Source organism: Capra hircus, chromosome 2 (genome assembly GCF_001704415.2).
Source record: "Capra hircus breed San Clemente chromosome 2, ASM170441v1, whole genome shotgun sequence".
Taxonomy (NCBI): Eukaryota; Metazoa; Chordata; class Mammalia; order Artiodactyla; family Bovidae; genus Capra; species Capra hircus.
The window spans coordinates 13,570,573-13,690,019 of record NC_030809.1 but is presented as its reverse complement, the minus strand read 5'-3'; the positions used below and the strand labels follow the sequence as shown (position 1 = coordinate 13,690,019).

General features: G+C 43.2%; 4 protein-coding genes across 6 annotated transcripts; 2 read left to right on the top strand and 2 right to left on the bottom strand.

The window, feature by feature from the left end:
- Positions 14,279–17,736, bottom strand: LOC108637396. Its single transcript, XM_018057384.1, has 2 exons — positions 17,194–17,736; positions 14,279–15,026 (listed from the first exon to the last, which is right to left on the bottom strand). The coding sequence occupies exons 1-2, from the start codon at positions 17,533–17,535 to the stop codon at positions 14,985–14,987; spliced, it is 384 nt and encodes a 127-aa protein (XP_017912873.1). The 5' UTR covers positions 17,536–17,736; the 3' UTR covers positions 14,279–14,984.
- Positions 16,688–25,260, top strand: FABP3 (fatty acid binding protein 3). 2 transcript variants are annotated; one of them, XM_013971605.2, is made up of 5 exons: positions 16,688–16,869; positions 17,721–17,805; positions 21,302–21,474; positions 23,352–23,453; positions 24,943–25,260. In XM_013971605.2, exons 2-5 carry the CDS (start codon positions 17,733–17,735, stop codon positions 24,994–24,996), a joined length of 402 nt encoding a protein of 133 aa, XP_013827059.1. In that variant the 5' UTR covers positions 16,688–16,869; positions 17,721–17,732; the 3' UTR covers positions 24,997–25,260. The 2 variants fall into 2 exon arrangements, with proteins under 2 accessions (XP_013827059.1, NP_001272630.1); NM_001285701.1 differs by lacking the exon at positions 16,688–16,869 and having other exon boundaries at positions 17,732–17,805; positions 24,943–25,227.
- On the bottom strand, positions 25,939–77,445 carry ZCCHC17 (zinc finger CCHC-type containing 17). Of its 2 annotated transcripts, none has more exons than XM_013973678.2 (8): positions 77,348–77,445; positions 68,409–68,529; positions 59,375–59,432; positions 50,458–50,558; positions 48,941–49,032; positions 41,190–41,290; positions 39,103–39,248; positions 25,939–26,845 (listed from the first exon to the last, which is right to left on the bottom strand). In XM_013973678.2, the coding sequence occupies exons 2-8, from the start codon at positions 68,472–68,474 to the stop codon at positions 26,684–26,686; spliced, it is 726 nt and encodes a 241-aa protein (XP_013829132.2). In that variant the 5' UTR covers positions 68,475–68,529; positions 77,348–77,445; the 3' UTR covers positions 25,939–26,683. The 2 variants fall into 2 exon arrangements, with proteins under 2 accessions (XP_013829132.2, XP_013829135.2); XM_013973681.2 differs by having other exon boundaries at positions 77,342–77,439.
- On the top strand, positions 77,575–102,304 carry SNRNP40 (small nuclear ribonucleoprotein U5 subunit 40). Its single transcript, XM_005676735.3, has 10 exons — positions 77,575–77,812; positions 80,691–80,820; positions 82,406–82,499; positions 84,023–84,188; positions 85,231–85,353; positions 93,642–93,762; positions 95,980–96,062; positions 97,140–97,201; positions 101,158–101,261; positions 101,793–102,304. The coding sequence occupies exons 1-10, from the start codon at positions 77,669–77,671 to the stop codon at positions 101,840–101,842; spliced, it is 1,077 nt and encodes a 358-aa protein (XP_005676792.2). The 5' UTR covers positions 77,575–77,668; the 3' UTR covers positions 101,843–102,304.

Here is a 119,447-nt window from a genome sequence, read left to right as displayed (position 1 = left end):
TCCTATTGTATAGCAAAGGGAGCTATATTCAATATCCTGGGATAAACCAGAATGAAAAAGAATATATATAATTGAACCACTTTGCAGCATGGAAGAAATTAACACATGGTAAATAAACAACAATTCAGTTAAAAAGAAGAAATGTTAAAATAAAGATAATACTCAACACTCATGACTTCCTAATGATTTTACTACACTTTACTATTCTTTTACGGTTATCTGCATCCACTGTAGCTGAATAGCGGAACTCTGGCATAAAGATGTACATCCGCACGCCTCTTTGCAAGTCGGCTTGGTTTTTCATTACATTGGTAACTTGAAGTTGGCCACATGGGAATTGGCAAATGTTATAAATTGGGACTTGATTTGCTGTTCTGTTGACTTTCTGGATTAAAGAAAGTGATGGAAAAAATATTAACAAAAGTGCTGAAGCTGAAAGAGGTCTCAGTTTAATGAATGTAGATGACACCACCCTTATGACAGAAAGTGAAGAGGAACTCAAAAGCCTCTTGATGAAAGTGAAAGAGGAGAGTGAAAAAGTTGGCTTAAAGCTCAACATTCAGAAAACGAAAATCATGGCATCCGGTCCCATCACTTCATGGGAAATAGATGGGGAAACAGTCGAAACAGTGCCAGACTTTATTTTTGGGGCTCCAAAATCACTGCAGATGGTGATTGCAGCCATGAAATTAAAAGACACTTACTCCTTGGAAGAAAAGTTATGATCAACCTAGATAGCATATTGAAAAGCAGAGACATTACTTTGCTGACTAAGGTCTGTCTAGTCAAGGCTATGGTTTTTCCAGGGGTCACGTATGGATGTGAGAGTTGGACTGTGAAGAAGGCTGAGCGCCGAAGAATTGATGCTTTTGAACTGTGGTGTTAGAGAAGACTTTTGAGAGTCCCTTGGACTGCAAGGAGATCCAACCAGTCCATTCTGAAGGAGATCAGCCCTGGGATTTCTTTGGAAGGAATGATGCTAAAGCTGAAACTCTAGTACTTTGGCCACCTCATGTGAAGAGTTAACTCATTGGAAAAGATTCTGATGCTGGGAGGGATTGAGGGCAGGAGGAGAAGGGGACGACAGAGAATGAGATGGCTGGATGGCATCACTGGCTCGATGGAAGTGAGTCTTAGTGAACTCCGGGAGTTGGTGATACAAAGGGAGGCCTGGCGTGCTGCGATTCATGGGGTCGCAAAGAGTCAGACACAACTGAGCAACTGAACTGAACTGAACTGAGAGAGAGTAGTGTAACAGTAGATCACATATCAGATTTAATGACAATAAATTTATTGGGAGGAGAGTTAGCCCAGCAGACTAAAAAACAACACCATTTCAAACGGCGGTTGAATTACAACCACAGATTAACTAGACATACAGGAGTTCAGCAAAAATGAAAACCTAGAGAATCCATTGACTACATGGAATTTACAATCAAGAGTTCCTCCATTGCGTGATTTGCACATTGTGTTCTGCACATCCATTTCATCAGTAAAATTTATAACAAACATGAACATGTGTATATGTATATAATGTATACATTTGGATTTCTGAAGAACCAGTTGTCAAATATTTGCTGGCACACCCTTGGACAGCCCAAGTTTAATAAAGTCCTTTGCAAAGCACATTTCTGAAACTGAGCAAAGGGCTTGTGTGTCAGCAATGCAGAAAGACAAACTCTGACAGAGAAGTTTGCAGCAAAGTAAGGGTTTATTTCAGGGCATCAAGAAGGAGGGAGAGACAAGACTCAAATCCACCCCAACATGGTCTTTGAGTTAGGGATTCTTTTTAAAGCAGAAGAACAAAGAGGCTGGGATTAATCATTGCCTAGTGAAGGTTCTTTGTGGTTCAGCTGGTAAAGAATCCACCTCCAATGTGGGAGATCTGGGTTGGATTTCTGGGTTGGGACGATCCTCTGTAGAAGGGAAAGGCTACCCACTCCACTATTCTAGCCTGGAGAATTCCATAGACTGTATAGTCCATGAGATAGCAAAGAGCCGGACATGACTGAGCGACTTTCACTTTCAGTGATGGTTCTGTAGCATTTCTTAATTAATTGTAGTTTCAGAAGTCAAGATGTCTGTAGTTTATGATTATTTGACCAGGTGGTCCACAGCTGGGGTGGAGGTAGCGGTCAGTTGAGTCATCCTACCCTGGAAAAACAACCTACATTTGTACATTAATGAGCATATCTTGTAATGGCAACTGTAGTACATTAACAAAATGTTATTGACAACAGCAATTTTAGTCATCTGACTCTGGTTGATGAGTGTTCAATTAGCACAGGATTGAGGTCAAAGGGAACAAGAAAGGGAATAAAGTTTTGGATAGAGAGATTAATCATAAACTTGGTAAGGGAACTCAGCTTCATTTCCACTTGGGGAAGCCCTCTCAACAGTGGGAAGCATTTTCAAGACAAAAGACAGATGACTTCATGCTTCCATTGGGGACACTCCCAGGACATAGGGTAGCTCTGTGGCTTTGGGATGTCTCCTCTTCAACAACGGCTATAAGACCAACACGTTCTGGGGCTTTGTGGTACTTTTCCGTTTTCCAGTTTAAACTTAAATAAGGCTATTTGGCTGCACGTAACAGCCATTTCTCAAGCTAACAGACACGACAGCAAGAGTTATCCTAAGGATGAAGGTAGGGGAGGAAGAGAAATTATGGCCATTAGCGGAAGGGGCAGCTCCCCTTTCCCTCCACTCATCCCTTGGAGGCTACCTCATCCTTTTCTGCCCCTGTACACAGTTTCCTGCATCTTTCCTTTTGTGCAAACAACAGTGAAGGTGAAGGCAGCTGGTTTAGTCTACAAGTTTACCTGTTCTTAGGTCAGAGATCATCCTGAGTGGGTTGACAGGCAGGTCCACAATTCTCAAAGGATCTGATTGGGTGGCTTGGAGCATGCAGGCATTCCTGGACCAATCAGTCAAGGCCAGGGGTATGGATGGGCAGGGCCAAGGATTCAGACCAGGCCTCAAGGGCCACACTGAGTGGGGAGCGTGAGCAGGGGCTGTGAAGACTCTTAAGTGATATTTAAGGCGGCCAGTTGGGTGCCCAGGACTCACTGGCAGGGCGGGTTTCCCTTCATTCCAGTTCATGAGAAAGTCTTCTAGATCAATTGGCCACCACGTGGGGTCTACGATCCAAGCATGTAACTGACACCATTGTCGGTGAAAATGCCCTCATTACATATATGATGTTTTTCTTTGCAACAAGATTTTGAAAAGGAGTAAGTCTCTAGCTCAGACATCTTCTATATAGTGAGCTTGGAATAAAGACAGTCAACTCTATGTGTCTGCAATCTGGTGACCATCACGGGGCTTCCGGGGTTGCCCATGGATCCCAGTCAAGGTGATGCTCCATCATAATCATCTTTTTTCATCATTTCACAAGAGGCCACAAGAGTCCTGGGTACACAGTGCCTGGTACATTCCTGGTCCAGCACCATGGCAACCACTGACAGAGAAGGCTCTCTGGAGCAAACAGCCTGGCTTCAAATCTCAGCACCCTTACTAAGCTGAGTGATCTCAGACAGGTGACTCAACTTTTCTGTGCCTGAATTGCCTTATATGTAAAATGGTGATACATGACCATACCTCTGGTCAAATTGTGAGGACTAAATGAGTGAATATAAAGCGTCACAAATGCCTAGCACATGGTAAATGTTTAACAAGTGTTAGGTATTATTGTTACTGGCATTTCAACATCAGCTGTGCCCTTGCAGGCCGGCACACAGCATGGGTAGAGGAGCTGGCTTTGCCCTCCTGTCTATCATTCACCCCCAAGCCCGCAGGCAGAGTGGTATGTGCAGGGGTGAGTTGTGTGGAGTAGGAAGGGTAGGAGAGATTATGCAGCCCAGATGAAGGGCGGCTGGACCTACCCAGCTGTGAAGCTCAACAACCCAGGGGCCGGTGCTCTTGTGTGTTTCTGGAGGGAGAGGTGTGTGTGCCTCAGCGGTGGTGGGTCGAGGCATGCAGCCAGCTTCCCGGGTATGAGACCTATGCAGCCCAACAGGGCCCCACACTCGAAGGGCCTTCCTTGTGGTTTAATGCTTGGAATTCTTACTAATTTTTATTTTTCTTTTTAAATTTTCTTAGTAACTTTTTAAACAAGGGGCCCACTTTGCATTGGGCCCCACCAATTATGTCACCAGTCAAGGGTTGGGGCTATGTGAGCAGGCGTCTGGGTATGTATGTGAGGTCACATGCAGCTGAGTTACTGACAGGTTCCTGGACTGGGTAATCTATAGCAACAGATAAAGAGGCCAGATGAGAAATTCAGGCAAAGTTTTACTGGGACTTGTGCTGCAACAGGAGGGAGCCCTCCCTGAAGGAAGGCAAGCCGGTCCCTTAAATGGGGTGAGGGTAGGGGTGGGTTCATGGGTCGGGTCAGAGGGGTGGCTTGGGTGGTCTGCTCACCCCCCTTGGTGGTGCTGTGTGCAGGGACCATGCACAACACCCTAATTTTTGCTCTTGACACCTCAGATGTAGCAGCTGGGTTTCTGGCCTTTTTGTATCTGTTTTCATAATTTGCCCCAACTGTGCATGTACACAGTTATTTTTAGTCTCTTATAGTTTGTATTTTGTCGCTTGAGGAGACATTTGTCCAGGTATAAGCACTGCAACAAAGGGTCTCAGGTCCCTGGTCCCAGCAGTGTGTGTCTGAGGTGTCTCTTCCTCTGGACTTGGGACTAGAATGGTGGTCTTTGTGAGAATTTCAGAAATACACAGAAGAATACAAAGAAGATCTTCATGACCCAGATAATCACGATGGTGTGATCACTCACCTTGAGCCAGGCATCCTGAAATGTGAAGTCAAGTGGGCCTTAGGAAGAATCACTACAAACAAAGCTAGTGTAGGTGATGGAATTCCAGTTGAGCTATTTCAAATCCTGAAAGATGATGCTGTGAAAGTGCTGCACTCAATATGCCAGCAAGTTTGGAAAACTCAGCAGTGGCTACAGGACTGGAAAAGGTCAGTTTTCATTCCAGTCCCAAAGAAAGGCAATGCCAAAGTTGCCCTAACTACCACACAATTGCACTCATCTCACACGCTAGTAAAGTAATGCTCAAAATTCTCCAAGCCAGGCTTCAGCAATACGTGAACCGTGAACTTCCTGATGTTCAAGCTGGTTTTAGAAAAGGCAGAGGAACCAAAGGTCAAATTGCCAACATCAGCTGGATCATCGAAAAAGCAAGAGAGTTCCAGAAAAACATCTGCTTTGTTGACTATGCCAAAGCCTTTGACTGTGTGGATCACAATAAACTGGAAAATTCTGAAAGAGATGGGAATACCAGACCCCCTGACCTGCCTCTTGAGAAATCTGTATGCAGGTCAGGAAGCAACAGTTAGAACTGGACATGGAACAATGGACGGGTTCCAAATAGGAAAAGGAGTACGTCAAGGCTGTATATTGTCACCCTGCTTATTTAACTTATATGCAGAGTACATCATGAGAAACGCTGGACTGGAGGAAGCACAAGCTGGAATCAAGATTGCCAGGAGAAATATCAATAACCTCAGATATGCAGATGACATCACCCTTATGGCAGAAAGTGAAGAGGAACTAAAAAAGCCTCTTGATGAAAGCGAAAGAGGAGAGTGAAAAAGTTGACTTAAAGCTCAACATTCAGAAAATGATCATGGCATTTGGTCCCATCACTTCATGGGAAATAGATGGGGAAACAGTGGAAACAGTGTCAGACTTTATTTTTTGGGCTCCAAAATCACTGCAGATGGTGACTGCAGCCATGAAATTAAAAGACACTTGCTCCTTGGAAGAAAAGTTATGACCAACCTAGACAGCTATTAAAAAACAGAGACATTACTTTGCCAACAAGGGTCCTTCTAGTAAAAGCTATGGTTCTTCCAGTAGTCATGTATGGATGTGAGAGTTGGACTATAAAGAAAGCTGAGAGCTGAAGAATTGATGCTTTTGAACTGTGGTGTTGGAGAAGACTCTTGAGAGTCCCTTGGACTGCAAGGAGATCCAACCAGTCCATCCTAAAGGAAATCGGTCCTGAATAATCATTGGAAGGACTGATGCTGAAGCTGAAACTCCAATACTTTGGCCACTTGATGGGAAGAACTGATGCACTGGAAAAGACCCTGATGCTGGGAAAGATTGAAGGAGGGAGGAGAAAGGGATACAGAGGATGAGATGGTCGGATGGCATCACCGACTCAATGGACATGAGTTTGAGTAAACTCCAGGAGTAAACTCCATGGACTGCATGTTGCAGTCCATGGGGTCGCAAAAAGTCATACACAACTGAGCAACTAAACTGAACTGAACAAGGAGGTAACCACCCCACCCCAGACACAATGAATAGCCTGTCTTCAGTTCCTCCCTACACCCCCTAGCCCAGACTCACCCCTCCACCTCTGTCTCTGCAAAACTCATGTCCCACATCACCCCTCCTCCCGCCCCTGCGGGAAGATAGGAAGGGCAGTGGACCTTCCAGATCACCAGTCCCAGGGAGAGAGAAGCAGAAGCCATGCTGCCTGGGCTAACATTATGCACCATCATCTCCAGATGGGTCACCGCTGTCCTCCCCACCTCCCCAGCCCCAGAGATCAGGGAAGAGCCAGTTTCCCCACTTCCCAGGTTGCTCTGTACCTCTTGATCAGGGCTTCTTATGGAGAGAAGCTGAAACAGGTGATCAGGAGTCCCTGGCTTTGTCCCCAACTCATTCTGGGACCCTGGTTGCCCTTCTGGAAACCCCAAAAAGTTGCTGTTATAACCCCTAAATTCTCTTCAGCATTTGCATCTTACCTGACTCTTGGGTTCCCATGGCCTCTGATGGCCACTCTCGGCTCTGCACAGTGGGACCCTGACCTCGGGCCAGCTCCAAATCCCTGCCCAGTCTGACCTAGATAGTCACTGACTCCTGGATCTGACAGCACCCGGTCCCCTTAGACAGATGGGAAAGTGTGGCCCTGAGAGGGAATGTGGTGGCGGTGGCTTAGTTGCTAACTTGCGTCAGACTCTTGCGACCCTGTGGACTGTAGCCCATTAGGCTTCTCTGTCCATGGGATTTCCCAGGCAAGAATACTGGAGTGGGCTACCATTTCCTTCTCCAGGGCATCTTCCTGACCCAGGGATCGAACCCACGTCTCTTGCATGGCAGGTAGATTCTTTACCACTGGGCCATGAGGGAAGCCCCTGAGAAGAAATAAAACACACCAGTTTAGTTGCAGAGCCCAGGCTCAGAGTAAATCTTCCTGCCAGACCGCCTCACCCCACCCCACCCTCTCCAAGCCTCTGATGCCACACCTGCCATCCCTGCCTCTGAATTCCAAGTAGGAGCCCATCTCTCTTGGGAAGCCCAGTGCCAACAGCACCAGCTCCAGCTCCACCCCCACCTTTCCTCCAGTCACAGAGGCTTTAAGGACATCACTGCATTCATCCATTGTACAGATGGGAAAAATGAGACCCAGAGAGGGGCAATGGCTGCTCCAGATCACCACTGGGGTCACCAGGAGCCTCCTGATACCAAACCTTGTGGCTCCCCTTCATTTTTCCTCTCATCCTCTTACATGGGACTCTAAACCCAGGTAAGCATCCAGAGACCCTGGAATCCAAATCCCTCCCTCCAGCACAGGGACCCCAGGGGGTGGCAGGGAACATTCTATCTTTGGGAGTGGGGCTGGGACAGAAAGGTAACCCGGGATGGGCTCTGCCTCTTCTTTGCCAAAACTCCTTTAGACACCCATCTCCCCACCACCATCCCCACCCCCACCTCCAGGCTGCAGGAAGAACAGGCAGGGGGTAGGGCAGCCAGCCCTGCCAGGCCCAGAGATCCAAGTGTCCACCCTGGCACTCTTTACATCAGCCTCGCCAGCCCCCTGGAAAACACAAGTACATTCCAGGACCCTTCCTGGCTTCCACCAGTTCAGCTCCCTTTTATTTGTTTCATCTCCTGGACGTCTACCTAAAAATTTGTTTGTGGAGTTCTGTTGTAAAATGGCTCTCAAACCACATTGCCCCCTCATGCTATTCAGATGGGGAGACCACTCCAGAAGGCAAGTGGTTTGTCCCAGGTCACAGAGCAGAGGGTGCCTTGTCTGGACCCCATCTCCTGCCTTCCAGGGCATTCTTTCCTCCCAGATTTTCCCCTAAGCACAGTCTGGAAGCGTGTGTGTGTTTCAGGCAGCAGGGGGCAGGGGGCGCATAGGAGCTTCATAATGGCCAAGGGTGGGTGCTGAGTCAACCAACGAACTCTGACAGCAGACCTGTTTTCTGTGGGGGACCATCGGTGCCCTGGAAGGGGACAGGGGGATCTGGGAGGCACAGCGCCTGCCCTCAGCAAGCTCTGCATCTGGGCCTGAATATGGGGAACAGGAGTCTCTCCAAAGCTAACTCTAGACACCTCGACACTCACACTAAGCTTCTCATCCCTGCCCAGGAGCCCTCAATCTTGCCACTCTGCCTTTTTCCTGAAATTACTGTATCTTCTCCCCACTCCTCCCTCCCACTCCAATCCTTCTAGGCTCTTCTCCTCTCCCTCCCACATCAGCGTTTATCCCACCCTGTTTCACAGCCAGTAGCCTGGGAAAAGAAGCACAGGCCAAACAAGGGAAGAGGTAGGACAGGCAGGTGGCCCAGCAGGACCGGACTGCAATGCCCCAAGCTCCCAGGAGGGGGCGCATTGTCATCCACAGCCACCCATCCCTCCAGGAGCTCAGCCCTGCAGGTGCAACCCAGATTCCAGAGCCAGGACCGACATCTCTTCACAGTCACAATGCAGGAAGGCAGGGATAAGTGATTTGGCAGCTGCCAAATGGAAGGACCCAGGTCCAGAGAAGGGTAAAGGTGGCTGGAAACCTGGCGTGACAGAGCAGGTATGAGGCAGAGTCCGTGAGCCCTGCTTTACGTGCCCTGGGCTCAAAACTACCTACCTCCTCCCGGTCCTGGCAGATCTACTCTTGCGAGTGGGACTCCACGCTGGGCTGCCTCTGGAGCTCCTAGGTCCCAGGGGTACTTTTTCTTGGCCCACGTATTCTTGAATTCCTTCCAAGACTGACCTTTCTTTTCCCATGACCCCCCTGTCCTGCTCCCAGCATCCTCTGCCTCAGCTAAACCATGGAGTTTAAAGAGGCTAAATAGTCCTGGGTGCCCCAGCTATACATTAGCCCCCAGAGGGATCTCAGCTCTGCCAGGGGACTCAGGCAGCACCTGTTCCCCAAACACTCGCTTCTCTCAGAAGCCAAAGACAGCCCTGGGCCTCACTATGTACCAGGCTCTGCTCCAAGACATGGTGTGTTAGCTCACTGAACCCTCAAGTGAGGCACAGAGAAGGGAAGTGACCTGCTCACATGGCCAGTGAGTGGCAAAGCAGGACTGAAAAGTCAGGAAGTCTGATTTCAGAGAAAGACTGTTAACCACTGTGTCAGAGACCTCTAGTCCCCCGATACCCATTCTCTCCTGTTTCTAGACTAACAGGCAGTCCAGAATAACAACCACGTTTCTCAGTCTCGCTTGCATGTGGATGCGTGGCTATCATCTAACCCAGAGAGAGGAGGCATGTGTAGCCGTCAGGTCGCGCCGTTAATTAGGAAAGGCGTGTCCACTCTGCTTCGCCCCTTCTGGCTGTCTGCTGGCGTGGGTGAGCAGACTGACAGCTGCCACAGCCTCACACGAGTGCCAGAAAACTCCTCCCTTAATATGAGTCAGATCGTGGTGCTGTCCTGCCCCCAAACCTTCAATGGCTTCCCATTCCTTCAGAAGAAAAGCCACTTCCTCCATGATGGGCAAGGCCTTCTCCTGCCTAGCCCTAAGCTATCCTCCCTTCCCAGATCAATCAGCAGGAAAACCTCACCCTTGTTTAACTCTCCCCACTTCCCCTGCTTTCCCAATTCCTCTCCCCACACCCGGAAGACTCTGATGTATTTATCAAGACCCAGCCCAAAGGGTATCATGGGGTATTAGCTATGGGAGGCCTTCCCTGGCCCTACTGGCAGAATGAGCGGCTCCCTCCTGTGGTCTCTCATGGTCTGAGTACAGCCCACAGGAATAGTGACAGTCTTTCTGTATTGTCATAATCTGTAGATGCATCTACTTCTCCCATCTCTCAAGAATGAGAGTTAAGTCTGGGATATCTGTTGGTTGTCAGTGACCTGCACAGGCCCAGGCAACATGCCAGTGGCAGTCAAGTTCAATGAGTGAGAGAGAGAAGGATACAGGGTGTGAGTGTGTGTGTGTGGTGTATGTGGGTGCCCTGAGTTGGCTGAAGGCCCAGGCCAAGGAGACAAAGAGGACGCCTAGAAATAGCCCTATCCCAAACCCCAGGCCAGGCCTGGTGCCCAGATAGACTGACCCTGAGTAAGGAGGTGGGGGCCCAGGATGGGTGGGTGGAGAGGTGTGGCTCTAGCGGGCTGTGGCCCTGCTGTCCTCTAGGGTCTGTAAGCCAAGGCAGATGGGCCCTGCCTGCCTGTTGTCAGGCGTCCTGGCACTCGGATTTCAGTGACCGCCCCTTCAGCAACCAGCAAGTATTTCAGGCTGGGGCTAAACATCACCTGCTCTCTTGGCCCCACAACTTGTAGGGCAAAGGGGAAACAACCAGTCCATCCATTAAGGAGGGGCAGGGTTGGGGCAGAGATGCTGGAAAAGTTTGTCCCTCATCCCTCTTGCCCCACCTCACCCTCTTCCCCACTTGGAAGTTCCCTCCCTGAACTACAGACTGCCAAAGGTTGAAGGATTAAAGAGATCACCTGGCCCAACTCCTGCCATGGAGTTGGGGACACTGAAGGGAAAAGCCTGGCCCAAGGCTGCAGAGCGAGACAGGGAAAAGATGGCTGCAGGGAAAGGCGACGTGGAATAGTAGTTAAGCCACACAATCTCTGATGCTGAAGCTCCAATACTTTGGCCACCTGATGTGAAGAGCTGATTCACTGGAAAAGACCCTGATGCTGAGAAAGACTGAAGGCAGGAGGAGAAGGGAGCAACAGAGGATGAGACAGTTGAGTTGAATGGCATCAGCAAATCAATGGACATGAGTTTGAGCACACTCCAAGAGATGGTGAAGGACAGGGAAGCCTGGTGTGCTGCAGTTGATGGGGTCGCAGAGTCAGACACTACTGAGCGACCGAACAGCAACATACAAACTCCAAAGAAAGTATGCCTGGGTCCAAATCCTCACTCTCATGTGCAAGCGGGTGATGGAGACAATGCACGCACATCCCTGAATCATCATTAGAGTTGTAAGAGCTGAAAGACAGAAAGTTGTTAAGTCCGGTGCTTGGCACTTAGTAAGGGCTGCACTGACTTTAGCGGATATCTTCTGCACCACAGTTTACAGCATACAAAGCTTCTCAACACCCACAGTCTTGTTTGCCCCTCCCAGCAACCCTGAAAGGTAGCTATTATGAGCCCCCTCACACAGAGAAGGAAACAGGCACCGACACTGATTGGCCAAGTTCACACAGCTGATATGTCTCAAGTGCCCACCAGCGGTCTTTCCATACCCAGCCCCCTGCCTCTGACAGTTCGTACACTGCTTCATCAAATAGAGAAGGTGACATGGAGAGCCGGCCCTTGGCTCCTGACACCTCCCTGGGCTCGTCTTACCCCTGCACTGGATGACGCCAGGGCAGGGAAGACTAACATGCTTATCTGACATCCCTCCTGCCTCTGATCCCAACCTTCTAATTCTTAGTCTTGCCACCACCTGCCCCAGAACGGGAAAACTCTCACTGTGGGCTCTGGTCCTCGTTGTCCCCCAGCCGACCCAGCCCTTCCGACATAAGGCTCTCTCCTTTTCCTGTCTAGTGTCTCTGTTCACTTCAGAGCCCAGGGGTGCTGCCCTTCACTGACCCCCAGCCAACCCCAGGATCCCAGGCCCCTAAAAAAAGGCCCAGCCAGGCTGACAGCCTTGGCTCTGTATCTGCTTCCTGGAACACGCCTGGACCCAGACTCCCGAGGCCAACGGCAACTCCCTGCCAGGCCCCCTGCCATGGCCTGCCAGCTCTCCTCACCTAAGGACGCAATACAGCGATCACATGTCTGCACCAACCAGGTTCCCTGGGCCTCCTGGAGCTGCTGAAACTTCCCAGAATCTTGGGCAAGCTACTCCTGAATGAAGTGCACTCGAGGGAGTGACCATTGAACCACCTGTTTGGCGCCAGGTCACATGGCACTCAGAGCTCAGGGTGGTCTGAGGTGCTGTTTTGTAAGCACTAGTTTCACCTTTCTAATTATACTTTACCTAATCCAATCTTAATCATCTGTAATTTTTCAGAGGCACATTTTTCATCTGATAGAGGAGTAATCTGGGGAAGAAGCCAGGAGCAGCCCCAAGTCCGGGATCTGGTTTATTTCCTGGGAGCCTCCCTGTCCCCAGAGAGACTCAGGCTACACCTGTGTGTCCAAAAGGGCCCTTCTCCCCTGAGAGGACTTGGGCCCTACTCTACACCGGAAATGGCCCTCAGGAATGGAATGAGAAAAGAAAGAGGCCAGGAGATGGGATACTCTGGCAGGAAGAGAGCCGAGGGCAGCAGGCGAGGTGGGGGTGGGAGGGGGCTCTTCAAACAGAGAGAGCACTGACGAGGACAAGTGGCTGTCTTTGCTGGAGAGGGATCATTTGTCTACTCTATAAAGCCTTGCCCATCCCTGCACCAGGCCCTGTGGGCACAGCGGGGAGCCTTCACAGGGTTTCTGGCTTAATAGGAAGACAGTGCCTGTGCGTGCTACGTCGCTTCAGTCCTGTCTGACTCTTTGTGACTGTATGAACTGTATCCCGCCAGACTTCTCTGTCCATGGGATTCTCTAGGCAAGAATACTGGAGTGGGTTGCCGTGCCCTCCTTCAGGGGATCTTCCTGACCCAGGGATCGAACCTGAGTCTCTTATATCTCTGGCATTGGCAGGTGGGTTCTTTACCACTAGCGCCACCTGGAAAGCCCCAATAGGAAGACAGGTTCTGAAGCAAAAGGATCCCATGAAAGTAGGGTAAGTGCTATGACAGGGAGGTTTAGGGCTTCCTAGAGGCAAAGAGAGTTAAGCATAAAAGCTGAAAAGTGAACAAGAATTAACTAAAAGAGTAGAGCCTGGGACTTCCTTGGTGGCCCAGTGGCTGAGACCCCACACTCCCAGAGCAGGGGCCTAGGTTCAATCCCTGGTCAGGGAACTAGATCCCTCATGCCACAACTGAAAAAAAAAAAAAAGATCCCATAGGCCACAATGAAGACTGAAGGTTTTGTATGCCGCAACTAAGACTGGGTGCAGCCAAATAAATAAAACTTGGGAAATAAAATAAAAAAGAGCAGGGCCTGGGATGGAAGAGTATTCTAGGCAGATAGCAAGCGAGAAACATGGCGCCCCTTCAAGGCACAAAAAGGGCAGAGTGGCTGCTGTGTAGGGGCCACAGCATGGGCACTGTGGGGCCTGCCTCTCCAAGCAGGCTGAGAAGAGAAATAATTAACCTTTGTAATTGCATTCCCAATCCTACCTTATCTTCCCAGAGTCCTTGGGAGGTCAGCTGGGTGGGGACTGCTTTTTGCAGATGGAGAAAGAGACCCAGCGAGATGGTGATCTGAGGCCACAGTGAGTAGATAAATAACAAGGGCAGGATAGGAATGCAAGCGAGTCTCACTCCTGAGACCCTAAAGCTGGGGAGGGAAACAGATTCAATCACTCACTCCCTCCCTCAGTATTCAGTAGTCATTCATTCATGCCTACTATCTGCCAGGCATTTCCCCTAGAGCAGCACTTAAGTAATAAATTAGACTCATGAAACAAATGAGATAAGGCTAAAAGAGTTGGGCTGATTACACCAGCAATAGGGAGGACGGCCAGTTTCTGAGAAGGAAGAGCGATTGCCCTCCACCAGGAGCTGCAGCCCATCCACCCCACCCCACCCAACCTTCCACAAGAAGAGCCATTGTTCTCCTTCCAGGGAGCACTCTGCCACAGGCAGCAGTTTCTCAAAAGCAAAGCAGTGTTGAGTAAACCTGTCATTTGCCATCATTTGTTCTCTCAGACTCACAGTATCTAGAACTCTAGGGGAACGAGGAAGCGATTTCCTAGTGACAGAAAGAACACTCCATTCCTCCCACCGTGGCAGCTGTCCCCCCACCACACTGTGAGTTCAGGGAATGCAGAGCTGTGGCTCTCCTGTTCCCCCTGGTCCCCACTGAGCCCAGCACAGTGCTGGGCACAGGCAGTGCTCAATTTATTAAGGGAGAGACAGCAAGGGAGAGATGAGGAAACTCCTCTGCAGCATCTGAAGGCACCCAGTGACATCAGAGGAGAGAAATAGATATATTTGGATCCTCTCCTATGGGTCTCAAAGAGCCTTGGTTTATTCTTGAGCACTGCTGGGTCAACTGCCCTGGGGAGGAGACCCAGAAAGGAGAAGGGGTGAGGGGTCACCATTCATTGTTAGTGTGTGTGAGGCTTACCATCTGTTATTTCTTTCCATCCTCATGACAATTCAGAAAAGTAGATGGCCTCCCTCCATTTGGGAGGAAAGGAGACTCAAAAGGGGGAAGGCACTAGTTCTGAGTCTCTAGCTAGTAAGTGGCAGGCTTGGGATTTAGAAGCCAGACCTCTTCCCAAAGATACTGCTTCTGAACAGACCCTGCACCAAGGCAGGGGTATGAGGGTGTGGAGGGAAAGGTTGTTCAAGACTTGATTTCATGGCAGGCAGAGGCAGAGAACCTCACCACCATAACTAGCCAAAGAGGAAAATTCCCAGTTATTGGGGGTGGGCTGAGGGTGGTCAGCATCCACAGACTTAGGCCCTGAAGGGGTAAAGGGAGGGTCTCCATATCCCTGGGTCACTGGAGCCTCCGAGCTCAGCTTCTTTGGCCTCTACCTCTCGCATCTCTCCTGTGCCAACAGCACATCCCCTAGCGGAGGCGTCCAGATGGCAGGGAGGGCCAGGGAACAGCTGAAGATGCTGAGTAGGCCTCCGCCGCCCGCCTTCCCATGGCCCCACGGATCATCCGGTGCTGCCGGCCCATCTCATTGGCTCTCTCCTGGTTACTCATCTCTCCTCTTCTCCATCTTTCCAGCCTGTGGTTGCTGTGGAAACACAGAACAGTGACATCACTATAGGGCGAGGGCTGGGGTGATGCTGCTCTTGGCAGGGACTGGTCTCTGCTGCCTGCTAGATGTTAAATCCACATCTGGATTTACCAAGGGCGACAAAACGAGGGGACAGGAAAAGGGACAGGGCTCACACATTCTCTCCCCTTGTCTTGCTTTCCCCCAGTGTAGTGAGCACAAGAGGGCGGGGAGGATGCAGGTAATCAGAGGGATGAGGACGAGGCTGCACATACCTAAAAGGGAAGATAAAAGTAAGGAGACAGGGTGTGGCTTGGGAGTCAATTCCAGTGAGCCAGGTCTGAGCAGGGCGGGTGAAGATGGGGGTAGAGCTGTGAGAATAACGGGTCTGGGGTTTGTCTAGTTTCTCAAAGCACCGTGCTGCTCAGCTTAGACAGGGCTCACGAGAGGACGCAAAAGACTTCTGAAGATCTCTAGAGCTGCCCCCTCCTCACAGCTATAGCAGTTTCTAATCCTGTCTCATAAATAAGAACACTGAGGATCAGAGAAGCAAAGCAATCTGCCTTGTGTGGTCAGGAGCAGAGCTGAGAGCAGGTCTCAGGAGTCCAGCACTAATCATGGAATAACAATAATTATCCTATAATGGTAATAACTGCAGCAGCATTGAACACTGATGCAGTCTATCCTGCTTAGCATTTAAGAGCCTCCAACACCTCTATGCAGTAAATACTGTCATTTCCCCCATTTTTGAGAGGAAGCTGAGATTCAGTGTGGCTTAAGTGAATTGCCCACATCCACACAGGCAGCACCCACTGGAATCAGAACTGGAACCCAGATCTATCTGCCAGGAGCTGCTCACCCATCCCAGCTCTCCAGCACTGCTTCATAAGGACCATGTAGGGAGAGCACTCTGGTCCCTGGCTCTCCAGCCACTCTGTGTCTGAGAGAGGAGGCGGCCCTGTGTCTAAAGGTTGTGACCTTGAGTTGGAAACCAGCTCAATCCCCTCCTCCTCCTGCACCTGCTCCGGCAGTGAGGTCACTGGGGCTCTGTGCCCAGCCCTGAGGCCTGTCCCTGCAGCTTTGGCAGAAATAGGCCCGCTCAGTTCTGGCAAGTGGACCTGTCCAACAGAACCAAGAACTTGGGGGAGAAAGGGCTCTTCCTCCCTGGCCTGCTTCCCAGAACGTTAGGGGAAGGGAGGCAGATGTTCTCCACTTCCACATAGAGAAACAGAGGTCCAGGGAGGTGGCCCGCCACACTGTACGTGTGTGGCAGAGCTGGAGGGATCCCAGGGCTCCTAGGCCCCACCCTGTGGATCTCCACTGGCTCAAGTGCAGTTGGGCACCATTCCCTTCCGTTTTGCGTTTTCCTTCATAAGTGTGTGTCATGTTCCCAGTTGTCTCTCCTGTGCCTAGCCCAGGGCCTGGCACAAAGTAAGTGCTTTAATAACTGTTAGATTAAAATAGGAAGGGTTCCTCTAAACCTCAAGTCTGCTCCTCTGTAAAAGGGATAATAATAACACCTACTTCAGGAACTTGGTTTTAAAAGTTCAATCAGACAATGCACTTAAAGCCCCCAGCATGCAAAAAAACAACACAAGGTGGATCTTATTATTAAAAGTGCTTTGGAAAGTGTAGTGTCAAACAAGGTAGATTAACGACAGTCTCTGAAAGTGCAGGCTGCCTGTGGAAGGCTGCCTGCCGGTGGAAGGTCAGAGAAAGGACGACAGCTGGGGGCCAGCGGCAGTCAGGCAGAACGGAGCTGTCCTTGAGCCTTGAAGAGCCGGCTGAAAGGACGGCATTTCGGAAGGAGAGTGAGGAGGCAACGGCCGACAGGAGCAAAGGCTCGGAGCTGTGCGCACAGGTCAGAAAAGCCTGGCGCACGGGCGGGGTGGAGGGGGAGCTGGACAGCTGGGCGGAAAGGCGCGCGGTAGACATTCCGCAGGGAGGGGAGAGCACGTGTGGGGCAGACGCGGGGCGACGGACAGGGTCACGCTTTTGCCGGGGGCGAGCAGAGGGCACACGCTGCCCCCGGTGCCTCTCCCCGCCATCGGGCAGAGTGGGGAGCGGTGGGAGAGCACGGGGTCTTGGACCAGCTAGACCAGGCTCGCCATCTGGACTCCCCATTCACCGTCTCTTTATTTCCTGCGAACTTGTCAGCCGCACGCTGAATCTTGGCTCCCCTCACCTGTAAAATGAAGATCGAGATGATGCCTGCGCCGCCAAGAGTCGGCCAGCGCTTTCCCGGCGTGGGCATCATGCCCAAGGGCGAGTTTCCTTTCTCCTCTGGTTTCTCATCTTTGTTCTGACCCCAAACTCGGAGAGGGACCAGGGGACGGATGTCGGTGGCCTGCGCCCCAGCTCGCGGGCACCGTGCCCCCAACTGCTTCCTTCTCAGATTCCGAAGAGCGCCTTGAGGCCAGGGAAGGGAGCAGGGCTTACCAGCCCGGGGCAGGGACTCGGAGCCCGGGACCCGCGCTGACGTAGGCAAACTGGGTGCCACCGGCTGCCACTTCACCCCTGGGAGCATTGGGGGATGGGCGACCAGCCCCCGGCGAGGGAGGGCCTGCTTGGGGCTTCCTATTTCGGGCCCGGGGGTGTGGGCCACGCCCCGTCACGTGTGACACTGGGGCCTTTTAAAGCGGCAGCGCGGGCTGGGAGCTGCTGGTCCCAGAGTCCTTGTACGCGTTCTCTGTCGTCTCTTTCCCAACCTAGCCCAGCTTCACCATGGTGGACGCCTTCGTGGGTACCTGGAAGTTAGTGGACAGCAAGAATTTCGATGACTACATGAAGTCACTCGGTGAGGACGGCTCGGGATGCTGTGCTGGGGATGGATGCTGTGCTGGGGAGGGGCTGGCCGCGTGCCCGATCGGAGCAGTTCTCTAGCCCTGGCTAGATCCTGTATGCCTGCTGCATCCCTCCTGGTCAAGGATGGGGAGCCAGGAGACTCGGAGAAGGTGGCAGCCTGGGCTAGGCATGCGAGGCCTGTTGGGAGGGGGCTTTTTTTTTTTTTTTTCCCTCCCCGCGACACATGTGGGATCTTAGTTCCCCAATCCAGGATGAACGGTTGCCCCGCTGCAGTGGAAGCGCGGAGCCCCAGCCACTGGACCGCCAGGGAATGCTGGGAGGGGACTTTAACGATCTGAACTTGGTCAGAGAAATTCGCAGGCAAGGAGGCACCAGGGGGCAGCTGTGTCGGTCGCTGTCAGGGGGCCAGGGAGGCACTTTCGAGGAAGTAGGGCTTATGATCTGGAGGTAGGGGTTTGGGTAAAAAGGAGCACTGATTGAAGGTGAGGAGGGAGGAAAAGAAAAGAAACATGGGCAGTTTAGGAACTGGAAACTGAACCATGAAAGGGAATAGAATGGATGGGAAGTGTCCTAAGGTATAAAGTAGGTATACCTACCTAAGATGGAAGGGGGAACAGCTGTGAACAGGCTTTGAGGAGGAGGTAAGATGAGCCTGCAGAGTTAGCAAGAACCTCTGTTCCTCTTTGTTGGGTTAGTTAGGGTAAAGGATTGTTGCTAGAGGTTGCCCTTTCTCACCAACCAGCCTAGTGGTAGGGTAGGGCAAGAGGCCCCATCATCAGCTGCAGCCCAAGGATAACTTGCTCATTGGGGAAGTATCTGGTTAGGGGGTAAAGCAAAGAGGCCTGAAGCAAAGCCAAGAGCTAGTAACAGCAGGGAGGGTCTTTGGCCTAGGAGGGTGTGGTGCCAGGATGGAGAATGAAGATTCAAAGAATCTTGCAGAGAAGGACTCCAGAGATCCCCATGCCTTGCTTCAACAGATGGAGAAGCCAAGATCCAGAAGAGTAGAAACTTGTCAAATCAATTCCACAGCAGAGCTGATGTGAATACCTAGATTTCTAAATCCCAACAACTCAGAGCAGTTCCCACGATAGGCCCTGGGGGTGGGAGTAATAAGAACTGCTTAATTCATCATTGACCTCAGCCCTTCCCCTTCTGATACGGGCTAGAGGGAGAAGGTCATATTCCTTCTCTGGAATCTCCAACTATGAGATTATCCCAGTTCCCCAAGCTGGGATGGGGAAAACTGGAATGTTCATGGTTGAGGTAGGTTCCATGCCTTCCTCCCAGGGGACAACTGGATTACAGCAGTTAACCAAGGAGGGAGGGGGTGGGGGCTCAACCCCAGGCACTTCCCAACTGTTCCTGACCCCCGAAATAAGCACAAGTGTTGACTTTTGAGGCCAAAGTGCTCAACTGCCCCTCTATGCTAAGCACTAGGCCCAATGACTCCAGGAAGGCAATAATTCTTAGAGAAGTAGGAGGCCCAGGGCAGTTGTTAGGGAAGATAGGATGCCCAGAGCTAGCTCCACACCCTCAATCCCGTCTCTCCTAGCAGACATTAGAACTGAAGACCTAGGTCCCTGAAGTGAGTTGCACCATCCTTACCACCTTGCTCCCTTATTTTGCCCCAACTTGGGTTAGGTCTAAGAATCCACCTAGCCTGTTTGTTGTACAGATGGAAAAAAATGAGAGGCCAAAGGGGAGAAAAGACCCTCCTCAGCTCTTAAGTAAATAGCTTCAGCTTCATTTCTAAGTGGAATCTGTCTCTTCCCAGGTCTCCTAATTCTGTAACTTGCTCTTAGCTCAGTCCCTGACTGATTCCACAGTGCCTTCCTTCCTCAAACACTCCACACCTCTGGGTAGGTCCTAAGTAAACAGAGCTCCTTGCACAGTGACAAGGTCCTGCTCTGTGCTGGGGAGTGGGATTAGCCTGACTCACTCTGATAACAGGTGCGTGATCAGTTGTGTCTGACTCTGCGGCCCCATGGACTGTAGCCCACCAGACTCCTCTGTCCTTGGGATTTTCCAGGCAAGAATACTGGAGTGGATTGCCATTTCCTTTTTCAGGGGATCTTCCTGACCTGGGGATTGAACCTGCATCTCTTGCATCTTCTTCATTAGTAGGCAAATTGTTTACCATGCGCCACCTGGGAAGCCCCTGATAACAGGGGGCAAGGCCAAATCCCTCAGTGGCCAGGCAGGGTGGGCCAGCAGCAGCACAGCTGCAAAGGGTGCCTGAGCCTCCCTCATGTTAAACGAAAAGTTCTCGGAGGACGAAGAGGCCCAGCCTAATTAGTGTCAGTGTGTTAGTGCCGCCAAGTGGCACACTTGGCAGGCTCAGGACCTCGATTAAGTGCATGCTGGGAGACAAGGTGGCCCAAGAGGAATAGTGCAGTTTTGGAGCCTAAATTCAAATTTAGATAACCACTCATCCTTTCACTTTGGACAAGTAACTTCACTCTCAAAGCCTCATTTGTAAATTGGGGATAGTAAAGCCAACTGTTCAGGGCTCTTATAAACATTAAGTAAAACCACCCGTGAAGCCAGGCATATCAGGGACTTTCCACCCACCACCTCACCAAAGCCTCTGCCCTTGGAGAATAGCTCAGCAGAGACTGTTGGAAGGGGAAGTTGGAGGCAAAAGGCCAGCTATGAGGGAAACCATGACCTGCAGGGCTCTTTGTTGCACGCTCTCTTGCAGCATTGGGGAAGCCTTGCTGAGGCCGAGGGGAGTCCCCACAGGAGACCTGGACTGGAGGTCTGACTGCCTACCACTTCAGGCCTCGCCTAAAACCGAACAGAGACCAACACTCCCTCCTGCCTACCTCCTAGATTATGGATAAGGTTTTGAAAGTGTCTTTATCACTTATGGGGGATGAGCACCAGTGCATCTCAGAGCAAAAACTTTCAGAAGTGCAAAATCCTTGTCCATAGGTTCCAGAAGGCAAAGTCCCCATTTCTTTTCTTTCTCCCTCAGCCTGTGCTTGGAAAGCTGCTCAGGTGGCCTGGACGAGAGCCTTGGGCTCCAGCCTTTTTAGCCGAGCAGTAAAGTGAGCTCTGCAGTCAAACATTCTGGATTTGAATTCCAGATTTGTGACCCTGGGCTTCAGCTCACTCTCAGTTTTTGCATCTGTAGAGATACTAGCATCAATCCTGCAGGGAGACTGGAAGAACTGAAAGACTTACATGTGTAGTTTTTACCACACAGGAGGCACTTAATAGTAGCTTATTCTACCCTCAGCTCTGCCACTAACTTGCTGTGAGGCATATTTGTCCATTAAGTTTCTCACATCTCATGGAATCAGTAATGTCTCTTTACTGCACAGAGCTAATGGGAAAAACTGAATTACAAAAAGCCACATAACATCTTTGAAAGTTCTCACCCGCCTCTTCTCCCTTCCCCACATTCTGGTCTGAGTTGGTCACTGAGCCCCTTGTACTTCGCCTCTCGCTCCAGCTCGTGCTCATACCCTTCCCTCTGCCCTCAGGTGTCGGTTTTGCTACCAGGCAGGTGGCCAATATGACCAAACCTACCACAATCATTGAAGTGAATGGGGACACAGTCATCATAAAAACACAAAGCACCTTCAAGAACACAGAGATCAGCTTCAAGCTGGGAGTCGAGTTCGATGAGACCACGGCAGATGACAGGAAGGTCAAGGTGAGTTGAGGAAGGGGCCGTGGGGGATGGAAGGCCCTGAAGGGGAATAGGGCAGCACCCTATTGTTGCACCTTGAGGGGTGGGCTGTTGTGGGGGATTGAAGCCTGCCTGTGGAGTGCTGGGATGTCCCAAGTGCTAAAGGCATGAGTCCTGTCCTCTTGTTCTCTTCCCTGTCTTCTTGGGAAGCATCTACCTGTTGCCTGTGGGATTGGACTGCACAGAGCCAGGATATTCTGACCTCAGCATCTACACCAGCTCCAGCTGGGTGACCTTGCACATGGCATGCAACTGATCTGGCATTACTTCCCCTTCCATAGATGGCGGGGAAGTTATGTGGACATGGCTGTGACCTCAAGTACTTTAGGAACAATGCCCAGAAGTCAGGGTCCTCAACTGAACAGGTGATCCTGGCCGCCAGGAGCCAAGGATACAGCTGAGGACAAGAGGTGGAGACCTACTCAGATACTTCTTCAGCCTCCACCTCCTGGGTTTGGTCAGTGACCCTGAGAAACCATTTCTAGTGCTGCCAGCCTACAGGGAAGAAAAGTTATCTTCTGGATGAAGCATTCTTTGGTGTGTTTGTAGTATCTTCTCGCCAAGCCTCTGCCCCTCTCCTTCCAGGGAGGAAGAGGACATCTACGTCCAGTCTCAGAACTTCTTGGCAGCTTGTCTGCAGGTGGCTGTCTTGGCCGCTTGCCTCAGGCCTCCCAGCCCCTGAGCCAGGCATAGGAGAGAGAACAAAGGGGTTTTGCCCTCAACAAGGTGTTTCTCTAGCAGCACTTTTCCACTAGACCCTATCTCTTCCTCACAGCTGCCCCCAAGGACAGGAGAGGGTCTAGTATCCTCCCTGTGGAGGAAGCTGGAGCCCAGCCCAGGATCACACAGGAAGCTGGCAGCATAGAGATGGTACCCCAAAATCACAGCCCACCTTGGAAAGAAGTGCTTACCCCACCATACACCTTCACCTCCTTGAGCTAGCCTATCTTCTTGAAGGGCAAGAACCCCAATTAAACACAGTAGTAGCTCTCTGGGATGCCTTGGCTAAAAATAACTTGCTCTGAATGGACCAAAAACTAGAGGAATGGGAATGAGGAGGAAGGGGGTGGTACCTACCACCCCTCTAGCCCCAAATACATACACATAGCCTCTTTAGATCTGCTGATCCATCAGGGTCCCCCAGCCTGGCCTTAAAGCCCCCAAATTTCTAGAGACCTGGGAGGAGTTGCCAGAGGAGAGCCAGCTGATGTAGGCTGGCAGCACCCAGAAGACGAAGTGGACATTTGACCAGGGCTGTGAAACACCTCAAGGGCACCCAGTCCCAGGACCTAGCAGTTGATGCTCACTTATCAGCTGGAGGGGAGAGGCCACATGATATGGACCAAGGGGCACAGGAATACAGACGGCACAGTCGAATTTTCCAATACCTTGCATCCCCAAGGTTCTTTTAGACACTGTGTGTGCTCACCACCAGGGAGTCTCAGGATTATTCCTCCTCACCGGTCTTTCCCAGGGATTAGGCTGGTACCCATCTCCTGTATCTTAGAGGGACTGGGGCTGTGGGCATCACCCAGGATATGGGATAAGTGCCCATCTTGAAGGCTGGTGGCACTTCTCAGAGCCAGGCTGTCTGACTTCACTGTACTGCCTGCTTCTCCGTTCTTGCCCAACAGTTGAAGGCCCCTCTTCCAGCCAAGCAGGAGTGGTGAACTAGACGTCTCATGGGACTAGGTTGGAGGTGGGCTGGCTGAGCTCTGGTTCTCACACCATCAACAGTTTGCATTAGAGGCTAAGTCCTTTGTGGCCCCAGTGACCAGACCTCTTCTTGCCCCTCAATCCTAGCTCAGATCTCAGCTCAGGCCTCTACCCTCTTTCCACAGTCCATCGTGACACTGGATGGCGGCAAACTTGTCCACGTGCAAAAGTGGAATGGACAAGAGACATCACTTGTGCGGGAAATAGTTGACGGGAAACTCATTCTGGTAAGATGGATTAACTTTGAAGCCTTACTCAATTGGTTTCTATTGTCCCTTCAACCAAGCCTATTGTGCAAAGCCAAGGTCATGCCCTGTGACCAACAGAGGGTGGAGGCAGGCCTGGGTGGTATTAGGACTCGTAATACTGTGGCTTTGGGCTTTGTACACGCCTCTGCATAAATCTCAGCTTATAGGGTGCATGATTTTGGACAAGTCACCTTCTCCAAGTCCAACTGTAAAGTGGGTACTAATGACAACCTTGTAGGACTGCTGGGAAGTCTGAAGGAGAGAGTGGTTGCAGAGCACAAAGCCTCGCTGGTGTGGGAGGACTACAGCAGGCACACTCTACAGCCTTCGTTTCATCCTCCGCATGGGCCCACTGCCTTGCCCAGGGAGAGGCAGAAAGCACAGCCAGATGGGATTCCAGCCCTGTAGGAAAGGCTCCCATCTCCTAACCCTTTGGGCAGGGACAGGCTGGTGATGGGTTGGGCCCTGACAGCACAGCCCTTTCTACTTCATTCCAGGCTCACTCACCTCCTCTGACTGCTTTCCATGCCTGGCCTATTGCAAGTACCTGACTAAGGCCTGGGTTGAAAGCAACAACCAGGCTGTCAGATCTGTCTGTTTAAGGACCTCACTCAAAGAATGTAGCCTTGACTGAACACCCCCCAGGGGTAGAGACAGCAGTCACTTGTGGTCTCTGCCTCCTTATTCTGTAGGGTCTCAGGTTTTCACCTCAGCATCTTCATTGCAGACCTTCTTGGGTCAGTGTAACCTGCTCACTGCATTCTTGCACTCCCACAGGGCAGGGGCCCTGCAGTTTATAATGAGGTACCTGGCTCTGGTGGGAATGTGATATACAGGACCAAATACTCGCTAAGCAGTCAGGCTGTGGTGAAACCATGGGCCTGGCTGTATGATGCCTGGAAGGATGATGGGGGCTTTGGCCTCTGGCCCTGGGTTAGGGAAAGAATGGAGAATTGGGTGGCCTAAGATAGTCCTTTCCCAAGAGTCTCTGGGCATTTTTATTCAGCTTTACATCTACTATGTGCCAGGTACCTTCTTAGGCACTAAGGATGGAAAGGAATGGTACAAGGGAAAGAGAAACACTCTGGGATCTTGACCAAGTTGCTTCCTCCCTGAAAGCTCATTTCCCCGAATCTCTGCAAGAGGAATTACAATACCTAACTTAAAGACTTGGGTGGATTCCCTGGCAGTCCAGTGCTTAGGACTCAGCACTTTCACTGCTGTGTTCCAGGTTCAATGCCTGGTATTGAACTAAGATCCTGCAAGCCATGTGGCACAGCCAAAAAAAAAAAAAACTTGGTATATGCATTAGGAAAAAAAAGTCTGTCAAGAACCTGGCACGTAGTAGGTAGGCAGTAAATGAAAATTATTATCATGAAGTAGTAGAGGGCTCTCCCCATCAGAATGGAGTGTTCCCAATACCTTCCATGCCCACGCCCTTGCCCTAATCTGACTGTCTTTTTTCCAGACACTCACCCATGGCAGTGCGGTCTGCACTCGTACTTACGAGAAAGAGGCATGACCTGCCCTCTCCTTCCACTGACTGCTCTTCTGCCAGTTGGCTACTCCTGGACTCGGCACCAGATTGCCTCATTTTTCTCCTCTGGCATTTTGTATAAATCTACCTTGACTGGGGAAATTCTCCTGGGGTCAGGTGGCACCAGCCTGGATCCAGTTCCGTTCTCATTGTGTCTGTTTGTTTTTTTAACTGCATCCAAAGGGTGCTCTGAGGTCAATAAAGCAAAGCCAAGGCCACCCAGTTGCCTTTCTGCCTTTGGTGACATGATTCTGGGATTCTCAGTTTCTGTGTGTGTCAGACAGTAGGCTGAAAAGACTGCTACTCAGGAAGCAGCACTGGATGAGAGACTGAAATGGACAGTCTCAGGGACAGTGACAACTGATCACCTTACACGTACAAAAAATAAAACAGCTGTACCTACACCCTGCCTTCACAGTGCCCCCTCCCTAAGTCCAAATGAGCTAGTCCAACCTGGAATAATCACTCAGTGACAGGACTTCTGAACCATCACCCCTGGCCCATCCTGCACTGAATGCCAGGAGGTCTGGACAGTTGCTCTTCTCTATGGAATGCTGTGGACTCTCTTCAGAACACAAGATCCAGGCTTGTGCCAGTGGTGGTGGGAGAAAATACCCACTGGCCAAGATGACTGTTGAGCTTCTGCACATGTGCCAGGCCATTACTCATGGTTACAAATTCTTACTGGTTCTCCAGTCAGCCCTAGGGGAGAGGTCATCTGATCATTACAGAAGTGAGGGCTTATAAGTGATCTCCTAAGAAGGCTGTGACCTGCTAGTGCCTCTGGCTCTGTACCTTAGCTGGGCCGCTCTTCAAGGTCTAAAGTGACATATTAAATGTTTTCCTGTCACCTAATGCAGCCTCAGTGACTTTTAAGTCTGTAAGTTTACAGGAAGAGGGATTATACTAATAAGGACTCTCAGTAAGTTTAAAACTAGACACACTTCCATTTGGTACCAGGATTTTAAGCAGAAACCTGAAATGGAACCAATTGACTCACACTGTAGTAAATACAAAGTAAAGCAATGATTTCGGCTTGAACTGTCTGGTTCAGTGGTCTGATGGAATGTCACAAACAAGCTAAGTCACTGCAAACAATGTTTTTCTGGCTGTGACCACTGGCTGTCACTTCTAACATAGCAGAATCATGTTGGGGGGATGGAAAAAGTGAGCACCACTCCTTACCGTGTTCTCTCTCATACTGCCAGTCTCCCTCTGCCCGTGTGCTGGATGTCACCGAGACCATCCACCAATCAGGCCGGGGTAGGTAGGCCAATAGGTAGGGGCCAATCCCTCCGTTCAACTATAGCCAGACTCACCCCCACAGCAGTTCCTGTGGCTCTAGCCTGGACTCCTGTACAGGAATCTGGCTCTGGCAGTGGCAGCTGGAGAGGGTAATACGACCTCCTGCTGAATGAAGCTGGGTGAATGAACTGGGTAGCTGCAGGGGTCACTTGCAAAGGGACCAACAGTGATAAGGGAACAACTCATTCAGGCAGCTGCTTTTGATACCTAACTCCCAGACTTGCCTGTGGCACAAGGGGATGCCATGTCCCGTGGGAGAGAAGAGGGTGGGAGGCCATATTCTTACTACTGAGTCTTTCTGAGAGCCAAGGCTTCAAAGCACAGGCTCCGGATTCCTTCTCTCAGCCACCCTCTCTACGCTCCATTCTCACTCCTTGTGCTTCTTCTTGTGCTTCTTCTTCTTTTTCTTCTTCTTTGCTGCCTTGCTGTCCTTTGATGTGTGCCTTGCCCTCTTGCCTGTATCGCTCTCAGAGTCTGAGCTGTCAGAGTCAGATGACTTCCTGTCTCTATGTTTCTTTTTCTTCTTTTCCTGAAAAAAAAAATTAAGAACTCAACATTATATATGTGTATTTGCTTTAAAAAAACATGGTATGTAATCATTAGGGGATAACAATAAATTAGAAAACATTCATAATAAAATAAACTGCATCTTTAAGTACTAACAAGAAAAAGTGCTCAAAACAAATGGAAAAGGATCAAGTCATAATGCAGCATGTACTCTAAGTTCCAAGGTATATAACATATATACATACCATATGTAATATACATTTACACATATAAACTATAATATTTTGCACAGTAAATTATAATACACATATTTAACATACCTGAATATACTTAAAATCACAGAAAACAGTGAAAAGGACACAAACAGGCAACAAGTGTTAGCTCGGGAATGAACTGAATACAGGGAAGCTGGGGCCCTTCACTGTCGTTTTTCATTTTTTTTAAAATAAGCATTTACTACTTTCATTTTTAAAAAGCACAAGATATTAATGCTGAAAGTCAGGTCCTTAGAGATCACCTGGTCTCTTAAGAGACAGTACCGCAAACGTCTGAGAATAAGAGAATAATAGATTGAGGACTCCTGACTCCCAGGCTGGTTTCTATCAGACCCAGCTGCCGGGGGAAATAACAGCCATCAATTAATAAGGCCCTACCTGCTGCCCTTGAATATTTATCATCTCTAACTTTCACAACCAACCTTACAAGAGTAAATTGATAAAGAACTTTCTCAACACTCCACCCACCCCACCGTGCTGCCAAATTAACAGCACAAATGCACACAAAGAATGAGATACAGACCCGCGGGCTTCGGTAGGGTACTCAGAGCAATTTTTAAGCATTGCATAAACCTTTTCCTTGGATTGCAAATGTTTATGTTGCCTTGGTAAGGTTTCTAAGAGATTATGGGAGGAAAAAAGAGAGTAGACGAGGACAAGGCTGCTGCCCCTCCCATAGGCTTCCAGTCAGCATTCTGAGAGCTGTTAAGTCTGCCTGATAGACCGGGTCTTGGGAGCTGGCTGTGAGAAAACAGTGGACCAAACACAGAACCAGGTGTTACACCCAGACTTGAATTCTGGCTTTAACACTTACACCACTCTCATGTGACTTTGGACAAGTCATTTTACCTCAGGGTGGCCTAGTCTCCTCAAATGTAAAACAGAGATAAGACCAGCACCTATGTCACATGGCCATGATGAAGATTTAAAGAGACGCATCTGTGGCTGGAAAAGCTGAAAACCACTTGCCCTTGATCACATAGGCAGGGTTGGGATCTGCACATAGATCATCTGTAGCACATGGCCCCTCTTCCTGTACAGTGATGGGAGGCCTCATGGTAAATGGTGGTCAGAACAACAATTTTGGAACAAGACGGAATTAGGCTCAGATTTCAACTCTGCCACTTACTATGTGACTTAGAACAGAAGACTTAACTTTTTTGAACTTTTCAGTAAACTACAAATAATAAAACCCACTTCAAAAGATGCTATGAGGATTAAACATGGTAAAAACTGTCATTAACTATAGCGCCTGATACACAGTAAGTACTCAGTGATAGCCAGAAGTATCATATTGTTAGAGAATTCCCAGGATGTTCTGACAGTCTGGCCAAGTATCTACAGCAGATAAGTCAAAGTTCTGAGAGAAAATTAAACCAAAATTCTTTCTTGGAGTCTCCAGTGGAGCAGAAAGAGGGGAAGCTTGCCAGACCCATGTTACCAAGCTGTAGGAACCATCACTGGGAGAAGCTGAGAGTTGGCAGATCCCTGATTTGGCTTATGGTGTTGCAATCTCCTGGATGGCAAGATCATGGATGCCAATCACAGGCTACATGGGCTTGGCAGCCTTGTCAGTTTTTGCCCCTCAGATAGGACAGAGTCCTGGAAAAGTAAATAAGCAAGTGCAGAGTCTGGCACCAATTCCCCCAAGCCTGGCCCACCCTGGATAAATAAATGAGAAAGGAGAGTAATACTACTACTTTACAACCAAACAGCACTTTAGTTTATCTAGCTTTCCACATCTCATATCTAGTAATATTAATCTGGTAAGGTCAAAATTCAGGAATTATTGCCATTTTACAGAGGTGAAAACAACTGAAAGAACTGAATTGAGCTACACCAAAGACAAGAACAGGGCTTCCTGGTAGCTCAGCTGGTAAAGAATCTGCCTGCAGTGCAGGAGACTCTGGTTCGATTCCTGGGTCAGGAAGATCCCCTAGAGAAGGGACAGGCTACTCACTCCAGTATTCTTGGGCTTCCCTGGTGGCTCAGACAGTAAAGAATCTGCCTGCAATGCTGCAGACCTGGGTTTGATCCCTGGGTTGGAAAGATCCCCTGGAGGAGGGCACTGCAACTCACTCCAATATTCTTGCCTGGAGAATCCCCACGGACAGAAGAGTCCAGCAAGCTGCAGTCCATGGGGTCACGAAGAGTCGGACATGACTGAGCGACTAAGCACAGCACACACAGGAAAGACAAGAACATTAAACTTTCTAATCCAGAGTTTGGCATTATTTGTACTTTGCTCTCTGTCAATGATGAATGCTCAAAAGGAGGAAAGAGAAGAACAAATCACTAGAGAACCCTGGCATAACAGAATGTGGCCTCTAGCTAGAAAGCAAGACTCAGGAAAATGGTCTTCTAGACCTCAGTCTTGACATAGAGGCTCTTTTGCACCCTGAACAAAGAAAATCTAGTCCTCCAGCAGGCTGGCACCATTTTCATTGTGTGTCTATAATCTTGAGCTGGAGAACAAAAATTACTTCGTATGTTGTAGTTCAAGAGGAAAGTTGGGCGTTGGGGTAGAGGCAAAGATGGAAAGTCAAAGGTAAAACTAGCTTCTGGTTCCTCAAATGCATCCAATGAGAAAGAGGAGCATAAGGTAAAGGGTAGTGAACGAGGGGTCTGAGCTCATGGCAGACAGGCCAGAAGGACAGGAGAAAGAAGCCACTCCTCAAAACCACTCTCTCGGAAAAGCACATATCCTGTGCTACAGCAGTTAGTCCATCCACATTCTCTATAGTTCTGAAAGAGGATAGCAGTATACTAGCGTGAGATAAAAACAAAAACTGCGAAAGGGAAAATAACAGCAGTTAACACTTACTGAGTACCTAGTTTTCTAGATACTGGGCTGGGCACTTAGTGTACATACCTCATGACCATCACAACAAACCTATTAAGTGGGTATAATCATCTCTATATGTTCAGGAAAGAAAATTATAACTTCAGAAGGGTTTATTGAGATACAGTGCCTTGCCCAAGTGCTAGAACCTGGATTCAACTCAGGCTGGGCCCCAAATCAGATGTTCTCACATGGGCTTCCCAGCTGACTCAGTGGTAAAGAATCTGCCTACCAACGCAGGAGATGTTGGACACGCGGGTTCGATCCCTGGATCAGGAGGATCCCCTGGAGGAGGAAATGGCAACCCACTCCAGTATTCTTACCTGGAGAATCCCGTGGACAGAGGAGCCTAGGATGCTACAGACCAGGGGGTTGCAAAGAGTCAGACACGACTGAGCAAATCAGATGTTCTTTATAGCTCTGTGTATATTAAAGGCGGCACCTAAATTAGCATTTTTTTAACCGAAAGGCACTGATTAGCCAGCAAACAAGCATACATTCTTTTTTATTCTTTTCTTTTTTTGGTTGCACTGGGTCTTTGTTTCTGCACACAGGCTTTCTTGAGTTGCAATGAACAGGATCTGCTCTTTGTTGCGGTGCGCAGGCTTCTCATTGTGGTGGCTTCTCCTGTTGCCAGGCACAGGCTGTAGGCGCACAGGCTCTATTAGTTGCAGCACAGAGCCTCACTGGTTGTGGTCTGTGGGCCCCAAGTGTGTGGGCTCCAGCAGTTGCAGCTTGCAGGCTCTAGAGCACAGGCTCGGTAGTTGTGGCACCCTTGGCTTAGTTGCCCACAGCGTGGAAACTTCTCGGACCAGGGATCAAACCCAGGTCCCCTGCACTGGCAGGCAGATTCCTATCCACTGCGCCACCAGGGAAGTCTTTTTCTATTTATTCTTAAGAACTACTCTTGAGAAAGCACTGGTTATTTATTCTCTTATTCTTGAGAAATGATTGATTCTCAAGAGAAAATTTGATTCTCAAACTGATTCTCCAGGGTGCATTTCTGTAAAGTAGGATGGAAGGTGAATCCTGGTTAGAATTTGCCTATGAGCCCCACTTTATCAAAGCTTGGAAAGGGTAAGACTGGAAGGAAAAGGTTTATTAATCAACTCACAAATATTTACTGAACTTTACTACCTACAAAGCATTCTAGAAAGCCATAGTTACATGTAATGTTGCTTAGGAGATAAGAAAACACAGATTTTTAATATAATTCAGACAAATAGAGTACCTACTAAAGCCTTAGTAGCAGATGCCAAGTAAACACATTTAGTAGCTCAGCAGTAGTGACTGGCACCATTCCTCCAAACCTGAGCTAACCTCGTCAAACAAGGGGAAGAATAACTCCCTATAACCATACAGTACACTCATTCAACAAATATTTGTTGAGTACCTTCTATAAGCCAGGAATATCTACTAATTTGTCTCTTGTAATACTTGAATGACGTTAGAAATCAGGGATCAGAAGCCTTCAAGGCACATACTAATCAAGAGAAACACTAATCAAGATACTAGGCAGCCCATGGAAGTGGTGTGAGAAAAGTACAAGCAACATACCACAGACACATCAGGGAAAGAAATCAATTATATCTGAGGAATTTGGAATGGTCTCATGAAGGATAGGTGATGCGCTGTACTTCTAAAGGATGAACATGGCTTTGGCAGGTGGAGTAGTGGTGGTAATGCTGATGGAAGAAGGGAAGTGAGGGTCTTCCAGAGGGAAGACAGATGAGGTAAATGCTTGAAAGATCCCGTGTGGCTTATTTACCATGTACTGGGTCCCATCACTTCTTTCTTACTCAAAGACATCAGTCCAAGAATTGTCCCTTTTCTGCATCAAATTTTCTTTCTTTAGTGGCTCATTCCCAGCAGTAAACAAATGTGCTCTTATAGTTCCCATTAAAGAAGAAAAACAAAACCCTCCTAAGCAATTTTAACCAGGTTAAAACTGTTAACCTGGTCAACACCACTCTACTGAAACAGGTTTTGTCAAAGTTACCAATGAGTTCCACTCCACACGGCCAAATTCATGGTGAATCCTTAGGCCTCATTTACTTGATCAATCAACTGCATTTGACACAGTCTATCTTCCATAAAACACACTCCTGACTTAACTTCCACCACATTCTCTCACTCTCCACCAACTTCCCTAGCTGTTCTTTTTCAGGCTCCCTTGCTCCATAACCTCTAAAAATTGAAACGCTCTGGGGCTCAAGTCCTCAAACCTGTTCTCTTCCCTGTATTTACTCTCCAGGCAATCTCATATATGAACTCAAATACCATCTATCTACAGATGGCTCCCAAATTTGTATCTCACCTGAGCCTTTCCTCTGAGCTCCAAAACTGCACATCTAACTGCTCTCTCTACACATCCATGTGTGTACCGGATAGGCTTCTATGCCTCACCCCCTCCAAACCTTCTCTCCCGCCCCTCCAGTTTTCTCTCCCATTTTCATTGATGACAACCCAAACTAAACCCGACTGCTCTCCATTCCCAAACTTACTTCTGCATTCCTTCTCTTAGCTCAGTTAACCCAAAACCTTGCTGCTGCTGCTACTGCTGCTAAATCACTTCAGTCGTGTCTGACTCTGTGCGACCCTGTAGACGGCAGCCCACCAGGCTCCCCCGTCCCTGGGATTCTCCAGGCAAGAACACTGGAGTGGGTTGCCATTTCCTTCTCCAATGCATGAAAGTGAAAAGTGAAAGTGAAGTCGCTCAGTCATATCCGACTCTCAGTGACCCCATGGACTGCAGCCCACCAGGCTCCTCCATCCATGGGATTTTCCAGGCAAGAGTAGTGAACTGCGGTGCCATTGCCTTCTCCGCAAAACCTTGCAGTCATCTTCAATTGTTCTCTTCCTTATCTCACATCTGATCACTCTACAAATTCTATCAGCTCTGCCTTCAAAATATATCCACACTTCAACTCCGTTCTCACCACCTCCACTACTATCATTCTAGTACAAAAAAGTGAAAGTGAAGTCGCTCAGTCGTGTCCAACTCTTTGCGACCCCGTGGACCTATGTAGCCTACCAGGCTCCTCTTTCCATGGGATTCTCTAGGCAAGAATACTGGAGTGGGTTACCATTTCCTTCTCCAGGGGATCTTCCCAACCCTGGGATCGAGCCCAGGTCTCCCGCATTAGAGGCAGACGTTTTAACCTCTGAGCCACCAGGGAAGCCCAAGCCTCCATCATCTCACATGTGGATTATTAATACTGTCTATTAACTAGCTTGCTACTTCCACCTTTGCCTTTTGACCATCTGATTTCCATACAGTAGCCAGAATAATTCACTTAAAAGAGAAGTCAGATCATGTCATGCTGCTGCTGCTGCTAAGTCGCTTCATTCGTGTCCGACTCTGTGAGACCCCATAGACAGCAGCCCACCAGGCTCCCCTGTCCCTGGGATTCTCCAGGCAAGAACACTGGAGTGGGTTGCCATTTCCTTCTCTAATGCATGAAAATGAAAAGTGAAAGTGAAGTCGCTCAGTCGTGTCCAACTCTTAGCGACCCCATGGACTACAGTGCACGAGGCTCCTTTGTCCATGGGATTTTCCAGGCAAGAGTACTGGAGTGGGGTGCCATTGCCTTCTCCAAGATCATGTCATCCCTCTACTCAAAACCCCTAATGACATCCATCTCATTCTAAGTGAAAGTTGAGTCCTCATATTCTCATATAAGGCCCTGGTTTCCTCTAACTCATTCACTTCCTATACTGGCCTCCTTGCTGTTCCTTAAAAAGGCTAAGTTCATTCCCAATACCTAGCTATCGTACTTGTTGAAGGGCTCTCTCACCACTTCTCTGAGTAGCTTGCTTTCCCATTTCCTTCAAACATCAACTCAAATGATGCTTTCTGAGAAAAGCCTGCCCTTACCATCCTGTCTAGAACGGGAAGTCACCTATTCCCTTACTCCATTCTGCTATTCCCTATCTCTCATAACCAAATTAATTTTTATCCATAGCACCTATCGGGCTTCCCTGGTGGCTCAGACAGCAAAGAACCTGTCTGCAGTGCAAGAGACTCGTTTGATCCCTGGGTTGGGAAGATCTCCTGGATAAGGGACTAGCTACCCACTCCAGTATTCTGCCTGGAGAATCGCATGGACAGAGGAGCCTGGTGGGATACAGTCCATGAGGTCGCAGAGTCAAACACTGAGCAGATTAACACACAACACACAGGACTTATCAGTACCTGAAATGTTGGTATTTACTTACTAGGTTCATTGTTTGTAACCCTCATTAGAAAGAAAGTGCCGTGAATTTTACATGTTTGGTCACTACCGTACCTGCAATGACTAGAACAGAGTTTGGCATATAATAGAAATTCTTTTAATGAATGAGGTTGGAGTACAATGTGTGACAGAAGGGACTAGTAAAGAGATGATATTGTGATGTTGCACAAATCATGCAAAGTCTTAAAGGAACTCAGACTTTTCCATAGAAAAAAGAGAATCATAGAAGGCTTTTGAGCGGACTACACTGGATGACCCTCTGTGCTCCAGCAGATTGGGCCCAGGACTGGCAACCTCTCTCGAAGGTAGGCACCAGAAATTCTCTGGATAATAGAACAGAGCCAGCACTGCAGCCAAGGGATGGCTTTCTATTTCTGTTTTCTATATATAGTACAGCACAGAGTAATTATAGCATCTGAATCAAAAGAAGAAAATTATATTCTGGATCAAATATAGCTAAACTTCACTATAATAAGTGGGCAGCCTAACCCCAACATAGATGCTTCCTCATAATAGAGCCTGATTTAGAAAGACCCATGATGGCATATGATAAGTGCAAGAGGCTAGCAAAGCACAGACCACAGGTTCATGGAAAGAGTATCCAGGGCTTCACTATTAAAGCCTCTATACCTATTTTACTAGCCTGCTCATGGCCCATTTCCATTTGCAACACAGAGGTTCCTCTTGTTCTAATTACAGCCTACAAAAACAACTTGCAATTTTCAGACACTGGGATGAAAACTGTCATGTAATGAATAGGTATAGCACTGAATTAAACCAATGCATACTAGAGTTTTGTACAAGGCTTCCCTGGCGGTCCAGTGGTTGAGACTCAGCACTTTCACTACAGAGGGCACAGGTTTGATTCCTGGTTGGTTAACTAAGATCCCACATGGCATGCAGAGTGCCCCCAAAAAGGAAAAGGAAAAAAATTAAGATATTTTATAAATTGTAAATACTAAACAAACGTAAGGCATAAAAGATAATGAAGGGATTAACGACAAGGTGAGAAAACAATGGTGCTAGCTGCTTTCTTGGTAGAAACAGTGGCACCAACCAAGGGGGGAGATTTTACCGTTTCAATTCCCTTAGAGCACTTTTTAATCAAAGAGGACTCATAACTCAGAAGTTCATATACACAAAGGTACTTTAAAAAGTAGTCAGGTCTGATGACTATTACTGCCACTGTTCATCAGACTATTTATCTACCAAGTGAAGAGCAACGGAAGGTTGGATAATGGGTTGACCAAGCAGGTCAGAAAGAGCCTCATACTTAGCAGATCCTTAATAATTATTTTGGAGAACTAAAATACACATCTCAAAGCAGCTTTAGAAACAAAGCAATAACTAGTTGTACCGGCTGTATTAAGCAACCACAAAAACACCCGAAGACCCACAGCAGTGAGAAAACCACAGAACCATTTTAGGAATCTGACAAACACCATTTAAACTCTAAAAGGTTAAAAGAGAATGAAACATAGAAATAGAATTCAGTTTAAAATCAAGCTCTACTAAAGAAGTAAAATTATCTGTCTATAGATATAATTTTTATGTAGAAAATCTTTAAAGAGTCCACAAAAAAATTATTAGAACTAATCGATGAATTCAGAAAAGTTGCAGGATACAAAATCAACATACAAGAATCAGTTTCATTTCTATACACTAACAACTAGCAATCTGAAAAGGAATTAAGAAAACAATTCCATTTATAATAGCATCAAAAAGAATAAAATACTTAGGAATAAACTTAACCAGGGAGGCAAAAATATGAATAATTCTACACTGAAAACTACAAAGCACTGCAGAAAGAAATCATCCCCTGGCAAATAGAAGGCAAAAAAGTAGCAGTGATAGATTTGATTTTCTTGGGCTCCAAAATCACTATGGACAGCGACTGCAGCCATGAAATTAAAAGACGCTTGCTCCTTGAAAAGAAACCTATGACAAACTTAGACAGCAGAGATTAAAATGCAGAGACATCACTTTGCCAACAAAGGTCTGTAGGTCTGTATAGTCAAAGCTATGGTTTTTCCAGTTGTCATGTATGGATGTGAGAGTTGGACCATAAAGAAGGCTGAGTACTGAAGAATTGATGTTTTCGAACTGTGGTGCTGGAGAAAAACTCCTGAGAGTCCCTTGGACAGCAATGAGATCAAACCATTCAATTCTAAAGGAAATCAACCCTGAATATTCATTTTAAGGACTGATGCTGAAGCTGAAGCTCCAACACTTTGGCCACCTAATGCAAAGAGCCGACTCACTGGAAAAGATCAGGATGCTGGGGAAGACTGAAGGCAAAAGGAGAAGCGGATGACAGAGGATGAGATGAGAAGGGGACAACAGAGGATGAGATGAGATGGGGACGACAGAGGATGAGATGACAGATGAGATACAGCATCACCAACTCAATGGACATGAATTTGAGCAAAGTCCAAGAGATAATGAAAGACAGGAAAGTCTGGCGTGCTGCAGTCCATGGGGCTGCAAAGAGTTGGACAAGATTTAGCCACTGAACAACAACAGTTACAGAAGAGAAGGGAGTAATAAAACAGCCACAGCCTCAGAGCAGTCCACATTCAGAGTTAAAGCAGAGGGCAAAAGAGAGTCAAGCAGTGAGATAAAGAAGGGTTTTTTTCAAAAAAAAATCAGATGTCCAGACCCAGGCCCTGTGGACTTGGTACTGAAGAGGTAGAAGGGAAACATGTATTTTAAAAATCTCCAATGGGCTGGGACTTCCCTGGTGGTACAGTGGACAAGAATCTTCATGCCAACGATCAGTTCAATCCCTGGTCTGGGAAGATTGCACATGCCGCAGGCAACTAAGGCCCGTGCGCCACAAATATTGAGCCTGTGCTCTAGTGCCCACAAGCCGCAACTAATGAGCCCCTGTGCCACAACCACTGAGGCCCACACACCTAGAGCCTGTGCTCAGCAACAGAAGCCTGCACACTGCAAACCAAGAGCAGCCCCCACTCACTGCAACTAGAGAAAACCTACACGCAGCAAGGAAGACCCAGGGAAACCAAAAATTAAAAAAAAATTTTTTTTTAATCTCCTTGGGCTAGTTCAGTAGTCTGAATATAAGTGAGAGAGGTAAGGAGCAAAAATGCACAGTAGGAGTGGGAGGGGGAGGAAGGAAGAGAATTGAGGTATTATAAGGCACCACAGACAGGACTTGGTGACTGACTATGTATGGGATAGAAAGGAGAAAAAATTAATTGCACGTTGTTTCTTTCTTGGAGACTAGAAGGTTACTGCTGTCATTGAAACTAGAAATAGAAGCTAGAAGGACAGAAGCAAGGGTTTTGGTGGTTGTGTTTTGGGGCTTGGGGTAGGAATGTGTGTATAGGGAGGAGGGCAAAGAAGAGCTAATGATAGTCGTGACAGGTAACATTAATTAAAAACTTACTTGTCAGTGCTTTATATCTAATTTGAGGAGCTGGGCATCACTCTGCAAGGAGCACAATTATCAAAGATCCACAACAATCCTACTTTGTCAGTTACTGATGTTAGCAAATAGCACAGAAAGGGCTTATACTATGTCTGACTGGCTCTAAGCCAGAGTCTGAGGTACCACTGGGATATTACTTAGTGACATCAAAGTTGTCAGGGCAGCTGAAGTCTTAGAAGGGATGTGATCACCCAGGGAAAGAATATACAGATTGATAAATTATCACCCATATATTGGGCTAATTCTTAATAATGGTACAATGGGCCTTTTTCCTTGTCCAGAAAATGAAGAAAATACTTAAATTTTTAAATAATGCCCACTGAGGGTAAGGACCTTATCAGAATTTTTATGTTCCTAGGTTTGCAATGCCTGGGACAAAATGACCACTTAATAAAAGTTTGCTAAAGCTTTAAAACAAAACAAAACCAAAGAAAACTCCAAAACTTAATAACTGGCCACAGCTAAAAAAACACTACACTATATGAGAACAACCATTTCTGACCTAATTATAGCATAGTTTTTTTTTCCCCCCATTTCCTCTCTGTGCTGTATGCTACAAACAAATGCACTGGGTTTTTTTCTGCACTACAATAATGTCTGTTTTATGAACTGTATAGATGGAAGACACAACACAGTGAGACAGGCACTCTTATCCCCTGCTGGGTGCAAAATAAGTACTTTATAGAAAGACAATTTGATAAGATGTATAAAGAGTCTTAAAGCCCTTATTCAGCAATCTTACTTAGGAATTTATATAAAGAAAGGAATAAGACACGTGGCCAAAGACTAGGTTGAAGTATTCAAAAATATCCCACAAAAAACACGATTAAATAACCCATCATTTAGCCATAGGGTAAAGTATTGTATGGTGCTCTTAAATCAAGTTTTTAAGAATACTTAGGGCTTCCCTGGTGGCTCAGACGGTAAAGAATCTGCCTGCAATGCAGGAGACCCAGGTTCGATCCCTGGGTTGGGATGATCCCCTGGAGAAGCGAATGACTACCACTCCAGTATTCTTGCCTGGAGAATCCCATGGACAGAGGAGCCAGGCAGGCTACAGCCCATGGGGTTACAAAAAGTCAGACACAACTGAGCAACTAACACGCACAAGAACACTTTAGGATACTGGAAAATGCTTTTGATAAATATAATTTAAAAAGTAGGATATAAACTATACCTAGCAAGATGATGATGTGTGTTTATGTATAAACACATATATATGTGAAAATCACATATATATACATGATATGATATACAAATCATATCATATATATATACAATTACAAAGAGCATTATATATTTATCTATGTATATATTTACCTAGAAAAATATAAGAATATTAAGAGTCTCACTGGGTGGAAAGATTACAAGAGATCCTAATGTTCTTTACGTTTCTTAGTATTTCTAAAATTTTTGCAAAAAGTATATTTTTATTTTAAAACTCAAAAAAATATGATAAAGCAAGATAGCACTCACCTTCTTTCTTTTTCTAGAAGAATTTCTCGTGGTGTCAGGCTTTTCAAACTCTGCTGACTTTGCCTCTTCTTTCTCCTCTTCCTCATCAGGTATCAGAGAATACTTGGTCCCACCTGGCTGCATGAAACAATCCTTTGCAAAGTGGCCTGCAGAAAAAAAGTAGAAAAAGTAGGGAGGGAAGAAGCAGTCTCTCCCCTTAGCAGGTGGATCTTCCCCAGAAGCTCCTGAAGGGCTGGCTGGTTCAGGAGGTACTACTAAGTTCATTTACAGCAGCTGTTGCATTCAGAGCAGCTTGACGGCATTGCTCACTCAACCAGAGCTAGACAGGCAGCTGGTCCTAGAGCTGTGGGAAACGTTGGCACTGCTTTGGAAATGGCAAAGAATGCGAGGATATAGGCTTGTGCTGCCCTCATTTGCAACTGGGTTCAGTAATTTTTAAAGGTCTTGTTGTTGTTTAGCTGCTAAGTCGTATCTGATTCTTTTGCAACCATAGCTATGGACTGTAGCCCGCCAGGCTCCTCTGTCTGTGGGATTTCCCATACAAGAATACTGGAGTGGGTTGCCATTTCCTTCTCCAGGAGATCTTCCCAACCCAGGGATTGAACCCACGTCTTCTGCATTGGTTTTAAAGGTCTATTTGGAACTTATTTCTGACAACGAAAGGCTGCTCCAGAGAGCAGAGTATTTACCAGAGGGAGCCAAGTGGCGGGCACAGAAGCCCTCCAGGAAGACAGCTCTTAGGAGGCAGGCAGGAACACAGCACTCAAATTCAAGCTAACACATAGAGAGACAGCAAAGTCACCTGGGGGCAGTCAACATTCACAGCCTGTCAGGTCCGGCCAGCCCTGAGAGATCATCAAACCCAACAGTGCATTTGCAGAAGATATGAAGGCCCAGAGTAAAGAAGTACCTCAAGGTCACACCGACAGCAGCAGAACTAAAACGTACCCTGGGCCTCGTCTCCCTGCCCTGTGCTTTTTCTGTTGCACCCAAACCAACCACCTTTGGCCTGCCTGGGCCAAACTCCATCTTTCATTTTTCTTTTCTGCCTCATGTAACACCTGGCGGAAACAAGTTGAAGGTAAGAGAACCTCACTGTCCCTGCGCCTGCCCTTTAACAGACGCTACACAGCTGGTTTTCTGTGAGCCTGTTGTAGGCCCTGCCTTAGGGGCACAAACAATTTGATAAGATCATCAAAAAGCTATGTGTAAACTATAATACTTTGCAACTCAGAGTCCAGAAGCTGAATGGTGCCTGGAAGGAGAATACAGCATAGAGTTTTCCAAATATCTGGAACAATCCCACAATATCTGCAAGGAAGTATTCGTTCTCTCAATTTCATTTTTCCCTTCCTCCCTCTACTTAATGATAAATCAGGACTTAAACACCACAACCTCAACCTGGACACAAATCTGCTACCACTCATAGAAAAGTCAAGAGAGCAAGGTAGATGAAAGGCTAGGGAGACCTGGTGACAAATTGAGGTCACTCTGAAAATGAGAAGATGGGAATCCCTCTCATTATAGCTCCAACAAGGGAAGTCAGGCTGAAAGAGCTCTTTAATATTTGAGTAGGACTGGAGGAAACTTGAGGAAACAAAGCTAAAAGGAAGTGACTAGCCTGTATTCTTTACTACGAAAAAAATATTGTATTCAGAACTCAGAAGGTAGAGAGAGAAAGGTAAAATAAGCAAGAAAGGATTGATTATACTTCCAAGTCACTTTATTTTTGCAACCAAACAATAATGGTCCTTAGAGATGAAATTTAGATTGTTAACAATCCAACACCCTTACCCCTCCTGTCATAGTACATGGGCGCCCTGCCCAGGCAGGCCATCACCTGTGAGGGAGGGGAGTAGTGGTGGTAGTGTAGTACCCGGCAGGGCCAGCATTCAGAAAAGGAAACAGAAAAAGCACCAAGTCATGAACTCTGATGTGAGTCTAGTAGGAACAGCAGATAAGCAGGTGAGGCCAATACTTGGCTAAAACCCAGGATGATCTAAAGGCACACTAGGTGGCCTCCCTCATCCTGTGAAGAGTTCATCCACAAGGAGAATAAAATTGAAAGGGCAGAGGCTTCACCTTACCTTTACAGCCACACTTCTTGCAGGTGGTGTTCAGGACAGCCTCGAGGGTGATCTTCTGCCCAGTGTAATCCTGGAAGGACCGCCTCCGCCTCTCTTCTTGCCTGTAATGAAATGATACTGACTGTTGGCCCTCTTAAGAGATGTGGCCAGAGATACTACTAGTTAATACTCTATGTTGGTTTTTTGTTTTGTTTTTGGTGTGTAGAAGGGAGAAAGGAAAAGCACTGGGCCTAAGGAGATAGGCAGTGAAAGCAATGACATGAACCAGACAATTTTTTCATTTAGGACAAGGCTCTGAATTAATTACTATGAATAAGACTAGATTTCATCTCACTGATGCACAGGGGATGAAGATACAATTACTCGCCTTGCTAGGTCCCCTACAACCCATACAAGGTCACTCCTGGTGACCATCCAAGATTTCTTAGAAAATCAAGTCCAAATTTCTTATATTGGTATTCAAGGCCTCTCATCAGTTCAGTTCAGTCACTCAGTCGTGTCCGACTCTTTGTGACCCCATGAATTGCAGCACACCAGGCCTCCCTGTCCATCACCAACTCCCGGAGTTCACTCAAACTCACGTCCATCAAGTCGGTGATGCTATCCAGCCATCTCATCCTCTGTCGTCCCCTTCTCCTCTTGCCCCCAATCCCTCCCAGCATCGGAGTCTTTTCCAATGAGTCAACTCTTCACATCAGGTGGCCAAAGTATTGGAGTTTCAGCTTTAGCATCATTCCTTCCAAAGAACACCCAGGACTGATCTCCTTCAGAATGGACTGATTGGATCTCCTTGCAGTCCAAGGGACTCTCGAGTCTTCTCTAACACCACAGTTCAAAAGCATCAATACTTTGGCGCTCAGCTTTCTTCACAGTCCAACTCTCATATCCATACATGACCACTAGAAAAACCATAGCCTTGACTAGACGGACCTTTGTTGGCAAAGTAGCCTGTCTCTAATCTACTTTTCTGGCCTCATCTTTATTTGTACAATATGCTCGAGCCAAACCACACTATTTTACCTTCCCCAGATGGTTCACTGTTTTTGCTTAGGCCCCTCCCTCTTCCTGAAATGCTTTGCTTCCCCTCTTTACTCCCACCTCACCGCCTAACTACACCCAAACATTTCAAGGTTCGGCTCAGTTATTGCTCCTCCTTCTATCAAATTCTCCTCCCTAAGTCCCTCACCCAGAATTAATCTTTTTGTTCATAGTCCCATAACACTTTTAAAAAATCCTAAATACATGGCCAAATAATAAAATACACACAGGAAAGTACAAGTATACAGCTTGATTGATTTTTCACAATTTGAAATATCCACATAATCAGTCCTCACAGGAACAGAACATCACCAACACCACCGAAGCCCCTCTAGCCACTGTGCCTCCTCTAAGAATAACCACTATTCTAGCTCCTAACAGAATAGATTAGTTTTACATATTTTTCCAAGTTATATCAAGAGAATCACAGTATGGACCCTTCTGTATCTGGCTCCTTTCACTGCTCTGTGAGATCCATCTAAGTGTTGTGTGTGGCTGTGGATCATTCTCATTGTTGTAAAGCATTTTTCTATTGATGAATATTTGAGTAATTTCTACTACGAGGGTGCTTCTGTGAACTTTCTATGAGGGTGCTTTTGGTGAACTTGTATATGTACGTGCATTTCTTTTGGGAAATGCCTAATTCCAGGTAGGAGTGTAACTACTGAGTCACAGGGCATCTGTCTCAGTAGACACTGCCATACAGTGTGTTTACCAATTACACTGCTACCAGCAGAGCCAAAGTGCCCCAGCTGTCACAGCTTTTATTACCTTCACTATAATACACAGGACCTACACAGAGTATTCTTAGAAAATGTTTAATTGAAGAGTATCACCCCTGATCACTCTTCCTTTCAGATTCAAACTGCATCCCATATACACTTCAATCCTAGCACATATCACACCACACAGTTGTTATTTCTTTCTAGATCTGGGCCCGTTTAAAAAATATCTTACTTGTCTTTGTTTCCCCGGGCACCTCAGCCCAAGGCTTGGCAAGCAACAGCATCAATGGATGCTTGCTGAAATTTCTTTGTTCTTCATCCAAAATATTTTTCTTTACCTGAATGTCTTTACTCTGACTTCACCTAGGCTTTTCCAACTGTTCACTAGCGAGTCTCTTCAGAGTCCAGCAAAAGTAGAGAAATATTTTGCCAAAAGAGCCACATTACCTAGAGCAATGCAGGTTAATCAAAGCAGAAGAAAGCTACTCACTTCACAAATTCTAGTCAAGTTTTATGGGCTATGTGGGCTCAAGACAGGAAACAAAGAAGATCAAGATACTCCATATTCTGTCCCAGTCATTCTTCAAAGTTCAGCTCAAATATCGCATCTTCTATAAAATGCTCCCTGTTACCACAGGCAAAATTAATACTCACTTTATTTTACTAATTTGTTTATATTTTGCCTCACACTTTATTCCACAACCAAAAAGCAAACTCATGCAAAAAGCCAACTCATGGGAAAAGACCCTGATGCTGGGAAACATGGAAGGCAAAAGAAGAAGGGAGCAGCAGAGGATGAGATGGTTAGATAGCATCACCAACTCAATGGACATGAATTTGAGCAAACTCCGGGAGATAGCGAAGGACAGGGAAGCCTAGAGTGCTGTAGTCCATGGAGTCACAAAGAGTTGGACACAACTTAGCAACTGAACAACAACTTTATCACAACCAGGACTTGAAAAGTAAAGTCTATGTTATATTATTTTCTATATCTGAGCAGACAGCATACCATCTAGCATACTGTTGTCAAAAAAAAAAAATGCAAAGATGTAAAGTTCTATAAATTTATGTCTATACTGCTGACTATTTACATCTGACTTTATGTCTATGGCTGATGAGCACTTCAAATGTGGTTTGCGATTGAGAAATCAGATGGTAAACTTTATTTACTTTCAATTAATTCACATTTAAATCGCCTATGTGATTAGTGGCTTCCCAGTTGGGACAGACCACACAAGCATCTGGTTTAAGTTCTAAAGTCTGCTCAAATCCCTACCTTGTGCCCTAGAAGAATCTTACTCAAATGATAGAAGGTCAGCTGTCTGATATGGGTCACAGGAGAGGGTCCACTCAAAGAGTGAAGTTTGAGGAACAAACACCAAGGTGAGGAGCGTGAAGAAGTAAATAGTAAGTTACTTACCTAGGGTATAAAGTTTCAATTAAGGAAGATGAGTAAGTTCTAGCAGTCTAATGCATGCACTGTACCTACAGTCAACAATACTGTATTATACACTTAAATATTTGTTAAGAGGGTAGATCTCATGCTAACTGTTCTCACTGCAATAAAATTAAATTTAAGAAAACAAGGCAGACATAACTTGAACAGTCACTCCATTGCTTCCAGATGTCATTTGCAGAGCTCAGTTTCAAGTGGCTATGAGTTGCAGCCTAAGCAAACCCTCATTATAATCAATTCCAATCCTCTGTGGATTCAAACATACCATAAGCCAAATCATACCTCCCACCTAACACTCAATTCAACAAATATGGCACTCACTCCCTTTCTGTCCTTATTGCCATCAAGCTAGTTTAGGCTTCAGTACATTTCATTTAAACAGTAATAATTCATTTACTGGTCTCCAGCACACATAGTTGGATTAATCTTTCATTTTTAAGTTTAACTAATAAGAAGCAAACACTAGTACTAGTGATGTGAGGAAGTATACTGAAGTGATAGGACATGGTAGAAAGAGATATATAAATGGATAATTACAGTGTGGTCATACATAAACGTTCTTTCTAAAGACTATACTATGCTGGTTAAACCCAACTGGAAACTGTATTTAGCCCTTTTCCATTTGCAGATTCACTTATTAGATGACCTTGTTAATATTCAATACATTGGGGCCTGAGGGAATGAAATATAAGACCGCTAGATTTTGATGGAGAATGAAAGGTAGTTGTCAAGCTGTGGGTAGCTGGAGACAACAAGAAGATATTGAGCCTAACAGGGTGAAGCCAGAGAATGGGGTACCTGGAGAGAATCATCTACTCAGGAGTCTCTCAAAGGCTCTAAAAACATTCATATTCTTTGACTGATATGCAAAGCTGCCCACAATCTGACTCCAAACTATCTTTCAAGCCCTACATTCTTGTACCTAAGCATACCCTCTTCTTCCCTTAAACAAGACTCTTGAATGTGCCACATGCTTTCCTGCCTCATGCCTTTCCTCAAACTGTTCCTTCTGCCTGGAATACTATTCTCTCCCCTGCTGCCTAACAAAATCTTACCTATTCTTCAAGACTTAGCTCAACTGTCCCCTCTTCTTTGACCATCAAGGCCTGATACCAACTCTTCCTCTTCAGGCTATTTCCTAGAATCCTTCCTTTAAATCACTCTTTTAATATTTATTACATGTTGCCTTGTATCAAAGTTATTTGCATAATTACTTCATTACACTAGGCAGTAAGGTCCTTAGACAGAAACCTTGGTATTGCCATTGTACTTCAAATAGAATAGGAGCCCAATAAATATTTGTCAAATAATAAGCAAATGGATACACTAACTAAACAACTACTATACATTACGTGAGATAAGAAAGATACGATGTGGCCTCTGCCTCACAGCTTTTATATATTCTTTTAAAAGAAGGCATGTGGGGGACTTCCCAGGTAGTCCAGTGGTTAAGATTCCATGCTTTCACGGCAGGAGGCAGAGTTCGATTCCTGGTCAGGGAACTAAGATCCCTGCATGTCATGCAGAATGGCCAAAAAATAAAAAACAAATTAAAAAATAAAAAACAAAAGAAAATGTATGACAATCTCAGATACTAGAGGAAAAATGAAGAAATATTTTAAAACAATAACTACAAGTAGTTATTATATGTTAAATTTCTACTATAGACTAGACAATAAGCTGAAAGTGAAAGTCGCTCACTCATATCCAATTCTTTGTGACCCCATGGACTATACAGTCCATGGAATTCTCCAGGCCAGAATACTGGAGTGGGTAGCCTTTCCCTTCCCTTCTAAGCTAACATTCTTTCTAAACAAGATTTAATTTAAACTATACCATCATTTCTATTACACCAAGATGTAGGTGCCATTCACTTGGCACAGTAAAGATATACCTTCACTGAGGTTCAGAGAGGCTAGGTAATCTCTTCAGGCTCATATACTAGCTTGGGGCAGAACTAGGGCTCTTCCTGATTCAAGTCTAACTCTAAAACCTGTCATCATTCTACTATACCATGCTTCTTTCCTAGATGCAGTCTATAAATAGTTTACAACAAAAGTTACTGTTCAGCCACTTGGTCATTATTAGAAATAGCCCACACATAGAAACATGTACAACATAAAACCAAGGGGTCCTTTCCTTTTGATTTTCTTCCCTCGTTGTAAGAAACAGATGTAGCTCTTTTATCTTGTTTTATATTTTTTACCCTTATAACAGTGGCTTTAGGAAATTTCATTGCTTTTTAATGTGTCTGTATAGATGGGATTCTTTGGAGCAGAAGTAATTTATTATAATGCAATCAGTAAATATCACACTTAACATTTCTGGGCTCAGAATTATAAAAAATTTCAAATATAAAGTATTTGTCAATAATTAGCCCTACCAAAAAAACAAAAAATCAGCCCTACAAATCTGTCAACATTTAGAGACTAAACTACAATAATATGAAAAACTCTGTAATTCACATGCAACACCTAGAAGCATCATGTGGGGAAAACAATATTAGTTTTAACATCAGAAAGACCTGGATTCAACCCACCATAACTTGTTATACAATCACAGGCAAGTTATCACCAAGTATCAAGCTAGAAACTAAGAAAATAAAGTAAAATGGAAATAACACCCACTTTGCAGCTTGTTATAAGAATCAGACACATTAATGTGCATGAATCACCTTGCCTAATCCTGACATATAGTATGTATTCAATAAACATTACTTCCCTTCCTTCATATTCAAAATTATTTTTTTCAGAACTATAAACATAAGGGCTTCCAAACACTGCATTGCCAAGACCCCACTCAAACAACACTTTTTAAAAATTATTTTTAAAAAGTAAATAACATGATGGCCACTAAGAGCACCAAATTAGCATGAAATAAACAATGTGATATTTTATGTAAGAAGCAACAAAATAATGTCATGGTTAACATGAGGATAAACATATGATTTTAGTTGGCTTTCTGAAACACTGAAAACAGTTCATAAACCCCTCAGCCTCCTTCAAGGGATATTAAGGATCTAGGAACCCCTGATTAGAAACCACTTGTGAAGTGAACGTCGCTCAATCGTGTCCACAACTCTTTGCGACCCCATAGGCTATATATATAGTCCATGGAATTCTCCAGGCCAGAATACTGGTGTAGGTAGCCTTTCCCTTCTCCAGGGGATCGTCCCAATCCAGGGATCGAACCCAGGTCTCCTGCACTGCAGGCAGACTCTTTATCAGCTGAGCCACAAAGGAAGCCCAAGAATACTGGAGTGGGTAGCCTATCCCTTTTCCAGGGGATCTTCCCAACCCAGGAATTGAACTGGGGTCTCTTGCATTGCAGGCGGACTCTTTACCAACCGAGCTATCAGGGAAGCCCTAGAAATCACTGGCACACCCTAATTTTACCGAGCTTCACAGATACTGTGTTTTCTACAATTTGAAGGCAACTCTGAATTAAGCAAGTCTATTGGCATTATTTTTCCAACTGTATTTCCTCACTTTATGTCTCAGTATCAAATGAGGTAATTTGGTAGTATTTCAAACTTTTTCATCATCATTATTATTTCATGTTATAGTGATCTCCGATGCTACTATTGTCATCATTTCAGCACTTTTTAGTAATAAAGTATTTTTTAATTAAGGTATATATATTGCTTTTTAGACACTGTGATATTGCACACTTAATAGACTACAGTATACTTTTATATGCACTGGGAAATCAAAAAATTTATGTGACTCAGCCATTTGCTTTATTTGGTGGTCTGGAGCTGAAACCACAGAATCTCAGAGCTATGCTTGTATTCAAGAAAGATTCTGAGACAGCAAATTCTGTGTATCACCAGACAGCATCCTACACAGAAAGTCTTCTATTCATAAATGAAAAGTCAGAAGAGCTAGTGAAAGTAAGGTGCTGTGTTCAGGACACAGCACATCCCAAGATGCAGGAGTCTAAAACCCCACTAGAACTGTCCTTCGTACATGGCCTCTGCCTTTTTTCAGTCCCAGAGCTAGGGGAAAGGCAATTAACAAGTACCTCATGATGAATGCTTTATGGCTAACTGGTTAAAGGGCAGAAGCAGAAAAAGAATAAGGGGAAGGAAGCTAAACCATTGACAGAGCACTTCTATGCTAGGAGCTGCATGTTTGCCATTTCATCTTAGTGTTATCTACAACACTTTCTGGGCTACCTTGGTGGCTCAGATGATAAAGAAGTCGCCATCAATGCAGGAGACCTGGGTTCGATCCCTGGGTCAGGAAGATACCCTGGAGAAGGGAACGGCTACCCAACCCCAGTATTCTTGCCTGGAAAATCCCATGGACAGAGAAGCCTGGTGGGCTATAGTCCATGGGGTCACAAAGAGTCAGACACGACTGAATAACTAAGCACACACACACACATAACACTTTCTACCTCTAAAAACCAAAGATCACATAATTTATCAATATCACAGTCTACAAACAGTGGAGTGTAGGTGGGCCTGATTCACTATATCATTCTGTGGTTTGAAAAGTTATTTTAACCTTTCCAAACCTTTTACCTACTCAATGATAACGTTGTTGGGATCAAGGTCCTTCCCAGTCCCTTGGTTGACAACCTTCATGGAGAGGGATACTTTTATCCTATCATTTTTCATCTGAAAAATACAAAAGCAAAATTGGCAAAAGCTCAAAGTACATCATTTGGACTGCTGGTCTAAAATTATCTAAGAACTGGAAGTTTTTATCATGTATCTAACACTGAGTTCCTCTAGGAACTCAGGTCCTGTGCTAGGAACATTTTGTGTATTAATAAGCATAACAGGCAAATTCTATGGCAAAGGCATTTCAAGAAATGGTTTTCTTTATCATTCTTGACCCTCCTTAGGGGAAAGACAAAAATGACTGCTCAGAAATCCAGGGCCTGCGGAAGTAACCAGGCAAAAATTAAAGCTATTTTTTTTTTTATATAGTTCAGTGTAATAATCGGTTCAGAGATCCATGAGCATAGAATGGATTTAAGAACTTTCCAGTGGACTAGATCTCCTTTTGGACTTTGTCTAAAAGTTTCTTAAACATGAAGTCAACTAACAGTGCCTTTAAATGTGAAGACAGTTGTTAGCCACATTGGTCTTCTTTTGCTTCTGTCAGCACTTGAAGGCCTCTACAATTTGGGGTCTGTATCAGCTACTCTCTTTGCCTGGAATATGCTTTTCTCAACTCTTCACATGACTGGCTCCTTTTCCTTTGGGTCTCAGATCATATACAACCACCATCCCCCCAAAAGTCTGTTTCTGACTGTTGTATCTAAATCAACCTCCACATTGCTTGACTCTACTACAGCACTTACTGTAACCTGTAGTTATTGTTAATTATTTTAGTTTGCTCACTTCTTATTTATCTCCTCTTGTATAGAATGTATATTCTACACAAGTTCCATAACCACTGAAGTCATTTATATCTGATTTACTAACTCAGGCATCCCTCAGACCTAGTATATATTAGGCACTCAAACGCTGTTGAATATCTCTTTCAGAACTGTCTCCTCTGCCATCCTCTGGGGAAGAGCAGGTCTCAGTGCGCATGCACATCTCGCCAGTGGCCTGCACAGACCCACAGACCCTCAAGCGAGCTGCTGTTAACAGGGTCCTCCTGCATTTTCTCACTTTCCCTCACATAGCATGGTGTCAGGTATTATGAAAAATGACTGTAAACTCTATGTTCTTTTTCGTTTTGGTCCAAATTGAAGTGTATTTGGAACTTTTCTACCAAAGACAGGCTCATAGATTTAAGTTTTCTTCTCTGTTTTTGGTTCTTTTTTTTTTCCCCCTCCACATCCATCATTAGGATGAACTGCAGGGAGCGAAGTCTCATAAACAAGTAATTATTGGACCACACTGTTTACAGTTCACACTGTCCTTCTGAGTTTACATGACAGACAGATAGCCAAAAGGTTTAAATTCAGGTCAGATTACCAGCCACAGTTAACATATACACACTCGTGAAGTATCACCATGAAAAGCTTAGAAAGTCCCAGTTTTACTTAGCAGTTTCTAACCAGCTGAAGTTGCACAGAACTTTACCTCTCGGCCAATAAGCTTCACCCACACTTTGTCTCCAACATCTACTATCTCAGAGGGCTTATCCACGCGACAGGATGACATGTGGGTTCGATGGACCAGACCTGGGCACAAGAAGAAAAAAAGCACTGGGCATACTCATACTCATACTCTAAATAACATAGTAAAGAGACAATGGGAGTTGGGGATTCACTGAAAAAGTTTTCATTAGTTTTAAACTACAAATTAAAATAATTTGAGATGACTTTTTATACTTAATCAACTAACAAATATTCTTTAAAATAATGCTTAATTATAGAGTAGAGATGCAGAGATGTGATGCAACAGCTATATTTTTATAATACTGGTAAAAATATAAGTTGGTAAAATTCTTTGAAAACAAAAGGCATAAAGATGTTTATACCTTTGATGCAAAAAAAAAACACCACTGGAATTTTTCCAAAAGAAAAATTCAACAGAGGCAAAAATTTATGGCATATAAAAATACCTGCAGTATTATTATCTACAAAGGTTAAAAATAAAAATTATGACAAAATGTAAATGACCAATACTTGGAAAACAGCTTGATAAATTATGATAAATCTTTCATAAAAGGGTAAGCAGCCATTTAAATTAGTTATAAAAATAATTATGGTGTTAAGTGAAAAAAGTAAAAATAAACAAGGTTGCCATTTTTAATATATTAAATTAGCAAAATATTTAGAAGAGAATAATATCCAGTGTTGATATCAATATAGTAAAATAAGAAATACTACTGAAGCTAACATAAATTTTTAGAAATCACTTAGCAATGGCTATCAAGAGTGATAAAAATATTTAATAAAATTAACAGACATCCTTTTCCTTGTCTATCCAAGGTCATTTTCTGGGAGAACCACCTTCCTTACATTCTAAAATAATCTGGTCAGTCCTTGTAGTTTGGTTGGAGCTGATCTAACCCCCAGCTGTGGGGATATGACACAGGCATAGGCAATCAAGGCTTCACTCCCCAGGCCACAGCGACTGCTGGTTCAGGGACAGACACAAGAAACTAGCTAAATCAGATCTTTCTCAAGACTTTTGTCAGGATTATAAACTACAAGAAGTTACCAACGCCCATCTTTACCACCAGGTGGCAAGAGTCAGCCAGAAGCAAAGAAGAGCCTGCATAAGCAAGAGACAAAGCCCTGAAGGCATAAACTAAGCACTGGATCCAGCCCTGATGGAAGCTAGATTTATGAATATCTTACACTGCCCAGGGAAATTATCCAAAAATTTACAAAATGTTTCTCCTGCATTTCTGTCCCTAGCAACCAAGAGTTCTAAATATTAACTTGACCCATAATCACTTCTGAGACTAAGAAAAAAATCTTATACATAGAAAAATCTATCTGTACCTAGAAAAGTGATTTACATCAAAATAGTCAATGTATTTTTAAGACAGAGGAAAAAAACAGAAATAAGCAAATATCCAGCAATAGGGTAATGGCTAAGTCTACAGTACAGCTACTCGACAGCCCATTAAAAACAATGTTCAGAAGATTATGTAAAAATATATCAATAATTAATTCGTTTGCAAATATTTGAGTGCCTACTATGTGCCACGCACTGTAGGAAACAGCGTTTCTTATTTAAATAATGAAAATGCTTAAAACAGATTCCAAAAATTAGAAAGGAATAATCCAAAATACTATAGCAATGGTTAGACTAGGGTATAGGATTACAGGTCAATTTTTTTTACTTTCAAATGTTCCAATAATAGAGAACTCTATTCTGAGGGAAATTAATATAATAAACACTTATTCTGAATGAAAATAAACCTGGAATCTAAAGAAAAAATAAGTCAAAGATTTCTGACCCAAAAACTTGCACTCCCTGAAGTTTCCTGAGAGAATTACTAACCTTTATTCTCAATCTCTCTCACACACATGCATACACAAGGTTGTCAGCACACGCCTGTAACAAAGTATCTGCCATCTGTGTTTGGAGTTCCTGTGGGAAGCCACTCCTTTCTCTGTTCATGGTTATTGGATCTCTCAGACCTACTTCAGCTGATTCTGGAGGCTGACAGTCTATCTTCCAATACTGCCAGAGCCAAAATGCTTTATATATATATTATATAACCCATGTTTTAAATTTCAGACCATCATATAATCTTTAAATTGGATAAAATTCATGAATCTGGGCTCTTTTCTTCTTCGTGATCACGTAATGAGCGGAGTAACCTAATTAGAAAACCCAGAGGAAATTCAGATGCCCTAAAGGAAAGGGAAACCTTTCATTTTGACATCTTTGTGGCTGCAACTGTCCTCTAATTCTAAACTTCACTTTTTTTCCTGAACTGCAAATGGAAGTTGTGAAGGAAATTAATGTTGAACCTAATATACTTGAGAGAACATTTTCTTTCCTGAAACAGGTCTATTTATTGGAGTACCACAAAGAAAGAATGAGTTAACCATTTGTTCTCCTATGTGATTCCAAAGTAGGATATTTTTTGGCCCAAGCATCTCTTCAATATGGCATTTTGCAGAGCATTAATAATGAAAAATTATAAACAACTTAAAATGATTATGTGATACATGTGAATGATAAACTAACGCCATTTAAATGTTTATAAAAAGTGTTTTAAAAGACAAAAAAATGTTTAACATTCGTTAAGTATAAAAGCTACAAAATGTATACACAGGATATAATCTTAATTTCAGTATGTTCATTTCTATGTACATATGTGACTATAGAGAAATACACTGAAATGTTAACAGCACCTATCTCTGTGTGGTAGTAATGATCATTTGCTTTTGTAGGTTCTCTCTTATTATTCCATAAGCATGAATATTTTTAACCATAAAAAATGTTAGCTATAAAACCAAATATATATATTTATAAACAAAATCTAAACATGATACGTACACTATGATTGAAATTATGTAAAACTATGTCTCATGGACACAGATGAAAAGGGAACACAAAAATTGTTATACTGGTGTGTAGGATTTTTATAGTTGAAACTTAATGGCTTATCTCCTTCGCTTATTGGGTGAATTAAACAAGAGAAATGGTTGAGCCCATAGTCTTAAATGTAAACGTCAGGTAGGCAGTTGGATATGTAAGTCCACAGATCAGAGGAGGGGTATGAATTGAAAAAACAGTGTAGGAATCTTCAGCGTGCAGATGCTTATATACCAAAATACATTAATTAGACTGTCAATTTAGTGATTGGTTCAGAGATACACACAATTCACCAAGTTATTAACTTACAATAGAAGATATACTTTTCTTATACCTGGAAGGTTCCAAGTCCTTATCTGGGAAAACTACTCACTGACCCCAGTATCATTAATCTGACCTAAAAATCAGATTAATGATTGGAAATTGTTTCAACATGGAATAAGAAAAGGGAAACAAACTGTTTTGAGAGATGTTTCCTGTCTATGAAGGTTTGATGGACTTCCTCATAAAAGAATCCATCTCTCTCGTTCCTATCATCAGATTCATTTCTTCTTTAATAAGGTAAGATAAACACTGCTAACTTCAGGCTCTCAGGCTTTCTTTTACTATGTTCCAGAGATTGATATCTACTCATATAATCTCTTCCTAGTAGAAAGATACAATCAATTAGATTTCAGTCTACTAAACTGCAATTTCATTCCAGTTCTTTTTCCCTGGAATTAAACTCAGATTACCTTGTTGAAGTCTTGAATGTTCCCATCTCTTCAGTCACAGATTTACAGGCAATTACCCGGTATATTTCTATCTGTGGCTAATCCTATCCTCTGTATGAGGGATTTATCATTAGTTTCATTCTCAGCCTGAATTCTTGGGAAGTATTTCATTGTTAACCACACACACCACCAATAGTTGGATTAAGTATATATGGCAGAAAACCAAAATAAAACATGAGGCTCCCTCAGTTCATACTGGATACCTCACTAGATACAGTATATCCACGCATCCATTTAATCCTTCCTTACATTAGCCCTGTGACATAGACTCACATGAGGAAATAGTCTAGAAGTAAATTGTCCAAAGTGGCAGAGCTGATAAAGAAATGCAATTCAAATGTCTTCAACATCATATTGATACTTCTCCATTATTTTCTATATTATCAATCTGTTATCTTTTCAATTAAAAAGAGAAAGACAATCCGCAACAGTAGAAACACATCTAATTCTTGTCTAGCAAAGGCTCTAAAACAGAAATCAACACAAATGCTTTGCTCATTGTGTTACATGGAGGAAGCAGTCTGTATCTGGATCTCTGACATTAAGTCATAAATACCCAAAGGGCATATCAAGTCCATCACCATATTCAATATACCCAACATAACACTTAAACAGAATGTGTCCCAACTGAGTGTCTGCTGGTAAAAAAAAAAAAAATTCTGACAACTTGGAAAGAGCTAGAATCTTAACTGTCATATGAAAAAAACAGAGCCTATAACAGTTCCCTTAAAAATATTCCCCCAACTGTTTTATGTTCACCATTAATTTTACAAAGTTCACTGACAGTAAAGGAAAAAGGTAAAAACTACAAACCATTAGAGGTCAGCTGCAGCCAAAAAACATGAAAATAAGGTCTCCTTTACCTCTGGGACATATGAATTTCCTCTCTAGACTTTTCAAGTTAATTTACTGAGCTGGTCAAAAAGTTCGTTTGGATTTTGTTACGGAAAAACCCAGAATGAACTTTTTTGGCTAACTGAATATCTTCAAGCAGCGATTCACAACGATAATGTAAGCACATAAACTGAAGTGCTTGCACATCCTTTATCCTGTGGTATTAGGGGTTCATTCAGACATTTACTAAACATCCACTATACTATAAGCAAAAATGGATCTAAGGATGAGCTAAGACATGATCTTGCCAGTCAAGAAACTCTAAAAATAACACACATGGTCCTATTTCACAGATAAGGAAACGAAGGCTCAAGGACAAGCAACCTGCTATAGTCAAGAAGCTAGTAAGTGGTAGAGCTAGGACTAGGATTTATTTTTTCATTTAATAAAATTCGCTGAACATCCATTATATCTCAGGCACTGTAGCAGGCCCTGACTTATCCCAGTAGCCTATTCACAGCTCAGTGGACTAACTGAAACTTCACTCATTTCATTACACTACATTGTAATTTGTTTACACCTCTAGACTGCAAACAATCTGAGAGCAGCAGGGACCATGTTTTCTTATCTCTGTTCCCACGTAACACAGTGACCAAAACACAGAACTCAGTAATCATTTGTTAAACCTGAATTCACTGCTAAAAATATTTGTACTTCTACCACAAGCAAGGCACTTTAAAAGTGCAACAATGAATAATCTCTACTCTCAAAATTTTGTAGTTCAATGCTGGTGGGAAGAGGATAGTAGAGAAAGAAAGAACTTCGTAAACATATAGGGCTGCATTGTCCACTACAATAGTCACTAGCTACAGATGTTTAAAGTTTGAATTTAATCAAAACAAACAAAATTTAAAAGTCAGTAGGCTACCGTATTAAACAACAGATGTGGTATAATATAAAAATATATTTGGTCTTTGTCCCTGCTCCCTACACAGAACTCTTAAAACTCTTGGAATTTCCCTAGAGATAGTGGTTTCTTTGTAATTCATAAGTCTCTTTTGATCATACTAGAGCTTATGCTAAAGAGTCCCCACTTTGTTGTGGGGACCCTTGATAATTCCTGGACGGAGCTGTCACCAGAAAGACCAAGTGATGAAAGTGATGAACTTTCAGCTCCACTGACCTCCAGGAAAGAGGGAGAGGGCCTAGAGACTGAGCTCGATAAAAACCCTTAAACAATGACAGCCAGAGAGTTTACAGGTTGTTGAACACATCAACCTGTTGGAGGGCGGTATGCCAGAGGACATGGAAGCTCTGTGTACTCCCCACTCTGTATCTTGCCCTATGCATCTCTTCCATTTGGCTGTTCCTGCTTGCATCCTTTATAATAAACTGGCAAACAAAAGGAAAGTGTTTTCCTGAGATCTGTGAGCCATTTTAGCAAATTATCAAACTCATAGAGGGGAGGTCGAGAGAACTCCTGATTCATAGCAAAGTATTGACTGGAGACATATTTAATATGTTTTTTGTTACCCAAACATTATTGACCAGAAACATTTAATTCTCCAACCAGTTGGTGTCTGGAGAACTGGCTGGTGTTAGACAACATATCAGATAAAGAACATTTCCATCATTGTGGAAAGTTCTATCAGACAATACTATAAGAGGGGAAAGAAAATTTAGTTTAGATCTGAATACTAGGAACCAGTCTTTGACTCAGTAGTGATTTAAAAATTCTGAAAACAGAAATCTGAGAAAAATAACTCAAATTAGAGTCTACCTTCCTGACAGATGTTAAAATCTAGAGATCATTTATTTCATAACTCAGTCCTCTCAGGACTGTACTTAATAATCTTCTTCCATTTAAGGGCAGAGAAGCTAAAGTATACTGTGGAAAAGTCAACTGCTCAAGTTACCCAATAAACCTACAGATGTGCCCAGGATTAGAACTCGTGGAGTTTCCATCTAATGATTTGGCTCTCTGACCTCTCCCTTCAAGCTTATCTCAGCACAGGTGTTAGACTGACAGAGTCACTTGTAAACTGGCAGTCACGATCAGAGGCATCATCTGACAGGGTATGGATATAAGTGAGTTGAAGACTAACTGTTAGCTGGAAGGTGGCAGGCTTTTAATCCTCACACAGTCACCAAAGTGTCACATAAATGCTCAAGTAAGAATGGGACTTTCAGGTACTGGTGTCTATGGCAAGCACACTGACAAGAAAATCTGTCTTCAGGTCTAAAGAGGTGCATACCATACAGGGATGAGGATGAGTTTCATGTCATTAAATCTCAGCCAACATGAAAAGAGAGATTTTATTACAGATTGCCAATTGTTAGCTTGGAAACTATTAGTAAGCTATTTCTAATTAGCTAAGATGCAATTTGCAGCAGAGTAGTCTCCAAAGCTAAAGGTAAGGTCAGCTTTTGTAAAACAAAAAATAATTTTTTTAAATTACAAATAGCAAAAGTTCCTTTAAAAAAAAAATGTATAGTATAGTTGACTTACAAAGTTGTGTTTAATTTCTGCTGTACACAAACTGTGAAAGCTCCCTTTCCGTCTCTCCTTGATCAAACCAAGCTCCCCACAGGTGACCACGGCTAATTTGTTGACTATTCTTTCAAACTTTCTTCTAAATATACACAATGACATTTAAAATACATAAGTATATGTTGCTGTTGTTAAGTTGTGTCTGACTCTTTCGTGATCCCACGGACCGTAGCCCACCAGGCTCCTCTGGCCATGGGATTTCCCAGGCGAGAATACTGGAGTGGGTTGACATTTCCTCCTCCAGGGCATCTTCCTGACCCAGGGATGGAACACGGCACTTGCATTAGCAGGTGGATTCTTTACCACTGAGTTACCTCAGAAGCCATAGGCATATGTGAACATGCCTTAAAAGGGGGAGAGGGAGATAAGCAGCCTGGAGTGATTGATAATAGGTAACTGTCACATAAGCATGCTCATGCGCAGTCCTGTCCAACTCTTTGCAGCCCACCAGGCTCCTCTGTCCATGAGATTTCCCAGGCAAGACTACTGGAGCAGGTTAACGTTTTCTCCTCCAGGGGATCTTCCCAACCCAGGGATTGAACCTGGGTCTCCTGCATTGCAGGCAGATTCTTTACCACTGTACCACCTGGAAAGCCCGATAATAGCTACAGAGTTTCTTTTGTATGACAAAACTGGTATCAAACTAGACTGTGGTGATGGTTACAAAATTCTGTGACTATACTCAAAACTACTGAACTATGCACTCTGAATGAAATGTAGATCTGTGAATTATATCTTAATAAAGCTGTTAAAAATGTTATATAAATGGAACCATAATACAGGTAATCTTTCAGGATTAGTTTTTTTTCACTCAGTATAATTCTCTGGAAATGAATCTAGATCATTGTGTATTTTGATACTTCATTCTCATTCCTTTGTACTGCAGAGCAGTATTCCATTGAATGGATATATTATAGTTATATTTTTAATCACTATTGAGAATGAGCATCTTGTAAGATATTTATTGTTCAACTGCTGTTTTTTCTCCTGTGAATTATCCTTCCATATCCTTGGCCCCATTCCTACTTTCCTCTTTTCTATTAGTCCTGTGTCATATGGACTGCAAATTCTTTTTTCTCATTTAACTTTGCTTATGATGATGTTTACAATTATGTTTTTTATTTTTATATAGTCAAATATACTTCTATATTGACTTTTATGTAGTCAAATACTCTTCTATATTTTCTCCTAATAATATATTTATGTATATCTTTTAGATTAAGATCTTTAACACATCTGCATCAGGAGGCCTGGGTTCTAGTCCTGACCATGCTATAACCTAGCTCAAACATTCTGAGCAGGTCACCAGTCTATGGAATCTACTTAACACAATTATTTAGAGAAACAAATAAGACTATAGATACAAAAGGGATTCTCTAAAAATGTTCAATAGATACCTATCAATTATGAAGAAAATTTAAAGCATTTTATGTATATAAATTTGTACTGGTTACAATACTATATCCTTTCCCTATGCAACATGCTAGAAAACTCACAACGTTAGTCTCAGAGAATAAGTAGCTTGCTCTCCCCCAAATCCTAAGTCCAAAGAGGTCAAGTGACTCAACCAGGATCACAGGAGAAATTTAGGGAAGAGTTACTTCTAGAAGTGAACACAAATGGTTGTGCCCCCTGCCCTCCCCAGAAGTCAGAAAAACACCATTCTTCAGAGTTAAGGCTTCCTAAAAATGAGCTTTAATCAATTGTCTGTATTTGTATCTTTACACTAGAAACAAAAACAAACTACTATCTGAATAAAGTAGAGCTTATAATTAGAGGTGAAAGTAGACAGAGCCAAATGAAGAGTGCTGAATTTCGAGTTACTGGTTCCCACCTTGCTTCCGACAGCCTGGGATTTTGATAAAGGCTCCATAGTCTGTGACCATAGCAACCTATAAAAACAAACAAACAAAAAGAATCTTTGTCACACAAATGAGCTCTCTCCTGTAGAATTTAACCTCATCTCTTTGAATTTCCACTTGGTACTGACTGCCTGAAATTGATATTCTGTCAAATATTCTTTCTGTTCTTTTAGAGATTTAAACTGACAGGTATGTGTGATTCTAATAAAAACACTGGTGAGACTGGAGTTATGTCAGATGGTATTATGGTACTTGTGGTTCAGTCACTAAGTCATGTCCAACTCTTTGTGAGGCTTCTCTGTCCTTCACTATCTCCCTGAGTTTGCTCAAATTCATGTCCACTGAGTTTCTGATACCATCCAACCATCCCATCCTCTATCATCCCCTTTTCCTCCTGCCCTCAATCTTCCCCAGCATCAGGGTCTTTTCTACTGAGTCAGTTCATTGCATCAGTATTGAAGCTTCAGCTTCAACATCAGTTCTTCCAGTGAAGGTTCATGGTTGATTTCCTTTAGGATTGGCTGGTTTGATCTCCTTGCTCTCCAAGGGACTTTCAGGAGTCTTCTCCAACACTACAATTTGAAAGCATCAATTCTTTGGCACTCAGCCTTCTTTATGGTCCAAGTCTCACATCCATATAAAGTTATAGTTTATATTCTCTGGAATGGAGGTCCCCAGTCCAAATAGAGAAGTTTAATACTTTGGGATGGATCGTGTGAGGCATCTCTTTTTCCTAAACTTTGAACCAGTAAGACCATACAGCTTGCTCCATTTCACTCCAAACCGGAGTCTTGGGTTTTATCAAGACAATTAAAGAAAAAGTCATTACACAGACAACATCTGACAGAACTTGAAAAGATATAATCAGAGAAACAGTTGTCTTTTGCAGAGTTGACCTACAATGGGGAAGTAAGAGGCTTGATGTTAGTCACTCAGTTATGATCCACTCTTTGCGACTCCATGGTCTACAGCTCACCAAAAGTGATGCTTTCAAACTGTGGTGCTGGAAAAGACTCTTGAGAGTCCCTTGGACAGCAGGGAGATCAATCTAGTCAATCCTCAAGGGAATCAACCCTGATTATTCATTGGAAGGACTGATGCTGAAGCTGAACAGCCAACTCATTAGAAAAGACCCTGATGCTAGGAAATACTGAGGGCAAGAGGAGAAGGGGCCGACAGAGGATGAGATGGTTGGATGGCATCACTGACCCAATGGACATGAGTTTGAGCAAACTCAGGGAGATAGTGAAGGACAGGGAAGTCTGGTGCGTGGTGCAGTTCATGGGGTAGCAGAGTCAGACACAACTTAGCGATTGAATAACAACAACACAAGAGGCTTGATGGATCTATGTAATATGCAGGCCATAGGTAACAGAAACATAAGGCCCAAAAGCCTTGTCAAATAAATCATCATCTCAGACTCTACCTCTACTGCTTTCCTCCCCTCTATCCTCTAACCCCCTGCTTCCAATTGTGGATTGGGATTAGTATATACTGTATTTATCACTAAATTCATCATTATTAATAAAATATTCAATACAATGTTACACACATAAACTTTGTTCTTTCCAGTGACTTTAAACTTAGTTGTTTCATCTTGGGCAATCACTGTTTACACTTAAACACAACTAAAACAAGGGGAAGGAAGAAGGGAAAGGGGAAGATAATTTTTGCTGCACCTCTATTCACTAACATATACTAAATACTCACTACATGCAAAACACTCTTCAAAGTGCTTTACATAATCCTCATGACACCATATGTTGGACTGTTATTACTTTCATTTGATGGATGACAAAACTGATGCATGGAGAGACCAAGTGTTCAAATATACAATGTTCAAAGCTAATAAGTAGCAGAGCTGTAATCTGAATCCAGGGAGTTCTTAATGACACTACAGCTGCTCATGGGTTCCCTTTAACTATAAAACTGTTAACAGCCAAAAGCAATGTGACATTTATTATCTTATCTGCTCCTGGTAACAATCTTAGGAGTATATATAGTGGGCCCTCATGTTCCAGATGAGGCAAAACAGTTTAGATATAGGAAGAACCCAGGCTTTGAAATGAAAGATGTAGCTTCTAATCCCAGCTCTGCCACTTCTTACCTGTGGAATCTTGAACATAATTTGCTTTCCCATTTGTACTCACCTTGCTGCTGCAAATAACAAATCAGGTACTAGTACCCGGCATCCAAAGTACATTCAATAAATTGTAGCTTTCTATTAAAGTCCAAAACACTGAAGCACAAAAATGTGAGCGACTACTGGAACCGCCAAACAATTAACTTAGATACAGTAGGCACAAAACCTAGATCCTTTGGCTCATAATCCAGTGCCTCACAGTTCACCAAATATTATCACTTCACTTCAATGTTAGGATAGAAATAGATAAAAACTTCCACTTTCCTCATTCTTTTTTTTTTTTTCCTTTTTTTCTTTTTCCTCATTCTTAAATGGGCACTTTAACTCTCCAAGATATAGCATTAAGAATGGGTTAAGAACCAACATTTCTAAACTCCTATTTTAAAATGACGAATACGCTATGTTGAGGTAGAGACCAGGTATTCCCAAAGAAACAGGACAATAAGGCAGATACTGTACTTTAAATCAAGCCAAGGTGGACTTTAGAGATTAGCTGATCCAATCCTGTCATTTTTCAAATGAAGAAAGTGAAAACCAGAGACATGAAGTACTTATCCAAGTTCACAAAGCAAATTATTCTCCGTAAAAAAGGCTACATGGATAAAGAAGATAAAACTTAATATTTTTAGCTACAATAAAAGAAAATCCCTTCTTCTTTCTGGAACAACTAAAAGCACTCTGGCTTTTGCTCCAGGGTTCTAGATAGAGGGCTGAAATGCTTGATATTGTGTAACATCTTATTTAAGAGCATAATTATCTAAACAACTTAAAAGCAGCATCTGGAAACTGAAGCCTAAATCACCTTACTGCTATAAAAACATTATCGCCTTTCAGTCCTGAAACTTCACTGTCACGTTATGATCTTTTGTGGAAATATCGTAACAGATCTTAATATGGCCTATCCCCAGAGAAGGTTAATGTGCTCCAGAATGGATGCACTCTACTGTTTAGTTAGGGAAACACATTCCTGCCCATTTCTAACACCAGGTGTTTCCATCACTGTGTCTCTTAGGGTGCAGTCAGACTTGAAATTAACAGAATGGCACCTGCCTTAGATGATTACACAGTCTGCCTGGTGTCCCAAGGACAATTAATCAAACAGCTCAGGGGAGAAAATTCAATAATTATCTCAACTGAACTCAGGGCTTAGGTAAAATGAATTTACCATCTTCAAGATTAGACGTTGCATCAGCCTTAAAAGTAGTTATCCCCATAATGTAAACGAGGAATCTGAGGCTCAGAGACATGTTATCTGTCTAAAGTCACAAAGGTAGAAAGTATCAGGACCAGGTATAGAAGTTTTCTGACTTCTAATCCAATGTTATTTTCAATTTACCAACACCAATCTCGCTTCAGCAGTTCTTTGGCTATGGCTGGGCTAAGCCAAATCCCAAATCTCTTTGCTATGTTTATACCCCCTACCATGCTTAATGGACTCTGGCACCAAGATGCCTCTCAGAGGACAAGAGAAGGATGAATATTAGCTTCCCAGCAATCTTGCCACTGGGCCCCTCAACTATGCTGAGCCTGCTAAGAGAACTGCTAGAATATGCAGCACACCACCAGTTTCTTCAAAGGGAACTGATTCCAAAACGCTTAGATTCAAATTTAACTCAAACACTCATTCACCAAGCACTTGCATGCAAGATACAACATCAGGCACCATGAAATAAAAACAACATAAAAAAAGAGATGCTCAGTCTATTTTTAAAAAATTTTGAATTAGTTACCAAGACACATGAGATAAACAGCCTCTGCTCTCCAGTAACACACCTTCTTGTGGAGAAGACAGACGTATACACAAGAAACCATAGTACAAGACAGACTATAAATGTCATGATAGAGATACCAACAAATGATGGCAGAACAACTAAGTTTACCGTCCACCTTCCTCCTATACTACCCAGTTCAGTCAAGAGTTCTCTTACGGATCTTTTGGTTCCACCACACATTTATGAACAACTGAATGACCCCAGCTGCAGACTTGGAGAACTTGATTTAGAACTTGCCATTTATTAACCATCAAGGCAATTATTTAACTTCTAAGAAGTTTCATTATCCATAAAATGGGATTAACAATTTCTTCCAAGAAAGTCAATGACACATAACGTGTGCAAGTGCTGACATACATTGGGCTTACAAAATTTTTTTGAATTTTAATGTAAATACTTCTTTATAAATATTAGGCACTCAACTAATGGATGAATATTCTGAAGTTTCTTCTTTTTAATTTATCATGAAATTGCTCCTTCTCTTATTCCAGTCACTTCTAGGCATTTTTCAAAATGTGTTCCTAAAATACTAGAACTATAGTTCTAGTATTACAACTATAAAGTTCTTTCTGAACACTACTCTAGCCCATCCATCCTTGACCAATAAAATATAAAATCTACACTAATTCAAGCCTCGTCTCATATAAAAAGATAAAGGTTAGGAGCCACTTTACTAGAAATCTGAGTCAGTTTGTGGAAAGAGCTCTTCTTCCTTTTGTGCAATACCTGACAAGTGAGGTTTTCCTGTTCAGAAAAATCAGTTTTATCTCCTGAGCTACAATTTCTTCTTTCTGAGCTCTAGTATCTCACTGACCTCTGGGGATACCATAGGCCCTAAAGAAAGAGGACAGAGGTTCTGAAGAGCAGTTGCTTGCTATTTATCAGAATGTTATCATCGTTTCTACCTTGACTTGTACATTAAAAGCTGGAATCCACTTAACAGAAGTCTAGAACCACATTTATCTACAATCAACCAATAGTCACAAAGTCTGTCTTCAAAGGCCTCACATTATTAGGTGGTAAAACTTTTGTCAACTGTCATAAAGAAAGTATGAACGCCATAAGAGTGACATGGTTAAAACAGGTACCTCTAAGACACTGAAAACAATCTCGTTTGCTTTAAAAAACGGGAGATAACATTAATGAATTGCTGTATCTCAGGCATTGTGTTTTCATAGATGATAGTTTACTTAACCATCATCACAATCCTATGAAAGTTGTTTCTCTCTCCATCTAACAAATGAGAAAACTGAGGCTCAAAGAAATGAAGTGACAACCTCAAAGATTACATAGTAAGTAAAAGAGCTAGGACTGGAATCCGGTTTTGTATGGTTCCAAAGCCTCTGCTCTCTAAACAAACACAATGCCTTCTCCCTCAAAGGTTGATCATTCATTCAGTCATCAAGGTGTACTGAGCACCTACCATCTTCTACTCATCTACCTGAGACTATACAACAGTAAACAAAACAAGCAGGGCCCTGACTTCATGGAGTTTAGCATCCTCTGAGAAATGTGAAGTCAAGTGGGCCTTAGAAAGCATCACTACAAACAAAGCTAGTGGAGGTGATGGAATTCCAGTTGAGCTGTTTCAAATCCTGAAAGATGATGCTGTGAAAGTGCTGCACTCAATATGCCAGCAAATTTGGAAAACTCAGCAGTGGCCACAGAACTGGAAAAGGTCAGTTTTCATTCCAATCCCAAAGAAAGGCAATGTCAAAGGATGCTCAAACTACTGCACAATTGCACTCACCTCACACGCTAGTAAAGCAATGCTCAAAATTCTCCAAGCCAGGCTTCAGCAATACGTGAACCGTGAACTTCCAGATGTTCAAGCTGGTTTTAGAAAAGGCAGAGGAACCAGAGATCAAATTGCCAACATCCCCTGGATCATAGAAAAAGCAAGAGAGTTCCAGAAAAACATCTATTTCTGCTTTATTGATGATGCCAAAGCCTTTGACTGTGTGGATCACAATAAACTGTGGAAAATTCTGAAAGAGAGGGGAATACCAGACCACCTGACCTGCCTCTTGATAAACCTGTATGCAGGTCGGGAAGCAACAGTTAGAACTGGACATGGAACAACAGACTGGTTCCAAATAGGAAAAGAAGTACATTAAGTCTGCATGTTGTCACCCTGCTTATTTAACTTACATGCAGAGTACATCATGAGAAATGCTGGGCTGGAAGAAGCACAAGCTGGAATCAAGATTGCCAGGAGAAATATCAATAACCTCAGATATGCAGATGACACCAATGGCCGAAGGTGAAGAGGAACTAAAAAGCCTCTTGATGAAAGTGAAAGAGGAGAGTGAAAAAGTTGGCTTAAAGCTCAACATTCAGAAAACTAAGATCATGGCATCCGGTCCCATCACTTCATGGGAAATAGACGGGGAAACAGTGGAAACAGTGTCAGACTTTATTTTTTGGGCTCCAAAATCACTGCAGATGGTGACTACAGTCATGAAATTAAAAGATGCTTACTCCTTGGAGGGAAAGTTATGACCAACCTATACAGCATATTAAAAAGCAGAGACATTACTTTGCCAACAAAGGTCCATCTAGTCAAGGCTATGGTTTTTCCAGTGGTCATGTATGGATGTGAGAGTTGGACTGTGAAGAAAGCTGATCACCGAAGAATTGATGCTTCTGAACTGTGGTGTTGGAGAAGACTCTTGAGAGTCCCTTGGACTGCAAGGAGATTCAACCAGTCCATCCTAAAGGAGATCAGTCCTGGGTATTCATTGGAAGGACTAATGCTAAAGCTGAAACTCCAGTACTTTGGCCACCTCATGCCAAGAGTTGACTCATTGGAAAAGACTGATGCTGGGAGGGATTGGGGGCAGGAAGAGAAGGGGACGACAGAGGATGAGATGGCTGGATGGCATCACCAACTCAATGGACATGAGTCTGAACAGACTCTGGGAGTTGTGATGGACAGGGAGGCCTGGCATGCTACAATTCATGGGGTCGCAAAGAGTCGGACATGACTGAATAACTGAACTGAACTGAAGGAAGACAGACTTTATACAAGTACAAAATAAATATAAGGCGAGCCATTTATTTATGGTGGGAAAAAGATCTCTGAAGAGATGACATTTGGGCTGAGACCTAAAAAATGAGGAGTTGGTGAGAACGCGGGATGGTTAGAGACAACCGCATGTACAAAAGTTCTGAGAAGGAAGCAGGCTTAAGAATATTTGAAGCTATAAGGAGACCAGAGTGACTAGACAAAGAATTGTTGTTGTTTTAGTCACTGATTCATGTCTTGACTCTTTTGCAACCCATGGACTGTAGCCAGCCAGGCTCCTCTGTCCATGGGATTTCCCAGGCAAGAATACTAGAGTGGGTTGCCATTTCCTTCTCCCAGGAATCTTCCCAACCCAGGGATTGAATCCAAGTTTCAAATCCCATGGACAGAGGAGCCTAAGGGACTGCAGTCCATGGGGTCGCTAAAAGTTGGATACAACTTAGTGATTAAACAGCAACAAGACAATGAATAGAGTAGAACAAAACAACACCGCCAGAGTAAGAAGAAGCCAAGTCACCCAAGGGTCATAAAAACAAATTTGGAAATATTCAACTGTAATGAGAAACCGAGAAGAGCTTCAAGAAAGCAGCTTGGTCCAATCTGTTTTTATTTTTTAGATACACTAAAAGCCATTCACTTTTATTAATAACCATGTATTGATTTCACACATAGTTGAAATAAAAGCTTTTACAATCCACGGTATGATCCATGATTAAATACACATCAAAAGTACAGAGAAAGATATTCATTTTTTGATATAATGATGTGAGATTTGTGACTTTTACGGGTTACCAAACAAAACCTAGGAAGCACTTAGCAAGCATGATATACACTAATTCCATGTCTTTTCCAGGAAGGGTTTCTAATACGTTTCTAGGTTGCTGCTAAGTCACTTCAGTCGTGTCCGACTCTGTGCGACTCCACAGACGGCAACCCACCAGGCTCCCCCGTCCCTGGGATTCTCCAGGCAAGAACACGAGAGTGGGTTGCCATTTCCTTCTCCCCAATCTGTTTTTAAAATGACATTCTGGGCAATTTCCTGGTGGTCCAATGGTTAGGACTCTAGGCTTTCACTCCCAAGGGCTCAGGTTCAATCCCTTGTTGGGGAATCATGATCCTGTAAGCTGTGCATTGTGGCCAAATAAATAAATAAAACGTTATTCTGATTACAATGTGGAAAAACAGATTGGAAGGGAACTACAAAAGAAGTAGAGAACCCAGGAAGGGCTAGGAAGAGATGGAAAAGTTAAACTAATGGGGTGCCATAAGGTGTCCGTATGGATAGCAGAGACATATTTGGGAGGTAGAAGGACAGGACTTGCTACTAGACTGGAGAGGGAAAAAAAGATCAAATCAAGTGAAGAAATCAAGGATGATGCCTGGATTTCTAGCGTGGGTATCTGAATGAATAACGGGTGCTTTTGCTGAGATGGGAAAAATGAAAGAACAGATTTCTTGAGAAAATCAAAAATTCAGTTTAAAACATAAATTAGAGGGAGTTGCCCAGTAGTCTAGTGGTTAGCATTCCAGGCTTTCACTGCAGTGGCCCAGGTTCAATCCCTAGTCGAGGAACCGAGATTCCACAAGCCATGAAGCATGACCAAGTGAGTGAAGTCGCACAGTCGTGTCTGACTCTTTGCAACCCCATGGACTGTAGCCTACCAGGCTCCTCTGTTCATGGGATTTTCCAGGCAATAGTACTGGAGTGGATTGCCATTTCCTTCTCCAGGGGATCTTCCCGACCCAGGGATCGAACCCGGGTCTCCCACATTGTAGACAGACGCTTTACCGTCTGAGTCACCAGCGAAGTCCAAAGGAAAAAAAAAATTCCCTTAAATCAGAGACGCTATGAGTTATCCAAATGAAGATGTGTCAAGTCCGTAGTTAGAAGTCTGGAACTTAGAGGAGGTGCATGTGGGAGTGAGATGTTCTACTAGAACTTCCCATTTAAACTGTAACATTCAAGGCATCCTCAAGCAGTCAGGAGCTCCAAACCCCGAAGCTTTTCACCCTTAATTTATGCTTAATGTAAATGGTAGGTTTTCAAAGACAAAAGAATATACCTCTCCTTGGAAAATAGTGTAAAGAGCAGGCAAGTTCTCCATGGTCTCGGGTCTTCCTGAATTCATCCTTAATGCTCTATGGTTCCTCCATTTCTCTTCTGCTAAAGCTAGTTGAAGTGTTCTGTCACAAAGAAATAAAACAAGCAACAATTAGAGACATCCGTATAAACAAAAAAGTGTTGCTGATTTACACGTTGTCCCTACAGAATAATATCTTTAGAGTTAACACCATGTACTTTTATTCAAACCTCTTTTGTCCACTGTAATTATGGGGAGTTTTGGAAACCTTGATCTTACTCCTTTTCAATTTGATACTTACTCAAGGCCATTAGCCTATTTTTTGTTTTTTAATTGTTATTACTGCTACTCTTTTGCCAATTGAAGGCTTTGGGTGGGGGAGGGAAGCAATGAATGGACCTGTAAAAAAAAAAGGAACAATAATAGTAATAAGAGTAATAGTAATAATAGTAATAAGAGCTAATGTTTATCAAGCACTTACTATGTTCAGGCTCTGTGCTAAGTACTGAACATCCAATATCTCATTTAATCCTCAAAATTTTCAAGATGTAGGTTCAAGTAATTATCATATACCTGAATGAGATAACCAAGGCTTCCAGAGGACAACTTAATAGGTCTATGTCAAAAAGCCAGAAAATGGAGTTAAATCCTGGCTGACATCACAGTCCATGCTTTCAACAATGATGCTGTGCTGTGCTCAGTCGTTCAGTTGTGTCCGACTCTTTGTGACCCCATGGACTGTAGCCCACCAGGATCCTTGCCCATGGAATTTTCCAGGCAAGAATACTGGAGCAGGTTGCCATTTCCTACTCCAAGGGATTTTCTCCACCCAGGGATCAAACCTGTGTCTCTTGCATTGACAGGTAGATTCCTTACCACGGTACCACCTGGGGAGCCCTTTCAAAAATGATACTAGGCTTGCCTGGAAAATCCCATGGATGGAGGAGCCTGGTAGGCTGCAATCCATGGGGTCGCTAAAAGCTGGGCACAACTTTCACTTCACTTTCACTTTTCATGCACTGGAGAAGGAAATGGCTACCCACTTCAGTATTTTTGGCCTGGAGAATCCCAGGGATGGGGAGCCTGATGGGCTGCCGTCTATGGGGTTGCACAGAGTCGGACACGACTGAAGCAACTTAGCAGCAGCAGCAGCAGGCATTGAAATGACTTCAAAAAGAGAGTATAGCTTACTTTTTTCCCCTAATGAAATTTAAAACATGCATGCTCATTTCAAAAGTTCATATAATACATTAATAATGAAAAGAAAATCATCTTTAATTCAGCCTGATTTATATCCTTTCAGACTGTTTATATGTACAAGTGGGTTTTTTAATGGAATCATGAAGCCATTAATTAATATTAGTTAATAGTCATTTTCTTCTATGTTTTAATAATTCATACATAAATACACACATCTTTTTTTAATGCCTATATAATAATCCCATAGCTGGATACACAGAACTTATTTAACTATCTATGAATCATGTTAAAATGCAGATTGCAATTCAGTAGGTCTAGGGTGGTGCCCAAGAAAGGGCATTTCTAACAAGCTCCCAGGTGATACTGATGCTGCCACAGTATCAAGTCTCAGAACTCTGAAGTTGGAAGAGACCTTAGAGGTACTCTTGCTCAGCTTTCTGGTTTTAAACAGAGAGGAAACCAGCAACCTAGTGGCTCTTAACCATGGCTCTTTACTCTGCAAGATAAATCACTGCTGTGCTGTGTGCTGTGGCAAGCTGCTTCAGTGGTAAGTCGGACTCTCTGAGACTCCATGGACTATAGCCCACCAGGCTCCTCTGTCCATGGGATTCTCCAGGCAAGAATACTAGAATGGACTGCCATGTCCTCCTACGGATATTCCCAACCCAGGGATCGAACATGCGTCTCTTATGTCTCCTGCATTGGCAAGGAGGTTCTTCACCACTCGTACCATCTAAGAAGCCCACAATGCAGTATTTATCAGTGCTTTAAAAAAAAAAAAGTGATTAGGTTCAAAGTATTAAGAAAACAAAGAGGCCACAAAGAGTTGGACACGACTGAGTGATTTCACTCACTTACTTATTAAGAAAACAGAAGAGAGCCTGGGGGTAATAATGACATTTGAAAGTTTAAAAGGTGACAAGTGAGTAGAACTTTAAGAATAAATGGAAGTCCTCTAGCAGAGAATACTGTTGGTTGGCCTCATAAGCGTGTCTGACTCTTTATGACCCCCTATACATTAAGATTGCTGGGAGAAATATCAATAACCTCAGATATGCAGATGACACCACCCTTATGGCAGAAAGCAAAGAACTAAAGAGCCTCTTGATGAAAGTGAAAGAGGAGAGTGAAAAAGTTGGCTTAAAGCTCAACATTCAGAAAACTAAGATCGTGGCATCCGGTCCCATCACTTCATGGCCAACAGATGGGTAAACAGTGGAAACAGTGGCTGACTTTATTTTTCTGGGCTCCAAAAATCACTACAGATGGTATCTGCAGTCATGAAATTAAAAAACACTTACTCCTTGGAGGGAAAGTTATGATCAACCTAGACAGCATATTAAAAAGCAGAGATATTACTTTGTCAGCAAAGGTCCGTCTAGTCAAGGCTGTGGTTTTTCCAGTGGTCATGTATGGATGTGAGAGTTGGACTGTGAAGAAAGCTGATCACCGAAGAATTGATGCTTCTGAACTGTGGTGTTGGAGAAGACACTTGAGAGTCCCTCAGACTGCAAGGAGGTCCAACCAGTCCATCCTAAAGGAGATCAGTCCTGGGTGTTCATTGGAAGGACTAATGCTAAAGCTGAAACTCCAGTACTTTGGCCACCTCATGCCAAGAGTTGACTCACTGGAAAAGACTGATGCTGGGAGGGATTGGGGGCAGGAAGAGAAGGGGACGACAGAGGATGAGATGGCTAGATGGCATCACCAACTCAATGGACATGAGTCTGAATAGACTCCGGGAGTTGTGATGGACAGGGAGGCCTGGAGTGCTGCAATTCATGGGGTCGCAAAGAGCTGGACACGGCTGAGGGACTGAACTGATACATTAAGACATGAAACTCTATTTTCCTTGAGTTTTCATAGGCAAATACTTTGTCTTCTTCTGAACCCTGAGCACACCCCTATACTTTCAGATGATTACTTCAGGTCCTACTTTTGGAAACTCTTCCTGATTTACAGTGACCATCCATTAACTAAACGGTCTCACTTAAAAATGAAAGAAAATTCTGTCAGCCTTCCAAACCCTAGTTCTAAAACATTCCAACACCCAGGAACATGCCTGTCCTTGAGTTCCATAAGACAACTCATATCTTTATAACAAATTTGCCCTTTTTTGTTTAGGTCAGCCAGAGGTGAGTTTTACGACTGATTTGTCAGTTCCTGAGAAATGGCTGATAAACAGCTTAAATTTAAGCATCACCTGATTGGATCCTGCCTCTTCCAATTCCCAAGCTATGCAGTCTCATCTCTAGTTCTTCCCTTCCCTCTGCCCAGTTTCCTCACCTCATATCCTAAAACAAAAGTTATTAACCTGAGGCCAATGACTCTATCAAGACACCTCAATTATCCCTTCAACTCTTGGGGCAGTACTGAGGTAAAGACTCCATACAGGCATCAGCAGCTAGGACATCTAAATTAAATTCAAATAACCTACTCTGTCAACTGTTCTTCTCTAAACAAAAGTCACAGAAAGAGCTATACAATCTTAAGTTATTTTTTACAGATTTTTGCTGTCATAAGAGTATGAACAGCTAAGTTTAAAGCTCTCCTATTTGCTCCTTTTTTAGAACAGTAGCTTGAGAAACCCTATGAAATTCTTTAAGCAGGAAACTGGGATGCATTTTTGAGAGAAATCTTATTATACAACAGTAACAGGCTTACAATTTCAGGACTGTAAAGGGTTGCCATTTGTTTAAATGGCATTTAGATTTTTTTCAAATTATATTCTGCAGAAACCTAGGGTTTTATAATGCTTATTCAAAAGGAATCCAAATTGGAAAAGAAGTAAACCTGTCACTGTTTGCAGATGACATGATACTATACATAGAAAATCCTGAAAACGCTACCAAAAAACTCCTAGAGCTCATCAATGAATCTGGTAAAGTTGAAGGATACAAAACTAATATAAATACAAAGTAATATACAGAAATCTGTTATATGTCTATACACTAACAATGAACTATCAGAAAGAGAAATTAAGGAAACAATTCCCTTTATAATCGCATCAAAAATAATAAAATACCTAGGGAAAAATCTACCTAAGCGGGCATGGTAGTTATCGAGAAGCTTCTCAATAACTCAAGTTCATTTTTAAAAAGTCTGTTCTGAGATACCTAGGGGCCTCAAAAAAGTAAGGCCTACACCAACCAACCAAAAGAGAGTCTCCATACTAAAGATGAGGGAGCACAAGCAAAAAAAATCAGAGTTAGGAGAGGTCCCACCCCAGCAGTTGGGAAGCAAGGAGCCTCGCCCCAGTAATTAAGTAGATGTTGATCATCTTTTTTAAAAAAACAAAAAAATGTTTTATTTATTTAATTTATGACTGGGTCCTCTCTGCTGGGCCCAGGCTTTCTTCAGCTGTGGCACAGGCTTCTCACTGTGGTGGCTTTTCTGTTGTGGAACACCAGCTCTAGGGTGCTAGGCTTAGTTGCCCCACAGCATTTGGGAATTAAGTTCCCAGACCAGGGATAGAACCCATGTCCCCTGCATCAACAGGCAAATTCTTAATCAGTGGACCACCAGGGAAGTCCTAAACACTCGATTATTGCTGATTCCTATTGCCCTCCCAGCTTTGGGATGTGTTATGGGGATGGGGGGCGGTTTATAGGATGGGGCCTACTTTTAACAGTATATTCTGCTTTGATCTGGTTTACCTATCAAGCTTTTATGTAACATCTCATTTGGGAAAAAAACAGTTCTGTTGCTTTTAAAAAGTTTATAAAACATTGAGATAGATATAGTCTAGTTCAATAAGACCAAATCTGTGGACTTAAAAGAGCTAGTAAATTGACAAGGATTGAGGTACACCATTTGGAGTTACCTTGCAATAGTTCTAAAGACAGAAAGTCTCCCTTAATTGTTTCATTGACTGCTTTAAACAATTATAATAAGTAGGGAAGCAATAGGGACCCAGTTATTCGCTACCTCCTTCCCAAAACAAAGGGCAGCAAGAAAAATATAGTGCAAGAATGGAAATGGGAATGGGAGGTGTAGCAGGGGAATGGTAGCCCAGAGTGAAGTTGGAGCCTATGCTGGGTGAAGAGGAAATTTACAAAGAAGAGCAACTCAGTGCAGGGAGGAGCAGGATGGTGAGGATGTCTGCACATTGGGATAATCCAATGGGGAGTCAGTGTCCAAGGATGGAAGAGCAAGGCACGAGGGTTAGAGGTAGTTATGTAAGGCTAATTTTCTGATTTTAGAAGTTATATTATAGTTATACAAAAGAATGTCCTTGTCTGTAGGAAAACTAATTCATGGGTGATGGGACAACAGTCAGCAACTTAACTTGCAAGTGATTCATTAAAAAGAGTTTTTTGTACTGTACCTCCATAATTTTGTAACTTTTCAGGCTTTTTTTCCATGTGCCTGCAATTGGGGGAAAAAAATAACCACATCCTCTTCTCCTATCTCTCAAGCAATAAGAAGTTCATAGAATATTAAATTGGAAAGATACTACATAGCCACTTTGGAACTTCATTTCATGTGCCGCCTTACTAATCTGGCTCAAGATTACAAAACCATCAATGATGGAGATGGGATTCAAATCCTATTTACTAATGTTTTTTTCTTTTTTTTCCTAGATTGTGAACTTCTTCTAAGCATGCCCTTGTCTTGCACATCATATCCTTCAAATCGTCAGTGCTTACCACAGTATGGAGCACACAGAAATGCTTAACTGTCAACTGAATTACTAAAGTACTTAATTTTACTTGATTTTAAATTGTTAGTTAATTTATCAATTCAGCACCTTCATTGATGTTTATACGTCAGGCTCTGTGTTAGGCACTTCATAAACCTCCTTTCAATCCTTATAACAATTCTACAAAGTAGGTATCTCTGTTTTAAAGGAATAAAGTAACTTGTCCAAAATTCATAGCTAGCGTTAGTCACTCAGTCGTATCTGACTTTTTGTGACTCCAAAGACTGTAGCCTGCCAGGGTTCTCTGTCCATGGGATTCTCCATGCAAGAATACTGGAGAGGGTTGCCATTTCCTTCTTTAGGGAATCTTCCCGACCCAGGGATCTAACCTAGATCTCCTGTATTGCAGGTGGATTCTTTACCACCTGAACCACCAGGGAAGCCCCCAAATTCACAGCCTGAAAGACACAAACCTTAGGCCGTGCCAAGAGACACACATACTTGCTACTAAACCATCCTTTTCATCACCATCTCTGTCCTCAGAAACTTCCTCGTCATGTAAGGATAATGGTGACCAATTACAATGCAGTATGATCAGTGCTTCAAAAAAAGTGATTCGGTTCAAATTACTAAGAAAATAAGAAAGAGAAGAAGGGCCTGGGGGAAACAAGGAAGTTTGAAAGTTGAAAAGGTGACAACTGAGTCGACCTTCCGTGATAAATGGAAGCCCTCTAGCAGAGAACACTGTTTGTTGGCCTCATAAGCATGCATGCCCGCCTGCTCAGTTGTGTTCAACTCTCTGCAACCCCAAGGACTGCAGCCCACCAGGTTTCTCTTTCCATGGGATTATCCCGGTAAGAATACTGAGAGTGAGAGTCACTCAGTTGTGTCTGACTCTTTGCAACTCCATGGACTATACAGTCCAGAGTGGGCTGCCATTTCCTCCTTCAAGGGGATCTTCCCAATCCAGGGATGGACACCTGCATCTCCTACACTGGCAGGCAAAATCTTTATCGCTAAGCCACTTAGGAAGCCAACCTCCTAAACGGACCTCTATTTTCTTCCAATCTATCAGCCTTCTCCTTTTTCTTCAGTTTCCTCCTTATCCAGCTTAAATTCTACAGTCCAACATTCAAACAACAGCCTGCTGCTGCTGCTGCTAAGTCACATCAGTCGTGTCCGACTCTGTGCGATCCCATAGACGGAAGCCCGCCAGGCTCCTCTGTCCCTGGGATTCTCCAGGCAAGAACACTGGAGTGGGTTGCCATTTCCTTCTCCAATGCGTGAAAGTGAAGTCACTCAGTCGTGTCCAACTCTTAGCAACTCCATGGACTGTAGCCTACGAGGCTCCTCCGTCCATGCGATTTCCCAGGCAAGAGTACTGGAGTGGGGTGCCATTGCCTTCTCCCCAAAAAACAGCCTAACTTCCCTTTAACTCTGTCTTTATAACTCACCTAACCAGCAACACCTCTACTCTGATGGAGTGCAGCAGATATCAGAACCCATTCTAACTAGGTGAAGCAGAAAGGGATTTACTGCCAGGTATTATGTGACCTACAAAATTACTGGAAGGGCTATAAGAAGTATTGGTAGAACTTCCCAGGAACAACTCCTAACCCACAAAACAACAGTTTTCACGATGATAAGAAAGTTATGGCTCTCACTACAGAAACTCACAAAACCAAAAAGCCTCTGCTTTATTTACCAGCAAAATGGGATACCTTTCACCCTCCTCCTCTCACTTCTAAATTCAATTCTCATCTTAGGTGCAAAGGAGTCCAGGAAATCTCTGGCTCTCAGTTCCACCAATATCCCAGTCTTCACTGCCAGCAACTCTCAACAAAGTGCTCTATCTGCATCTACTTCCCCTCCAGTATATTCACACTACTAAACCTGAGGCATCAAGATGCCTTCCCCACGACACCACTCCCTACACCCAGCAAAAAAAAAAAAAAAACACACACACACACAGAACCCTGTGATTGCCCATTAATCTTAAAGTAAAAGCTACAAAGTTTGGCCTCTACCCACCTCCAGCTTCACCTTGTACCACACTCCCCTTCATTCTCTGTCCTGGCCACAATGGCCTCTTTGTGCCTTTTACTCATTTTCCTCGCATTTGCCACAGGACTTCTGCACATGCTGCTCTAGATGGAACATTCTGCCTTCCTTGCTTCACCCAACTAATTATAATTCTTCCCTGAGGCTATCAGTTCAGGCATATTTTCCTTACAGAAGCCGTCCTGTTTATTCAGGCACTCATTAACACCAGGTACCTCTCCTAGATAGCACACACTTCCATACTTCCCATTTCCTAGTGAGATCACTGGTGAGCATCTATTTCCCCCCAACCCCAGACTTAAAGCTCTGAAGTCAGGGACCATGTTTGGTTCACAATGTCTGCCCAGTGCTCTGTATTATAAATATTAGTTGGACGACTGAGAAGAAGGCCTAGTTCACAGGTCTGAGTTCGAATTTCTCAACAAAACTGTACTCCGGAGGCCAAGAGTCGGACATTTCCTTCATTTCTATCTTTCTGAGGGGCACTGAGGAGGCGCTAGTAAAGGCTGCGGAATCATGGCAGTGACAAGTCCGCCTCTTCAGTCAGAGAAGACCCTGGTGGAGGCTAGGAGATGGGCCTTTTCTCCCTGGGATCGCCTGCGCCAAGGCTCTGCACGCAAAACACTGTTGAAGAAGTCAGCCATCGAGGGCCCCAGACTGAGCAGAGGCTCCCAAAACTCTGCTCCAGGCTAGAAAGGGAACCCAGGCTAGGTGCTAAGTCGCTTCAGTCGTGTCCGACTCTGCGACGCCATGGACTGTAGCCCGCCAGACTCCTCTGTCCGTGGGATTCTCCAGGCAAAAACACTGGAGTGGGTTGCCATGCACTTCCCCAGAGGATCTTCCCCACCCAGGGATCGAACCCGCGTCTCTTAGGCTTGGAACCCAGGCTACTACACACCAGAGCTAGGAACTCGGGGCCCGCTTTGCCCCTTGCAATCAAACCTGCATCTGAGAAGAGCCAGCCTCAGACCACTCCAGATCCCACAGCCACCCGCCCCCCGACCTTCCTTACACTTACTCGTTGTCTGCTTCTGGTCTTTCCCTCGCAGCATTGCGCGAAACACCAAAACCCAGTCAGTGAGCTTCCACCCACAAGACACAGCGCGCCTAGGCGGGACTCCAGCTCTACCCACCAATCCTGAATTCGTACTCTAGTGATGTCAGAAAGAACTGGCCAATAACAGGAAAGTTCTCAGGGGGCGGTGCTGAGAGGTATATTGGAAGTCGATTGGGTTCTATCGGCCGGAAGTTCTACGGGAAAGACTAAGTCCGAGCCAATCGTGAGGTACCTGAGGGGGTCGGCGCGGTCAGTGGCGGCCTGAGGAGAGCGGCTGCCGCCATGATAGAACAGCAGAAGCGTAAGGGCCCAGAGTTGCCACTGGTCCCAGTCAAGCGGCAGCGACATGAATTACTGTTGGGAGCGGCAGGGTCGGGCCCTGGAGCTGGGCAGCAGCAGGCGGCGCCGGGAGCTTTGCTGCAAGCGGTGAGTATAAGGAGCAGGCGGCCTTCGGCCCTCAGCTCATCTTCCTCTCTCCTCAGCACCTGGTGATCCTGCGCGGCCCTTAACCCGCACTCCCGGCCGGAGCGGGACTCTCTCTCCTAGGAGTTAAAGCGGAAAAACACGGTAAAAGCGGCGTACACCCGGCGATTCTCCCTGCGTTTCTCCATTTGACGCGCGTTTTCAGCGTCTTGACCGCCCTGTGAGGAGGTGTTAGAATTAAGAATTGAGGATCTTGAGCTAAAAACCGAGACCAGGGTTTTGACTTCTTAAATGTTCCGGGGATCCAGTGTAGAATAAACGATAAATTTCAGAAAACTTGGAAGATTGGATGGATGAATGAATGAATGAATGAGGAAAGGGGGGAAATGAATGCCTCTGGCTCGTTTTGGGGACTTGGGAAACTTGCTTTTCCCATTGTTTCTCTGCACTGGTATTAGTAATAACCAAAGAATAGTTACCATCCGTTGAGCCCTTGTGCTGTGTAAATGAAAACTGCATTAATCTCGGTAACTTCCCAAGAGTTAGGAAATATTATTATCCTAATTTGTAGACGGGAAAACAAAGTTATATAGTAAGTGATAGGACTTCCCTCATAGCTCAGCTGGTAGAGTCTCCCTGCAATGCAGGAGACCTGGGTTTGATTCCTGGGTCAGAAGATCCGTGGAGAAGGAAATGGCAACCCACTCCAGTATTCTTGCCTGGAGAATCCCATGGACAGAGGAGGCTGGTAGGCTACAGTCAGTGAGGTCGCAAGAATCAGACATGACTTAGTGACTAAACCGCCAGGAACAGCTTTTAAACTCAGAATCCATGCTCTTAACTACATTTCCTGTAAAACTGAGGTAGTGATCACACCTCTGCTTCTATCCTGTTAGGCTCAGCTGACAAAATATATGTCTTCCCGCCCCCCACAACTCCTCAACTAGCTGGTTAGCAAATGTTGACACCACCCTCAAACTATATCCAGACTCACTACCGCTTCTTCCACCTTCCAGCTTCTTTGGTGGCTCAGACAGTAAAGAGTCTGTCTGCAATGGGGGAGACCCAGGTTCAGTCCCTGGGTTGGGAAGATACCCTGGAGAAGGAAATGGCAACCCACTCCTTTTTTCTTGCCTGGGAAATCTCATGGACAGTGGAGCCTGGCGGGCTACAGTTGATGGGGTCACAAAGAGTTGGACATGACTGAGTGAGTGACTAACACTTTCTACCACTTCCATCACTAGCTCCTGGTTTAAGCCATTAGGGCTTCCCTGTTGGCTCAGAGGTTAAAGCATCTGCCTGCCATGTGGGAGACTTGGGTTTGATCCCTGGGTCGGGAAGATCCCCTAGAGAAGGAAATGGTAACCCACTCCAGTATTCTTGCCTGGAGAATCCCATGGACAGAGAAGCCTGGTAGGCTACAGTCCAGGGGGTCGCAGAGTCGGACACGACTGAGCGACTTCACTTTCCTTTTTTATTTATTTATTTTTTTTTGCGACTTCACTTTCACTTCATTTGTCTCATCTGGCACTATTGCTGTAGGATCCTAATGGAATTCCTGTTTCTGTTTATGGATGCTCAGTCTATTCCCAAACCAGTAGCCAGAGGAATCCTTCTAAACATAAGATCATATTACCCCCTGCTGAAAACTTCCCATGTTTTTCACGTCAGTCAGAGTAAAACTGAAATCTTGGCAATCTTTTGCCCTCTTTCACTTGATCTCTCTGATCTACCAATTTTCCATTGCTCACCTTTCTCCAGTCACAGTGGCTTCCATGCTCCTGCTACAAAGTCTTTGCATTTGCTGTGCTCTCTGCTGAAATACTCTTCTTCCAAGTGTCCACATGGTTTATATACTCAGCTCTTCCCAATCTCTGCTCAGATAACACTTTTCCACTTTCCTGACCAGCCCATTTTAAATTGCCATACCTTGTGCTCATCTACATTGCTGCTCTGTTTTTCTCCATAACACATGCCACTGTCTATATGTTTTACTTGTTTCTGCTCACCCTCCCTCTTTTCTGTCCTTCCCACTAGAACACAAGCTTCATTTTTTATTTTGTTCAGTACTGTTTCCTAAGTGCCTGGGACGGTACCTGACACAGTATTTCCTGAGTAAATGAGTAAGCTGGAAACTAAGGAGATTTGCAGATTGTTAATAGTGTGCTTCTGTCTGGCAAGAATATCAGCCTGGGTTTCTTTGAATTGCCCGCGACTGCAACTGGTCCAAGACCATAATCAAAACTACTTTCTTCAATAACCTGTACCCTGCAGGGTTGTTGGAAACATTCGTTCAATCATTCATTCATTAAACGAACTAGAGACTGGGAAACAGTGTCATGTTACACTGGTAAGGTTCCTGCACTACAGAGCCTTTCTCATGGCAGAGCAGGGGAGACTAACTAAACAAATACATAAGAAACGTAATTTCAGATAGTGATAAGTTCTTTGAGGGAAAAAAGTAGTGTTGACCAAATGCAAAAGAGAGGTAGGGTGCTGCTTGGGCTTGAGTGTTCCAGGAACAACTTTCTGGAGAGAAAGCACTGGAAAGGAACCACACACAGAAAGATCTCAGGGAAGAGGCTTCCAGTCGGGGACAACAAAAGATCCTGAGGCAGAAGTAAGTTTAACATGTTTGAGCAATTAAAATCTGGCAGTGGGAGAGCAAGTGAAGAAAGAGAGTTAGTGTAACATACATTGGAAACTTCAGCAACAGAGTATCAAATTGGAGGCATAAGTTATATGAGAAGAGTTGCTGTTCTCTAAATCAAGAGAAATACACTCCATCGTTTCCATCGTCTTTGCCCTGTACTCCCGGTTCCCCAACTTTTCGGTCTCCTTTGTATGTAATGACTACACTATACTTCTCTCATTTGTTCAGGGTCCTCCAAGATGTTCCTCCCTTCAAGCCCCAATCATGCTTCTCTCAGGACATGAAGGGGAAGTTTATTGCTGCAAATTTCACCCCAATGGATCCACCTTAGCATCTGCAGGATTTGACCGATTGATATGTAAGGCATAATTTTTGAATCTGGAGTAATTGCTGTCTGCCAAATACTGATTATTTTTTAAAACTTTCAGTGCTATAAAAGGTATCAGTCTAAATTGGTCACATAACAAACTGTGTGGCTAATATGCTAAAACAGAGTCATGAAAATAATGAATGATTTTGGATGTAGAACTTAGGGTCCATGTGGTAAATACAGTAGGAGTTATATCACCTGCTGGAAAGTGAGTTGCTCTAGTTTGGGAATTTCCTCTTCGCGGAGGCAAATCTTGAGCCGATTTAGCAAACGTAAACTTTAAGATCTACACTTTAAGGCTAATGAGAGTAAGGAGGAGAGAGAGGTTTTTCCCCAAAGATATGAGTCTCTCTTGATCCATGCTAGGCCTGGTGGCTCAGACAGTAAAGCGTCTGCCTACAGTGCAGGAGACCCGGGTTCAATCCCTGGGTCAGGAAGATCTCCTGGAGAAGGAAATGGCAACCCACTCCAGTATTCTTGCCTGGAAAATCCCATGGACAGAGAAGCCTGGTAGGCTACAGGCCATGGGGTCACAAAGAGTCAGACACAACTGAGCGACTTCACTTCGCTTCACTTGATCCATAGCCTCAGAATCTTAGCATTCAGGAAGGAAGGAGGAAATCCTAACATGGCAACTCACTTGGATAATGTACTTGTCTCTTATTTGGATCTGCTACCAGATTCTCAGCTTCTAGTCAGGAACACCCATTTGGGGAAAATAAGTAGAAATCATATTGAAGAAGTCATGAGAAAAAGCAAAAGAGAAGGTAACAAGCATCTGACACTTCTTCCTCTGGCAGCATTTGCCGCATTGTGAAATGAAATGGGTCCTTTGACTCCGTTCTTTTAACTGTGCCTCAGGGTGAATGATGTCTGTTTTGATTTCAGTTTCTAGTTCTGTGTTCCTTAAACTTACTGGTGGCCAAGTCTCTGGAAGGCTTAGGTATCTTGGCTGAACATACTTTAACTACTGATATATTTAATTTCATCAAACAAACTAGAAGCAGGTTTATCAGCAGGAAAATAACTCTTAAGTAACTTACTATGTATATAGTGTTCCTTAATAATACTTATCAAACTTCACTCTGTGTTGGACCAAGCCCCCTAAAAATTGGAGCTGTCTCTATTCATTTACCTTATTTTACCCCAGCACTTGGAATAGGTATTTAGTACACGTACACCAAGTAAACGTAGTATAAAGTCATTGCCATGTGACCTTCAAGTCAGTTGCAGCTTCCAAAGTTTCCCATAAGTACCATCATTTTGCAGTCTGCTTCTACTCATAGGAGACAACTAGCTGTGAGTGCCAACTTTTTAAAAGTATGGAAGAAAAATTAGGATTTAAAAAATTATATCCATTATCTAAAATGTTTTTATCTTATGAAATGTGAAAATGCTGCATTATTTTTGTTCTAATGTAAAGAAGATTGATGTTGCTGATAGAATTAATGGTGTTTCAAAGGAGTGTAATTTCAGAACTGTTGTTCTAGTGAATTCTCAAGTACCCTTTCCATGGCCAGTAATAGTTTTATTTTGCCTAGTAATGTTCACAGAACCCCTGTCTCCCTAACAGTGTTGTGGAATGTCTATGGTGACTGTGATAACTATGCTACATTGAAGGGACACAGTGGAGCAGTGATGGAACTTCATTATAACACAGACGGCAGGTGAGTATTTTGCATCGTGGATGACAGCTGCTTCTTATATTAATTCTTCTTGGCATCCTTTCATATTGCATCCCTGAGTTTTCTCTTAGGAGATTGTGCTATCAAAAATTACTGCATTTTGAACAACCACTTTATCATCCTATCACTGTCACCCCAAGTAAGGTGTTTATTGTTCCATATGAAAGTCATTCAGTCACATCTGATTCTGTGCGACCACGTGGTCTGTACAGTTCATGGAATTCTCCAAGCCAGAATACTGGAATGGGTAGCTGTTCCCTTCTCTAGGGGATCTTCCCAACCCAGAGATCGAACCCAGGTCTCCCGCATTGTAGATGGATTCTTTACTGTCTGAGCCACCAGGGAAGCCCATTGTTCCATGTATGTATTTATAATATCTATCTAACATTTCAACAGCCAGCAAACTTTTTCTTTTTTAAGACATAAAATGTAATTTCCTTCTGTAGAAATTAATTACTTTTTATTATAAAAGTAATGAAACAATCTGTTTCAAGAAAACTAAAAAAAAAGGGGGGGCAGGAAAATGACAAAATACACCACATTTTTACCATTCCAAAGATAATCACTGTTAATATTATGGTATATTTTTCTCAAGATTTTTTCCTAATCAAAACAGTTTGATTTTTATGTATGTGTTAGAACTGCTTGTGTAAGTTCCCTGGCAGTCCAGTGTTTAGGACTCAGCGCTTTCGCTGCCATGGCCCAGGTGCAATCCTGGTTGGGGAACTAAGGTCCTGTAAGCCACACAGTCAAAAAAAAAAGAGCTCTTATACAATACAACCTTGTCTGTTGTTTTTACCCTTAACATTATTCAACTGTCATTATCCGTTTATTATGACATTTATTATAAATATTTTAACAATTGAATAACTTTATAGTAACCATGCGTTATACGAAAATGTAATTCTACAAAGTTAGTTAATCCCATTCAGTATTTCAGTAACATTTATTGTCTTACAGCTCTTACCTCTAAAAATTTTAGGGTTCCTTGAATAACTAGGTACATAGCCTTCTGTGTAGTTTTCTTGTTTGAGTGAAGAAATCAGTATAAAATCAATCATAACTTAGAAGTCATTCTCAGAGGCAAAATAAAAGCTTTGATTTTTAGAGAAAGAGTTAGATTTACTGAGCCAGGAATTGCTACTATCTGTCTTACTTCTGCAGCAGGGAGTGATTATACATTTTCAAGTGGAAAGATGTGTGAAGTGTAGTATATCACAAAGGAGGGAAAGATTGAGAAGACTGCCGTATTAGATGTACAGTATGTCATGGGGACTGACAAAGGGAAAATTTTTTTTACATTTATTAGAGTAGGCCTTATAATTGGGTCTAGACTGCTATTAGGATTTGGGTACATTGGGTGAGACATTTCCAAAGCAGGTGCCAAACTGTCAGAGCACAGCATGTTAGTGATCTTGAAGACTTGGGTGCATTTTGACAAGTAAGGAAGATAGATTGCTATTCCTTGTCTTCACTTTTTTTTTTTTCTTCCTCTTGCTTTCTAGTATGCTCTTCTCAGCATCCACAGATAAAACTGTGGCGGTGTGGGATAGTGAAACAGGCGAGAGGGTTAAAAGACTGAAGGGGCATACTTCCTTTGTGAATTCCTGTTACCCAGCCAGGAGGGGCCCCCAGCTTGTTTGCACTGGCAGTGACGACGGTACAGTTAAGGTGGGTGTTGTCTGTCTCTGTTGAGGGTTTCTGAGGTGACAAAATGTTACACTTACCTTGTCTTCCCACCTATGCTATACCCTTCTCTCCACAACTTTGTTTCATCAAACATTTCCCAAAACAGACACTCTTTAAAATACACTTCAGATAATAAGCAGTTGAGGTTTGTTTCTTTTTTTATGACTCTGCAGACTGTTACAACCATGTGGAACAGATGTCACTTGGAATAAAGTAGACCACCATCCAAGAATAATTAGATTCTTTACTTAGTGTTTACTGAATTATGTGACTTTAGGTTCACTTTTCTCATCTTCAGTTTCTCAGTCTTTAGTGACAGTAATATACATGTCTTACAAGGATGTTTTGAAATTTCAGTCAGTGTACAAAAAGGTCATTACATGTTGTTTTCAAAGCTGTTGCTGAGTGAGGATGGAGCCAGGGTAAGTTAAAGCACCAGAAAGCCCTCTTACTAGGACGCAGCTGGTTTTTATCCTCAGTATTTACCTAGTTGCTGTAAACTTTAGTTTCTAGAGTTCTGGTGCAATTGATTCTGACAGAGTTTTGCCAGTCTTCTGCTTTTCTAGAGGGACAATCTTTGGGCACTCAGTACTGTGCCGTTTTCATTGATGTAACCTCCTCTCCATATGTGTGTATATATATATTTTTAAATGTAAGTTGTAGCTGAATAATGAATTAAAATCTACAATTTCAAAACACTGGTCTAATATCCTTTGTGCAGAGCAAATGAACTAGTAAACATGGTGAAGATGTCCACTCTAAGGGCATTTAATTAACCACATGTATTCAAACTTTTAACAAAGAAGTCTGGAAATACAACCGAAGTGATTTATTCTACCAGCATTCAGATACGTTGGCAAAATTATAGTCAGTTCTCACCATGTTGATGGGATAATCAGACAAATTTCTGAACAGGGTCCCTTTACAGATGTTTTCACTTCCACAGTCCTTAGATTTATGGGTGTTTCTGTGCAGTTGTTTCTTAGAGTGTCGTTATTATAGACTTTCTTGTCCTCTTTTTCAGCTTTGGGATATCCGCAAGAAAGCGGCCATCCAGACATTTCAGAACACCTACCAAGTTTTAGCTGTGACTTTCAATGATACAAGTGATCAGATTATTTCTGGTGGAATAGACAATGATATCAAGGTATTTTAGATGTTTATGTTCTATTTACTTTTCACCTGTCTCCATTTACAGAAGTAGGTCTTTCCAACTTCTTAACTTTGCACTTTATACCACCTACGTGAAAGATAAATTAGAACGTGTTTTCTTTCTGTCTTGTCTTTATTGACTTCTGTGTCAGGGTTGCATTACAACTTATATGGTCCCTGTCCATCAGGGACCAGGCAATTTATATGAAGTGAGAAGTCCCTGTGTGGGAACTCTGAAAAATGAAGAGTGTAACCTCCATTGCCTTCACTGAGATAGCAGTAAATCAGTTTATGATTCTGTACCGTAATCTCTCCGTGTGTCTTTGTTTTTTAAACTATACAAAAGAAGTTTTGGGGGATCCATAGCTAAGAATGTGAGAAGGTAGTGATGTTGATGAAAAGAAGCAATAGACATCTTAATAGTTTTATACAGCTCAAGCTTTCAAGTAATTGCCTTGGAGTCTAATCTCAGTTCTATTCTCTAATTTTTTGTGGCTTCACACTAGTTCTTTAACTTCTTTCGCCTTCTGTTTTATGTGTGTAGTAGGGGTTAACAATATCTATCGTGTAGAGTTGTCTTGGGCATTAATGAGCCGAATGCAGTAGAGCACCTAGCAGAGTTTCTGGACATGGCAGGTGCCAGTAAGTATGAAATGTGTCCGGGGACGGGGGGGCGACTCAGTTTGTCTCTGCTTTTACTTATTGGCTTGCTTAGGTATTTCAAAGACTTTTACTTACCTTATGCTTTATCATAAGAGTAGTAATTATTGGGTTAATACTCAACTTCTTATGTTGTTTCTACCTAGAAATTGTACTGTAGTCCCATCTCTCCTTGCCTCCTTTGCTGTTACTATGAATGGAATGTCCTTTTATCTACAGGGAGTCCCTTACATGGAAAGATTTCAACCTTTCTTTCCTGTCTCTGGGACCTCATGCTGTCAGTTTTCCCAAATCCTATCCTTTTAACCAACTGTATTGCTTCTTATTAGCATTTCACCATGCTCAGGTCTTCTCTTGGTAGGGGAAAGAGTCTGCCTTCAGTTCCACATTGTCTTGTTATTGCCCTGTCAGTGTTCCCCTTTACAGCCAAGCCTCTTTAAAGATGGTGATAGTGGTTATGATCATAACACTGTTATCATCATCCTCTAACACTTAAGTGTGTCAGGCATTGTTCTCAATACATGCTGTGCGTGTTTGTCCGTAAGTCGTGTCCAACTCTTTTTCGAACCCTGCCAGGCTCCTCGTCCTTGGAATTTTCCAGGCAAGAATGCTGGAGTGGGTTGCCATTTCCTACTCCAGGGGATCTTCCTGATGTAGAGATCAAACACGCATCTCTTGCATCTCCTACATCAGCAGTCGAATTGCTTACCACTGTGCCACCTGTTGTTCTTAGAGCTTTACATTATAATTCTTTTAAGCCTCACAATGGACCTATGAAATAAGTGCTGTTAATGGGCTTCCCAGGGTCGCAAGTAGTCGGATAGGACTGAGCAACTGAGCACACACACAATGCCATTTTACCAATGATTCAAAACCGAGAGTTTGGGCCCAGAGTCTTGCTCTTATTCAGTTCAGTTCAATTTAGTTGCTCAGTCGTGTCCAACTCTTTGCGACCCCATGAATCGCAGCACACCAGGCCTCCCTGTTCATCACCATCTCCCAGAGTTCACTCAGACTCACGTCCATCGAGTCCGTGATGCCATCCAGCCATCTCATCCTTGGTAGTCCCCTTCTCCTCCTGCCCCCAATCCCTCCCAGCATCAGAGTTTTTTCCAATGAGTCAACTCTTCACATGAGGTGGCCAAAGTACTGGAGTTTCAGCTTTAGCATCATTCCTTCCAAAGAAATCCCAGGGTTGATCTCCTTCAGAATGGACTGGTTGGATCTCCTTGCAGTCCAAGGGACTCTCAAGAGTCTTCTTCAATACCACAGTTCAAAAGCATCAATTCTTTGGCGCTCAACTTTCTTCACAGTCCAACTCTCACATCCATACCTGACCACAGGAAAAACCATAGACTTGACTAGACGGACCTTAGTCGGCAAAGTAATGTCTCTGCTTTTGAATATGCTATCTAGGTTGGTCATAACTTTTCTTCCAAGGAGTAAGCGTGTGAGAAATCCCCTGAATATTTTCTACACTCACTGTCTTTAATGCCTTATCTCCCTTTCATTTATCAATTCCATGTCTCCTGACCACTGCTCATCAGTCTGGCTCTGCCTCCATTGTTTTATTGACGCTGTTCTCTTCAAGGTCACCAATGATCTCCCTGTTACTAAATCTAGTAGATCCTTTTAGTCTTTTTTTTTTTTAAACTTGCTCTGACAATATACTTTCCTACCCTTTTCATCAGGCATAGCCATCAGATACCTCTGCAAGCTATTCTGTCTATGCATTTTTTAAATGTCGTTATTTCCCAAGGTTCTTTCCTCAGTTTTCTTATTATATACCTTTCCCTGGGCAATTCCCATCTAATTCTGTGACTGTAATTGTCATTTCTATGCAGATAACTCGATGTTCTCAACCCAGATCTTCAGATCCAGACCCATATATACAGCCAGCTACTCAGCATCCCCATTTGGAGTACCTAAAACTTCACCATTTCCAAAATTCAACTTCTCATCCCTTTTCCACCCTATAACTCTTTGGAGACTATAGTCAGAACGTGGGTGCTTAAGTAGATCACCTTAATAGCAAATGCATTATTTCCCTGAGTGAAATTTGGGAACCCACTATTATTAGAATCATTACAGCTTCTAATACACATGGAGGTGGACTAGTGTTATGTAGCCATGGTAATTTTCATACTTTTAAGTTATTATTATAAAAATGTACATACTGTGAAATTAGATGCTCCCCAGTAGTCTAGTGGTTAGGATTTGATGCACTCCCTATTGTAACCGGGGTTCAGTTCCCAGTCAGGGCAGCCTTTCCCCTGGGCTTCCCAGGTGGCATAGTGGGAAAGAATCCTCCTGCCAGTGCAGCAGACTCAAGAGACCCAGATTCAGTCCCTGGGTCGGGAAGATTTCCTCGAGTAGGAAATGATAACCTGCTCCAGTATTCTTATGCTTATGTAGATTCATGTAACTACCACAGACAGGACCGTCACCCCAAAAAACTTTATAGTACTCTCCTGCATCAAACCCTGTACTCATTCCTAATCCCTACAAACCATTGATCTCTTCCTTGTCCTATAGTTTCTATTCCAGAATATCATATGAATAGAATCATATAACGTATGACCGTCTGAGACTGACTTTTTAAACTATGAGAATTTGATCTTTTCATAACTGTGGGGATAGACAAGCCTAAGAATAATAATCTTGTGCTAGTAAGTCCTTCTTAAACAGTGTGGCTTATTCTGGGCTCTTTGTCAAAACTGTTTTGGGACCTTCTATAAACAAGTATGCGTCCATGACTCAAACAGTAAAGAATCTGCCTGCAATGCAGGAGATCTGGTTTCAGTCCCTGGGTCAAGAAGGTCCCCTGGAGAAGGGAATGGCTACCCACTCCAGTATTCTTGGCTGGACAAGAATTCCATGGACAGAGGAGCCTGGCAGGCTACAGTCCATTGGGTCACAAAGAGTCGAACACAACTGAGTGACTAGCACTTTTAACTTTCATAAATAAATATATTCAGTTGTACTTTAGTTCTGAAGGGACTGAGTTTCTTTTTAGGTTTTGAAGGTTTTCCATGTCTTCTCAGATACATATATGTACCTTCTCTTGGATCAGTTTTTTCCTCACATAGCTAATCTCAGTCTTTGTTGATATATACCAGTTTTGTTGTGAAGTCCAAATTTATCTCAAATATGAGAAATACATAAATAGAGTCCTATGAGTACAGCACTTAATGACTCCTCATCATAGCCTTGTAGGCTTTTTTTTTTTTTTAGCTGAAGTATAGTTGATTTACAATGTTGTGCTAGTTTCTGATATAAAATAGAGTGTTCAGTTATACATATATATTCTTTCTCATAATCTTTCCCATTATGTTATATTACAAGATACTGAATATAGTTCTCTGTGCCATACAGTAAGACCTCATTGTTTATCTGTTTTCTATATAATGTGTCTGTTAGTCACTCTGTCATGTCCAGCTTGCTGCAACCCCATCGACTGTAGCCCAACAGGCTCCTCTGTCCATGGAGTTCTCTAGGCAGGAATATTGAAGTGGGTTTCTATTTCCTCTCCAGGGGATCTTTCCGACCCAGAATTGAACCAGAGTCTCCCACATTGCAGATTCTTTACATCTGAACCACTAGGGAAGCCTGTGGGTTGCCATGCCCTCCTCCAGGGGATCTTCCCAACTCAGGGTTCAAACCCAGGTCTCGCGCATTGCAGGTGGATTCTTTACCAACTGAGCCACCAGGAAAGCCCAAGAGTACTGGAGTGGATAGCCTAGTGGGTTGCCATGCCCTTCTTCCAGGAATCTTCCCGACCCAGGAATCAAATCAGGGTCTCCTGGATTAAAGGTGGAGTCTTTACCAGCTGAACTACCAAGGAAGCATATAGTAGTTTATATCTGCTAATCCCAAACCCCTAATTTATACCTCCCCCATTCCCTCTCTTCTTTGGTAACTATGAGTTTGTTTTCTATGTCTGTGAGTCTGATTTGTAAATAAGGTTATTTGTGGCATAGTTTAGATTCCACACATACGGGATATATATATATACACATAGATATGGCTGGTCCTTTGCCTAGAATCCCTGACATTGGATATTGCCTTGACTGGCTTAGTGTTGTCTTTAAGTATCAGCTCAGACATACCTTTTATTTTTTTCCAGCTGCCCTGGGTCTTCGTTGCTGTGCTCAGGTTTTCTCTAATTGTGGCGAACAGGGCTACTCTTTGTGGTGGTGCCCAGGTTTCTCACTGCGGTGGCTTCTCTGGCTGTGGAGCACAGGCTCTAAAGCGCATGGGCTTCAGGTGTTGTGGCCCAAAGGCAGAATTTCTCTATGGTGTATGGAATCTTCCTGGACCAGGGATCCATCCTGTGTCCCCGGCATGGGCAGGCAATTTATTTAGTATTTTTGGCTGTCCTGGATTTTCATTGCTGCACAGGCTTTTCATATGTATCACTATCACAAATTATGCTGCTGTATGCAGTATATCCAATATATCTGCGTGTAAAGCTTTCCATATTTAATTAATTGCTTAGAATAGATTTCTAGATGAAAATCAGTGTGTTAGCAAATATAAGGATAGTTCATGTTTTAGATTCAGTTGCCAGATTATTTTTTGATAATAGCAGTTAATAAAGATGCTATTTGAAATTAGATTGCTTTAGTTATTTTATTTTGCTCCTGTATAACGAAGGGGTATGCTAGAGAAATGTGAAACCATCCATAGAATTTCAGTCTTCTCCCTATTTAACATCATCCTGTTCTGACATGCTTAGGGATGAGTAACTGTTCTTGGACCCAGAAAGACTCTTAATAGTACTCAGGCCCTCATAAGTTTCTTTTAAAAATCCAAAAGGGAGGGTCCTTTTCCATCAGAAATAGACTCAGGAAATATCAAACCTGAAAGGAACTTTAGACATCTCATTATCTCTCTTATTGTACAGGTGACTAAAGCAAAGCCCTAAAAAGTTAAGTGATTTGGCCAAGATCAAATAGTCTGTGGTAGAGCCAGGACTCTCCAGAGGGCCAGTAGTCTTACAACTCATATTGCTTCTGCTCAATTAACAAGTATCCTTTAAGCAGACAGGGGCTTACCAGTCTTGGGCTTGCTTGACAAATCGTGCACTGCCTTACTACGTTAGGAAGCACTCCTGAAGAGCCTGGTTTTTGTTTGCTTCTGTCTCTCAGAGAGCACTGCCTGTTCTGGGACAGGAGGAACAAATAGAGAATGGAAGCCCCTCATAAAATCTGGAGTGAGCAAATTCTGATTATATTTGTAAACAAACACACAGTTCCTGTTGAGCTCTTGAGATTTTCTTCCTAGGTATAGGATTGTGGAGTCAGAGGGAAATGAATAAAAGAAGAAAATGTGCTTCTACTTGGTGGCTTGAAGATCTGGTTGGCATTTCTTGTAATCTTGAGCTCTAGTCAGAATGGGAGGTCAGTTGGTGATTTATTTTTTTTTAATGTAGTCCCATCTGTGTTCTCATCCTTTCCAATTATTTGGGCCAGAAGGCTCTTTGTAGAATCTGATCAACTCATTCCACTACTCTACCCTTCTGTGGCTCCCCAGTGAGGGAAGTAAAATCCAAGCCAGTCATTCAAAACCTTTCATGAGCTGCCCTTTGCCTGCCCATCACTCAGGCATTGTCTGCTTCCTCTGTGCCCATTTCCCTATAACCCAGCAATTTTTTCATGTCCCTCTGCTTTCATGCATCATCTTTGCCTGGAAATAACCTTCTACTTTGTCTAAATAAAGAAGTACTTCTTGGGAATTCCCTGGCAGTCCACTGGTTAGGATTCCGTGCTCTCACTGCCAAGGACCTGGGTTCAGTCCTTGATCGGGGAACTAAGATCCCACAAACTGTGTGGGATGGCAATAAATCAGTAAATTCTTTTTCCATGCCCTGGTCAAGTGCTTTATTCTTTGTGAAACCTTCCCTTTCTCACTTCCATCCATGTACCATGGCAACATTAATCCCTCTGCCCTCTTGGCTATTGCCCCTTGTGCAGGCCTCTTATCACTTGTTTAGCTCCTTGAGAACAGAACATTTCTTTTATCTCCAACAGTGCCTGCCACAATCACTGAACAGCTGATTAGGACATCTGCAAAATATTTTGCTGAAATTACTGCCCTACTCACTCTTCCTCTGGCAAATCCCAGATACATTTTGGGTATACAAAACAATGTGTGCAGGCCCCAAAGTGGAAAGTCTGGAAATAGCTCCCAAGTGCTGCGAAGGATGATGAATTTATTCTCCTAAAGAGCTAAAGGTTTCAACAATGCCTTCTCTGAAGAGAAGGAACAATGGCTTGAACAAAAAATGTCAGCCACTTCAAGCTTTCCTGATTATTGAGGCAGCAAACATCCTGACACAAAAATGATTGTGTATGAAGTGTGTTGGATTCCACACATGAATGAGTTATTGATGGGGAAAGTGGAGTTGTCTGCCGTATGTATTGCTTTGACAAACTCATTTCTAGATGAGGAAGGTGCCTTGCTTAAAGGGACAGCGGAAAATTTGTTTAAGTTAGAAAAACTGTGGCCATGTTAAATCAAATTTGGATGAAATTTTGTATAACAACAGTGACCTTAACAGAACTGCTGTTCTTTTTCTATATGACATTCCAGACCATTTCTATTGCCTTTAATGTATTTCTTTTATGTAATTATAAATAACTGTTTCATATTTTTCTTATTTGCTTAATAATAGTTTATTTATAAACATTTTTGCATTCGATCTTCAGAGTGTTTTTAGGATTTGCTTAATAATAGCAACCAATTAGAGGGCCTGATGTGTACCAGTATTCCATCTGTAATCCTCACAGAAGCCCTAAGAAGTAAATGTTATCCCCATCTTACAGACCAGAAACAGGCTCAGAAGGGTTAGTGGCCCAATAATATAATACATAACTTTTTAAGTTGCAGTGACAGATTCAGTCTGGCCCTAAATCCTCACTCATTCCACTCTGGTCTTCAAACACTAACATAAGCGCTCGTTGTGTTACAGTGTGTGTATGAAACCATTTATTTTTTTCTGTTTGACATTAGGTTATTTTCAGCTGAACTGTATCCCTTACCTTTCCTAACCAGAAAACCATGAACTTACAATTTATTTTTCTTTTAATAAATATGCTTTTCCATCAGATGTATGTGTGTGTATATGTATTATGACATTAAATGAACATTTTTAAACCTCTGTTTTTGCTAATATGCAAATATGTGTTTTGTACATTTTACATGCAATCAAAATGCCGTTTTCAAATGAAGTCATTTAACTGTTTTTATATAGTTGTTTGTAATAGTTTGTTACTAGTTGCAGAGACTCATAGATTGTGTTTTAAAAGCTACTTTGTTTTTTCAATTCCTAATACATTTTGTTATGAATTAAAAATAGCCTCTTTAAATCCTCTTATTTTTTGTTAAACTTAATATTTGGCAGTCATTAGTTTATATTTTTCTAGGCAAACTTAGTAACTTTAACTCTGTTTTTAGAAAGACAGGAGTTTTTCCTTCTTTGATTTTGTGGTAAAGGAGTACTTGGCCCAGAGGCAGATTAAGAAGGGATACCAATTTTCCCAGGCAGTTGACTCTTTAATAACTGTTTCTTTGCTGTTCACAATTTGATTTCTGGGAGTGTCACCTTGTTTTGTTTTGTAGGTCTGGGACCTGCGCCAAAATAAGCTGACCTACACGATGAGAGGTCATGCAGATTCAGTGACTGGCCTGAGTTTAAGTTCTGAAGGCTCTTACCTCTTGTCCAATGCAATGGACAATACAGGTAACTTTGGAAAGGAAAGCTGTCCATGTCAGTCGCTGTAGAACCTAAATAAAATGGGCATTAGGTGCTGGAAATATGTGCTGGGGTAAAAGAGAGTCCAAGGAAAGAGCCCAGGATGGCTTGCAGGTATCCACCAAGGCAATTAGGAAAAAAGATTGTAATAGAAAAAGCTTTAGAAGAGATGGTCAAGAAGCCAGGATGATAGTCCCAAATCTTCCATCTAATCCCTGAACATCTCTACACATAGCATTTGTTCTTTCTGGGCATCAGTTTCTATACTGATAATGTAGACAGTACCAAGCTCAGATGATCAACAGACCTATTGATATCTCAGTTGTATTCTTTCTGCCAGTCTATTTTCCCTCCCTACTCCAAAACCATTGATGTGACAAGAGGTCCTCATTAAAACACCTCAATATTCTGGATTTACACTAAGATATTTGTTCTTTCTTCACTTGTTTTTGAGTTGTTGGGTGGGAAGATATGTTTTCCATAGCACAAAAGGAAGATGACATCTTGGATTAAATGCTTAATATTGGAAGAGTTTGGAAATGCCCCTCTGGTATACTAAAATGTTTTCACTAACATTTTGTAATGAAAATTGTGCCTAACCCTCAAAGTGAAGTGAAAGTCGCTCAGTTGTATCCAACTCTGCAACCCTGTGGACTGTACAGGCCATGGTCCATGGAATTCTCTAGGCGAGAATGCTTGAGTGGGTAGCCTTTCCCTTCTCCAAGGAATCCTCCCAACCCCGGGATTGAACCCAGGTCTCCCACACTGCAGGCAAATTCTTTACCAGCTGAGCCACAAGGGAAGCCCAAGAACTGGAGTGGGTAGCCTATCCTTTCTGCAGGGGATCTTCCCAACCCAGGAATCAAACCAGGATCTCCTGCTTTGCAGGCAGATTCTTTTCCAACTGAGCTGTCAGGGAAGCCTAGCACTCAAGGAGTGCTCAATAAGTACTTGCTGAATGAATGAACATCCTTGCCTTCTGGCTGTATTCTCAGCTGAATAGCAAACTTCCATGTGTAGTTTCACCTTTTTATGCCTGTTTGACTGCAAGGATTGTTGGCTTTTTTCCCATACTCCAGTAAAATGATATCACTCAAATTTCACTGTACAGTTAGCTTTAGTTAACAATGGCTGTGGCCACTGCTTACTGTGGGTATTTATATCCTATTTCAGTAGATTTTTGATTGTCTAATTCTAGCATTGTTTGTTAAAAGGAAAGATTAAAAAAAAGAAAAAAAGTGAAGTCACTCAGTCGTGTCCGCTCTTTGTGACCCCATGGACTGTAGCCTACCAAGCTCCTCCGTCCATGGGATTTTCCAGGCAAGAATACTGGAGTGGGTATATCATTTCCTTCTCCGGGGGATCTTCCCAACTCAAGGATTGAACCTGGGTCTCCCTCATTATAGGCAGACGCTTTACCGTCTGAGCCACCAGGGAAGTCACTAAAAGGAGGGTGAGATTCCCTAAATGGTTTTTAAAGTAAGAATAAGAATTTCTTATAGGTATATAATAAAAATTACAAATTCTTTTTATTATTTATCACTGCCAATCTTAAAGCCTTTTCATGTATCATCTTATTTGACCTTTAAAATATTTTTTTTAAAAAGAGCAAGTGGCATTCTCATTTTACAAAGACACCCAAAGCACAGAGAATCTCACTGTTTTCCTGATATTTCACCCGTATATATATAGCAGAGCTAGAACTGGATTCAAAGTTCACTTTTTCTATATTGGCCTTGTTTACAGTTAAACTGTCAGATTTTCTTGTGAGCATAATTGGAAAAGCTTAGTCCCAAGTTTGATTTTTATAGACTGATTGTCACAGTAGTCAGTGGTATTTAGATTGTCATGTTGAAACTTTGCTAGATGTGACTCAGGATTGGCAGAGGCATCATTTGCAAAATGTTTTGTTGAAATCAGTATCACACTCAACTACTTTCTGTTGCAAATACCCAGCAGTGTGTTTGACATTTTCCCTTCCTACCTTCTCAGTTTTCCTCTGTGTCTTTAGTCCCTATGAATGAAACTTGGATGCATTTCATTCCCATTAGTAAAAGAAAAAAGGCTTATCAAGTAGCATTGTACCACGTTGGTCTTTCTCCACCCAGGAAATAGCATCTGTCATTGACATGATACTGATTTCAGCTGGGTTCTCAGGAGGCCACTGTTTGATAACTGTTTTGTTTTGTTTGTTTGAATTTGCAGTGCGGGTCTGGGATGTCCGGCCATTTGCTCCCAAAGAGCGGTGTGTGAAGATATTTCAAGGAAATGTGCACAACTTTGAAAAGGTGAGTTCTGCATGGCAGAGGAATTTTACTGTTTGATTCAAAGAAACATTTATGATGATGCTAAGGATATAGAGATTAATAGCTCTACTTAGAAGGAGCAGCATTCTGGTAACACTTTTGTCCATCAAAACTGCTCTTGCCAGAAATAAACTGACAGCAGCATAGGCAAGGAGGCAATCACATAGGCATACAGTGATGGAGTCCTTCTCAAATTTAGGATTTCCCACTTCAACAAGATGCTTCTGTCTTCTTATTCTTTGGGAACTTTGACTCTCACAGGTCAGTGTTCCATATGGGACTTGGACTCCCATGGCTGCTACCCAGATGACCTCCCTCACCCTCCCAGTGACCAGCTATTAGAGTCCTCAGATACATCCCTTCCCTCAGTAAGAACCACAGGCCAAGCTCTGAGAGACAAATTTTTCCTAAACTCTCAGATGAGCTCTTCAAAGCAGCTTTTCCTCCAGACATTTTGTTAATATAGACTAATGTTTTCCTTTTGAGAACCCATTAAGTTTCAGTTTCACTGAATCTTTTATTTGATTTCAAAATCAAAGAATTTTATTTAAAGATAAATCAAATTTTATCTTTTGTTAGAATTGATTTTATTTTCCTTCAAGATAAACAAAAAATTTAATTAGCATCCAGATAAATGAGCAAAAGAAGCCCCCATTAGTAGGCAGAACAAAATTTTACAGCCAGGTCCACTGTTAATTTACTGTAAATTAAGCAGTTTGGGTTTGAAATATATCAAAATAGGCTGTCTTGGGCCACAGAATATAAGACAATTGTTGATTATATGTTGCAGAGAATACTTAAAACTCTGCTCAAAGGAGGATTTCTCTAGCAGTCCAGTGGTTAAGACTCCGCACTTCCACTGAGGGGAGCACAGGTCCATTCCCTGGTCAAGGAACTAAGATCCTGCAGGCCATGCAGCACAGCCCAAAAAAACCAGAAAACAAAAAACTGTACTTAAGAATTTAAAATCTCTTAGTGATGCTATAATCTAATAGAGAGGGGTACATACATTTGGTACATTATTGTATTCATTGGATTCCTACCTGTTCATCATTATAGAATCTTCTGAGATGTTCTTGGTCACCTGATGGAAGCAAGATAGCAGCTGGCTCAGCTGACAGGTAAGGATTACTGGACATGAGGTAAAGAATGATGTAACTATGCAGGTATCTTCTCATGTTTAATACATTAAGTGCCGGTACCAAGCCAGAGCAAACATTGAGTCATAGCTGTACTCAGAGATGAAGCTGTACGTAGTGCAGTCTGAAGGGTTTAAAGATCACGTGGACAAATACATCGTTTCTACCCTCTTTGGATACATTTTAAACCTGGAAGGTATACAGTTTTTTTTTGTTTGTTAGATTGCCTTTGCCAGTGAAATAAAATTCAGACTCCTAATCTGGCTCCAGTTCTCTTCATGAGATCCTTCTGCCATGCTTTAGTTCATTCACAGACATGTTGTATTATTACGTACTCCTCCCCCACCATCAGTCACCACAGTGCTTCACTCACATGGAACTTCTCCTGTTCTTACATCCCTTCTGCCTCCTCCATTATCCAGACTCCTATATTTTCCTAGTAATCTACCTATATTGTATCTACAAACTTACCTGGCCCTCTCTCTCTCTCCCTTACCTGTTGGGCATTACTAATTGCTCTTTGTCTGGGTTGTAATCACATTATATACACCTAACCTTTATTAGCAGTCATTGCATCTTACAGTAAGACAAATATGGTGGGGCAACCCCTACTAAATTATTTGCTCCTAGAGATCAGGGAATGAATCTTACTCATCTCTGAATCCAGGGAAGTGCTTGACCTAGTCTAAACAATATTGCATGAATGAATTCCTAGCTCAAAGATGGTCAGATTTTGTCCTGCATATCAGCTCAGCTATTAGTAATAGCCGACTGTGTTGAGGATGATTCAGAGCTGGATCTGAGTTCAGTGAGAAAAGTGTCAAGATTGCTTGGTGAGGGTGTGGCAGAATGCAGGCTAGATATTTTCTAACCCTGAGCTGAATCAGTTTAAACTGCCTGAGGAATTAAATGATGAATGAGAAACAGAGAAGGTAGAGAATTCTTCAGTGAGATGCTATTTTATTTGGTATGCCTACGGTGACCTTATTTGGGAGGGAATCATGTTGAATAGGGATATTCAAGTGCCCCAGGCTTTTGGGCCACAGTGTGGGATGGTAAATAATGACAAGGCCCTGGGGACTTACCTGGAGGCCCAGTGACTAAGACTCTGCTCCCAAAGCAGGAGGCCGGGGTTCGATCCCTGGTCGGGGAACTGGACCCCACATGCCACAACTAAAGATCCCTCATGTCACAACTGAGACCTGGCGCAGCCAGATAAATAACTATTTTACTTAAAAAAAGAATGATGAGGCACTCGGATGGCAGACTCTGGTGGGAAACGTTGTTAGCCCTCTTCTGCTTAACCCCAACTTAGAGATTTTCCTGCTACTCAATGAAAACAGGCATCATCTTATAAGCAGTAAGCCTTTCCCAGGATAGCTTGGGCTTTCAGCATATTCTGGAGTTTTCTCCTACTTGGGGCTCTAGCACAACCGTAAAGAAGCCTCACTTTGATTTGTCCCACACCCTTCTGACCTGTGAACAATTCTGAATAGAAGATTCCAGAATCCATTTTTTCCCCTTGGCATGTTTAACGCCAGGGGAAAATGGGTGAATATTTGAGTATTTTATGGCAGGGGAAAGGACCCAGGTAAAACTGTGCCACATTGCTGGTTTGAGTCCTGGTGGTTTAGCAGGTTACCTTGAAGAGAGGATCTAAAGGATTTTCAGTTGCCAGGTTTCTAAAGAAGACCTTGAAAAACAGGTCCACGGCTCAGATGTCTTACATTCTGACAGAGTAAGAACCATTCTGTGTATTTGTACATGATTTTCAGCAGAGATGTATCTTTCCTGTGTGATTAAGCTTTTAAATGATATCTACCTAGCTATTCTGAGCAGTTTGTTTCTGACACTGGCTCTTTCTAGCTTTTGGTGTCCTCTCTTCCCTCTTTCCCTCCCCACCGTTCCTTTAAACCTTGCATGTGGAAGCATGGCTCTGGTCTAGGGAAAAGCCTGTCTGTCTACCTGCTGAGGGTTGGCCACATTTCACAGGCCACCTCACCAATTAGCCTCAAGTCAACAAGCGCTCTGTTACATAAGGAGCCTGATTCCTGCCGAATGTTGCCATCCCAGAATAAGGAGAGGATAAGGCCCCTCTAATTTTAGCATCTAATTGGCAGCCATGGAAAGTGAGGCCTTAAAGTAAACCCTTGGAGATCTGGGCTTCTGCTGGCTTTTATATGCCTGGATAATGTATCCTTCTCAGAAAACTGCTTTTCAGCTTGGCCTGAATTTGGCAAATTTCTCCTCGCTACTTGGAATTCACCTAGCTCCTCCTGTTCAGATTTTAAACCTTTCAAGAGTTCCTATCAAGGACCATGATGAGATCACTGGTCAGTCTCTGCTGTGAGTGATTTATTCAGCGTATTGATTTCATGTGATTGTGTTTTGATAACAATTTATTCATCATAACAATAGCTATCATTAATTCTGTGTACTGGGTACTTTGCATACATTATTTCGTTATTTCTCTCAACCAAGCGGTGATATCAGCATTGTCTCCATCATTACTCCATCATATGTCTAAGAAAAGAGGCCCTCAGAGAAGTTAGATAAATGTCTAAAGGCTACTTAGCTATTAAATAGTTGAATTGAGACTTGAACCCAGAGCTTAACATACTTTTTCACTATGCCACCTAGCCTTAGCTGGATTAATGAGGACAGTTACTGTGTGTGACAAGACACTAGGAAAAACCTGAGCATTAGAGCCAAGGAGTCTGTAGACAGACAGGGTTCCCTCTCTTCCACTTTGCATGGAGTTTTTATTTAGTTCCTATGGAGCCTAAACCTTGTGAGCTACACTGTAATTAAGAAGTTCTTTTTTTTTTTCCCTTCATTTTAAACTAAAAATGTAATGTTCAGAACTAGGCATTTTATAATCATGTACTGATGAGTATACCCTTTTAGGTGTTAATTGAACAAAACAAATATGTGAATAATTGGTATAACCTGTTTGAAAATCATCATCCTTTTAAATGTACCAGCATATTTTCTTTGCATGGTCATGTGAAGATAACATCTGTTTATTTTACTTTCAGCTTAAAATGACCCAAATAAGGCTGAAGGTCAAAGAAACTTATTTTGGCAGGGGTAGAGGGAGTAAGAAGTGGCAAGGGATGCAAGGCATTTGAAGGTAGTAAGAGAAAGGAGAATACTGGAATATATATTAATAATTTTAATTCTTCCACTGAGCCACTGGTGAACTGTGTAACCTTGGAGAAGTCACTGTACCTTAGTTTTCTTTTCTGTAGAATAAGTTTAGACTAGTTAATATCTATTGGCCCCTTCCCATGCTAGAATTCAGTATTTTTCTGCCCATGAATTCAGTGCAAGATCTGGATCGAGTGTATATTTGGGTTTAAGACATTCCTGGGTACATATGAAATTAACTACACCCTAATTATATTGGGTGCTCTTTTTTATTAAAAATATTTACTTATTTATGGCCGCAACAGGTCTTAGTTGCGGCCCTCCGGATCTTTCACTGTCGCATGTGGGCTTCTTTCTAGTGGTGGCACGCAGGCTCAGTAGCAGCAGCATATGGGATCTTAGTTGCCTGACCAGGAATTGAGCCCATGGTCCCGGCATTGGACAGTGGATTCTTAACCACTGGACCACCAGGGAAGTCTTTAAAGATTTCTGTGTGGGAGCTGTAGGAAGAACCATTTGTCTGTCTTCTCTGTGATCTTTCCTACTTCAGAAGCTTGTATTGGAAAATACCAATAATTTAACTATTCCTGTTTCTCCACTCAGTTACTCATGGGCAGGATCCATGCCTTATTTGTAATCTATATTCCTAGTTTCTAAACATCAGAGCACAGTTCAATAAGTATGGAGTGACTAAATAAAAGGTTGCTTCCACTTCCCTTAAAAAGCCATACTTCTTCCTTAGCTTCAGTTCCAGGATGGCTTAGCCTTACTCTTCATGATATTTGCAGGTTTGTCTACGTCTGGGATACCACAAGCAGGAGGATTTTGTATAAACTACCGGGCCACGCTGGCTCCATCAATGAAGTGGCTTTCCATCCCGATGAACCCATCAGTAAGTCTGTCCTGACTGGAGTTTACTTGCTTCAGGTCTATGATCCAGTGATATAATTGGATAAAAGAATGATGTTTCTTAATGTTCAGATATAAACCGGAACTTAACTTACCTTTTATTGGCTAGCTAAGCTAAATAATGGGACTTGAATTTCTGAGAAAATATAACTTTTTCCAGGGCTATGAATAACAAGCAGAAGCACATTTACAAAATGACTAGCATAGACATTGATTCTTCTCTTCTAGAATGACTCAGATCTTTTTCTTAAGGCTTGACTGGCAAGGAAAATCAAGATTTAGACCCTGATAATATATTTCCTATAGCACGGTCCACCCTCATGATTTTGAAAGAATTCAGATTGAAAAGCCAAGCTATAGTTTCCTGTGAATGGTGATTAGGAGGAAGGGAATGTAAGCTAAATCCAGTTGCTCTTTTATACCAAAATTGCCTCTTGACATAAGAGTCCTTAAACACCAAGTCTCCTTGAGCCTTCATTACTTCCAGTTATCTTCTCTGTTCTCTTCACCTCAGTTCTCTCAGCGTCCAGTGACAAGAGACTGTATATGGGGGAGATTCAGTGAAGATATGGAATGGAAGACTCCAGAAGACTGCTTGACCCTGAGACCTCAAACAGCATAAGTGGCACCAAATGATGTCCAAGCCAGCATCCTCCCTTCAGATGAAGATTGTTAGTAGCAAGAAATGAGGAGGAGGTAGCCATGTTCCAAACCACCAGTGTCCCAGTTCACCAGGATGACTAAGGCACGCTTCCAGTGGCCTCTTAAAACCACCTGCCCGATTTTAGAGATTGTTCTATTTTTTTCCTCTTTTTTTTTTTTAAGTAAGGTTTCTTCAAAAGGACAGACATTGGTTGGTTCATCGTTTCCTGTTTCCTAATCTAGGCTGAAGACAGGGAATGTGACTGAAATGTATTTGTCGGGGGTTTTTGTTTGTTTGTTTTTTTAGTTCAATAACTTGTATATTTTCTTTCTTTGTTTCTCTGACTCATTTTGTATTAAAAGCCAACTAGATGCCTTTTTACAGGAGCCATGTGGATTGAATTTTTGCTGTCTTTTCTCTGAAGCTTGATCACTGTAAATCTGAGAGCATGGTGTGACCAGGGGATACATACAATCCACTTAAACTTCCGAGAAGTTGAACATGGTTTGTGTCTACATTGCCAGAAGCACTTTTCTGAGCAGCAGTCCCTACCCTCAGGTTTCCTAAAGTGGGCAGATTTGCAGCATTCTCAGCCAGTAGCGATAGCGTTGGCTGGAACGGCTCAATTCAAAAAGAATGTGAGAGGACCTCCCTGGTGATCCAGTGGTTAAGAATTTGTCTTGCAATGCAAGGGATACTGATTCCATCCCTGGTCTGGGAGGATCCCACTTGCCACAAAGCAGCTAAGCCCGTGCACCACAACTGCTGAAACCCACACGCTTAGAGCCCGTTCTCCACAACAAGAGAAGCCACCACAGTGAGAAGCCAGTGCACCACAGCTGGAGAGTAGCCCCCGCTCTCTGCAACTAGAGAAGGCCTGCATGTAGCAACCAAGACCCAGTGCAGCCAAAATAAATAAGTCTTTTCTAAAAATTGGTCCTACTGAGCCATGACATTGTCTAAGACTTAGTTACTTTCTGCCCCCACGGCAGATTACTGCTGTCTCTGGACTGTGGGGTGACTGTGCCCAGCATACAAAAGCCAGCACTAATGCAGCCCATCTGGCACTGGGGACTAGAGTCTTCTTTTCTGAATCTCCTGTCTCAATATAGAGGTCTTCACACCTCCAGCCTGTTGTGAAAATGTTTGGTTTTATACTTTTAGCTCACAAACTGAATCATCTATTTATCTTAAGTTAGAAAGAGGATGGGGGGTTTTTTGGGATCTTAGTTCCCCAACCAGGGGTTGAACTCATGCCCCCCTGCAGTGGAAGCACAGTGTCTTAACCACTGAACCACCAGGCAAGTCCAAGAAAGAGGATAGTTTTAAGTGAGCATATGTTCAAGATTTAACTTGTTAATGAAGCAACCAGCAGGGTGATAAACCTGTCAAACCAATTACTTCTAATACAGAGAATAAAGTACACTGAAAACAGAAACCACTTTCCCAGGTATGTTAGAAACATTGGGGCATAAAGATGCCATGCTCAAATGACTTTAGGAACACTTGGTTAAATAAACTGAAACAGGTTTCTTTACTTCAGGAATGCTTAGAACGTTTATTAAGTGTAGAGGGATTGTCAAAAGGAACGGTGACTCAGATTTCAGATGTAAGCAGTAATCGTATGTATGGTCCTGCCTTTTGCCAGAAGAGACTTGGCCAAAGATGGTTTGCAGGCTACTTCTCACACCTCTATCACAATCACAGGTTACTCCCTAATCCCTTATAGATACCTAGTCTACATACCTCAGAATTAGTTCCCTCAACCCACCTTCATCTTTCTTGGCTTGGGATAAAACTTGAACCTTGACAGAGCTCTTTTAAAAGACTACCGATCGCTTGAGAAGTTGGCAGTGATTGGGAAGAACCAAGGCCCTGGAGACTTCAAGGGCTTTCCTCTAACCTTAGCCTCTTCACTCCTCCCAAGAGCCTTCTTCAGAGGCTGGATAGAAGCCATTAGCCGGAAACAGCAGCACCGGTTACAATTTGTGGGGAATAGCCCCTAGCCTGGGGAATAAAGTTTTGAGTGTAAAACATCCCTAGAGGGTGCAAATTGTATTCTCACTTTGGGAGAGAGAAATTGCTCCCAAATGAGTAATGGCATCTCTGGTTTTCAGTTAATTTCCCTTTATGACTTCCACAGTCTCTGGCACTTAATACCATTGGCACTTAAGGAGCCAAATCTTTTTTCACTGGCTGGTTAAATTTTGTGAGCTGAATTGTCAGGGAGGTGGATTTGGACAGGTTAGGGCTCTTAACAGAGTTACTTCTACACAACAAAATTAGAGAGTTATTTGTTTCTCCTGATAGACCTAAAATCTGCTGCTTGTTAATGTCTCAAGGTGTGTGGATAGGAAAGAGAAATAAGAGAAAGCCCTGAGCACTTTGGGGCTGCAGGCAGTTGAATCTTAGGGACAGGCCATTTGAATTAGGACAGTATTTCGCCTTAGAAGAGATTTTAGCTGCATCCCATGACAGAAGACACCAGACTTAAAAGACAGCCTCTATTCCTGTGGGACCAGATGAGCCTACCCTCTGCCCTCTGGTCAATTGTCTCTAAATTGCAGACCCATAATGATCCTTCTTCAAAAAAAATAGCCCTGGATGGGCATCCAGCCTCTCCACACCAACCCTGAGATATCTCAAACTCCTCCTTTCTTCTAGGCTTCAACTCTTTTCTTCACTTGCCTCTGTAACTCACCTACACTCTTAGATTCTTCTCTAATTTATATCCTCTAGAGCAGTAGTTCTCAACTCTGCACAATTTTGCTGCCCAAGGGACATTTTCAGTGTCTTGGGACATCTTCAACCATCACAGCTGGAGGGACACTGTGCACATCTAGTGAGTAGAGGCCAGAGATGCTCAAAGTAGATGCTTGAAACTTCCCTGGTGGCCCACTGGTCAAGAGCCCGCCTGCCAAAGCAGGGAACATGGGTTTGATACCAGGTCAGGGAAGATTCTACAGGCCGCAGGGTAACAAACCTGTGCACCACAGCTACTGAGCCCTTGCACCTGGAGCCCAAGTTCCACAAGAAGAGAAGCCTGGGCAGAGAAGAGTAGCCCTGACTTGCCAAAACTAGAGAAAGCCCAAGGAAGACCAGCATAGCCATAAATAAATATGTAAGTATATAAATAAGTAAATGTGTTTTATTTTTTTAAAAAAAGAAGTAGGTGCTCCAAAATGTCATTAGTGACAGAGCAGGTGTAACAACCCTGCTCTAGAGCCGTGATTCTCAAACTGTGGTCTCAAACATTAACATCAGCATCTCCTGAGAATGTACTAGAAATGCAAACTCCAGAGCTCTGCCTCAGACCTACAGAATCAGAAACTTTAGGGTAAGAAGGTGTTCAGCAGTCTGATTTAACAAGTCCTCCAGGTGACTTCCCTGGTGGCTCAGATGGTAAAGCGTCTGCCTACAATGCAGGAGACCCAGGTTCAGTCCCTGGGTTGGGAAGATCCTCTGGAGAAGGAAATGGCAACCCATACCAGTACTCTTGCCTAGAAAATCCCATGGATGGAGGAGCCTGATAGGCTGCAGTCCTGGGGTCACAAAGAATCGGATACGACTGAGTGACTTCACTTTCACTTTCCAGGTATTCTCTAGTGGTAAAGAACCTTCCTGCCAATGTAGAAGACAAAAAGTTCTGTCCCTGGTTCGGGAAGATCCCCTGAAGGAGGGCATGGGCCTGAGGAATCCCCATGGACAGAGGAGCTTGGCGGGCTACACTGCATTAGATCGCAAAGAGTAGGACACGACTGAAGCGACTTAGCATGCACACACCAGTTGATTCTGATGCAAGTTTGAGAAACTTTCTCAGAAAGTTTTCATCTTTCCTGGGAGAGCCATCCAGACTTCTATTTACTTAGTGATAGTTGTATTTGACTATGTAACTGTTCTTTTTGGCTTACGTGGTTTATCTCACTTGTTACATCTGGGACAAAACTTTGAAAGGGGAAGAGTAACAACTAAGACCAACCAGCTGATAAGTGGCAAAGCCAAGATATAAATCCAACTGGATCACCACAGTGTAGGGCTTGGTGACTTTTAACCTTGAATGCACATTAGAAGCAACTGTTGTTCAGTTGCTCAGTCATGTCTGACTCTTTGCAACCCCATGGACTGCAGCACACCAGGCTTCCCAGTCCTTCACCATCTCCTGGAGTTTGCTCAAACCCATATCCATTGAGTCGGTGATGTCATCCAACCATCTCACCTTCTGTCATCCCCTTCTCTTCCTGCCTTCAATTTTTCCCAGCATCAGGGTCTTTTCCAATGAGTCAGCTCTTTACATCAGGTAGCCAAAGTAGTGGAGAGTTAGCTTCAGCATCAGTCCTTCCAATGAATATTCAGGGTTGATTTCCTTTAGGGTTGACTGGTTTGATCTCCCTGCTGTCCAGGGGACTCTCAAGAGTCTTCTCTAGCACCACAGTTCAAAGGCATCAATTCTTCAACGCTCAGGCTTTTTTATTGTCCAGCTCTCACATCTATACCCGTCTAATGGAAAAAGCATAGCTTTGATTGTACAGACCTTGGTAGACAAAGTAATGTCTTTGCTTTTTAATACACTGTCTAGGTTTGTCATTGTTTTTCTTCCAAGGAGCAAGCATCTTTTAGTTTCATGACTGCAGTCATCATCTGCAGTGATTTTGGAGCCCAGAAAAAGTAAGTGTCACTGTTTCCATTGTTTCCCCATCTGTTTGCCATGAAGTGATGGGACCGGATGCCATGATCTTAGTTTTTTGAATGTTGAATTTTAAGCCAGCTTGTTCACTCTCCACCATCATCAAGAGGCTCTTTAATTCCTCTTTGCTTTCTGTCATAAGGGGTGGGGAATGAGTGAATTTAGTTCAGATGACCATTATATCTAACTGGACAAGAATCCCTTAGAAGAAAATGAGTAGCCCTCATAGTCAACAAAAGAGTCCGAAATGTAGTACTTGGGTGCAATCTCAAAAACAACAGAATGATCTTCATTCGTTTCCAAGGCAAACCATTCGATACCACGGTAATCCAAATCTACACCCCAACCACTAATGCCGGAGAAGCTGAGGCTGAACTGTTCAATGAGGACCTAAAAGACCTTCTAGAACTACACAACAAAAAGAGATGTCCCTTTCATCAGAGGGGACTGGAATGTAAAAGTAAAAACTCAAGAGATACCTGGAGTAACAGGCAAATTTGGCCTTGGAGTATAAAATGAAGCAGTGGTGGTGGTGGTTTAGTCACTAAGTTGTCTCACTCTTGCAACCCCATGGACTATAGTCTGCCAGGCTCTTCTGTCCATGGGATTCTCCAGGCAAGAATACTGGGGTGGGTTGCCATTTCCTTCTCCAGGGATCTTCCTGACCCAGGAATCAAACCCAGGTCTGCATTGCAGGCAGACTATCAACTGAGCTATGAGGTAAGCCAAAAATGAAGCAAGGCGAAGGCTAACAGAATTTTGCCAAGATAATAAACTGGTCATAGCAAACACCCTCTTCCAACAGTACAAGAGACAACTCTACACATGGACATCACCAAATGGTCAATACCGAAATCAGATTGATTATATTCTTTGTAGCCCAAAGATGGAGAAGCTCTCTACAGTCAGCAAAATCAAGACTGGGATAATGAACTCAGTATTGCAAAATTCAGGCTTAAATTGAAGACAGTAGGGAAAACCACTAGGCCATTCAGGTATGACCTAAATCACATCCCTTATAATTATACAATGGAAATGACAGATGAATTAGATCAGATAGAGTGCCTGAAGAACTATGAACGGAGGCAATTTGTATGGCAATGATCAGTGATCAAATTGTTACACTGTATGGGATGTGGTGACCAAAATCATCCACAAAAAAGAAATGCAAAAAGGCAAAAATGGTTGTCTGAGGAGGCCTTACAAGTAGCTGAGAAAAGAAGAGAAGCTAAAGGCAAAGGACAAAAGGAAATATATACCCATCTGAATGCAGAGTTCCAAAGAATAGTAAGAGAGATAAGAAAGTATTCCTCAGTGATCAATGCAAAGAAATAGAGGAAAACAATAGAATGGGAGACTAGAGATCTCTTCAAGGAAATTAGAGATACCAAGGGAACATTTCATGCAAAGATGGGCTCGATAAAGGACAGGAACAGTACGGACCTAACAGAAGAGGTGGCAAAAATACACAGAAGAACTATACAAGAAAGGTCTTAATGTCCCGGATAATCCCAGTGTGATCACTCACCTAGGGCCGGACATCCTTGAGTGTGAATTCAAGTGGGCCTTAGGAAACATCACTAGGATAAAACCTAGTGGAGATGATGGAATTTCAATACCGAGCTTTTTCAAATCCTAAAAGTTGATGCTGTGAAAGTGTTGCACTCAATATGCCAGCAAATTTGGAAAACTCAGCAGTGGCCACAGGACTGGAAAAGGTCAGTTTTCATTCCAGTCCCAAAGAAGGGCAGTGCCAAAGAATGTTCAAACTACTGCACAATTGCACTAATTTCACGTGCTAGCAAAGTAATGCACAAAATCTTCAAGCTAGACTTCAGTAGTATATGAACCTAGAACTTCCAGATATTCAAGCTGGATTTAGAAAATGCAGAGGAACCAGAGACCAAGTAAGCTGAAACTTACAAGTTTGGCCAGGAAGCAGAAGTTGATCCACTGTGGTCATCTCTCTCTAATTGACTATTGGGCAGAAACAGTCCGTTAGAAATTGGCTTTGTGCAGAAAAATGACTTATGACCTTCCTTCAAAGTATAGCATCCAAAAGTCTTGGAGCCAGGAAGGACCTTACAGATACTTAGGTCATCTAATCCAACCTCATTTGCAGGAGAAACTGAAAATATATCCTTTACACAAGGTCACATGCGAATTAAGTTAGAGGTTTTGCTCATTCAGGAAACATTAATTCAACAGGCCTCTGTGGTGGGCCCTGTGCTGTGCCCGGAGAATACAGAAATGACTGAGTCATAGCCTCATCTCTGAAGACTCACAGAGCAGAACAGTGGGGAGAGGAAAAAAAAAAAGAAAATCACGCTTCTCAAACTTATCCACATAAATGCCTTAATGGCAGAGGAAAATGAACTGTCGCAGGAATGAAGAACTCCTAAAATTAATAACTTTGAAATTTCACCTTGAATCTACAAAAATGTATGATTCCCCCCTCAACTTTTAAAAATGTTCCAAACATAAAAATTGAAATATTAACATAGTATATATATATGTTCCACCTAGATTCAATAATCTCTTCTGGTAGCTTTGAAATATATATACTGCCATGTGTAAAATAGATGGCTAGTGAGAAGTTGCTGAATAACACAGGGAGCTCAGCCTGGTGTTTGTGACAACCTAAAGAGGTAGAATAGAGAGGGGGTGGCTTAAGAGGGGATTATATGTATACTTATGACTGCTTCATGCTGTTGTACCACAGAAACCAAAACACTGTAAAGCAATTATCCTCCAATTAAACAAATTTTTAAAAAAAATTTTGAATAACTATTGAAAATAAGAGGCAGTCATCATAATTCTTTACTCCCAAATATCCCTAAATACTCCACTAGGTATCTCCTGCAAACATTCTCTTTCATAGCCACAATACAATTACCACATCTAAGAAAATTAACAGCAATTCCATAATATCATCTAATGATCATATTAAAATTTCCCCATTAAAGAATCTTTTATAGCTAATTTTTCAATCTAGAATCAATCAAGTTTTATGCTTTGGGGTATTCTATCTCTCCAATGTCTCTTAATCTAGAACAGTCCCCCATATTTTTTCCCCAGTGAAACTGAATACTTAAATATATATGATTTTGTATGCTGCTTCATAATATAGCTGTGCTAGTCTTACAATAAAGAATGTTTTAAATGAGGAAGCAAGTAAAACTGGCACCCCAGGAAGATGTACCACATTTACGTGTGCTTTGTGTCTTCTCATGTTCTTGTTTTAGAAACAAATATAAATAAGAAATTCAAATTCAGTCTAATACATACTGTCAGCGGTATGCCTGCAAACTAGGAGGCAGTGGCTATGGAGAATTTAGACAAGGTTTTACTGAGGAAATGATGCTTTAAGTGAATCTTAAAGGAAGATGGGAAATTGAGGGGGAGAGATCTGAGAAGGGGATTAAGTACTGTCTGGGCAGCAGACAACAAACCGGTGTGGTCAAAAATGACACACAGCACATGGTGGTGGTAACAACTTATTTGGGGAGTGACAGATGAGTAGAAACCTTGGAAAGTGTTGGAGTCAGATTGCCAAGAGTCTAACAACCAGGTGGGCAGCTTTGGGCTTCATGTTATGGGAAGGAAACCAGCAAAGTTCTCTTGGTACTCTGCATAGGAGGTCAGCCACTCCTGAGGTTGCTTTTGATTGTGGTATCGCCTCAAAATGCAGAGCCAAGACAAGTGGATTATAAGAATGCAGATTTACACTCAGCAAAGAAAGCAGCTGATTCAGACCTGTCCACACACACAGAATGGTGGAAGGGTCCCCCGCTCTGGAGAGCACAAGTAGAAGCTGGGTGACCATTTGACAGGAATGTCTGTGTTGTATTTGATTTAGATAGAGCTGCTCATCAGAATCCCTGGGGGATATATTCTTAAAATACCTGTAACCAGGTCCCACCTGCAGAGATTTTGTTGGAGTTGAGCTGGTGTGGGGCCCTAATCTAGGTGCAGGTGGTCTGCACACTAATATTTGGGAGCCACTCAATCAGAGGACCACTGTGGTCGTCCCAACTCCATTGTTCTATGATTTTACATGCTGTTTACCTAAGATGGTAATTTTAGAATTAAGTGAATTGTTTGCTGTGAAAGGTTGTCTAGTTGAAGGCTTATGGAAAATGATAAGGAACTGAGAATCCCATTAGAGCATTTGGGACCTGCAGGAGGGGCCAGGCCCAAGCTAACCCCGTCTGTTTTCCTGTCCCCAGTTAGCCCTTGGGCAAACCCAGCGCAGCGTAATAAAGGCCCAGGGAATTATGGAGCCGACTGGAGAGAGCCTCCTGCCATCTCTCAATGTCCCCAGCTCAGCTGGCCTAAGGGCAGATTTTAACTGAAAGCCCATGTGGCCTCTAAGGGCTAGTGAAAAGGGAGATTAGTTTTGGCTGTTGGCAGATTCTGTGCTAGGCATTCTGGGCCCAGACAATGAAAGTCAACTTTCTATAAGCTTTATTGCCATCAGAGCTGTTTAGGGTTTCCTGACCTAGACCCTGCCCGTTCATATACACCCTGTTCTTCCTCTTCCTTTTTTCTCAACTATTCTTTCTTATCTGAGATTTTTCTTTTTTCCTCCAACCAATTTCCTGAAAGGAATGGTGACGGGAAGAAGGCAACAGGCAGTAAAAGTATGTATAGAAATCAAACAGAAGAGATCCTATCTCCTAAACACAACTTGCTGTTAAACACTTCTGTGCTGGGACTTCTTTCTTGTCTAGCAGCCCACATTTCAGGCATCAGCTTTTCTCGAAGTTTTCCATCACTGCCTGTACCCAAGCAGAGTTCATCATTTTTTCCACTATTAATTTTCTGTACTTCATTGGCACTTTGCTATTCTGTGTATCGCTCATAACAATCTGTTTATTTGTCCGCCTCACTCACAGGCCCAAGAGTCACAAACTCAGATGCCATCAGGGCCCAGAGAGGAAAGGCAAGTGGGTAGAAGCTACTGGATTTAGGGAAATAAGTATTGTACAATGTTATGCTATAGGCCAGTGTGCTAACCCTCCAGCCTTTAGCCCAAGGATTATCAGGGGCAGCTACCCGATTCATCTTTGATTCCACAGTTCCCAGCTCAGTGCCTGACACTGTAATGGAAATGACCTGGAGTTCTTGAGATCCAACTCTGCCCTAATGTGCTCACTCAGCCTCTCTGCCCTTCTGTCTTTCACGTTCTCCGTTTCTTTTTTCTTTTTTTGCCAGCCATATGGCTATGTAAGATCTTAGTTTCCTGACCAGGGCTTAAACCCGGGCCTAGGCAGTGAAAGCGCAGAGTCCTAACCTCTGGACTGTGAGGGAATTCCAGGGATCTCCGTTTCTTTATGTCTTACCTCTTCAAAAAAGGCATTTTGAAGATCATCTCAGCCAGTGAATTTTTCACTTGGTTCCTGACAGACTTTGGCTCGAGGTGCTGATCTGGGACCTTCACAAGATGAGAGAGCAAACTGAGACAGCAAGCTGCCAGTCCTCTTTCTCCACACAACCAGAGGGCTCCCACATTCTTTTTTTTTTTTTTAGTTTTAGAAATGTATGATTTCTTTTGAAGAGAAGAGTCTGCTGCTAAGAAGTTTGAAAACCATAAGGAATGCAGTAGGTTCTGCCTGGATTCAAATCCTGATTTTCCCACTTTCTTGTTATATCATGCAAGTGATCTAACCTCTCTGAGCCTCAGTTCCCTCTCCTAGAAACTGCAGGTGGTGATAATAGTGCCCATTTCAAAGGGCTCCTGTGAGGTTTAGTGAGTTAATTCATGGAAGTGGCTCTGAACAGTGCCTGCGCAGAATGCTCAAGAGGTGTTAGTTACTGTGTCATATTAAGGTCTTCATCCCTAGTCCTGGCACAAAACTTCTAAAACTCATGCAGTGCCCTCAGTGATAGGGAGTGTCTCTTCTTATTCACAAGTCCCTTTTGATCACACCTGAGTTTATTCTAATGAGGTGACTTAGGATGAGACCCATAGACAGACCAGAAAGACCAAGTGACTAAAGACGGAAATTTTAGCCCCTCCTACTGAGCTCCAGGGCTTCCCTGGTGGCTCAGATGGTAAAGCATCTGCCTGCAATGCGGGAGACCTGGGTTCAATTCCCAGGTCGGGAAGATCCCCTGGAGCAGAAAATGGCAATCCACTCCAGTACTCTTGCCTGGAAAATTCCGTGGACGGAGGAGCCTGGTAGTGCTACAGTCCATGGGGTCGCAAAGAGTGGGAGACAACTGAGCAACTTCATTTTCTTTTCTCACTGAGCTCCAGGAAAGAGGGGCAGCAGTTAGTGACCAAGCTCGATAACAACTCTTGAACACTGAGATCCTGAGAAGTTTCCAAGTTGGTGAATCATCTGAGAAGGTTGTGCACTCCAGCTCCACAAAGACAGAAGTGCCCAGGACCCTTGCAGACTTCACACTATACACCTTTTCATCTGGCTGTTCATTCAGTATCCTTTATAATAAATCAGTAAAAGTAAGCAAAGTGCCTTTCTGAGCTCTGTGCACTGTTTACAGACAAATTATCCAACCTGAGAAGGAAGTCCTGGGGGGACCACCCTATAGCTGGTTGGTCAAAAGTAAGTGTGGCTAGAGGTTTGCAACTAGCATCTGAAGGAGAGGCAGTCTTGTGGGACTGAACCTTGATGCTGTGGGTCTGTGCCAACCTGGGTAGTTAGTGTCAGAATTAAATTGTTGGACCATCAGCTGGTGTTGGAGAATTGTTTGGTGTCAGAAAACTCTCCAGAAACTGTAATTGGTGAGCATGTTCAGTCCTCTAACTTGGAGGGAAAAATTAATAGCATTTCCTCTATCATGTGAGTGAACTTTCTCAAAAACCTTCAGTGTTTCAACCCACAGAGGGACTAATGGTGGAAGATTCAGACACAGCATCTAGGCTTGTTTTAGGTCAAGAGAAGAATGTAACACCTCAGAAATTTCCTCACTTTAGCTGCTCCTGATGCATCTCTCTCAGAGGCTGACCATGATCCTGCCTTCTCACTCCGGAAGCGTGGGTATATTCTGAATCATCTCTGTCCTTTATTTCTAAATCCTGCTTCATTTCCTCCACATTCTTTCCCTAGTCCAAGGGTTAGTCATCTTTTGTGTCAACTACTCCAAGCCCCTCCTGACATCATCCTCAGCTCCTAACACCCACAACTTCTTGCCAAAGATGTTTCGTCTCTACATTTAGACTGCCTTCCCCCTTAACATCCTGGACTTCCTGGTGGTAAAGAGCATGGATATGCTATGGCCCAAGGCAGAAATATTCTTTCACCACGTATTTGCTGACTTCTGACATGATCCAAGCTCTGTGGGATATAGAGATAATTTATGACATAGTCATGGTTCCAAATAATAGCAAGGAGAGATAAGAAAGCCTTCCTCAGTGATCAGTGCAAAGAAATAGAGGAAAATAATAGAATGAGAAAGACCAAAGATCTCTCTCTAATTTCTAATAAGGAAATTGGAAATACCAAGGGAACATTTCATGCAAAGATGGGCTCAAGAAAGGTCAGAAATGGTATGGACCTAACAGAAGCAGTAGATATTAAGAAGAGGTGGCAAGAATACACAGAAGAACTGTACAAAAAAGATCTTCATGACCCAGATAATTACGATTGTGTGATCACTCACCTAGAGCCAGACATCCTGGAATGTGAAGTCAAGTCGGCCTTAGGAAGCATCACTACGAACAAAGCTAGTGGAGGTGATGGAATTCCAGTTGAGCTATTTCAAATCCTGAAAGATGATGCTGTGAAAGTGCTGTACTCTATATGCCAGCAAATTTGGAAAACTCAGCAGTGGCCACAGGACTGAAAAAGGTCAGTTTTCATTCCAATCCCAAAGAAAGGCAATGCCAAAGAATGCTCAAACTACCACACAATTGCACTCATCTCACATGCTAGTAAAGTAATGCTCAAAATTCTCCAAGTCAGGCCTCAACAATATGTGAACTGTGAACTTCCAGATGTCCAAGCTGGTTTTAGAAAAGGCAGAGGAACCAGAGATCAAATTGCCAACATCTACTGAATCATCAAAACAGCAAGAGAATTCCTGAAAAACATCTATTTCTGCTTTATTGACTATGCCAAAGCCTTTGACTGTGTGGATCACAATAAACTGTGGAAAATTCTTAAAGAGATGGGCATACCAGACCACCTGACCTGCCTCCTGAGAAACCTATATACAGGTCAGGAAGCAACAGTTAGAAGTGGACATGGAACAACTGACTGGTTCCAAATAGGAAAAGGAGTACGTCAAGGCTGTATATTGTCACCCTGCTTATTTAACTTCTATGCAGAGTACATCAGGAGAAACGCTGGACTGGAAGAAGCACAAGCTGGAATCAAGATTGCCAGGAGAAACGTCAATAACCTCAGAGAAGCAGATGACACCACCCTTATGGCAGAAAATGAAGAAGAACTAAAGAGCCTCTTGATGAAAGTGAAAGAGGACAGTGAAAAAGTTGGCTTAAAGCTCAACATTCAGAAAACAAAGATCATGGCATCTGGCCCATCACTTCATGGCAAATAGATGGGGAAACTCACAAACTTTATTTTTGGAGGGGACTCCAAAATCACTGCAGATGGTGATTACAGCCATGAAATTAAAAGACACTTACTCCTTGGAAGGAAAGTTATGACCAAGCTAGACAGCATATTAAAAAGCAGAAACATTACTTTGTCAACAAAGGTCTGTCTGTCTAATCAAGGTTATGGTTTTTCTGGTAGTCATGTATGGATGTGAGAGTTGGACTATAAAGAAAGCTGAGTGCCAAAGAATTGATGCTTTTGAACTGTGGTGTTGGAGAAGACTCTTGAGAGTCCCTTGGACTGCAAGGAGATCCAACCAGTCCATCCTAAAGGAGATCAGTCCTGGGTATTCATTGAAAGGACTGATATTGAAGCTGAAACTCCACCTGATGTGAAGAACTGACTCATTTGAAAAGACCCTGATGCTGGGAAAGATTAAAGGCAGGAGGAGAAGGGGATGACAGAGGATGAGATTGTTGGATGACATCACCAACTCAATGGACATGTGTTTGGGTAAACTCCTGGAGTTGATGATGGACAGGGAGGCCTGGGGTGCTGCGGTACCAGGTTCGCAAAGAGCTGGACATGACTGAGTGACTGAACTGAACATGGTCCTCATAGAGCTCACAGTCTATGGGGGGAAACAAAATCAAACAAGGACAGTAAATCCCAGTAAAAACTCTCATGGAGATAACACTGGTCATCCCAAAGGAGGGTGCCTCCTTGAGGCTGTAGTGTTAAGGAAGGTCTGGGTTGGGTGGGGGGAGTAACAAGTGAGCTGAAATTTGAATAGGACGCCTCCAGCCTGAGCATTCAGATGGGAGATGCATTCTAGACAGAACAACACATGCAAAATATGGAAGTAAGTGATGGTGTGGTGTGTGTGTGGTGTGGGCCAGACTTTGTCTAAATGGAATGACCCAGGGGCAGAGGCTAGTTCTGCTGATGTCAGGCCATCAGTTCTGGTCCCATAGGACAGATTTAAGAGTAAGTCAGCCTATCCTTGAGCAGGGTGTCACAGGCATGATGTGATACAGCCAAGAGCCTGGCAAGCACAGGTCACAGCCCCAGTGAAATCTGCTGTTATTAGGAGTAAATGAGATAGTGTATGTCAAGTACCTGGCTCAAAGCAAGCACTCAATAAATGGAAGCTATTATTGTTATTATTATTAAATAGCATTGTGAGTGTCACGAGGGAACTGGCAGATGCTGTATGTGGAAGGGGCTCCAGAGAGGATCTGCTAGAGAACCGTTACATTTGGGCTAAGACTTTGCCAGGCTGGTTCTTTTTTTTTGTAGGAAATGGGCTCTGGAGAATCTAATGAAACCTGTGGACCTTCTCCCAAGAAAAAGACACACATCTGTTCAGATGATGATTTGTATGTTATTTCACGGACTTCCCAGACTCCTGGAGGCCTGTATAGTCATGGAAACTGGTTGGACACAGCTGTTATTTGCCAAGCATGGCTGAGAAAAGAACCCACTCTTATCTCAGCTTATTATTCTAAGTGAAAACTTCACCTCACATAATTTCTTTTTTTTAATTTTTTAAAAATTAATTTTTTAATTAATTAAACAAAACTTTAATTAGTTAACAAAAATTTAATTTTTGTTGGAGTATAGGTGCTTTACTAGAGAAGGGAATGGCAACCCACTCCAGTATTCTTGCCTGGAGCTCCCCAGAGACAGGGGAGTCTGGAGTCCATCGGGTTGCAAAGAGTCAGGCACGACTGCCATGACTGAACACACACATAGTTGCTTTACAGTGTTGTTTTAATTTCTACTGTGCAGCAAAGTGAATGAATTATATGTATGCATTCATTCCTCCTTCCCTGGTGGCTCAGATGGTAAAGAAACTGCCTGCAATGCAGGAGACCCCAGTTTGATCCTTGGGTCAGGAAGATTCCTGGACAAGGAAATGGCTACCCACTCCAGTATTCTTGTCTGGAGAATACTGTGGACAGAGGAACCTGGCAAGCCACAATCCATGGGGTCGAAAAGAGTCGGACATGACTGAGCAACTCACATTTTAACTTTATACATATATTCACTCTTTTTAAGATTTCCTTCCCATTTAGGTCACCACAGAGCATTGAGTAAGTTCCCTGTGCTATACAGCAGGTTCTTATTAGTTATTTTATACATGAAGTGAAAGTGAAGTCTTTCAGTCACGTCCGACTCTGCGACCCTATGGTCTGTAGCCTTCTAGGCTCCTTCACCCATGGGTTTTCCAGGCAAGAATACTGGAGTAGATTGCCATTTCCTTCTCCAGGGTATTTTCCCAACCCAGGGATTGAATCCTGATCTCCCACATTGCGAGCAGACTCTTTACCGTCTGAGCCACCAGCAATGTATATATGTCAGTCTAAATCTCCCAATTCATTCACCCCTCTACATAATTTCAAGTCTATGAATAATCTGTGTGGTTTTTTAAAAAAATAATTAAATTTATTTATTTTTAAAATAAGGATAATTTCTTTACAGTATTATGTTGGTTTCTGCCAAACATCAACATGACTCAGCCGTAAGATGCATGCCTACATCCCCTCCTGCTTAAATCTGTGTGCTTGGGATTTCCCAAGTAGGGCTTCCCTGGTGACTCAGAAGTTAAAGCGTCTGCCTGCAATGCAATGCGGGAGACCAGGGTTCGATCCCTGGGTCGGGAAGATCCCCTGGAGAAGGAAATTGCAATCCACTCCAGTATTCCTGCCTGGAGAATCCCATGGATGGAGGAGACTTGTATTGTACAGTCCACAGGGTCGCAAAGAGTCAGACATGACTGAGCGACCTCACACTCTTAACTTTGGGACTTCTCTGGTGATCCAGTGGTGAAGACTCTGCCTTCAAATGCAAGGAGTACATATTTGATCCCTGGTTGGGTAACTAGGGTCCCACATGCTGTATAGTGCAGTTAAAAAAAAACACAACTATTTGGCAAAAAAATAAAATACCTAGTGGCATGCTGACAAGTGGATAGAGGAGGGAGACCAGTGAGGGGACCATTCTGATAATCCAGGAAGAAGACAGGGCTGGTTTCGGGGGCATGCATCCTCTGCATCACGTGGGACACACCCTGTGCTTGTTTTTATGCTCTGCTGTGTTTTCATTCCTAATGGGCCATAAGGAGCCTTGCATTTTCATTTTGCACTGAACTCCACAAGTTATCTTGCCAGTCATAGGAGACCTTATGCATTTGAGTGCTCACCCTGTGTTGTTCAGTCGCTCAGTCATGTCCAACTCTTTGCAACCCTGTGGACTGCAGCATGCCAGGCTTCCCTGTCCTTCACTCTGTAAGCTGCGCAAAAGTGGCAGAGCTGCAGCTGGAACCCAGGCTGCTTGGGTCCAGAAGCATGGGTCTTATAAGGTCTATGTCACTGTGCCTTCTGTGTCCAGAGTGCTAGTGAGACTGGAGAAAAGGTGAAAGAATAAGAAACATTAATTCTTGGGGACTTTCCTGGTGGTTTCATAGTTAGGAATCTGCCTTGCAAGGAAGGGGATTGATCCCACACTCAGGCAACTAAGCCTGCAGTGCCCCAACTAATACCTGATGCCGCCAAAAATAGATAAATTAAAAAAAAAAATTGTTTCTTTTCCCAGAACACTGTTCTCCACCTTGGCTTTTCCTTCTAAATCTGGGTATCAATGCTATGTCCTAAAGGAGGCTTTCCTGGTCTCCAAATGTGAATTACAGCCCCCTTATTATTTTACTCTTCCTTGTCTTTTAAGGCACTTATCAGAATTTATCATTATGTATTTATATGTTTTCTGGTTTTGATGACAATCTGTCTCTAGACTATTCTCTCAGTGAATGCAGAGGTCGGTTCATCCCCTTATCCCCCAGTGGAGATCCTGGTACCTAGTAGGTATTCCATAGATATCAGCTGGAAGGTAAGTTCATAGAATATAATGACAGGTCAGATGGGATAGAGAAGCCCCCGAGGATGATGCAGAGATTCCCACTTGAGTGATGCTAGTCCTCAAGACGACTGTAAGAAGTTAGGAGTGGTCTGGAATGAGTAAATGGATTGGGGATGTGTTTGAGAGTTTGAGTGCTTTTCAAGGGGTGTCTTGGAGAAGGCAGTCTTCCACTGACAAATCCTTCACTCCCTCCCCACTGCTGCCTGGGATATGGGGACTACAGCCCCCTGGGCAGACCTCTGCCGTCAGGCAACTCTGTGCTCGTGCCCCGGGGAGCTGCCTGTTCCCTAGCCTGGGAAGCTCAGTGGGTCCTGGAACAGCGCTGCAGGGCTCATTTCTGGATCATAGGGGCCCCAGGGGTGTGTATGCAGTCAGGTCGGGCTCAGTAAATGCCAG

Bases quoted from the DNA above. Each gene is read 5' to 3' on its own strand.
- LOC108637396 (XM_018057384.1), bottom strand. From the start codon at position 17,535: ATGCTCCCAGGGGTGAAGTGGCAGCCGGTGGCACCCAGTTTGCCTACG. The intron at 15,027-17,193 runs GTGAGGGGAGCC...GTGTTTCCACAG, and splicing joins TCTCGATCTTCATTTTACAG to CAACCACAGGCTGGAAAGAT.
- FABP3 (XM_013971605.2), top strand. From the start codon at position 17,733: ATGGTGGACGCCTTCGTGGGTACCTGGAAGTTAGTGGACAGCAAGAAT. The intron at 21,475-23,351 runs GTGAGTTGAGGA...CTCTTTCCACAG, and splicing joins CAGATGACAGGAAGGTCAAG to TCCATCGTGACACTGGATGG. The intron at 23,454-24,942 runs GTAAGATGGATT...TCTTTTTTCCAG, and splicing joins TTGACGGGAAACTCATTCTG to ACACTCACCCATGGCAGTGC.
- ZCCHC17 (XM_013973678.2), bottom strand. From the start codon at position 68,474: ATGAATTCAGGAAGACCCGAGACCATGGAGAACTTGCCTGCTCTTTAC. The intron at 49,033-50,457 runs GTAAAGTTCTGT...TGTATTTTTCAG, and splicing joins TGAAGCTTATTGGCCGAGAG to ATGAAAAATGATAGGATAAA. The intron at 39,249-41,189 runs GTAAGGTGAAGC...TTTTTTCTGCAG, and splicing joins CAAGAAGTGTGGCTGTAAAG to GCCACTTTGCAAAGGATTGT.
- SNRNP40 (XM_005676735.3), top strand. From the start codon at position 77,669: ATGATAGAACAGCAGAAGCGTAAGGGCCCAGAGTTGCCACTGGTCCCA. The intron at 80,821-82,405 runs GTAAGGCATAAT...TCTCCCTAACAG, and splicing joins AGGATTTGACCGATTGATAT to TGTTGTGGAATGTCTATGGT. The intron at 96,063-97,139 runs GTGAGTTCTGCA...TCATCATTATAG, and splicing joins ATGTGCACAACTTTGAAAAG to AATCTTCTGAGATGTTCTTG.